Consider the following 114,560-nt stretch of genomic DNA (forward strand, 5'->3'; position numbering starts at 1 on the left):
AATATATTTGCAATGTCTGCCCTAACCATAATGATGTTATCATGGGGACATTTAAACACAGACATATATTTTAATCTTTATATGCTACGTAACTAAGGAAATTAATTTCACTATTTAGGGTCTTGATAGTATCTTGACAAGCACTGCATGGTACTTTTTCCAAAGGGTACTATCTTTTTCTAAGAAATATTTCAAGACTAAACCACACAATATTCAACCATCCTTTACCATTCATGCTTTATTATCAATGCATTTTAGGAAACCACATTCCTTCAAAGACAAAATGTTCGGTTATTTCTGTGTTATAGCTAGAATCTTCCTTTAGAAGGGCACTCATCTTTCTTTCATACAATCTGTTGTCTGAACTGTTCTTAACAATCCTTAACAAGGTATTTATTATAAAATGAATTGTCAACTGAAATGTAAAATAAGATGTATATTTATTCAAAGTTTTATAAAATGTCTAGACCGACATGTTATATTTTGTAATATAATACACATGCTACACTCACTGTACACTATCCTGTACAAAACTGATTTATTATCTCAACTATTTAAATTGACTGTGATCAAGTGTTCATAATCCAATGATACTGTGCTGTACTTCCAAATAAATTAATAATTGATACTGACTGTACTTGTTTCTTTTTTAGTTGTTCAGCATGTGTACATCACGTCTCTGTCAAGTCATTGTACACTCAAACACCGCTGAGTACAAATTTGCTCAGTGAACAAGGGGAAGTGCTGCATAATTATATTTCACTATGAAATAGTAATTGGTGCGAATTAACAAGATGGCATTCCTGCCAAAGATCATTCTGTCCCAGGATGTAATATATTTTCAACACAACAAAGGATGAGATAGTTGTGTTATATTTTCAATTTTTGGAGTCAACGTGATTATTGTTGCCGCTGTGATGACTGTATATTATTACTGCAAAAAATGTATGTAATATTGAGTCAGGTTAACATAATCTGTCATTAGACTTACATACTGAGCCTGTGGATTTTCACTTAACCCTCCAAACACCTTTAACATTTGGGTCACTATGACCCAGGGTCCAATTTAACCTAATTAAGCCATTGAATATAAGTGAATATAAGTAATTTGGCACAATGTTACAGCCATAAGCATAGAATATAAACAAATAGTCACAACTGTTTGGTTAACCCCCCCAAAAATAAAGTTATAAACTTACAAATGACACTAACTACAGACATTAACAAAGTCAGGGAGTTTGTGATTCTGTAATATTACCATAAAGACTTAACTGGAATAGAAGCTTGTGAAATTGAATTTTGTATTTTGTGCTGCTTCAATCAGATCAGAATCAGATTTCAAGACTGATTACAAAATATTTGAGTAACTGCTCTTCCAACGTCAATAAAATCCAAACATGCACTCATTCAAATGAATGACAGAAAAAAGCTGGTCTGACGATTTGCTCTCACCTTTGGCCTTCCTTATGCAGGACCTCACAGTGACTGGTACAGCCCCTAGCAGTATTATCTCAGGTCATACTTACTAACCCTGCAATAATAGTACTTTGTTTTGTAGTAGCTACATTTAAAGTTATGTTTAATTGTTTGTCTTCAAGTTTCAGTTTTTTTTTAGGAAGCTACATAGGAGGCATGTACTAACATTCATGTTTGATATAATTTTCTTAGGTTTTAATTTAATTTCGGGTCATTATGGGGATATGCGTGGTTGCAACAGCTTACTAAACATTTAATGTAACAGCACCCTCTAGTGACAGCATTGTATAATACATACATTTAAACCCACTGTTAAGATACCTGCAGTCCATGTGGAACATAGGATCAATGAACATGCACAATTTAACAGCTGGATCTGCCAATTCCTCAATCAATAAATTATATAGGGGTAAAAATCAACCGACTAATGAGCAAAACAATATGCACTTAGAAGAAGTACTTTGAAGAAGAATCGAAAGATTGTCTTCTAACTAATAGGTTTCACACCACTTTTAATGTGACTGAACAGAAAAAACGTACATTTTTCTTTCTTGCCACCTAATAATTGAATTATTAATAGTTGTTTGAGTGCCTATCGGTTTCAATACGTCCTGACTGCAATAATATGTTTGTATATAATACATGTACTATGTACACACAACACTTCCAGTGGACAGTGACGGAGCAGAGGTACAGTATATTTCAGGACATAATAGTTCAATAATTTTGCTAATTTCCTCAGCAATATAATTCGATAGCGGATCTAGCATGTTTAGATACACTAAATTAACAGATTTGCCATGAATGGAGATTTCTACCAATGGTTACAGATTCAATAATTTTTTTCATGAAATGACTTTTTTTCACGAGTCTTTTTCGAAGTATGCATTCTCTAACAGCATGATTTGGTCGTGTTCAGCAGCCTCAAAAACGGTTCCAGGCAGCAGGTGCCTTAAGGTGAAGCATGAAGCCCTGTGTGTCACATACAGTGTATCATTTAGAAAGTTACTTTTATTAGGCATTGGATTGGAAAATGTGGTCTCTCGTGGTCAAATCAGTTAGACTGGGAACCAGACATATCTCCTAGCTTCTGTTTTATTTCCTCTTGCAGGTGGGTCTGGCCATCCTTCTACAATTAAAACAGATTTTCCCTTTGACCAGAATCTGGTTGGGCCAACCTGTCGGTGGTGTAAACTCAAATGCATAGCACATTAAATCATGGGCTAGAAGGTTAACAGGACAATGGTCTGAGCAGAGAAAGGGCTGTTTCTGATAACTCTCTTGATCCTTATCTCTAATAGACAGGGGAACTGTGAACCTCTTGTTGACCTCGACTAGCTCCCACTGTCTTGATAGTTCTACCATCAAGGCTTGGGGTTCTGGCTTGGCCCAATCTTCTAACTCATACCAAGAATGCGATTGTAATTCTGTAATTGTCTTCCTGTCTTTCTAGGTCATCGGTCATAAGTGTTCATGTACTGGTGCAACTTCTGTTTCTCCGGGCCCCTCCTCCAACTGTCATTAACCCGTATCTCCTCCTCTGTCAGTCTGACGCCCCCTTAGCTGGCTCAGTCACATCTGACAAATTGTGTTAATCTCCTTCTTGTCGCTCTCCCTCTTGTTCAGTGCAGTCCCAGTGATAAAATGTTCCCCCATCAGTTGCAACCTCGTACCTCTGAGGCTATGGCAGCTGGGCAGCTGGAAAAAAAAGTGTGCTGGTCTTGGTCCACCTCTTCTGATAAGATCACTCTAGTGGTTACACAGAACGTATTACTTATTAACACTATTGTAGCCCGCACAGTTCTCTACAATCCCAGCCCTCCCTCAGTCTTGTACTTGAGACTATAGCTAGTAAAGTGTTCTCCCCAATAGTAAAAACAGAATCCAGTAATTTCCCATTGACTATGTGACGTAATCTACACAATCACACTTCTTCTCACACTTCACACCGAGTTGTATTAGTCTGTCATCATTCATTTATATTAAATTAGACGTTAATCATTCATTGCTATTACACAACTGCAGGTTCCGCTTTGTACGGAAACTGTTACGTTACGGACATATCAAAGAGCCAATAGACTGTAACCATAGGCAAATCACAACGCAAGTAGGCGTGTTGTTCTCAAACCATTGACCGTTTGTGAAGTGCAAGAGCTGAGCAGGTAAGCAATATTTTTGTCTTATTATTTGCACCAAGTTTTATCGGGTGTGACAGCTATCACAAAACGAAAAGCGGCTGCATACACAGAATATTAATTCCTTCTCACGATAAATGCGTTTTAATGTGCTGGCGACCACCAGCTAAACCAGCTAGCATAACTAACTAGCAGCTAACATTGCTGGATACTAGCTCGAACGTAATCATACTCATAGTCGACATTGACAACAGCAGCGATAGCATTACTATTGTAATGCTAGTTGTAGCTAGTAGCTAGCGTAGTTAACTTACTGTCTGTAGAAAAATTACAGAAAGATTGGGAAAATTATAACACTGTACCACACTACCACTGTACTATGCTACCCCCCCCCCCCCCTCTACACATCCACTTCACTGTCGCCAGGTAATCTAGCAAAGCTGTGAAACAAGTTGCTTCATAAACATGAGTAGCTAGCTACTCCAGTATTACTGCTAGACGATATTTTCCTACAGAACTGGAGCTAGTTGCCCAATATAGACTACTAATCATGACTCAATAACTGATCTCATGTGTTTTAACAATACATTATCTACTGTACTACTGTAGCCAAATACCATTATTTTTAAACGGCTTTTGGCAATGTTCTTTATGGTCGTTGCTGTTATCACTGTTATCACTGCAGTCAGTCATTTTTGGAAACGTGAGGAAAACTGTAGATACTTGAACGTGAAGTTTGACATTACGTTTCCTTTCTAATTTAACATGTATTACCTTAACCTTAGGGAAAAATCATTTGGAAATGGACCCAGTACTTGCCAGTGCGATCCAGTGGCAACAAATGGATAACACCGTCCAGGTATGTGAACAGTTACATTAGATTAATTTATTTTGACAATGATCAGTCACCTCTTTCAAAATGTACATAATGCTATGTTGTTACAATACTTGAAGTACTGTCAACTCTGCCATTAATAATTAATTGACTGTAATTAATTGTAGCATAAATAATATTGTTGCACAAAGCTTCTATTCACAGAATGATTTGCCCATTAGAGTGGTACAAGCAACCTTTCTTGCTCATAAGTTTACTCATAAGACTTTGCTCATTACTTAACAATATTTACTTATTGCTCATTAGATACACACCAAAAGCTAGTATTTGAACATAACAGGCTCCATGCACTGTGTTAGCACAGTACTATACATCCCTATGGCGTATGATACAAAAGCAGACACTGTAGACTCATCCCAGCCCACAAAGTCAAACACGACACAATTTTAACATTCCCATGCAACCAATGATTGACCTTCAAATGTGTTGTTTGCTATCATGGTGGGTGCTTGTTTTGAGCAGTTGAAATATTTCTCTTACTGTCTCTTATGGTCTCATAGATTATTTGCTGATGCATTTACATGTTGATGACTGCCTGGTTTTTTGATAATTATTAGCAAATGATAAATATTTCCTTTTGTATACATTTTTTCCTTTACACACAGTTCTTGCTTTTACACAAAAGAAGACAAAATATTAGGGAATAATGCAATAACAGCTTGGAACAGGAATATATATTGCTGAAAATTGTTTGATATTGGTGTCAAGATACTTTCAGCATTTCTTGATAATTATGAACACTGCATATTCATTTGTTGTAGCTAAATATAACAGACAGATTCATGACACAGTCGTTTTGAGTCCTTTATTTTTGGTATTGAGCTTTTAATGTAATTTTTTGATCCCGATTGTGTAGTTTATGAGCAGTACTTCACTCTAGTGGCGAGTACGAGAAATGTCTCCCGCCTACCAGCAACACCACCACCTCAATGTTTGTCAGAGAGTCATACTCAAATCCGAGGGAGAGGAGCTAAGCCGCCATTTTCTGAGCGTCTCTCCCTAAAACGCGAAAAAGCCTCCCAGGAAACTGGCGTTTGAGAGACATTTGCAAACCGACGAACGGAGTTTTGGATAAGGAATTGTTGTAAAATAACCTACGTAAGAAGTAATTTGGATAAGGACCGACATTTTTTGGCCTTGCCATGTATTAATAGCAGCGGCGAGGCGAGCTACCGCGTTAGCTGGCAAGCAAGGTGTAGTTAGTTGATTCGCCCATTGCTTGGTTCCGGAACGAACCAAACCGGCTCTAGATTTTGGGGTTTTGACCAAGTTTATATATTTTTTGATATAGGAATGGCAGATTAGTATACCGTTGCCGTGTTTTGGTCATATTACTTTACATTTGCCCTCAAAAACTGCGGGGGATTGTAGGCGAAATTCCCTCGGATAGTGCACTCGTCACGTGGTAGGTTCCTCCTTTTTCTTTGTTAGCAAGCTAGCATCGAAGAAGGGAATGACTTACTAAGGCTAGCGACGAGCGTTTGACACCCAACTATCATCAGATCAGAACAGTAAACTAGCAAGCTTCAACGCACAAAAAACGAATCGGTTCCAGAAACCAATGCAATGCTCTACTTATAAATGAGGCCATATATCATTAACAGATCTGTGTTTTTGCAATTTCTTAACTACATTTTTCTACCTAATGTTAGCTAGACAACGGTAGCCAACTAGCTGTGGTGTGTATGTGATATTTGGCAGTAACCATCTCGCGTTAGTTGTTATTGTGCTTGATGCACATGTCGGGCGAAGTCGTTTATAATCTTGAATGCCGTACTAGTTACGATGGTTATCGAGACATTTACCTGGTATTAACTTGCCCATGTTAATGTTATTACATTTGTGTCTACATTGTCAACCAACGTCGCCAACAGGGCACTAAATAACCTTTAGCCAGTTTGCTAATTAGATTGACAATGTATCTCTATCGGGGTGAACTAGATTGTCCAACCGCCAGTGGCGAAATATATTGCAGATCACATAGACAATGCTGTCGGTTTATTAGCTAACGTGCATAATTGTACTTTGCAAACGCATTAGCGTTTCTTAGTTGGCTAATTGAGTGTATTGTTAGTAATTAGGTTGCAGATTGTTGAACACATTTTCGTCTTGACATTTGTCGTCGAACATATGCTGATTATAGTGTCGAATAAACTGTTTATTTTCGTAGCAGCTCTCATAAACTTACGTTAGTCAACACTGGGTTGCATTATTTGCATGCAGTGAGTGCAACATTAGCTAGCCAATGTCGAAGGGGTTTGACTCCGATTCTATCACGCATCTAACACTAAAATATGCAACTAAACGTATGGTGGTGTGGTTTATGTTGGCCTGAAGTGAAACGTTCTATCTCGGATCTCGTTCGATTTGAAAACATAAATGCCATAAATTGGAGGTTTGGCCTTCTATTATTGCCCTACATTCTCAGTGTTAATGGATAGGCTACTTTATGTTTTAAATGTGTGTATAAAAAATAATCCGAAGAGTAACACTTTTTATATATAATGATTTATATCGTTAATGCGAACGATAGAATATTATGCGAACACAGACTGGATATGTCACAGCGAATGGGCGGTTTTACGTGGATGGATTGCATTGCATAATCTCCCTCGGAAATACCAACATGGCGTTGTGCGCGCTCACCAGAAACTGCGGTGAAATACTGAGCCACTTATTCATCTAGCGTGACAGATGATAGAAGCAGCAGAACGTATTTGTCCATTCAGATTTTCCCTAGAATTTAAATACATGAATGAGTATTTCTGTGGAGTGACACATCAATTCTACGTTGGTCTTTTTGATTGCTAGTCAAAAACGTTACAGGCTTAATTACGATTAAGGCTGCAAGTCATTGAATGCAAGTTATGAGGTGTTCATGTATGTAATTTAAAAATAACATGGCAAGTTGTGAAATGTTTTGTGCCATTATGTGGACAACTTTCCTTGCTTATGAGCCTCTATGACACTGGTGTGACTGCTCAGTAGGGCACATGCAAGGCAGTAGGTTTTGAATAATTTGCATTGTCTTGCCATCCTTTTGTCATACATCCCTTGAATTCAGTGGGTACAGAATTTGTTGAAGCGCTCCGGAAGAGGTTTAATCTGTGAAGGCCACCTTGTTGGTACAGGTATGAGTGTAGTTGGATGTTCAGTTACATTTCCTGTTGGGTATTTTGGTAGGTTTGTCACCTTCACCCCAAGGTCAAGGAGTGTGCCCATTTTCCCAATTAAATCAAACAAGGCAACAGATTGAGGTATATGCTTGAAAATCCACTTTGGGGATTGTTTTTGAATAAGTATTTTGTCTGTTGCTTATAGTGAAGTAACTTTTTTTTTTTTTTACCCACAATATTATTGCATGCACAGAGACAGTCAGCTACCACATAAAATGACAATCCTGTTAAGTGTTGTGGTTCAGACCTGCTGTTTACCTAGTGACATGGTCTGGCTGAGTACAGGCTATTTTACTGCATTTGTTAGCTCTGTTTTTATTTTCGCTTTACTATGACAACATTACTTTCCACATGTCCTGATCAATGCAGGTGGATTTCGCGTACGTTTCTATTAGATTTTTTTTAGATTTTCAGGCAGAAATCAAACAGGCAAGCTTTGCTGAAAGGCCTGGTCTAAAGTGTTGTCAATACATAAATGGATTCCATGTAATTTTTATTGGTGATTGGTTCCAGAAAATGGGAGTTTGTGTTAAATGATTGGGTAAATGATGGGATCTGTTTAAAAGACAGTGGTAGCTCATCCCAATCAAAACAGCATTCTCTATCAAATTTGTTATCGATGACGGAGCTTGTTTCATGTATCTCCCAACCCTCTTCCTGTCTCTTTTTCTCAGGCTGTCCTCTGGTGGGGCAGTAAGCGGGTGGTGTGGAGCAGGCTGCGGTGCCCGTCTCTCTGCACTGCATGGCTGCGATGGCGCCCGCTCTCACCGACGCCCCAGCCGAAGCTCACCACATCCGCTTCAAACTGGCTGCCCCGTCCTCAAGCCTCTCACCGGGCAGCGCAGAGAACAACGGCAACGCCAGCAACATCCTTATCCACAGCAACGGCACCACAGTCAAGCGCAAGACCTCTGCCGGCGAAGAACGTTCCCTGGACTTCTGTGGCGGTAACAAGAACCAGGAGCAGCAGCAGCCACAGCAGCTCCATCACCCAGACTCCGTGGCCCCAGCCTCTACCCTAGGCAAGCTCCAACCGCTCGTGGCCTCTTACTTGTGCTCTGATGTGACACCTGTCCCTTCCACTAAGGAGTCCATTAAACTGCAAGGTGTTCTCATCAAACAGTCTGTGCTGAAAAGCCACGGTATCCTGCCCAGCTCCCTGTTTAACGGCGGAGATTTCCTGTTGAGAAAGCGACAGACCTTTGAACTTTCGGGGGGCCAGTTGAAGAGCCTCATGAGCGGCAGCACTAACAGTGGGAGCCAGTCCATGGCACCTGTCAACGGGCTCGCTAAGAAATTGGCGATGTCCGGCGCTGGCTGCATGGTGGCATTGAACGGCAACAAGCCCTCTGCCTCGGCAAGCGACTCTCAGCCTCTGGCACCATCCCTGGACTCCAAGGCCCTGATGGGCACCCTTTCTGGGCATGTTCTTCTAAAGGGAAACTTAAAACAAAAGCATTCCTCAGGGGGTTCTCAGAGTGCAGAAGGAAACAACTTGCAATTGCTGTCACCTCTCTCTACTACGCCTTCCCTCTCTTCCCACTGCAAGGCTCAGCCCGATGAGCAGTTTGACTCAGAGCGCGAAGTGGCTCGTTTGGATACACTTACAAATCCAACACAGGTGTCTGTGACCAATGAGGAGAATTCTGGAAATATCCAGCAGGGCTCACCAACACGCTCACCAACATCACCGTTCCATCCCCTCTCCTCCACCACCTCCTCCCTGGGCAGCCTTGATGCCCAGGTGAGGGAGCGCACGCTGCTCAGCGGCAGTCGCCAGGGCGAGATTGAGGGCCGCCTGTGGCAGCTCCGTAAACGCCTTCAGGTGGTTCAGGCCAAGCAGGTGGAACGGCACCTCCAGCACCAGCTGGGCGGCTTTTTGGACTCTGCCCTCGGCCGGGCGCCGGATGCCAGCCGCAGAACGGAGGCTGGTGCCCCCTCGACGACCGCGTGGAGGACTGGAAGGCACTTCTCCAGCCCCGGGGACAGCCTAGGTCGATTCATAAAGAGCGGCTCCATGCCTTCTGAGCTGCAGAGGCTCTACCTCAGCGGCACAGCCAACCTGCGTTCGTCCGAGCACGCCTTTGACTCGGACGTGACGGAGAGCAGTTCTGGGGGGGACTCTGACCTGGAGGAGGAGGAGCTGAGCAGAGTTGACATTGAGCAGCGACACGTCAAAATGTAAGTGTCAGCACTTGCTGAGTGTTAGGACTTTGTTTGGATTAGGGATATGGCGAGTCGTGGTGTTATGAACCAGCCAAACAACCTGAAAGTGGTACAACACGCTTGGACATCCAGCTATGCGTGAATTGGAAAAGGCTCACAATGCCTCCCTTCTGCAGAATAACTGCATCCAAGGTTCATCCTCAAGCAAAACGTAATCTTCCTAATCTGTTTATCTGTCTGAAGGCAGCAAAATAGGACTGTAGTAGATGGAAAAGTGAGATTATATTTTTCGCTTATGTGGCACAGGAGAATTATATCATGGTTTTACAGTGGATCTCGGTTGCCACAAAAAAAAGTCCCTGCTTTTTCAGCTCCATTGTTTATTTGCTCTCAAAGCCACCAGGTGCTAATCGCAATTAGAGATGCCTTATTTCACTCAATGCTTGGGTTTAACTCTATGGGAAGGGGCAGATGTGCCAGTTGATAAGAGACTTCATCTTTGAAAGCCTCTACACTTAAAACATTCACCGTAAAAGCTCAACAACAGTACTCATTGTAAGGCTCAAGCAAAGCAAGCAGGTGCCCAAATAATAACTGATGGTTTGGTTTGAAATGAAACAAGGGAACGTAGGGGGTTTCATACAGAAGGTGTCAGTTTCAGATAGTTTGTTTTTGCTGTCTTCAGTGTTTACATTACCAGAGACTCGCAGATGTATTCCTTGTTCGACTGAAAGCCCTTCATTGCTGCATTCGAACATTTGAAAGCAAAAATAGATTGCCAGCTGGGTCAGTAGCATTAATGGACTTGCTGACCTGTGTAGGGTTTGTAGATGATTAACAAAAGCAGTTTAGAACGGTGATTTTACAGCCTTTCTCGTTGCCTTTGGACCATTGACCTAAATATCCTTGCAGTCATACCGAGAGCTAGAGAGAAGGCTGGGGTACTTGCGCATCCTTCATATTATTCTTAAAAAAGGTTTAGGTGGACACAAACTGTAACATCCTACTTTCATGTGCTCATGTATTGGTGATAGAAAACTATATTGAGATTGTGTTCTCTGGTACAGTGAAACAGTACTAACATATTACAATGGAAGGATGTAGCATACTGTTGGACAGCTGTGTTCATGTTCAGGGCCAGTTGTTATTACTTAACCCACACAGCTTACTATCAAATGTATCTAATGTTTTTGAGACCACTGGTATTTGACTTAGACCTGCTTTAAATTATTGTCAATAGTGAGAAATGGAAGGTTAAATTGAAGTCCTAAATTGGCAGTATTAATTTAATTAGCCTGCGTTCTAGATGCTGTTTCTTGTAAATCTATATGAGTGATCTAATTATTGGTGGCTATCCAAGATGTTGTGTGTGTGTGTGTGTGTGTGTTTCAGGAGGGAACCTAAATATCAGTGAAGAGACAGACGTTTTAGCTGACCTTTAGGCGTACTATAGTCATAAAGCCTTTTAAATTAGGTTGATCTTACAATTACATCTCAAAAACCCCACTTCATCTGATTCATAAAAATAACTACTGTTAGAAATGTTCTCTTTGAATCAGGTGACCACTTGGCTGAGTCATGTCATAGATCAGAATTACTCTGCAGCCTAGTAGCCGTGTTTTCCTTTGCGACTTTTCCTGTCTGTGTGTGTGTGTAAATGTTCCTGTCCTGTTGGACACATCTGGATTTGTTTAGCTCGACCGAGTTCCCCCTGAACATGAACCCATGGCGTTGCATAACCCCTCTCTTTACGTAATCAGTGCCGCTCTCTTTTTGAGCTCTCCCCCACTCACACCCCACACCAGCTTCCTCTATTCTTCATGTAGCTCCCAAGCACCAGGTTATGTTCACACGTCCTCTAAAGATAGGAGTTTAGAGGCAGTCTAAAGCCCAAAACACAAATCAATGGGTGAACCACACTCTGCTAGTTTGGTGTGATGACCCATTTGGCACATGTTATAGAAGAATAGGATCTGTGGCCTAAAAGCTTTGCTGGTTTTCAATTAGTGGTGAGAGTCATCAATATGGTATAATAACCCATATTCTGTTTCATTTCTTTGCATTAAAAACCCGCATGCTCAAGAATATGAAACGTTGAAACAAATTCAAATGTGAATATCTTGAATCAATTATTGATTAAGGCGTGCAAGTTTAACTTCCCATCTTTTTCTTCTTGTGCATGCCCAGAACGTTCTGTGCAAAGAAAGTGTAATGTGAACACTGCATTTTAATGACATAAGATTATGTTTTGTCTAACTCAAGCACTGAATCAACATCTTCATGGCTGGCATGCCTGCATAATTCCTGTTCATCTTTTGTGGCTGTAATTCAAATTCTCTCACTTTCTCAAATCTGTATACCCTAATTACATTTCTAATGTTCTGAAAACAAAAATGAAAAGACTATCATGTCTTTGTAGTTTTCAGATTGTATGCACTGATCATCAATAATACCTGTTTTTTGTTGTGATGGTAATTTGTTTCTGTTTTAGAAGTCTACTTTAACTGCCTTTTGTGTTGGATCGTAAATGAGTTTGCATGAATGGAAACGAAAGATTTTATATAGGGCTGTCAAAGTTATTAACGCGTTAACGCAATCTCACTTTAACGCAAAAAAAAAAAATAGTGCCGTTAAAGCAGGTTTCTTTTTGACCCTGGGAATCACCTGTTGTCACATGACTTCGACTGCCGACGGTAGCTGAATGATGGAGAGAGGGCTTTTAGATAGGAAGTTCTATTTCAATAAGTTGTGAGACGGCTCGTTTAACAAAACTAAGGCTGTGTACTTATTGTCAGGCTGAGTTAAGTTATCACCGGAGTACTTCCAGCCTAAACTATTGGATGCAAGCAAAGCAGACAGCTAGCAGCAGCAGTGTTAGCACTGTAGCAGCAGCAGCGTTCGCTCCTGTAACATGGCAGACAACACTCGCAAAAGAAGCGAGCAGCTGACTGGGTTCAACTAAATACAAACTGTCTTGTATTAAGGTCAATCTGTGGTTGCTTAAGTATCTGAAGTATGTTTGAGTGAGATTTGAATATTATGGAGCAGGATATCGTAGTAGGCTATGAGACAACATGTCTTAAATGTATATCTTATTTTCCAGAAGTCTATTTTTGTGGATGTTAATTAGAGCTACAGCAGTATAGTTTGTGTTCCATCTGAACTTGTTTTATGGACATTATCATCCAGTTAGGCCTATTTGAAGTTAAGTACACCCTGTTAAGGTTTTTTTTTTTTTGCTTCATTTATTGGGGTAACAATTTAACAGATTAAATAGTTTGCGATTAATCATCTGAAATAATGCGATTAATCACGATTAAATATTTTTATCGCTTAACAGCCCTAATTATATAAAAATGTTTTGGTTGTGCCTTGTGGAAACATTTACAAAATGTTACTTTATTTCTCAAAACGCAGTCAGGTATATCTTTGGGTTTCTATGATTTAGAATGAGACATGCCAAGATACAGATGAATAAAAGAAAAACACGAATGATGTTGATAATAATAATTATACATTTATTTAGTGCTTTTCAAAGTTCTTAAAGTCGCTGATGGCTAGCCTCTGCTTTTAGCTTAAGAAGGGAGAGAGACACAGATGTTGCAACAGTACTGAAAAGCCACAACTAGCATTCCTCAAGTAGGCAGGAGCTGCTGTTCATGACTAAAAAGTATAGTATGATGGACTATAAGTTAACGTGACGACATTGCTAAAAAAGAAGCCCATCCATTTATATTTTCAGCCAAAAAGAGATGTAGGAAAAGGAATTGGGCGAGGGGAATTCGTAAAGTTCAGCTGAGAAAACCACTTGGCATGGTTTACCTGCGGAGGCTAGTGTTAACATGGTGGCTAGTAAATACTGGGGCAGGGGAGAACAATGTTAGCGTAGCAAATGTTTTTTGGGGGGGACGACGACTATGGAATGTCATTGTTTTGACTAGTGAGCCAATATTTATGTAAATATTCGAAATATCAGGGATCCTGGGAAAATCTGAATTTGCTGTTGTGTAGGACCTGGCTCCTGTGGTGCATCAGCCAATCTGGATCCATGTGTGCATGCTCCTTTCCCCCCTCAAAGCATTCAGCAGTGAGTGAATCCAGCAAAGGGAAGCAAACAGTGTAAAGACCCGCCTGTCTGTGCAGCTATAACAACGACCCAATCCATGCAGGTCACTTTCTGGTAAACTTGCGTCCCACTTCTAGCCTTGAGCCTGTAGGCTTTGCAGGGTATTGAACAAGTACCTCCATTTTTTGAGGTGTGCTGTTGGTATTGACGCCGTTTTTTTCTCCCTCTTTCTGGTATATCGGTGCATGGTACCGTGTGGCATATGCTGTGTCTATAGAAGCGCTATGTTTGGGAATGTGCTGACGAGGAGTAAATGAGGTAGTGAGTGTTGGTGCTTTGTGCCGGAAAGGGGGAGGACGGTGTGTGAAGATGATGCTATCTATATCCATTTATTTATATTTATCTCACACACGCACACACACACACACACACACTTGATTCCTCACACTCATTGTGCCTATGCCCTTAAACTACACACCGTAGCTACAGCTGTGTTTGCAGTACTCGCATAGACATGAGCAGGTGACCTCATAGCTTTTTTGTAGTTTGCGCGTGGGCGTTCTTCATGTTATTGAGTTACTGATTCATTAAATATTTTACCTCTTCGTGTATATACTGTTAAAATGTTGGTATTTGATTTAAGATTAACTTTTTTAAGGTACTGTTAACCAGTGAGCAATTTATCAACATGCTTGTTTAAATGTCAAATCATCCAGGCAACCAAACGTATAAAGCACTTTCCCAAATGTCAATCACTACACAATCTGAAGTTAAGTGAAAGGCTGGGTGCAATCCAATGCAGTGGATCCTGTGAGCCACGTTTTCCCCCCTGTATTTTTTAGCTTCCACAAGGACACATACAGATGAAAAAATAGATTGGTTAAGGGATCAGACATCCCAGTAACATATCAAAACAGGTAGCTTGGGATCTGTCTACTGTTGCAGGAAAACATTTAGTTATGGCTGCCACAGACTGAACCAATTTAGTGACAGACTATTGGTCTGATCTTTGTGCAGCATACTATTGCCCAACCCCCCACGTTAGCCCAAAATTGCTTTTTAAGTCTTGCTTGCATTTCTAGACCAGACGGGCCTCCTTACAATATCCCCTCATACCAACTTGCTGGGTTTTTAATGGGGGTAAAGCATGGAAAAGGGTAGAGCAAACCTTTGTGCGTTCAGTGTTTTCATAGTTATATTTGAGGGAAGTTTTACATCTCCTGTTGGTACTGGGGTATATACAGTAGTATAAGAGCAGGCTTTTCCCCTCTGTGGGGTTGCATTTTTAAATGGCAGTATATTGTTAGTAAGGTTTAAGTAGTTAAAGCTGTACATTACACCAGCTTGGAAAGAACACAAGCAAATGTCAGGCATCGACTTTTCATAAATGTGGTTGTCTCCTGCAGGTTGCATATTTTCTTTCGATCAATATGAAATTGTGTGTTGAGGGGTGTCATGCATGTGATGGTACATTATTGTGTGTGTGTGTGTTTTAGATGGAAGAGGGCAGAGAGTCGATACACGTTGGAAAGGGCCTCCATCATCAGCCACTGGAACTGGCTTCAAGCCCACATATCAGACCTGGAGTACCGTATCAGGCAGCAGACAGACATTTACCGGCAGATTCGCTCCGGCAAGGTCGGTGTCAGTCGCTTGAACAATTATTATAATAATAATAATAAAAAAAAAAAAAATACACACTAAGGTCAAACATTTTTTATAGGGTGCATACTTACCTTAATGACATAAAAGGGAAAGTTCACCCCATAAAATGTTTCCCTCCTATCTGCATTGCCATTTATCCTTCTAGATTGTCTAGGTGTTGCTGAGGTTTGGAAATATTGGCTGTATAGATGGAACAAGATGGCACTCAGCTTGTGGTGCTCATAGTGCCAAAAACGACATTCGAAAAACTCAACAGCAGTGTCTTTTCTAGAAATCCTGACCCGGTTCAAGATAATCCTTAGACCTTGTTGTTAGCAATTTTATGTAGGAACTTTCTTCTGCTACCAAACTACACCTGCCAACTGTGTACTGTGCGGTCAGACAGAAGGTGGGTGCAGTTTGGGATAGATATTGCTGTTGAGTTTTTTTCCCAAAAATTCTTTTTTGTGCACGTTGAGTACCACAAATCGAGTCCCATCTTTATGGCTGATATCTCCAAAACTTGGCAAGACACAATTTAAATATATAAAAGCCACTACAGTTAGTAAAAATGCTTTCTTCAGCAAAACTGTCTTGTCTTTGGAGTTAAGGTTTGATGTGATTTTCTCAGGGCTCTGTGGAGTTGGGAGGCTTGCCCCCCAGCCCCCTGGTCGTAGGTGGGGTGGATGTCAAGACGGAGCCTGTAAGCTCGCAGGTAAGAATACACCACTGTAGGTTTTTTTGTTTTGTTAACCCATGTTTATTCATATTAATTCATACCATTTTGTTTTCAAAATCATTTAAACCATTTAATCTTTAGCACCATTTAGAATCTCGAGGTTGTATGGCATGTGTGGTCATAGACGAGCTTTCTTCCCCTCTTGGCAGGATGATGGTTCAGAGCGTCTGGAGCACACGGTGAACACCCACGAGCCGGGGCCTTGGAGGGGTCAGAACGGAAGGCCTGTCAACGGAATCAATAGGTGGGACCTGCTGCATTTATCAGACCTTGTGATGATATTGGAATACTTACAATGAAACCCTTCATTGTAAGGGTTTATCATGGCTCTTACAACTTGTCACATGTCCTTCATTTAGGGTGGCTGAGAGCATAGACCAGAAGCCTGGCACCAAACACCAACCCGTACCTTACGACAGCTCCTGTGTGGCTGCCCGCACACGGCCCTTACTTTGCTGCAAGCGACGACGGCTTGTTCACCCCACCACTGTCCCTAACCTAAACGGAAAGGTGAGTCTGCAAATGCATCTTTCAGTTTTATTACCACATACCTGGAATATCAGCCAAAAGAATACTTGGTTTGCCATCGGCCAGGATGTCCCTGTAGTACAGTACAACCCTCTACAATGCCAGTAAATCACTCGCATATGCAACCAAATTTCACACTATGCGACAACATTTCTTCTTTAATTAGCCAATGGATAGTTCCTTTTTTAAATTTCACTCGCCTGTGACTGAGTTAGAGGCAAATAATACGTTTAGCGCAGATTTCCATGACGCACCGTCGCTTGACTGCGAGTTAACATGATTGGCTGCAATGACAGCAGGTATATAATTAGTTATTTTGCTGCTGCTCAACAACGAAAACGGAGATTGAAGTAACGGAAATTCGCTATATTTGATGCTTGTCGCTAGATTTTTACACTAGGGAAGGTCAAACGCTACACTGCCTCTGTCGCTTTGGCTCACAAAAAGATCGACTTGATTTTACAGCACTCCTCATGCACAAAAAGCTGGATGCAAACAACCTTCAATTCCAGTCTGAGCAGAAAACACTTGAAACCTTTTTTGTTATCAAGACAATTTAAGATTACTGTTCCTTGTTCGGATTATTCTAGCTCTGCTAATTAGCGCTGCCATCTGCGAAAGAGCCTTCAGTGCCCAAAATAAAATAAAATCAGATGTCCGCAGCAGTCTCACATCCTCACTCCTTTCAGACCTGATCCTTGTTTCAACAGAAGGCCCAGAGCTTCAGCAGTAGGTCTATAAACGATTGTCAGCACTAGAGGTGGCTGAAGTCAAGTAGCAAGAGGAAGCCATTTGCTAAAAAATGGTAGATTAAATCCATATGCAACATAAAGAATAATTCAGACAGATAATGTACTTCCATTGTTTATGCATTAAATGTAAAAGGCCTGGTTAGTAAAATAAAAAATGTCCTAGCCAATGGCGACTCAAGCTTCATTGTGTCCGTAGAGGCTTGTGTATCATCAACATTATAAATAATATATTTTGTATTTATTTACTTGATGTTAAGATATAACACTTTAGTCAAGGTGAAAATTAAACGTTTTTGGATCACATCCCCGATTATAGTGTTCTCTCATATAACAATATATGCCATCCAATAAAGACACAAATGCATTTCTTTGTTTTCTAAAATCCCCCCCCAAAATGTATTTCTGTAAAACAAAATGACAAGTGCTTACGTAAGCATGTACCAACCAATTCAACACATCATGACATCATCCATCAATCTTCAACATTTAGCTGCACAGAGCTTCAAGGTGATGTAGTTGGCTAGCTAGCAACAGTATGATACGTCTGTGTTTGAGTGTTCACCACGGTCAAATCAAATTCCTCCCAACGTTACGCACCGCCTCTCTCCTTTTTCACTTGGAAGTACGACACAATACGGAAGTTAGATTCTCCTGAAACGCAGTTTCATCTCGACTTTAAACCTTGTTTGCATGCTATCTTGGAACAAACCAACATCTCGTCCTGTGTTTTAACCCTGAGGCTGTCCTCCCCTCCTTCCAGGCCCAAAGAAGCAACAGCGTACAGTGTACCTGCAGGGTGAACATAGCCTGCGTGACGTGTGGCGGTCGGCCGACGTCCAGGGAAGACCCCCAGTATGACCTCCCCACTCTAGAGCGCCTCTCCCGACTGGACACTGGTGTCCACCCCATCCTCTCCTTCTCTGACGGTGAGCCTCCAGCCATATTGTTTGTGCCTACGTCTCTCCTGTCCTTCTCATGAACTGAAAAGAAAGGATTGGAAGGTGTAATTACAAATGCATGTTTTCTGTCCGCTCCAGTTTCTCTACTGGGGAGGAAATTCAACGTGGAATTTGTTACTCCTCAGCACTTAAATGTGTGCTTGTAGATTGGATAATTGCCACCACCCTCTTCATGACGATTCTGTGTAAAAACAACAGTATTGTCTGTCAAGGTTTTGTTTGGATAATGAATCGTTTTCCAAATTCTCGGCATCATCTAAATTGCTGCTCCCTTCTCCACATGTGCCTGTCTACCTCGTCCTCAGACGTGTGTGTAGGCTTGCGTCTGCAGCAGGTGCTGAAGAGCCAGTGGCCGAGCAAGGCCCTGGAGAGGAGCAAGCCCTTGAAGAAGCTCGCCCTCAAACACAAACTCTCCTCCAAAGACAAGCACAAGTTCTCCAACTCGCTCATGGCAGTCAGTAAGTACGCATGCCTCGGCATGCCCATTTGCAAGCTTTCAATAGAAATACCTCACTTTCTTAAAGGTACAATGGGCAAGATTATTTGTATTTATGTTTGAGCCCCCTAAAGAGCAGTAAGCTAATGAGTTATTTAGCAACACAGACAGCTCAGTGCCAGTAGAATAGTCCATTCCAAATTTGGAGCGGCCTGCTACTTTCCTACAATCACTTTGTTCCAACAATTCTGTTCCAGCCAATTGGCGAGGCAAGCCTTTCTCCTTGGCTTATTTTATGAAAGCACTTTTAATGCACCTCAATCTGAAGGACCTGCAGGGTTCTGGCAGCTTAAACTGTTCTTTCAGTATCGCGACACACAGGCACACCAGATTATCATGCCGTATCAGGATACATCATGTAATACTCTGATAACACAGATGAAGCGCCCACCCTCCTATCCATGACGGAGCCCCTCACCGTCGTCTCTCCACAGGGCTAGGTCACTACAAGAGCCGGACGGAGAAGTCGCAGAGGCAACAGCTTGACAGCGGTGTGGGCGGCGCAGCCCGCCTGGAGGGTCAGAGCCACTGTAAGGTCGATCGCCTCCAGGCCCTCTCGTCTCCCGCAACGCCTTACGACAAGAGCTACAGTCGAAAGAGGTTCCGCGAGCAGTCGCTGGACAAGAGTGACTGTGAGTCACCTAAAACCTTTTTTAGACCGAGACATGTAATAACCATTTTTTTGAACTGCAAGAACATAAGTCCTTAGGGAGTGGGGGGTGCAGTGATATATTCAAATATTTTGTGGTTACTTCCTCATGGGTTTGGTCATATTTGTTTATTGCTAAATCTGTATAGCGGAAATGTATTTTAGAATAACGCAATGGACGCACAATGTGAGGATACGCAAGCTACAGCAAACTGGCTTAGTTTGGTTGTACGCACTTGAGACTGGAGACTGGGATTTTAATGAGTGATCTCTATCTCTCGTGGGCAGCCTCTCTGAAGCTGTTCCTGGACTCTGGGAGCCCCTGCTCATCGCTAGCCAGCCTGCACTCCTCCATTCACAGCCCCCTGACCCGCCAGCTATCCACCTCCTCCGAGAGCAACACCCCCCTGGGCCCCAACAGCCAGAGTGTCCCCAACACACCTGTATGCACCTTTTCTGCAGACCTTCTGCGATTTATATTTTTCCCCTCAGTCATCTGATATTGGTATTTAATTACCGGGTTGTGCCGTTCTTTGCGGTTGATGTTTTTTTTAAAGGATTTATTTTCAAGGATGTGGAAAAGGCATGGGTGTGCCTGGTGACTGAACCGGTTTGTGTGAATGTCTTCCTCTAGCAACCCATCAAGAGGAGGCGAGGAGAGAGCTCCTTCGACATCAACAACATCGTGATCCCCATGTCTGTGGCTGCCACGACCCGCGTGGAGAAGCTGCAGTACAAAGAGATCCTCACACCCAGGTGACCATCCTGACCACCATGCCTCCACTAGGCCTCGATGATCAGTAGCGGGGCTGAGAGATGTTCGAACCACTGTCACAATGGTGGTAGACATGACGCTAACGCTAGCAAACTAAGCATGATTATACGAATGGGTGATTGTACAACACCGACCCTTCTCAGAACGCTCACGTTTTTTTAACTTCCGATTTCCAGTTGGCGTGAAGCCGATGTTTTCTCCCAGCCCATGGCCGAAGAGGAAGACGACAACGAGGTAATGTATTTTCCCTGCCCCTGCTTCAGCTGGTCAGCTTATCGCTGTTGCGTGTTGTGGGCTAGGTGACTTTTTATTTATTTATTTTTTTACGCGCCTTGTTTTTGTGCCAACGTGCAGATGGAGGATCTGTCTGACGCAGCCTTCACACAGCTCCACCAGCCCTGCGAGGACCAGGAGCGCTCTCGCTGGACCTGGATGGCGCTGGCCCCGGCTAAGAGAAGGGGTAGCAGGTACGCAGCACCCTTTTTAGGGGCTCAATATCCCGTTCCACACCCCGTGTTCAATGGGATATCAGGGATCACTGGCCACTAATACCCACACCTCTTTGATTCCCTAGGTCATACAAATCCGTCGACGGGCGGACCACCCCTCTGCTCTGTGGAACCAATCCCCCCACACCACAGCCAGCCTCCCCAGACCCGGGCCACTGCCCTCTGCTCCACGACTACAGTTACGCACCCTCACCCATGAGCCCACCCAGCCCCGACGCCACCTCCAACCCTCACACACCGTGCTCGCGGGACTCGCAGCGCCTGCCTTCCAGTGAGGACACTCGCTGCTCCACGCCTGACTTCACCTTTGAGGAAAGGGTATGTCCTGGGCAGCTCTTGAATCTTCTTTGTGTCATTCATTGGTGTTGGTTGAAGATTTTCATTGTGAGAGAAGTTCGTCATGGATGCAATTGTAAGGATGATTTAGTTGGTTGTGGCGTCTTGACATTTTTTTCCGATGGGGGGTGGGGCACAAAGTGACTCACGAGTGACCAATTTGGGTTGAAATGAATCTAATTTATCTTCACTTGATATTTCGACGTCCCACGTTTCTGATGAGATAACGTATCTAAACTCCCATCTAGACGGTGGCACCGTGGGAGCGGAGGAACTTCCCCATGTCAGAAGACCCCGCCCCAGAGCCTGAGGTCGAGTCCGACGACGACACGAGGCAGAGGGTGCACAGCATCTCCGGTTGCCGAGTAACTGGCTATGGCAGACTGGACTCAGAGGAAGCGGACCCCTCGCCTTGTGAGGAGGATGTCTCTAAACAGAAGGCCCCCACCAACTGATGAATGACTGACGGGACGAGGTTCTCTCTCCCCCCCACCTCTCCTCTTCGGCATTAACAAGCAGAACCTCAAACCGGAAGAATATATTAAAAGGGTTCCTGTTGTTTGATATTCAAACATCAGTCTAATACTTTTCACAGTTTTAGTGAATATTACGGAGAAATAGAAGCCTTTCCCAACACTTGTTTTTGTCACAGGAAGAAAAGAAGAAGATAAAAGATGAAATGTTGAAAAAAATAAATAAGTATAAAACAACATGTTACAAAAAATTTTTTCTGTAGTAGGCTAAATAATGTACATGGGGTTTAGTGGTGTTTCATATGTCGCGTGCACACTTGTAGCACACTATGTAGCGGACAACTCAAAAGTATGGCCAAAGGGTGTTTTCTATTGACTAGTTTGCTTGTACTTCCCATGTACATTTTTAGTGGAGTGACGAATAACAAAACAAGAAAAAAAAAAAGAAAGAAAAAAAAAAAACCCTCTCATACTTCCCCAATCAACAGGTACATTTTGGATGTAACCTCTTTAACTCAGAGGTTACTGAAATTGTAGAGCACTTCTTTTACTGCCAAGGGTTTGTGTTGGTTTGCTTTGTTTTGTTTCATTCCTGACACTTTTTTGTATCGTCTGTTCAAACTTTAGGCTTTGTTTTTTTTGTTTTTTTGGGGGGGAGGGTTATCATTCCTTTAGAACGGGCTGCTCACACCTAGCCATCTCTCTCCAAGCCAGTGGGATGACTCAGTAGAAGGAGTGTGATGGAGTACTTCTCTGAATGCAAAAAAAGAAAGGAAAAAAAAAGCTAATACTTATCAGCTCAAAATAGCCCAGCAAATGGAGCTCAATAGATAAAAGGAAAAATAAAGATTATAGTCTTTATCTGTCGTATCCTCCCCCCCCACATGCCTTTATGGTCAGCAATATATTATGTTATTGTAGTCAAATTGAAACTAAAAATTCAAATCACACTGGTGATGGATCCATTACCCATATCATCCATTCTGGGCGTACAGGTTCATGCTAGTGAATTATTGGTAGATGTTTATACGTTGAAAATGAAGTTTGTTTCTGGTTTCACTTGACAGGAATAAGAAGTGTTCTCTTGCAATTGTTTAAGATGTAGCAACTATTTGCTAGAAGCCACCCAGACCTCAGGTTTTACAGTTTTAAGGGAATATTTCTAATGCTGAGAATCATTTTGCCCCTCAGTAGGTAATTCTGATCTAAAGAGACTGCTGTTGCAAGAGGCATGTTTTTGCCATCCCACAATGTCCAAATCTCACCGCCATTTCCCCCATGAATAACTAATTGCTATGCAAAATCTATGGTTGTATAATTTTACACCTGTGTTTTTATGCCACAGTCATTCAATCACTGTATTTTTTTCTTTTGTAGTTAAGCGATATGTCGATGTACCTGTTCCATTATTGCAGCAGTAAACCTAATCAAAAGCAGACTTGTTTTTTGTAAATAGTATCATTAAAAAATTTATGTTAAACTTGACATGCTAAGGTTTTCCCCTCTTTATTGCTGTAAAGTGAGAGAAATGAACTGTGGTGTGATAGCGTTTATTTTCAAATTCACATACAGCAACAAGAATGATCATAAACCAGTTATTGATAAAATGCACAATAACATCAACAATTACATTTTTCACAACTGTACAGCCGCAGAAATAACAGGATGATGGTGGTAGTTGTTACTGCAAACCTTTCCATTAGCCTTGGCACACAGGCATTTGGAGAAGATTCCAGAATTTGATATTCCAGACATTTGTATACAAAACACCTGCCCTATAACTTAGTCCCAGTCTTCCTCATACTGTGCGGTGCACATACCCATTTAACATATTAAATGAATTTTGTCTACTAGTGATGAAAATTAATAATTAGTTTTAGCATGCAGATTATTGTGTTGCAAGCACACCCCTTCTGTGCACCATGCTGTTCCAGTGTATCAATTCAGTAGGCTATATATTTGCAATACATAGCAAACACAACATAGGAAAAGTATATTTGTATAATCAGTTCACATTTGGCTGTACCCAAAGGAAGGGGTTGTCCTTTGTGTTGAAGTATCCACGCACTAGTACCTACATATATATCCTATTAAATACACAAGCAGATATTACAGGATATACAGTGAAAGCATAGTGATGTTGAAGGGACACAGAAGAAAGTCAACTGTCCTACATGAAATGCATGCAAGTTCATTTACATGTCTGGAATTCAATGACAGGAATACTTTTAGGTAATGGTGAACCACTATAGGAATACAGCTTTAAACTGTTGAAACATTTTAAGGAGGAGACCATATGGGTATGTGAGATCCAGGACACAAATTCATAACAGCTGAGAGAATAGTGTGTTTCTGGTGGTGGACATGCAAATGTTTCTTTGCCTTTTACTCACGTGATCAAAATATACACAAACCATAGCTAATTTTAAGGTTGTAGTTAGGATGACAGTCACACATTAGTGAGTCGCCTATTTCAGCATCTAAGTCATTTGAATTGAATTATATAATATCTAGGTACATGACCTGTATTTAACACAAGCTCTGTCCATGATCCTAATTACATATTTTTTTAATTGAGAGGCTTTTAAAGATAGCCAGGGACATCTTTCGCTCAATGCATTTCACTGGCAATACTTTAGTAAAACTTGACTTACCACTTCAATAGACAAAGCTGAGACGCATTTACAACAGAGCTAGCATATACATAACCTCAATAATTTAACACCGACAGCAGGCACAATACAAATGTTTTTTTCATATCAAATACATGTCATATCCACAGAATACAATTATAAAAATGTGCCGAAAACAAACCAAGGTTTCTAATCTAATTATCCCATATTCGGTTTTTTTTTTGGTCTGGAGAGGTATGTCATCCCCATGCCCAACTATTCTACCTTGATATGCAGTTAGCACGCAAAACAAGGACAGCCAGTTAGTGAAGAGGACAAGCATTTTACTGTAAATGGGAGCTTTGCTACACTAGCCCACCCGTTCTCTCACCATTGATTTGACCCTGTAAATGTTGAGTTTGCTTGAGACTGCAAAAGTGGGCTGCCTTACTGGTCTTAACCCTCTGCTTCCCCAAAACTTTTATTGTAAATGTATCAAAAAGGGATCCATCGTCCATTATTTTTCACACTCAATACATCCTCATAAAACTAAATGATTTGCAGTCCTGATGACAGTCAAAAGAGTTGGAAAGAAATGGATGAGTGTTAACCATGACCAAGGAAACTCATGAAGGGTCAAGTGAAGACAGAGGAAGGGGACGGGGGGAGACGATCTACGATCACAAAAAAATAACAAAAAACAAAACACTTAACGTAGCCTTGGCTTACATAAATCTCTAATTAAGACCTCCTTTCTCATGATATTGTCTCAATAACAGTGTTAAATGTCAGTGAGGATAAACTGGCATGGGTAGCTAAAAAAAAGTCTTGTGAAAATGACAAGGAAGGTGTCTCAACTTCTATGTGTGGTAGTGTGGCAGGACCCTCGGCTGTGCATTCACAGGCCTTGCTTGGCCAGAGAGGCAGACACCTGGTCAGCCAGCGTGGACAGTTGTGGTGAATCCGCCATATTGATACTGCCAGAAGAGGACATGGTGCTGAGTTGGTTGGGTGAGTCTTCCAAGGAAACAATCTCTGCGCCGTGGTCAGTGCGGGCCTTGGCTGTCTCACGGAACGTCAGTTTGTGGTTCTCAATCTGTCAGTCAAGAACACAGTTTAGCCAAGTGATTAAGCAATTTGGTTTTCTATCTAGCCAACTGCTTCTGAGAAATCAGTAATTAGTCATTAACATGACTGACAAAGATGTAGCTAATGAATTCACTAGGAAACAGTAACACTGCTTGTTCGGTATTTAGTGCTAAAATGTGTATACATTGACATTAGGTATACTATCTTTAGATACGAGCAGAATTATTCAACCACACAGCAGAATTGTCAAAGCCATACATTTATGACAATGTTAGGACACCCTCTAGTGGTATAATGTCAATAATAAAGTTGATATGAAGTCTGAAATTGTAAGCTGGCTATCTGCTCAGATACCTTTTTCCTTATACCCTTGTCATGCCACCAATCCTAATACATCATGTGCACATGTCTCAATGGTGTAGATAACCTCCTGGCACTGTGGATGTTGAGTACTTACAGGAGTCCTCAATCTTTATGAGAGGGTTCATCAGGACAGGTGTGATGGGTGCAGAGGGAAGGGGCTGAGGTGACTGAGGGGGGGTGTCTGCAGGGGAGAGGCCAAACATGTCCCCATTTGTGGGGCTGTCGTTGGAACCCCCTTCTGCTTCCTTCCCTCTCTCTCTACAGAGGAGCCCCGGAGAGGGGTGCAGGGGTAAACCACGCAACAAAACAAACAGGTGATCGGGGGGAACAGAAAGTCAAAATGCAAGACAAAACAAGTCAAAACAATGATTCAATGAATAATGGTAATAATAAATGAATAAATAATAAAGTGTAAAATGAGATTGATGATGAGAACACACAATTGGATATGTGGCAATAAAATTGGGTTGGGTGGGATGTCGTTCTAACTTGGAGGGGTTGCATACAACATGAATGAAGCCCTACAAGCCTGTGGGAGTGGCACTGTAATTAATGAGCAGATGAGGAGGGAATATGACTAGGTGTCTGGGAAGAGAGAGCAGGAATCCAGCATTTAGGAGTGGAGAGAGAGAGGGCAGGATCAGCAAACACAAGAGGATAAGGGGATGAGAGGAGGGGAATTAAAGCAGGAGTTGGACAGCCTCAGTCACCTAGTCGCCCAATTACAGCCTTCAACTAATGTTGTGGGATCTAGCTTTGTACTGAAAATACAAGATGATTCTCAAAGTAGTTGATGTATTGCGTGTCATACTTGTTATACAAGTAGTTGTCTGTGGGCTGTATTACAATACAGATGTGCTCTGTGTGCACTTAATTGATTAACACAAACTGAAGTAAGCTGACTGTCGCTTAACCTTTTATTGAAAATATGACACCCATCTACTTTTTAAATGTAGCTATTCATTGTGTATTCACAGTAAGCATGACTTATTTTGGGAAAAGGGGGAGGGGGTTGCGCAAGCAAAGCTTGAAGCGTAATAGAAAAGTAAGCTTCTAAAATGCATCTCCCCAATGTATGATGAGCACCACAAGGACATTAATCTGTGTTCTTACCCTCCTCTGTCCGCCCCCAGCCACATGCCCAATGTTGTCAAGAGAGCCGATCTTTGATTGGACCTTGAAGTCCAATTTCTCAGACTTGATCTCAATATTTCCGCCACCTTGTAAACCAGAGTAGAAATTGATCAATTTGTAAATGTAAATCAAATGCAAACTGAAATCATTATGATATTAATATTTTATTTGACAGTGACACCTTTTTATTGAGAATGGAAAGGAAGTTGTTTTTCTTATTACCTGGCTTGTGACGGATGTTGTCTTTAGAACCACATTTAGATTGAACAGCGCCCAAATCGATTTTCTTGTGAACAATTTGAACCTGATATGATAAAGGGAAAAGACAAACAGAAACAATTTCATACACTTGGCAAAAACATTTCCAAAGTACTGATTGTGAACTTGCCATGCATGTAAAACAAAGACCAGAGCTTTGCCTTTGCACTGACACATTCGTGATCAGAGGGTTATCTGAGAAAACAAAACACTGTTAACACACAATTCCCACAGAGGCACTGAACTACAAACTCATTAATTGTGTATTATGAACAAATATAATTTAAATTAATATTTTGTTATTATTTATTTAGTTTGGCAATTTGGTACATTCTAAATGATCAGAGATGTAGAAAAAAGTGATCCTGTCATGTAGTACTGCTTTACAAGACAGTGATACATATTATACATTTCCAAGATCATGGGCAGAAACCAAACAAAGTGGCTTTCAGATATGCACCCTGTTTATCAGCCACACACCACAACTCTTGCTTAGATCTGATGATCTCATCACAAGCGCCCCTGTGTGAGGGATAGGCTGGTGTCTCTTTACACTAAGCCATCTGTCTAGTGAGTGAGGTCACTGTTCTGCTTTCTATTACAATGGGCTGGCGCCTCAAAGAAGAGGCCTAACCGACACAAACACATTGTGCTGATCAGAGACGGCCTGTGTCTTTTTCGAAAACCTTTTTCGCTTCTTGTTGATGGTTGTTGTTATTGTAGACTTAAACTCTTTCTTTCATGAAACTGTCATTTTTATTTAATTTGAAACATGACAAAAGTTATTTCGAATTGTATTTAATCCTATATAATACATTGGTTTCTGATGCCTATCCAACTATTGTCAATTACTTAGAAAAAAAGCTTGGATGTTGGAAATTAACTGATTTTAACTACTACATCATGTGTGTTATTCTATAGTATTATCAAATTGGATTAATCTCACCACCACAAGTACATTGACAGATACAGGTTCCAGGATGTGTCATCAAGCCTATTTTACACTGTCATGAGCATGGAACAAGATTAAATTAGATCCGACGTCATGAGACAAAGGGATCCTGTTACATGAAGTCATTTAAGCAACCTGAATACATTTAGCACATGGTAATGCCAAATATAACATTACCATGTGCAAAGTCACATCCTTTAGTATACTGGGTATTTCACAAAGGCATATAGACTGCAATGCTCATGAATATTTGTATAGGCTTCATGACAAGGTTTAGTGTTAACTGGAAGTGCTGTGGTCATAAACTGGAACGGATCAAACAGAGTGGAGGGAGGGGTTTTCGTGCAGTAGTGTCTGCATCAAGATCCTTGGCGAAGATGCGTTATTTAGTTGAAGGAGGAAGTGCTTTGGCGAGAGCTGCAGAACTGCATGGAGTCATGGGAAGATCCCTTAGTTACTCACATTGCCACCTCCGGGTACATGTTTCATATTATCTTTGGAGCCACACCGAGACTGGACATTGCTTAAGTCCAACTTCTTTTCAAGTATTTGTACCTGAAACAGTGCAGATGTAGGGGAACAGAACATTATCCTTGGGCAACCAAGGGCAGCAAGGCTGCAAATGAGGACCAGAAAAAAAGAAGGAAAACATTTTTTGCTGGAAGACGAACGTGTTTCAAAACTCCTGTATGTCATACATAAAGGTTTAACCAGGCAGTCTGGCTTGACGTAACCAAGGTCTTAACATCGAACCGATAGAGAAGGGCTCTTCCTATTTTACCAAAGGTTGAGTTGTTGATCATAACTTTAGTGATACTCAAGATTCAGGTGTTGAGTTCACCCCTTAATTACTCACATTGCCACCTCCGGGTTCATGTTTGATATTGTCTTTGGAGCCACACTTAGACTGGAAATGACTAAACTCCGGCTTCTGATTAAGTATTTTAACATGGAGTGCAGAAGTAGGGAAATAAACTGTTATCCAGGAGTACTAGGATGCAGCAGGGCCGCAAGTGAGGAAGACAGAGACCGCCTGATGTTGTGAAATTAAATCTTGTGAACTTGAAGTCCAGAGCTGCTACATTTAACAGTGCTCATTAGGTAACTCAGATGGTCTAAAAAATAAAATAAATCACAAATTAAAGCAAGAAACTTAGGAAGTTCTCATCAAAGGCCACCTGTAGACACTTTGGAAGGTATTACCTGGTAAGGTTGTTTCTGCAATTACCCTTTTTGTTGTGTTTTGTGAAAAGCAGCTTTTGCACCACCAGTCCAGAGCAGTGATGGAGCAATAAGTCTAAAGATACGCTTTCAGGACGTAAACTAAGTTACCCTTGTAACTCACCCTGCCCCCTCCAGGAGTGTGCCTCATGTTGTCTTTGGAGCCACAACGAGCCTGAACGTTGCTCACGTCCACCTTCCTATCGAGTATTTGAACCTAAAATAAGCAGAACTTAGGTGTTAGTCTTTAGAAAAGCAAAGCAGCAAGGCTGCAGATGAGGACCATGTTGAATATAGATGGATCGAGATAAGTGCTGTACACTCATCTGTACACACACATAAGATTAAAAGATAAAAAATATTTGAAAAGTGCAAAACTTGGAACCGGTAGACGAGTAGGACATCTCCAATTTCCACAAGAGTTCGATGATCATAACTTTAGAGATACTCAAGACTCAGGTGTTGAGTTCATCCCTTAGTTACTCACATTGCCACCTCCGGGTACATGTTTCATATTGTCTTTGGAGCCGCACTTAGACTGGACATTACTTAAGTCGATCTTCTGCTCAAGTATTTGTACCTAGAAAGAGTAAGGGGTAAGGGAGGAGACCGTTATCCTTTAAGGTTTCAAATCAGAGGACTCTCGACCGATTCAAGTTAACTTCCTAAGTAAGACTTGGAGTAGTTCTTACTTAAGCAGTGCAAATATTTGTATGAAATATAACTAGTCATAGCACAGTTCTTCATGACGTTCCAAGCTATCCAAGCATACATTATCAAAAGCATTTTAAATGTTTTAATGCTAAACTAATTTCAATGAATTTGTGCTAACACCACCTTAGTTCCTATGACCACTGTCCACACCATTGTTGTTATAAGTACCCTGGAAACACAACAGGTCAACTAACATATACCTAGGTGCAATCTCCTGTGTAAACTTCCAGAGTAAAACAGTGAATAGTGAAGGGAGTGAATTATTATGGAAAAATGTGAGGAATGTAGTTGTTCAAATGCCAAGCTTACTCTGCCACCACCAGGCTGGTGTTTCATGTTGTCCGTGGAGCCAATCTTTGACCTGATGTTCTTCAGGTCTGGCATAGGGGCTGCAGCTGCCAGGGGAGCGGGAGGGCGGTTCTTGAGAGAGCCAGGGGACTTAGGTGTCGAACGCACCACAGCCACTTTCTTCACTTGATTGGCTGGCACAGCCAACGGCTTTCCAGGAAGAGCTTGGCTGTTGGGGGACTTTGGAGTACCAGGGCTGCTGTGTCCACTGGTGTCTTTTAGAAAATTGAAAGGGTGCAATAAACAACCAGATGTACTTCAAAAGGTTTAGTAAAACTGCAGTAATGCTAGATTGCTCATGGATCTGAAAGTACTATTTATTGCGACATCATTGATATTGATCATTAAATATTACGTCCAGACTATTTTTTACGTTTATGTGTTTTTGCTTTACCTTTAGCATTTTTGGACGCTGGCTTCTTAGCGCTTGGTGCTGAATCAAAAAGTAATATGACAAATAAAATGATATAATCTGCATTTAGGCATTCTTTTAAGTAACACTGCAAATGAACAATCTACACACCTGGCTGAGCTGGGGTTTTGGCAGGAATTTTTGTTCCAGGGGCCTGTGGCCTAGTACCCCCTGGAGTCTATGTCCCCGAAGGAGAGAGAGAGAGAAGATGAGAGGGTTAGGTGGGTGGGGGGCAGAAAAGACAGAAGGAAAGAAAGTAATGAGAGAAAGAGAGAAAGAAATAGAAAATATAAAAGTAACAAGCGCTTCAAACAAAAACAATATTACCAAAAACTGGGCATAATTAATGCAATCAGACACAATCCAATTCAACAAACATGAAATTGAACAAATGTAAATGCTCCCTTGCATACAGATTATCAAGTAATTATCCATAGGCAAGGAAGTGCAATCATAACATGCACAAAGTTGCACAGAGGAAATGACAAGCTAGTTTTTTGCGGTTAGATGTTTTGGAAAGCAATGCAGGTTTTAGAATAGGTAGGGGTGTAGTTTAAGCCACACTTACACACTTTCAATTAAGAATATTAAGCCTTACTTACTCGGGACTGCCTGGTTCCCGTACTGATGGCTTTAGTGGGTAATGAGCTAGGCCCATTTGTGGTGGAGGCCTGTGTTTTTGGGGTTCTGTTGATTGGGGAAGGTCTTTTAAGGGCAGAGGTGGGTCTAGCTTTGGTAGGAGTTTTGCATGGCTTGATATGAGGGGGGAATGAGCATTAAAAAATGAAACCTAGGCTTTAAAAGTAGGAATGATTTAACACAAAGAAAAAACATTTATAAATATGAATCCCAAATCACTTACCTTCTTTTCGGCAGTGTCATTATCAATCTTTGCTTGTGCTGTAAAAATAAAAAATGTAAATGTAAAAATAGGTAAACAGCCCTTTTCAATAAACTTTTTAAACTCAAAACTGTCTTTTGAGTAAAAAACAGTCATCCGTGTTATTATTTCATCATAAACCAGGTAAAATAAGTTAAAAAAAACAACAACCACATGAATGTGTGTGCATGAGAAGGTGGAGACAATATGGAAAACCAACACCAAAATGAGTGATGTGAAAAACTCCACATGCAAAATGACGTACAACACACAGGATATGAGGTAACACTCAAGGGGATTCTGGCAATATATAAATAAGAGCGGATGCGGGAGCTGCAACGTGAGCGAAAAAAAGTGTGTAGGGAGAAAGTCAAGCTTTCTGTCAGCCAAAGGATTATTTCCAACACATTGGGTCAAGAGAGTGCTGTATATAGCATTCAGAACTGTTTTATAAAATGAAAAGTGTAAGGAATTAACTTAATGGAAGTCGTTCAGAATTGGGCATTTGAATTGCAAACAGACCTTTGAATATAGCAACCGGAACCAATGATTTTCTTGCAGGAGAACTTTGGGAAGTTCTCTGGAATTCAGAAGCCTCTGAGTTTGGTATGATTTTACTGATCTTAGTACAATCATCCACATCAGCCAGGGAAAAATGGCTAGCTCTTTTGGTGTCAGAAGTTACTAATGCCAAATATTTGTCCTTCAACATGTTCTCAGTGAAGGGCACTTCAAGCACCGGGCTAATGCCAATGATATTGTTGTCTTTCAAAAAAAGTGAACTGGGTTCTTGTCGATCTGAAAGATATGCACTGTTTCTTGCTAATGGTAGAGATGTCCCAGGATCCAAGCTGGAACATAACAGACTATGAGCACTGCAGGAATCTGGACTTTCTGGAATGATCTGCTGTGTAACCCTGTTGCAGGCACCAAGAGACCTAGGATCCACAGGTTCATTTGAGATCCGTTCTCCATCCGTCCATGAGGTCCTTGTTCCTATGGCCGTGAGGTCTTCCAAGGCCATGCTGCGCATTAAAGATGTACCTGGCAGGTCACTTGTTACAGATATACACTCTGACGTATCGAGACTGACCGCTCTTTGAGAGTCTACTGCATGGGCCCACTCTGGACTCCTTGAGGCTGGGGCGTCACGTAACCTTGCTGATCCATAGCTCATGTCCTCTGAGGCCCACAAAGTGTGACTTCTTCCAGACTCCCTGGCATGTACCCCAACTGAATTTATAGCTTCTTCCTTCCCAGTGTCCAGGGAACAGGAAGCCGCCAAGCTCATGAAGCCCATTTTCTCCTCAGTTGCACTGTTGTCAGCAGCCTCTGCTCCAACCAAGGTCAATGCCGACCCACTATGGAATTCTGCACCAGTCTCAACTAATTTGTTTGAAAAGCAGATTAATGGTGACATGGTGGATTTCAGTGTGCCCCATAAACATTATAATAAACATTTAAAATAAAGAACTGCTCTTGATTATATTTACAAAGTAAATTTGTAAATATGAATAGTGCAATGAAACGAGTATGATGTACTGAAAACATGTACATAAAATATGAACGGGGTGGATGGGAATTAGTGGCATTACTTTCAAATGTCGCTTATGGCTAAAACAAATAACGTGACAAAATACATCATAACTGGATGAACATGTAATACAGACAACAGACAACAATTGCCAAAATTGACTGGACAATTAAAATTGCCATGATTATATGCTGTCATGGCACTGAATGATGCATTGTAAAATATTCTAAAGAGATGGCTGCAGCCTTGTTTATTTACATTTCATGGTTATGTAAGAATGTTGTTGTAGCTATGCATTATTATTGTTTTTAGTATTTTTGTTAAATACCTACTTAATTGTTTTCTCTTAATCAGTGCTTACTGCCCTGTATAGCCTACACATAAATAATAACAATAATAATAATAATATAAATACAATGATACATTATATACTTACTATACTTAAAGAAATTGATTCAAAATACATATCGTGCTCAATAAAGTCAAGTCTTTATATTCAAATCATAACCAAACAAACCATATAGGTTGAGAAAGATCAAGTGACATACCTGTTGTGCTTGATCCTCCAACTGCTGTTGAAACAGGGTGATGCAGTAAAAGGAAACAGAAGAAAGTATGTTATAAAGTAGCCCATCAACCAAATACACCTGTCACTCATACTCCAGAGCCACACCACTGCAAAGAAAATCAAAACAGCCAGGGATAGCGTGTACAATGCATAAGGTCTGAGGTTAATGCACAAAGCCGCATGAATTCAACATGATCAACACATTTGTACTTCTTTAGTCATGTCAGGCTAAGTCATTGTCTCTTTGGGTTCCATATATGCAGACATATGAACAGATTTTTAGATGGAGGTAGAGGCTGAGACTGTCACTGAGACACATCACTCTCATTATAGTCTTACGTGGTCCAACACCACACCTAACCTGGTATTCCATCTGGTATTTCAGCTGTGTATTCCATTACTGTGGCATTCACTATATTTGAAGGCTCTGGTTCTATTAAACAGATGACATGCCTCTTAGTTTCCCCATCATTCAGTCTTTTATAGATACTTATTAAATTGATGATTGGAGGGGTCTGTCTCAATTTTAGTTCCGTCATATTGCCCAAAGCACAAATAAAGACAGGCACAGCAATGCCTTATTAAAATGCATCAACAGAGAAGCACAAATAAATGAATCAAAAGAACATTAATCCATTAAAGCAAATATAAATGCTGAACATAACTCCGGTCTTATGTTTACAAACCACAAAACAGGCTGTTCATGTTGACTCTGAAGCATAACAAAAAGTCAAGCAAAATATAGCTTTGGCGGTTAGACCAAAAGTTGTTAGATAAAGTACACAAAGGAGAAGCCGGATCTGTTGGTTATAAAAGCATACATTATTTGAATAGGAGGTGGTTCTGTATTCAAGCTGAATGCAGAGGGCGGTAGGGGCAGTGGAGGCATACCAGATTGCACCTCCTCCTGACCTGAGGCACCAGGTGCCACCTGCTCACAGGGGGTAGTCTCTACTTCACAGAACATAGACACTGGTTCATCAGATTTGTCTTCTGGTGATGGTTCCTCTCGCTCAGCTGTGAGATGAAGGCAGGCTTTAAGAAAGGAAAAAGACTAGACATTGACATGTCATGCAAGAGGCTGCTACATCTAACAGCAAATGGCATGTTGCAGTTTTGTTTTGGAATGAACCCAAAGGTGAATGTACAATATGTAGTGAGGACAACTACTGAGTTGTAAACCATATCCATCTGCTGATCCAAATCTCATTGAAAGGTCAGATACCTATTGTGGTAGCATGGTTTTCTTCAGAATATCAAACACTGCATAAGCGTGTCTAGACATGCTGCATTTTCACATGCATTCAGATATTTTGGTCACGCAACCACCTAAAGCTTTGGAAACACCAAAGGTTTCCCATAACTTAGTCCAATTGTTACAGACATTTGTTAATGACAACATCATTATTGGATATATTTAGTTTTCTTGCAGTTGGCAGTATATTAGTAGAATACATATAGTATAAGGCATGTTTAGCACCCTGTTAAAAGCTAGCTTGTTGAAACACTACAGCTCAGCTTGTGTTGTCTGTGATGGGTCAGCAGTCTCTTCTATTCCTGGGACAATTCCTAAGTCCAGGGTCTTAATCTAGGGGTTTAGGATCTTTTAAACAGATCGGACCTTTCAACCTTTCACTTTCCCCTACAACAACTTCAGGATAGGGTGTCATGCTTACTGTTCATGATCAAAGCATGTTTGGGTCAGACTGGAGTGAAGCTAAAACAACGAAATATTTCTAGCATACCGCAACCCTTTGCAATTAGCCAGTGAGCCTTGGCTTTTCACGTGAACAAATGTTGTTTTTCTCAGTTTAGGTTATTCTAGATTGTCAGTGAATAACTTATATGATTTAATTTATCTGACCTTGTTATATATATTGTTGATAATTATAGCCTCTCAGATAGGTTAGGATTTACAGTAATTATTTGTAGGTTTAGATTATTATTATTGACTATAGATAGGTAGCTAGGGATTGTCAAAATGAGCAGAACCAAATAATTCCATTGTACCTGCACGTGTTACAACTGGCTGATAAACTTGAAACTTGTTTGTTCTGAGAAATCTTTCTTTCTCATTTATCCTATAAGGTGGGCAGTTTAATAGGATCGGTAGCCGCAAGGTTGACAAATTCCAAAGAACAGTGCAGTTGACAACAATACAACTAAACATGACAAAATAAAATGTAACAGCCATTTCAAGTAATTCCAACAGAAGAAAAGCATGAGCTGTCAAAATCCGCAAAGAAAGTGTCTTTACTCCCTGAAGTGGGAAAGAAGCAAGCATAGCAACATAGCACACATGTTAGTATTCCAACTTCATGCCAAGGGCAGCAATAGTGATGTGGGCATACCAGCTTGTACACCGTCCTCAACAGTGGTCCTATGTGGCATCCCCTCATCACAACGGGGGCTCTCTTGTTCAGAGAGATCTGTCACCGGTCTGTCAGCATTATCCTCTGGTGACAGTTCCTTACATTCTGCTGTGTGATGAAGGTGAATTCGTTTTTTATGTTATGGTTACATATGTGAAGATCCAATTTGCGAGTTTGCAACGAGAATTTGCATTTGCATTTTTACATCTTAACATAAGGTGTATATAATCACTGAAGGGTGGAATGTAAAAAAATACCCTGTGAAATTGAAAAGTTAAATTAGTCTTGGCGCAGGACATCATTGCTTTGTCCTTAATTCCAGGTTTAATGGCTCTCCTTCGTAGGGTCCCACACTGAGGAAAAAAATCCTAAAACGTTCCCATAGTGCATCAAGACACATGACAAATAGATTAGGGTATTGAAAAGGATGAAAATGATGATTCAAGTTGAATTCTAACACTAAACTGTACTACACGCCAAGTATATACCTACACAAGTACCTTTACACTACAAAACTACTTGAAAATCTCGTCTACCTGCATAAAGAGGTGGAGTGAGGTACTCACTATCTGATGTGCCCTTCATGCACAAGCCGTTAAGTTCTGCAGAGGAACATGACTCTGAATTGTTCTTCCTGTGAATCTGGGGCGTAATTGGGAGGGCAAAGGGGGAGAACGAGTGCACTAGTGAGGGCTGTAAACTGGGGAAAGCTAGGCTACGTACTACACAGACAAATAGTGATTGGGGTTCATGAAGGGACACAAATGACCTTGTTATTGTTGCAAAAAAAGAGCGCATTGTATATTAGGATGGGCTAATGGCGTGTGGGCTAGTGGGCTTGTCTGTCAGTACAGCTACTGTGAGTGCCTATACAGTGCACAACCACAGCATGGGGACAAATACCACTGTAGGCAAGATTTCCCTCTGTCTTTTTCCTCCTACCATCTTAGTATCATATTGAGATCCCGTTTGATAATTCACTGTGCCCTTTTCTTGTAAAGTTAACAAGCAATGTATGTCCTGAAAGCTTGATTGTTTGTGGGCTGAATTAGAAACAGTGGCTGTGGACGACTGGGTGGGGTGTGTTCTGGGAGACTGACCCAGATGCTTGGATTACACAGCACAGAGCGCAGCTGCAAACAAGGGAGCGAGGACTCGTGAAGCATGCCTTGTTTCCTTTATGTAAAAAAGGATTAAAACAAAGCACAATCGAAAGACTAGGCCCTGCTCCTCCCAATTTAAATGGCAAGACTATAAATGTGAGGCTGTGTCATGTGAATATTTAAATGCTGCTTAATGTATATATGGTTTTGTCACTGCTTTTTAACTGAATATTGCTTCTTGGCTACAATGCACTGTACACCTGCACATATGACAAATTATATTTCGCTATAAAAAGCTGCGCAGATGAAGTCATTTGTTTTTGTCCTGAATCAAGATCCATTATATCGCTCTGTAGCTTGTACAATTTTAATGAAGACAACCACTTGCTTTTACCCTTCAAGCTTCTTAGCTCACCAATCTGCTATTTTTGACTTTCCAGTAGCACTAGCCTCAATGCAACATCCTGGTTTCAGTTTGGAGGTTAATTGAAAAAGGATTGCCTGTATGGCTGTTACAAGATTAACTCAAATTCATCAGGCAGACAGAAAGATAAAATAGTCTAACCTTTCATGGAGCCATCCCCAGGGCTCTTTTGTCCCAACTGGATCCCATTCTCCTGGTGGTGCAGGTTATTAATGGTCAAGCCAGCTAGAGACGCACTCATGGAGTCCCCAGAGTTGTAGCTGTAGCTGTTTGGGGCATTGTTCATGTAGTCTTGGTGTTGATCCATAGCGAGTCCGAGTCAGGCTGCAAAAAAAGCAGAAAAAAACGTTCAGCGTGGGTTCACAATACTCTTAAGAATCTGGTTTTCCGTCAAGGTGGTTGGTGTCAAATTAGCCAGACTGTGAGCCCTCTTTTGACTCCATGTGACTCAACCTAACGAAAGATTATCATTGGTTGCAGATTTCATTGCCAAGAAAATTCCTCAAGACAATACCTGGTTTTCAGAAATGAAAATGAATAAGCTTTGTTTTCTGCCTTACACAGGCCAGTCAGTCACTAGCTAAATGTAAACAGACACTGCATCAGTAAAAAGCAGGTTATTTATATTCCTTAACATGGGGTCCCAGAGTCAGGTTGCAGGCCCAGGGTCTAAAATAGTCTGTGCCCACATGTCCTTAGTGCTTAGTGATAAGTTGCACTTCCTAAACAACCAGACCATCTAAGTTTTCCTGATGTAGCTTTTGCAAACATTGAGCTTTTATGACTTTACAATCAAACCTTTTAGCAAATAAAGAAAAGTTCCACTCAGTCAATTAGATGAGAATAGCTTCAAACCTTATGAAAAGAGGATTACATATCCGATTAAATCAAAGCCAATGGTTACGTCAGCATATATTTTTTTACACTTGTATCACATTCTCTCAGTTCTTTCACACGCAAGCTTACACACTCTGATACACACATACACACACATGACACACAGCCAGTGCAGAGGGATTTTCAGCTCCAGACAGCAAATTGTCTTGTTCTGACATTATTTTTGCTTGGTGATAAAGATTTACAAGCGTTCAGATTTGATTTAGGCTCAGATTTAGGCTTCAAGTGACTGAAGTCCCCCTCCATGAGTCACCACCTTACCGCGGTGGAGGGGTTTGCGTGTCCTAGTGATCCTGGAAGCTATGTTGTCGGGGGCTTTATGCCCCTGGTAGGGTCTCCCAAGGCAAACAGGTTCCAGGTGAAAGACCAGACAAAGCGTGGCTCAAAAAACCAACCATGAAGAAACACAACAATGGTTCCCAGTTGCCCCTGCCCGGAAGCGGGTCACCGGGGCCCCCCCCTGGAGCCAGGCCCGGGGGTGGGGCTCGATGGCGAGCGCCTGGTGGCCGGGCCTTTTCCCATGGGGCCCGGTCGGGCACAGCCCGAAGAGACAACGTGGGACCCTCTTCCAGTGGGCTCACCATCCGCAGGAGGGGTCATGGGGGTCGGGTGCAGTGTGAGACCGGCGGCGGCCGAAGGCGGGGGCCTTGGCGGTCCGATCCTCGGCTGCAGAAGCTAGCTTTAGGGACGTGGAACGTCACCTCGCTGGCGGGAAAGGAGCCTGAGCTGGTGCGCGAGGTAGAGAGTTTCCGGCTAGATATAGTCGGCCTCGCCTCGACGCACAGCACGGGCTCCGGAACCAGTCTCCTTGAGAGGGGCTGGACTCTCTTCCACTCTGGAGTTGCCCTTGGTGAGAGGCGTCGAGCTGGGGTGGGAATACTTGTTTCCCCTCTGTTCGGTGCCTGTACACTGGGGTTCACCCCGGTGGATGAGAGGGTAGCCTCCCTCCGCCTTCGGGTGGGGGGACGGGTCCTCACTGTCGTTTGTGCTTATGCACCAAATGGCAGCTCAGAGTACCCACCCTTTTTGGAGTCTCTGGAGGGGGTGCTGGAAAGCGCTCCTCCCGGGGATTCCCTCGTCCTCCTGGGGGACTTCAATGCTCATGTGGGCGATGACAGTGAGACCTGGAGGGGCGTGATTGGGAGGAACGGCCCCCCCGATCTGAACCCGAGTGGTGTTCTGTTGTTGGACTTCTGTGCTAAACACGGCTTGTCCATAACGAACACCATGTTCAAGCATAAGGGTGTCCATATGTGCACCTGGCACCAGGATCGACTTCGTAGTCGTGTCATCGGACTTGAGGCCGCATGTCTTGGACACTCGGGTGAGGAGAGGGGCGGAGCTGTCAACTGATCACCACCTGGTGGTGAGTTGGCTCCGATGGTGGGGGAGGACGCCGGTCAGGCCTGGCAGGCCCAAACGTAATGTGAGGGTCTGATGGGAACGGCTGGCGGAACCCTCTGTCAGAAGGAGCTTCAACTCCCACCTCCGGGAGAGCTTCGATCATGTCTCGGGGGGGGCCGGGGACATTGAGTCCGAATGGGCCATGTTCCGGGCCTCCATTGTTGAAGCGGCTGACCGGAGCTGCGGCCGCAAGGCGGTCGGTGCATGTCGCGGCGGTAACCCTCGGACCCGGTGGTGGACTCCGGAGGTGAGGGATGCCGTCAAGCTGAAGAAGGAGGCCTATCGGGCTTTATTGGCTGGTAGGACTCCTGAGGCAGCTGATGTGTACCGGCAGGCCAAGCGGAACGCGGCTCTGGCGGTCGCGGAGGCAAAAACCCAGGCATGGGAGGAGTTCGGCGAGGCCATGGAGAATGACTTCCGAACGGCTTCAAAAAGGTTCTGGACCACCATCCGGCGACTCAGGAGGGGGAAGCAGTGCTCTGTCAACACTGTATACGGTGGGGACAGTGCGCTGCTGACTTCGACGGGGGACGTCCTGGATCGGTGGAAGGAATACTTTGAAGACCTCCTTAATTCCACCAACACGCTTTCCGACGTGGAGGCAGAGTCTGGGGACATCGGGGGGGGCCCTTCTATCTCTGGGGCCGAGGTCGCCGAGGTGGTTGAAAAGCTCCGCTGTGGCAGGGCCCCTGGGGTGGACGAGGTCCGCCCGGAGTTCCTTAAGGCTCTGGATGTTGTAGGGCTGTCTTGGTTGACACGACTCTGCAACATCGCGTGGACATCGGGGACAGTGCCTCTGGACTGGCAGACCGGGGTGGTGGTTCCCCTCTTTAAAAAGGGGGACCGGAGGGTGTGCTCCAACTTTAGGGGGATCACACTCCTCAGCCTCCCTGGGAAAGTCTATTCAGGGGTCCTGGAGAGGAGGGTCCGCCGGATTGTCGAACCTCGGATTCAGGAGGAGCAATGTGGTTTTCGTCCTGGCCGTGGAACAGTGGACCAGCTCTATACCCTCCGCGGAGTCCTGGAGGGTACATGGGAGTTCGCCCAACCAGTCTACACATGTTTTGTGGATTTGGAAAAGGCGTTCGACCGTGTCCCTCGGGGGCTCATGTGGGGGGTGCTCCGAGAGTACGGGGTACCGGATTCCCTGATCGGGGCTGTCCGGTCCCTGTACGACCGGTGCCAGAGTTTGGTCCGCATTGCCGGTAGTAAGTCGAACTTATTTCCGGTGAGGGTTGGACTCCGCCAGGGCTGCCCTATGTCACCGATTCTGTTCATTACCTATATGGACAGGATTTCTAGGCGCAGCCAGGGTGTTGAGGGGGTCCGGTTTGGTGACCTCAGGATCGGGTCGCTGCTTTTTGCAGATGATGTGGTCCTGTTGGCTTAATCGGGCCGTGACCTTCAGATCTCACTGGAGCGGTTCGCAACCGAATGTGAAGCGGCTGGGATGCGAATCAGCACCTCCAAATCTGAGGCCATGGTTATCGACCGGAAAAGGGTGGAGTGCCATCTACGGGTCGGGGAGGAGATCCTGAACCAAGTGGAGGAGTTCAAGTATCTCGGGGTCTTGTTCACGAGTGAGGGAAGAATGGAGCGCGAGGTCGACAGGCGGATCGGTGCGGCGTCCGCAGTGATGCGGGCTCTGCATCGGTCCGTCGTGGTGAAGAAGGAGCTGAGTCGAAAGGCGAAGCTCTCTATTTACCAGTCGATCTACGTTCCTACCCTCACCTATGGTCACGAACTATGGGTAGTGACTGAAAGAACGAGATCGCGAATACAAGCGGCCGAAATGAGCTTTCTCCGCAGGGTGTCCGGGCTCTCCCTTAGAGATAGGGTGAGAAGCTCGGTCATCCGGGAGGGGCTCAGAGTAGAACCGCTGCTCCTCCGCGTCGAGAGGAGCCAGCTGAGGTGGCTCGGGCATCTGATTAGGATGCCTCCTGGACGCCTCCCTGGTGAGGTGTTCCGGGCACGTCCCACTGGGAAGAGGCCCCGGGGAAGACCCAGGACACGCTGGAGGGACTATGTCACTCGGCTGGCCTGGGAACGCCTCGGGGTCCCCCAGGAAGAGGTGGTGGAAGTGGCCGGGGAGAGGAAAGCCTGGGCCTCCCTGCTTAGGTCGTTTCCCCCGCGACCCGATCCCCGGGCAAGCGGTAGATGACGTGACGTGACGTGACGTGACGTGACTGAAGTCAATATGTCACTCAGTATAGGGAATAATCATTATTCTTTTATTTATGTCATCCAAAATCCATTGGTGTAGCCTTTCATACCTGCATGTTTTCCTTTATAAACACACTTGTTGGATGTTGCACTAAACATATGATGCAGTTTTTTTGTACTATGTAATTATGTAGTTGAGATGTAATTGTGACATTGCTCACCATGCCTGACGACTGAAATATGGTTCTTTTGCACTGTACTTAGTAGATACAGACTCTAACCTCAGAAATAAAATTTGAACTATACACTTCCGATGCCTAATTTTCAGCTGTACATGCACTATTTTTATATGGCTTTGGACAAAAGCTTCACCTGAATGAATAAATGGAAATGGAAAGAGCAGGGAATGGCTTTGTAACAGGTCTCACATTAGGGTGACTTGACCTTGACTGACTTCATTTTACCATTCCTAATAAAACCTAATGTGAGGTCTGACCTTCACTGGGTGCACCTGCATATCTCCTGTCCTGGACAATGTAGACAAACATTCCTCTACTGATCAAATGAAAGAGCCTCAGTAGCAACCACACTGCTCACACTCAGAACACCACTGGTTAGGTCACCTTCCCAGGGTTGCAGAATAACCCTAAAGTGAATTTTGGAGAACGGTTGTTCTTCATTATAATCAAACTCTCAAACCAACCTCACAACCCTAAGAGTTTCGACAGCACTACGGTTGCAAGTGTGGTTACTCTCTGTACACACAGCTCCTGTACAAAACTCCCATTGTACCATCACCCATGACAGAATTCAAACAACAAGGCCGCAGAGTCTGTGCCAAAAACAACAATTCCTCAGTGAAAGTTCATACTGTGTCACTGTGCTTTGAGGATTAGAAAACTAACAGATGAAGACTTGATAAGAATTGAAGAAGATCTTTTTATTAGAAGATACAACAACCCAATAGCTGTTTTCTGCTAATAGATATAATTGAAAGGCTTACAGTGCTAATATAAACTGATTCTTGCAACCAACCCCCACCTTTCTTAAACAAACCATCTCTCTGTCAATACTATTTATTGCATCGTTATGCTGTAGTGTGGGCTGACACTGAAACTCGATGGAGCTAACTTGCTAAATTGCTGATGCTACAAAAAAGGTGAAAAAGTCAAGTAAAGTGATGCATCCGGTGTCAACAGTACGTGTGAAATGTGACCTTGACCACAGGCCTCGACTCTATCTTAAAGGGTTGAGAAAAAAGCTAACTCAATACTGTATATTACAAAGCTTCAGCAAACCCGAGGCAATCTATAAAATACCATCATGAACACTCACATTTCTAAAATATCCGAGTTATATTTTGGCTTTGATGGAGCCTTAAATTATATTTTTAACTGTAGAACTCCCATTTTGAGTCATATATCAACTCCCTTTGCTCTTGTGATGTAAAAGACCTGGTCATAATAATAAGTAATATGTTTTATAAGTTACAAAACAAATAAACAGAACACAATAGATGAGATAAAAAATAACTAAAGATCAAACTACATTTTGCAAATGATCTGCAAATGTAATTGTTTCGATAAAATAATGCCATGCATAGCCGATTGATAGATATGTACAAATAATAGGTCTACTGCAGTAGTATCTGATGGCATGTTTGCTAATGATCCCCGCGATTCAGCTGAGCAGAGGATGCTGCCCTCATGCTTGGCTGCCTCTGTATCTCTGACCTAGTTTCTTCATGACTCCCTCTGTACACTCCCAGTCTCCATCCCCAGGCACAGAACTCCATAGAAATTACACTGACTCCACCTTTTTAAATGCAAGCCTCGGCTAGCTCATCTAAGTGTAACCATTAGGCGGGCCTCCGTTTTCACATCCCACTACTTCCAGTGAAACAGCTTGCTGCACAGCCTGTGATGTACACTCAGCATCTACTGGCAGCCTGGCAGCCACAAACACACGTTTGCTTAGTAACTGCTCAAACAATGCCCACAGTTCTGGATTCTTCTTTATATGTTACTGACTGTTTTTGACTGTAATATAAAACTCTATTCATCTTCTATGCTAAAAACTGGACATTTATAATAAAGAAAATAGAAATATCAAATTTCTCTTCTGAAGTAAGGACTGGTCATGCATTAAGATGTGTCAAATATGTACACCAAGGCTCTTGGGCAAAACTACATAATTTAACAGATACTTACAATCTTCATCTAAGCATTGGAACTCAGAAAATGAATTATTTTTATGTTGTCATGACTAAATCAACACAACTAATGATCTTCTAAGCTGCAGTTGCTGCATGCTCCAATATGTACACATCGCCTGCAGATCGCATTGGAACCAGCACATACTCTGACACTAAATTAAGAGTTGTGGTTCCTTCAACTGAATTCCTTCATCTGGGAGATGCCAGTTAACTACATACTGGAATGTCTTTTAAAGCCCAGAATGGCATTTCTGCCTTCTATTAACGAAGCTATGCAATACCTCATGAACGTTTCTTCTAAGTGGCTTGTTTTGGTCGACATTCCAGTTGTTTAAGAGTGTAGCTCATGTAGGGGTTAGGCTAGTAGGCCTATTTATCACCATGCTACACATATTGTAGATATTTCTGCAATTCTGGCTCAACTACACAATACAGCATAGTATTAAAGTATTATAGAAAGACAGTAAATAAGTCATTTTAGCTCTCATCTATCATTTCAAATATTGTGTCAAACTATTTTAAGTGCATTTTCTTTACCCAAACATCAAATCCCAATCACAAGCAATAGCAGACAAAAGAGGCTCCAGTTTCCCACTTCTCCTTGGCAGGCATGCTGGCAATCGCTATGCCAAATGTCTTCTCAAAGGTACAATCATTTGTATAATTCCATTTGAAGGCCATAATAATGCAAGATCTTCACGAATGGCCCCTGAAAGCTGGTTGATATTAATATTTCGTCTCACACAGTTTTGTTTGGACGTTTAGTTTTGTAGGCGTGGAAGAAAACTTTATTCATCTCCAAATTGTCGTCCAACCAGAGAAATTTGTTTTTGCCTTTATCCCATCCAGCTTTCCTACCTCCCAGAGCAGCCAGGAGCAGTGGGAAACAACATCAGCATCCGCCAGGGGCCATGTCGAAGTGCTCACCCTGTGTCCTGGCCAGGGACAAGGGCAGGAGAGCTATCTGTTCTGCATGTTTTTATTTGAGGTTCTTTGTTGTGGAAATCCATGTGAGTGCAGGAGGGTTACAACATGTACATTCCACACAAAAAGGCCCAGAAGATACCCACCTGAGCACCAAACTTTGCCCTGTGTGGGAATCAAGCCCAGGCCCTACTTGTTGTGAGGCTGCAGTGCAAGGCACTATGCCACCGTGACAAAGATGATGAGAATAGGTTGTGAACCTATTGTAGCCTGAATGGTATTCAAGTTTGCTGTATTAACACAGGGTTTGCTCATCAGCTTGGTTGAGAACTGGATCCCACCACGGTGAAAATGCAAGTGTGACTGTACAACAAGCACATAGCAATGTAGCAGCTGGGAGTATGAAACCTCAGCGCAGTGTATCAACATAGACTTTCTTGCAATCAGGCATGCCATTTGTTCACTAACCATCACCATCATTTAAATGAAACTAGATGAATTATGGTCAATATGATGGCGCACGGATTCCCTTAAAAGCATGTAAATCACTCGGCGCCCAGTTCTTCAAAACAGAGGGAAGAGAAAGAGGTGTGACCGTGGAAAATAAATGGAGACAGTGGTTTTATTCACATAAATGCATGCAAGCAAGTGAACTGCCTTATTCCACCAGCAATTGACCAATTATTTGCGATTAGACACTACGGGTTCTTAGTGTACAATAATGAAATCATTTTCATGTGACAATTATGAAGTCCCTTGTGGATTTGCTAATGCGCGCCTCAACATGAATGTAGATTACAACACTGAAGCAACCAACACCAAAGGCGGATTATTTAGGCGGCTTCCATATGTGTGTGAAAACCCGGTTTAATGGCCGTCTCCTCAAAGGTTTGACAGCAGCGCACAGGAAAGAGCGATGCAATATTTATCAAACGATATGGGCTTGGCATTTGTTTCGCGTGCAGTCCTACAATTTTCTATTTGCCCCACCATCACATATACAACATACAAACTAATTATAATATTGTAGCGTGTAATGCAAATATTCATTTTCCAACACGATGACATGTCCTAATTGGTGTCAGGGAATGGGAATGGTGTATCGGGAAGATTTCGCCATTACGCACTGTGCTTCCACAGGCCGTGCGATGAAAGAAGGAGCGAAAGATTCAGATAACGGCAGATCCGTTCGAACTGTTTACATAAAGCCAAAGCATTTTGATAAATGGCTTGAATACAGACGGTATAAATACGATATGTTTAGCTCAATTGCTTGTTCACATACTATAAAAATGTCGAATTACATTCGTCCCCGACATGTAATCACATACATATAATCACATTACACATATTAGACGGATTAATCTCGTTAAATTGCGTGCTCGAAACTCATCCATGTGGCTACAAAAATCTTGCTTACTCGGTCAATGATACTGTGGAATTAGCAATTCCCTTACAATTCAGTGTTGGTGGGTTAACGAATATGTCTGGGTGCTTTTATGCATTCTCACAATGAAAACAAACACATGGCTACAATATATCTTTTTAACAGTCATTGTTTGGCACCAGCATTGTCCATGGTATGATTTTAGCACATTGTTGCAATATCCTGTTTCAAAATTTATAGTCGGGCTATTTTGACAGTAACCTATAGATTCAATAAAGGCCGAACCTCTCCCTCATGGAAAAATAAAAAATGAGGAACGCCGATTGAGAATTACGACCCTATTACGTAAAATGCCATATTTCACAAGCATTCAGTCGTGCATTGCAGTTCTTTGGTATATCAACGGTGAGACTGCTTAGGATTTAGGTCGCTCAAATAATACAATTATTATGGTTAACTTACCTGTGTGTTGACAGCAGTGTTGTTGTCTCTACAGCGGCAGTCGCTCACCGAGCGCACGGTCCCTTGACGCAGTTCTTCAAGATTCCATAGCGTGAGGGGCGCTCAAGAGCTACATTGTGATGGTGTCTCAAAGTGCAACCTGTCTGTCTGTGGATCTGAATGTCCGTTCATTATTTCCGTATTCATTATACCGTTGTACCAGATAATTTATTATAGTAATTCACCCATTTTCAGGCAGTTGTCCATGTCCTTCCTTCCGGCCGAAAGCATTTAACATAATTGTATGCATATATTCGTTTATTATTTATTTTTGTGTAGCCTACTTAAGTTAATATGGAAAGTGCACAGTTCACTGAGCTGGACACAGTGGTTCAGGTCGTGACTAAAACAGCGTGAGAAAAGACAACAGTGGACTCTTGTTCTGTAAATGCTCCCTGACTACCCTCTCTGTAGCTCTTAGTCACACACACACATACATACACACACCCACATACTGTGCCAACATTCACACTGAACTGAAACATGTCAGGATAGTTATTTACATTGAGAAACTGAATGTGAGTGTTGAACCACCCCAGCCATTGCTATCCAACATTTTCTTCCCCTCCTTACACTCAGCTTGGAACTTTGCCTGGAACAACATCTGCCACAGTTGTCTTGTTGAAGATTGGATTTGTCTCGGGTGGGAATTCACTGTCAGTGCCAGGTGCTACCGAGAGATCCTCATCAGACAAAGAACCAGGGCCAAGGTCTTAATCCAGACTAGGTCATAAAGTAAGGTAACAAAGACTCACTTGACAATCTGTATTTTGATTTAGAACCGGAATCACATCCCAGATCTTGCTGACAGGATTTGATAAGCAATATGGATACAGTGAGTCACTCAATGAATAACATAAAATCATACTCGGATGAATGTATATTTCAATTTTGTTTTTTCATTCATCAAAGTCAGATGCACAATACAAATGGGAATGGGTACATGGATAGGGTACAGAGAAAGAGCCAACTGGCTGGGATAGATGAGTTCCCCTTTTGTCTCACAGCTATGCATCAAGTTCCATTTCATCTCAATGTGGTTCAACAGTTTGGAGAGATCCACGTGTCTGTAAAAGTATAATCCTTCCTATTAGTTACAATAGAGTAAATGCATTTCGTTGATTAGACTGAATCACAATGTATAAACCTAGCCTCTTATAATACTTACATCACGGATCAACCAGCCATTACATAGTTGATAAATGCTGGAAATTAAAGAAAAGGGAAATTAGTGAGCTTGTGAGTGTGTAATTGACACTGGACACTAGATGGAGATGTTGCAGTGCCATCCCAGTTGCTTGCCTTCATAGTTGATGCAGCCATTGGTGTCCTCTTGACCTGCAAGCAGCTTGTCCACTTCGTCCTCTGACATCTTCTCCCCTGCATCATTAATAGTTAAACAAGTAAGCCAAAGCTGTCTGAACCTTTAAGGACATTGTAAGGACAAGTGTGGTTCTATATCAGGTTAGTGTGAGGTTTGTCTCAACTTAATTTGAAGAACAAGAATTGGAGAAAGGTAGCACCATAATAATTATGTCCATTTTACACTTATATGTTAATGAATATTTGCAGGTAGATTTCAAGCTATCATTAAGTTGTTGTTAATGATTCGTAGATACGTTTGTGAAAATCCTGTATAGAAAATCAAAGAAATTATGAAAGGGATTTTTGCAACATGGCACAAGTTTGACAGGCAGCCAAAAAAGATGCAAGAATTTCAAACCATCATGCCACGCAGGTTGTGAAACCATGGTGGCCTCCTTGTCAGCTTTCAGCCAGCACCTTCTATCCCCACTGTATAAGACAGACTTTCTCCTGCAGCTGAGATAGTTCGCTGACACTGGCTAACGGGGCCACGAGCACACACACACACACACACTTGCGCATTCAGTTAATGACACACGTACAGAGTTATGTCATTTGTTATTTGAATGTTACAAACTGACTGCTTTGGGGGGGGGGGGGGGGGGGGTCATTCAGAACACCCTCAGCCAGGTGTCTTTGTGAAGGCAGATGGCACATGTACAGGTTATAGAATTCTACTTTAAAACCTAAGGGTTGTGAGAGCAATAGGAGGACGCTCGTGCATCAATAACCAGAATTGAAAATGTTGAATGGGTCAGCTGGAGTTTGTGCTAAATACATGTGTCCATTACATAAGATACGCCTAGACTCTGGTGCTTAAGCAGAACGCAGTAATCAGCAACTGAGTGCCTGAGGCAATCTGGGCTAAATGCAGCCTTTCTAACACTCGTTAACGACTCAATAATTGACTACACTCCTCACCTCTAGGCTCCATTGGGGTTGTGTAACCTAGTGTACATTTTGTGTGACAGAATATTAACATAACAACATAGTCTTGTGTATTTATCTTGTCAAATTTCCTCAACTAGAGAGTAAATATGTCGACGTTTTGGTTGAGGACACATTAAAGTGATCAATGTTACTTTTGGGTCAGATAGCCAGTCAGTTCCAGGAAGTTGTGGGTTTTACCACACCTGTGCTTATTCTAGTTCCAGAGTTGAAAGACCTCAGTAAGAATTGAGGCGGTGATTAATTCCAAAGAACTTAAGAACTTGCAATCCAATTTACAGTGCTTTCACTGTCTTGCCACCTGGCTCTCTGCCACGTTTTCAGAGCATCTAAGGCTTCAGCCATTCCCTGTGTCTTGCTTGGCACACTACCATTCTAGTCTGTCAGACAAAGATTTGGTCTGTCCCAATATAGTACATAATATCTGGTACAGTTTGCCAAAAGTGGCAGGATTACTGCTTATGTCCTACATAGCCTTTCCCAGCATGCATGCCTGCATACTTTTACAGTTGTTATGAACCACAACTCTATCATAAATCAAATGTATAGTACAATATTTTAACATCTGATACTATGTAGGATGTAGGAATGTGTAGGGTAGGGTGTAGCTCAGTGGTTTGAGCACTTGACAGCACGTCAAGGGATTACCGGTTAAAATCGCGCCTGTGCTGTTTGTCGCTTATAATAAAAGCTTCTGCAAAATGATTACATGGTTGTTATTATTTTACCGTGTCCATGTTCAAACAGTTGCAGAACCCTCACCTAATGTGGCTAGTACGTGACGGAGCTCAGCTCCCATGACGGTGCCATTTCCATCCTTGTCAAAGACACGTAAGCCCTCCACAAAATCCTCTGTTGTGCCCCTGTCTGTAACCTTGGACACCTGCTGGAACATGGGCAAGAAGGAGTCGAAGTCCACCAGTTGGCTGTTCATCTCTGTAAATATAAGGAGAAAAGGTGTGTATAGGTAAATTATTTTACATGAGGACCTGGAAGAGCATCACCTTTAAAGATTCTCAATGTCTGATGATGTCCTATGATCCCAGATTTCAGATGTATTGCTTGTAAAAGTTTATTGGCCAAGTCTAAACACAATTACTTTTTGTAGACAATGTTAAACTGTCAAAGTTCTAGTCCCATAAAAGGCTTAAGGGAATAGTTCTAAAATGTACAGGTTATTCCAATATGTAATACCTTAAAGTGAAAGCTTCCACACTGCACCTCACTGTAGTGATAGAATACTGATACAAAAAAGTGTCACTCTGGAAATGTAGGTGCTTGCAGAACTTTGTATTCTAACATAGATATATGTAACATATTTTATTGTTGGTATTGTGCTGGTTTGAGTTTTTTCTTCACATAAATGCAAGCATGCAAGCTTATATAAAATAACATAATTTCATATAATGAAAATGTAGTGCTGAGCACTACATTTTCAGTTTATTCAGTGTTATTATAGCAACAGAACAATGCAACTGTATATTGTCACCATGACAATGATGGCAATATTGTGTTTATGTCCATGCATGGGCTTAGGTCTGAAAGGTTACATACTTACTGTGTGTAATCAGTATTAGAGGCACTAACAATTGCATGGTTGTGTGGTTAATGTAACTATAACAGATTATTCCTTTGAGACTATCTTGTCAGAGCCTTAGTACTGGCAAAGCAACTGTGAACTTATGATAGTCCAGCGATGTTTCCATAAACTCTGTCATCTGTTGTATTTAGAGGGTGCTAACATTTAACTGAGTAATACTTGGCTATCTTGTCACACCATTGTAAATCCCACATACGCCTTTGCCATGGAATTTCAGCTGCCTTGGCTAAGATGTAAGTCCAGTGGTAGCAAGGCACATTAATCCATTTTACTTTCACACTTACGTATCTCTTTGTGTTCTGTTGTGGCATGTCTACCCACAAATCACATGGATAAATACTTGATTTAGAGCCATGTTTAACATCTAAGCTTTGTTTGAAATGCTGCCATGTAAATCTAGGATTACTTTGAACAACACCTTGGTAGTCAGTTGTTAGCTCACAAATAACATCTCTGAGTCACAATGTTGATACAGGGCAACACATTTGGAAGGGAAGCTCAACTTGATGTGTAAAATATATGATCATTCAAAACCAAAAAGTTTTGCGTGTCGTTACGGTTAGTGAAAAGTAAAAAAGTTAATGTAATCACCCATCACAACTCTAATTTAACCGATACACAAACATAATTTGTCATTGTCTCAATTCCCAGTGCAACACTGTGCAAAATGTAAATACGAACAGAATCCAATGATTTTCAAATCTCAGAAACTGATGTGTCATCCACAATAGATCGTTGAAAGCCTATTTTAAAATGTAAACTTAGTAAATGTACCATTGTATTGAAAAAATACTGTAATTTTGTATTTGATGGCCGCAACACGCCTCAAAAAAGTTGGGACGGGGGCAATAAAAGAATGGAAAAAGTGTTACTAAAAATAAACAGTTGGAGGGACATTTGCAACTAACTAGGTTAATTGCAAAGAGGTCAGCAGCAGTTCCTCAACATAAAATTGCTAATACTTTTAATATCTCATCATCTACAGTACATAAATTAAACAATTAATGTGAGAATCTGGAGGAATCGGACAAGAAGGAAAATATATTATGCATGCCTGTGATCTTCAGGCACTCAGACGGCCCTGCATAAAAAACAGGCATGATTCTGTAATGGAAATCATTGCATGGGCTTAGAAACACCTCCAAAACTCACTGTCTGTGAACACAGTTTGACGTGCCATCCACAAATGCAGGTCAATGCTCTATCATACAAAGAAGAACCCACACGTGAACTCACACGTGAACATGATCCAGAAACACTGCCATCTTCTCTGGGCTAAAGCTCATTTAAAATAGACTGAGGCAAAGTGGGAAAACTGTTCTGTGGTCAGACAAATTGAAATGTGAAATGATTTTTGGAAACCTTGGACTCTGCGTCCTCAGACTAAAGAGGAGAGGGACCAACCGGCTTGTTATCAGCGCTCAGTTCAAAAGCCTGCATTTCTGATGGTGTGGGGGTGCATTAGTGCCAATAGAATGGTCAACTTGCAAATCTGGAAAGGCAACATCAATGCTAAAAGGTATTTACAGGTTTTAGAGCAATATTTGCTTGCATCCAGGCAACATATTTTTCAGGGAAGGCCTTGCATATTTTAGAAAGACAATGTTAAACCTCATCCTGCATCTGTTACAACTGCATGGCTTGAAGAGTCCGGGTGCTGAGCTGGCCTGCCTGCAGTCCAGACCTTCCACCAGTTAAAAACATTGGTGGATCATGAAACGAAAATTATGACAAAGAAGGACCCCAGGACCGTTGAGCAGCAAGAATCCTATATCAGACCTGAAAGTGAGAACATTCCTCTCCCAAAACTCCAGAAACTGGTCTCCTCAGTTCCCAGACAGATACAGACTGTTGTTAAAATAAGAGGGGAGGCTACACAGTGGTGAACTTGGCCTTGTCACAAATTTTTTGAGACGTGTTGCTGTCATCAAATTCAAAATTATCTAATTTTTTCTTTACAATTGTACATTTCATCAGTTTCAACATTTGACATATTTTATATGTTCCATTGTGAATATCATAATGGGTTTATGAGATTTGTAAATCACTGTATTGAGTTTTTTATTTTATTTTACACGTGACACGTCGCAACTTTTTTGAAATTGGGGTTGTATAATACTTGATTCTTAAGACCAGTCATGGACATACCCTCTGGTTTTGGCTTCCCCAGTACATTCAGGATTTCAGCATTTGTTGGATTCTGGCCAAGGGCCCTCATCACATCTCCACACTGTGCATATGTGATCTTCATCTCCCCTGTAGGAGTCCTGTCAAACAGCGAGAAAGCCTCTTTGAGCTCTGTAGAAGGAAGGCACAAACAAAAATGGTTTAGAAAACACAATGTTTTTAACTATTGAGCTGAATGCATCCGGTTTAAGTGTGCCTACCTTCAACTTGATCAGGTGAAAAGTCAGTCTAAAACAGAACCAAAAAATGATAATTTAGATAAAACACGGATAAGGTTGAGATTTCAATAGTGCAAAAAACAGTAAACAAACCATGCCATGACCAGATGATGACATGTGGCCAAATAATGTTGCTACCAGCCACACCAAGATCAATTCTAAAACCATGTATATCAGAACCAAGAAATAACGGTGTTTATTTAGTATGTATTTGTTACTCAGACAACGATCTGTCTGGAACATAAGATTTCCAGAACACTGCCTCTGGTTTAAAGACCCCAACAGTAATGTTACACTTAAGATGTTATTTTTCTACGCTGTACTATGTAATATTGCGCTTGAGATATTATTGTTGCACTGTGTACGGTAGATAAGATGTGGTTATTTTGTACAGTTCCTGGTAAACACAAACTGGTCATTGACCAACCACCAAAAAACTTGTAGATTTTCTGATCCTTGATTTTGTGCTGTACTTCACTTTCGAAGCATCTGCTAAATGAAAAGAATGTAAATAATGAACTTCTGGCTCCATTCCCCTGAGAGATGTGGATGACCAGGCAGCACAACTCAGCCACACCCTTGTTCTATTCTCGGCAATGGACTTCTGTGCGCCTGCACCTATGGATAGTGTAAGTCTGGATATTATCACCAGCCCTGCCCATGATGAGAAAATGGGAACTATTTTAAGAACAATAGGAATGCAAGCTGCACATGGGGAACTTGTACTGTACAGTAAGTTACTGTACAAACCAGAAGCACAGATTAGCTTCATCTACAGGACAAAATGTCCAGTAACAACATCCCTCAATGGCAAAAATAAAATAAAAAGACACTGAAAAGTAATCTAATAAATAACATTGAAATGTAATAAATGGAGACAGATATATTGTTGTATATATCAATTCATACATGTAATCTTAACTATGAACAGATCCTTTTGGATAATATATTTTAATGTATTTATTCACACATCTGTTTTTTTCAGTTGTCAGTGGTTTACTAATTAATCTCTCAAATTTTCAAAGAAGGGTTCCTGGTGAGTAGTCTACTTTAGGTATAGAAACTTTTCTTTACTGAAAGATTTTCATCCAATGTTACAGCTGCTGCTAATCTCTTAAGCACTGCGGTATTGTCAATATGGTCAAAAAAGAACCTGTATGTTTTTTTTCCCTTCAAAATACAACTCTTTTAGCACTCCTACTTGGCAGGCTTTATAAGATATTAATAGAGTGAGTATTTGAGTTTTCAAAAGCATACCCACAGTATCTGCTGTTACAGTGCTATATTTGTCCCAAAAATGCCTAAAACCTTTCCTGGTTCCGAAAAAAGGAACAGTGGTGATATATGAACTCACCTGTACTATGACCCTCTTAGGAACAACTTTAGGTTCCTTTGCTGGCTCCGGATCTGGGGCAGAGGCAGCAGAGGCAGTCTCAGCTGCAGGAGCTGGAATGGTAGGGGGAGCAGGAGATGCTGCTTTAGGAGGAGCAGGAGAAGCTGCTTTAGGAGGAGCAGGAGATGCTGCTTTACGAGGAGCAGGAGATGCAGCTTTAGGAGGAGCAGGAGATGCTGCTTTAGGAGGAGCAGGAGAAGCTGCTTTAGGAGGAGCAGGAGATGCTGCTTTAGGAGGAGCAGGAGATGCAGCTTTAGGAGGAGCAGGAGATGCTGCTTTAGGAGGAGCAGGAGATGCTGCTTTAGAGGGGACCTTGGCTGAGCTTGCAGGTCCTTTGGGTGGAGCTTTGGTAGGAGCGGCAGGTCCTTTTCCAGGTGTTTTTGGCTGTGGCGGGGCTTTGGTGGGAGCAGCGGGACCTTTCCCAACAGCTACGGCTGGAGCAGGTGCAGGAGTGTCCGGGGCAGCTGCCGGAGGGGCTGGGGCTTCAGGGGCCGGAGCAGGGGCAGGGTCTGAGGCTGGAGCCTCTGGGGCTGGTGCAGGAGAGGCAGGAGGAGGGACCGGGGCTTCAGGAGCAGGATCAGTAGCTGTGGTAGGAGCTGGATCAGGGACAACCAGAGTCTCTTCAACAGGAACAGAATCTGGTGCAGGGGCAGATGCTGGGGCTTCTTCTGGGATGGGGGCAGATACTGCAGCTTCATCTGGGGATACTGGAGGATCTTCTGGGGCGGGGGTAATCACTGGAGCTTCCTCTGGAGCAGGAGCTGACTCAGAGACAGCGGCAGAAGCTAAAGAAGAAGCTGGTGCTGCATCTTCAAGAATGGGTTCTGGCTCATTGGGTGGCATGACTGTTTTGACGAAAACAAACAACGCTCCTTAGAACTATCTTGGCAAGCGATTGAGCCTGTGCTGTCAAACATATTTGGGGGGGACAACCCCTGATGTTAAATACCCTGCCCTGCCCACGCCGTAGGCCATACCCCCAATTACTCACCATTCTATAAAAGGCAAGAATGGTGAATTCCCATGGCTACTTTAAAATGTTAACCCTCTTTGCCCATGCCTTTATTGTTCAGCCCAGCAACCGTTTTGTACTCATTTTTTATCAGCTGCTCCGCTCCATCTTTTTCTACCCACCAAATACACACTGTAAAGCATATTTGTCCCCTGACATTGTAAAGATAGCAGACGACAGAGCTTTAGGATGGTGTGTGCTTAAGGGGTGGGGGGATGTGTTTGTTGGTGTGTGTGTGTGTGTGTGTTTGTGTGTATAGCGGGGGTAGGGTGTTATGAGTGTTGTGTGGTGTGTGTGTGTGTCCATGTGTATCCATGTGGGCGGGATGTAAACAATAGGGTCCTCATTCCAGAAGTGTGGGGATAAGAGGTTGATTCTTATTATAGATGCACATGTTGTGGCCAGACCCCCCTTTCAATAAACATTCACCCCTCACTTTAACATGAACACACACACACACGTGCACACATGCACACACACGCACACACATACTCCCTCCTGAGGAATGAGATCATATCTGATGCCCAACTCCTACCCCCCAACATGCCATTGTACCCTGGGGCCAGACGGAGGGAACATACAGGGAACATACAGTACTGTTCAGCGCTCTGGGCCATCTATGATCCATGGATGTGGTTTGGACAGAGCTAAGTTTGGATAACAAACTAGAACACCAGATAGGGTGGAGTCCTTGTAGAAGGCTGAGCATATTGCGTGGTGGACTGGAGTCAAATCATAGGCATCCTCCTTGTAGGTGCAGTTGGACAGGTGTGCAATGGTTCTTTTGAATTCACTTTACCAATATTATAAAAAGAAACACTGCACTATGTAATTAATGGATTAATTATCTTAACTAAGATAACAAAATTCTTATTTGAACATATTCTGTCACGATTGATAAGTCATTCATCAAAGGAAGTTTACAACTTTTCTAGTTATAAAACGAATAGCAGTGCTCCTACAATTTCTATGACTTTTGCACCCTCTCATTTTGTCATTTTCTTTCTCTTGATAATATTCAGCATCTTTAATATTTGATGATCACTAGCCAAGGGAAGGCACGGCAACACAGAGATGGATTCTCTTCTCGCTGCCCTGTGCTTGTCATGGTAGAGACAGTCCACTGGGAAGGAGACCTTTTTGAAATATGCATAAGAGAACCATTGTCCATCTGCTTTCTCAGCTCAAACTGAAGTGACACAATGTACACTACAACACACTTTACAAAACATGTTTGATAATAAGTTTGTGGCATGCATCCATTTTACTATACACTGTCTGTTGTTCTAAAGATCTTTTCTTGTCCATCTGCTGATGTTTTGCGAAGGTGGATGCATCTGCATACCTCACAGGTAATGGAAGTCTTTTATATGCAGTGTAAGTTCAGTCATCCCTTTAATGGAATTGTTGAGTGCTGCAAAAAAAGTCCCATTGTGCAATCTTGAGTGGAGTAGGAGAGACAAACAAGCAAAGGTGGCTGCAGGGGAATTCACAAGACAGGTGATCTTTGTTTAGCTTTATTTGTATTTTTTGATAATATCAGCAGTTTTTAGATTATATCTTAACAGCTTTGGAGGGGTGTCTTATGCGACATTGGAATTCGTAATGAACCGGTGAAGGAATACATTTTAAAGTCAACTTGGTTGGACACTGAGAGGTGAACGTTTTATGGAAACTTAAAACTAGGCTACACCAACTGGGAGGTTACCCTGAACTTGTAATCGTTTGTTGATAGAAGACGAAGCAATCATGAAGCTCACAAGACAAGACACTGAAGAGCGACAGGATAGCATGAATATTGGCTGACAGTTTATGCATTCTGGCATTCAAAACAAAGATAAATATGGAAGTCAAGTTTGTTGTAGCTGTTTTTGTCTTAGTTTGTGCAGCCAAGGTGGTAAGTTGTATTTTATTTCATAATGACTATATGAAGGCACAATGTGCATTCTTTTTTATCGAGGATTGACTAACTCAACAACTTGATTTGATCGTTTCCAATTTGTTTATATTGTATAATATCCTACAGTATCACATCTGTTGTCTGTTTTGGAATATTTTGCTGATATTTTTATACAAGACAATTGGCCTTAAAATGCATTATAATTATTAAATGATATTAAATGATGGATTAGCAGGTACATGAATGTATACATGAATTTAAACATGAATTACACAAATCTATCCAATTGTCCACCAGGTGCAGACCACACATGCTGAATGTTTTATCGTCATTCATTTGCTGGAGCAAGAGGAAGAATGCAAACTGAAAAATAAAACCACCAATGCTGTGTTATCCGCAACAGCCCACAATAAGACTGCAGGTGGTGTGGCTTCAGGGTCATTTTTAGCGTCTCAAACATTTGAAGTTTCTTCGTAGTGTTACGTGGTCTGCCACAGAGCCAACTTTGCTTTACTTCAGGGTTGACAGAAAAATTCATTCATCATTTGCAATGCTTGAATTTTGTCCTAAACGTTAGGCTGTGCGGTGGAGTGGGATGGTGTAAGCTGTTGGCCTGCAGCTCTGATAGGGGAGAGTGTCTCTGTCACATGCCCTCTCCCACTGTTAAAACCTGATTCTCCAACAGGTAAACAAGGCTTGTAAATAATATTATGTGCTTTAACAGGAATGTTGTTTTGTTTATTTCTCTAACTCTTTACAACATTACAAAAATTGCGTCAAAAAAACAGAAAGCCTTATAAGACAGTATGATTGAATTTTAAAGTAAAAAAGCTTCATTTAGACAATGAACACAGTGAAAACTAAGATTTGACACCATACCCTTAACAGCATTTTCCCTCCAGTTCTCATCACACGGAACTGCACTCTCCAAGGGTGGAGCCAGCCGAGCCTGCCGTACTTCACAGCCTGTTACCCTGAGGATGGTAATGAGGAGGAACACACAGGGGATGAGGTAGAGAAGAATTCACACATATAACCTACATATTTTATTACATTTTAAAATGGCAATAAACATTTCATAAAGTGCATAGCAAGGAAAACGTTCTTTCATGAAAACCAAAACGATTAACCAAAAGAACTGCAGATAAATGGTGACCAAGACCAAATAGCTACACACATTCTGTTTGTAGTTCCACAAGATGTCCTCCAGCATCAGCTATGTGTTATTTTATTTTATTTCCCTGTGATATAATTTTCATCCTGGGACATTTCACTGTTCTTTTTTTCTTTTTTAAAGCAAAATTACTTTGCTACTGTAAAGCTGATCTATACCATTGGATATGGGGTATCTCTGGCCTCTCTCTTCATGGCCATTCTGGTCTTCTGCATCTTCAGGTGAATAAAATAACATACAATTTATTGTACATTCACTATACAATACCTTATATACAAGTGTGTTACACTTCATGTAAACCAATACATTTACATGTATTACTGTTGTGATTATTTCAAACCACTGTACTGTCATGATTCAGATTAAGGTGGCTGGCTGCTGCATTTAAAGTACAAACTTAAAAAAAACCCCAGTGAGAATGACTTGTGCAAGTGTGGTAGGTGTAAGATGGTGTAAGATGACTGCATATAATCAGTGTACCAGTATCATGGTTTTCTGATCATTACACCTGATTCCTACAGGAAGTTACTGTGCACGAGGACCTATATCCACCTCAACCTCTTCTCCACCTTCATCCTGCGAGGCGTTGCCGTGTTTGTCAAAGATGCTGTCCTGTTTGCAGATGAGAACATGAACCACTGCACTGTCTCAACGGTACAGGACCAAAATAATAATTTAACAAAGGAAGTAGGGGAGATAACAAACTTCTAATAGATTTGGCAGTGGACGTACTTATTCATTTTGTGCAGTTAACATTAAGGGAAAGTTTTTTATCATAACATGTGATAATGAGTACACTTAATTTCAGTACACTTTCTATTTTCACTATATTCCTTTGGTACCTCTAATCTGTTTCGGAGAACTCACCACGCTCTGGAATATTACCTGTCCATTAGGTGAAGTGTAAATCTGCAGTAACGTTCTTCCAGTACTGCGTCTTGGCCAATTTCTTCTGGTTGCTTGTGGAGGGCTTGTACCTCCAGACTCTGCTTATTTTCACATTTGCTCAGAAGAAGAAGCTCTTCTGGGTCTACACCGTCATAGGCTGGGGTATGGGTGTTGTGTTTTCTATATTTATTCATTTAGCAGCATTTGATGGAAAGTTTCCACAAAGGAGTTTTGAGTTATCTCCTTATTGGGGTTTACAGTGCAAGGAACAGTTTGCATATATAACTTTTTTTCCTCCTATGTATTCTAACCTAAATTCTTTTTTCAGGTACACCGTCCATAACTATTATAATTTGGGCCCTGCTGAAGAGTCAATTGGATAACCAGGGGTATGTGTTTAGTGGATATCTAACAAACTGTACAGCACTTAGTGACTTGACATGTTTGTAAACATGCATAAAACATTGCAGTATCCAGTGTAGTGATTTGGGTTTGAAACATTTGAAACATAAATTACATTGAAAAAGAAGGACGATGAGTGAGACGTGAGTGTCTTAAAGATTGAAAGTAAGTTTGTGAGTGTGATCTTTCCTGTGTTGACACAGGTGCTGGGATGACTTGGATAGCGCCCTCTGGTGGATTATTAAAACACCCATCCTTTTCTCTGTTTTTGTAAGCCCTGTACACCTTGTATTTCAGATAGCTTTTTACTAATCGTACTTGACAACAGCTAAATCAAGAAAAGAAAATAACTAATTTCTGTGTTTTCAATTTGTGGTATGTAGGTGAACTTTGTGGTGTTCATAAATATCAGTAGAATCATTATTCAGAAGACAAAGGCTACTAAGTCCAATGGAACTGAGAAGCCACCGTATAAGTAAGATTACCATCTAGGTGCAAAGATTGGGGGAATGGATGAATGAATGAAATCAATTCTACTTTCAGGAAGTCTAGTAAATCGAATTTCTTTCTATTGAAGTTCTGCTTAATCTTCTCACTCCATCTTGTTCTCCTTGTTGCTGCCCTCTGCAGGAGGTTGGCACGATCTACCCTGCTGCTCATCCCTCTGTTCGGGGTACACTACATTGTCTTTGCCCTCTTCCCTGAGCACATTGGCGTTGGTCCTCGACTCTACTTGGAACTTGTCTTGGGCTCTTTCCAGGTGCAGTAATTTTCCAAGACTGGAACTTCAAAAAGTATACTGAATGCTATGTGTACAGTGACATTAATGTGAGCTAAAATGTGTTTTTTTTCCTAATTTTCAGGGATTTATAGTTGCATTGTTGTACTGCTTTCTAAATGCAGAAGTAAGATACGAGGTACAAAAAGAAATTCGAAAGGTAATGAAAGGATGTTGGTCTCAGGAAGAAAACAATGCCTTTAATCTGGCAACTCAGGACTATGTAGCGTAGAAGAAATCTAGATTAAGGGAAGGTCCTCTCAACTTGTTCATAATACTAAAAAGATATTACATCTTCAATGGATGCACATAATGTCACCTTAACAGATACACAAAGTTCACCTTCATGTGTAAGCTTACTTGACATTGGATTAACTGTATATTTACAATTGTTTACATGTAAATTACTTCAGAACATTCTATAGATCAGTAAATTGTAAGGTTTTAGTTAATGTGGCTTCCAACCATGACAAGTTTTCTGATGTAAAACCCACTTTGACACATTGTAAAAAGTGTCCTGATTAGTGTGATTTTTGTGTGTTATAATTACTGTAAATATGCCATGTTTTTCATTTTGACCAGAGGATGGCACTAGTACGTCCCTAAAGTGAAGTTAGTGTTTTTTTAACACCTTAATTTTTCAAACGTTTTTTTGTTTTTCTTTTTTATTCTTCAGCTGTTCAACCGACTGTTATACTAAATAAAACACTTTTGAAACATCATTTGAAAATCGCACTAGTGTAATGCCTCATGTAACTCGTCATTGGGATCAGATTTAACTCTTTCATATGAGCCTTGTCACTGTTAAAAAAATCTAACTTTAGTCTTAAAGGTCCAATCACACCACACTTCAGTTCATCCCTTCCCAGAAGCAACTGGTGATTCCGCGACAGTGGGCTACAGCAACGTTATCAGAGAGAACGAGCGCAGGGATTAGGTTTCTGCTCAGCTGTTTTATCTAGATCAACACAAGATAAGACGGTAGAACAGAGTGTGAAGAAAATGGGTATATGGTGGCTGGAGTGGCATTTTTGGGTGTAATTGAAAAGGCGACATTTTGTTGGTGATGGTCTATAGTTAAAAGCCCACTGCTTCCCTCAGGCATTATCATAGGACGAAGAAAGGTGAAAACAGCTGCAGTTGAAATGGCATCAAATGTAGCTTAATATTACTTCTCATAAACAACTTAAAAGTTATGCTACGAAGATTGGGATTAATAAATGTTTATCGATTAAATGTGACACGAGACTGTAAAATATATACTTCACCATGAGAAATTTTTGAAATTTGCGCTAAAGGCACAGTTTGTTCCAAAAAGCATACGACATAGGCAAACGTTTGTAATCCCAGACATCATATATTACGCACCTTAGAGCCAAATATAGCATTTAAATGGTTAGGATTCCGCGCTCAATCGAATTGTAGCCTCAGAGAAAGGACGGGCGCAATGTTTTCTCCTCTTTCGCTGATCCTAAAGCGTTTTCTCACCTGTCAGTTCATGCGCAATGAACTGACTGGTTTCAATTGGTGTCCTATTGTGGAGACACGTGCGCCCCACAGTTAATTTCATAATTTGGGATGCTTTATTGCATATTTTCTTTCACAAGTTGGTAGGTCGGTGACATGTTCGTTTTACTACAAGCTGTACATTTGATAAATTATCTTATATCCTATACATGCAGGCATAGCTTACAACTATGTAAAGTTATATGGACATAAATGACTGTATATTAGCCTTAAAAATGCATCAAATAAAATGTTGAAGAGAGTAATGCAAAACAAATTGGTCTGCATTACAAACTTAACAGCCAATAGGCGACGTGCAGAGCGAACCAGCTGGGAATCCGTGCAGGGCTAACTTCTACATTTCGTGTAGGTCGGCAATTTTCAAGCAATAACTTTCATTGAAAACCACTTTTCTTAAGCAGAACATTTCTTACACTTTAGTCCTAACTTTAAACCGACCAAGATGTACCATGGACTTAGTTGCAGTGTGAGAACCTCAGTCACACTAGAAGTGTCAAAAGGTTTTGACATGATGATCCTACCTGAAACAAATCTCAGGTTTCATTCCGCACACCCCTGCGTCAGTAACAGCTGTGTTGGAGCTCGCCCTGGGCTCCAGAAGGGGACAATTAAGTCCTCAGTACAAAGTTTGACGGAAGACTTGAATTTCTGTGGAGTTTCTCGAGATTTTGGAAATACATATTTATTTTACTGTGAAAGGTAAATCATGAGCTTTCTTTTCCACTGTTTTTTAATGCCATGAGGGTTAATCTTTGGCTTGAGGAGCTCTGCATGGCTTTCACATTTCCCATTGTCAGGTGGATAGAACAACAGTTCAGGGAGGTTTGCCATATTGTTTGAAAGCATTTTAAAAATGTACCTCAGTTTTTCATGGTTTGTTTGTCATTTTTAAAAAAATGTATCTGTGTCTTTTTACCTGAGATGTGTACGTACATTTTAAATTACATTTTGTCCCAGATGTACTTGGGGTGAATTGTTTTCATTAAGTGGTTTATTTGATAAAAATATAACTTTAGAAAATCTAATAATCAAGTAATACTTGATACCATTGCAGCCCTTACTGCATTGTTAAGTGGGCAATCTGATTGCTGTTCCACAAGTTAATTAAATGAAAGAGTTAAATATATGTTTTCAAGTTTGTCTATGTTTAGTCAATGAATGGCCCATTCTACAAAATATATTAAACCTGACCTGACCTCAGGTCAACATTCAATGTCGGACAGGAACTTACCTGGTTCACGTTAGGCTTTTAATGTTTTTGCAATGGTGCTTTTGTAAATTTGTGTAGCTTATTTATTGATGATTTACTGATATGTCAATAGTTTACCCTAAATGATATACAGTAAGTGGGGTTTTTATGTTTGAAATTGAAGCGGGCAGATGTATGTGGTTTGTGTGTGCACTGTATATGTGTGTGGTGTGGTGAGGTGTAGTGTGTTGGTTCACTTATTTGTGTGATTACTGTATGTTTGTGTGCGTATGTGAGAGTGTATATGTGTGTGTGTGCCATTACAGATGTGTTTCATCCACCTGTTAAATGTTAAAACAAGGTTGCAGTGCTCATAAGCATTACAACTAACCAAACTAAAGTCAGTTCTACCGGTGGACAGTGGCTTCGTCACAAGCACAATCTTAAAGTCCGAAAGGCCCTTTATCCAGTTTTTCCTCCCTTTCAATCCCCTCATCCTTCCACAAGGAGACAGTTTATTTTTAACCCGTTTCGTCATGTCAGGCAGGCAGGACATCGTAATACTGTGGATGCTCAGTGGTACCACACTGTTCCTCCACTCGCTAATCCATGTTGCCCATATCAGAGGTGTGTGGGGGGGATGGAGACAGCCAGACATGGGCTCTGTTCCCTGGACACGCGGGTAGTGCTGGAGATCAGGTGGTGATCTGCCATGTATATTAGTGCTTGTCAGCAGTATACTGCTTCTTACGCAACCAAGTTAGATGTCTACAATGGACTCCCAATGGATTTGGCCTTGGCTAGTATAATGATACTGGACTACAATGGACTCCCAACGGATTGGGCCTTGGCTAAAATATTAATACTCAACATAAAGTCAATGTGTATGTGCTTGTTTTACTTGTACAACTTCAGTTTGAGAAATGGGAATGCTTTATCCATTTAAAGGCAGTAGATTTTGAAGAACATACCTTTGCATAATTTGTTCAACTCCTATATTAGTTTACTTATGTACATTTTGTCCAGGCTGGTTTGTGCTACTTCGTTTGAGTTTAGGTGGAATTACTCACAAGTTATTGAGTTTCTCTTACTTGATGCATTATTTACTGATTTACATCAAATTGCTTCGGAAAAGTGTCCAATATTTGCTTGTGTCAGCAAAAACGAATCATGAAAAAGGATTTGTCGGGGACTGAAATCAAAATGTATTGTTCTTGAAACCCAATATTTTGATAAAAAACTAGCCTAAGATGTAGGGAGACACACCACCAAGATTTTTCTTGTATGCAGGGTTGCGTGTAATGATGTTCTCTATGAGCGTTTGTGTCTTTCTATGCCTGTGTGTGTCGCAGCTGAGAGCATCACATGGTCTTGGACACAGAAGGTGTTGGTTTTGGGTTTCTTTCACCAAGGGAGATCATGTGATTGCTTGGCAAGGATTTCCTCTTTTCCATCGAAGGCAAAAGGTGAAATAAGGTTAAAGCCAATTGTGGAATTTTCCAAATTCTATTGGCTTGCTCCTAATTTTCTTGCTCCATATGCTTTTTCATTTACCACTATCCCCCTCCAGCCATGATCTTGCTTGACCCTGTGAGAAGATCATGTATCACATGAGTTATATAATCATGTTGTACTTAATGTGAAATGACACGGACATCCCAGTTTGTCTTCTCTCAAAATGTGCCGTACATGAGAGACGATTGTTATGTCTATTCATTAATTTGACCTTTTCCATAAACTAGTCTCCTGCTCCCATCCAGAAGGACTTTTTTTCTTCCAAGAAGCATGGATTAGACTTAGGCCTGTGGTGTACGGAATCTGAAACCAGCTCTAAACTTTGGCTCCTACACCGTGTTCCATATGTACATAGGAATATGAGAACATTCATTTGGTGCAAACAGTTTGATGACAGCTTTGCCAATGATTCACACTTACCCAGTTGAGTGAAGCTCAGCAGTGAACTTAACCTGTAATAATGGGATACATAATAGGTAATAAGTTATTTATTGTCTACATTAGGCAATGTATTGATTTGAATGTTGAGGGGAAAACTATATCCTGATCAAAAAATGCAGCTGACCAGTTGTCTTATGTGATGGTTTTAGAGAACACGGAAGGGATTTACGCCAAAAAAGATGCCGGATTCTTAATATATGTTCTGCCCACCATTATTTGATAAAGCAATTCCTGACTGACAAGAGATTCCAAAGTTCTACAAGGATAGCACAATTATTATTTTAAACAAATGGCACATTTACAACTCTAAGGTAGAACTTCAGTGTGACGCAAATGCTTTTTGGTGGTGCATGAATAGAATTATGAAGATTTAATCAACCTCATCATGGCCTATCCATAATCCTAGTAATTTTTACAAATATGTATTTCTTTGCCGCAGATTGCAAGCTTCCTTATGCTTTATCGTATAACATTTACAGATTTCAATCAATTGTCCTAAAGCTAATGCTAAATCTAATAACAAATCACAATAGTAGTACAATTACATTGTGTTTAGGTAGTCAAAGTCTCTGTATTTTATTATTGAAACAGCTTAGGGATTATTCCAGCTATTCACAGGGTCTAAGAATGCAGTGACAGAAGTATAACACAAGTCACTTGCTTGATCCCAGCAGCAGGCACATAGTATGTGTGAGAATTCCACTGATGGTTGCTGACAACCTATGGACAATATGGCTGCCTTCTTGTTTGGTCTATCTGTCATTTTATGCTAAATGCAGGCACAAACTGTGGACTTCCAATTACCTTCTTAACGATTTCCGTGTTTTGGTCTTATTGTATTTTGTCAATATTTTGGATCTATGTACTTATTTATAGTATGTACTTATTTAAAGTAATTAATTCATCAAAACATTTTGCTTTTGACATGCACCTTGTCAAAGTTTTCTACTGATGCTTTAATGGTTCAATTTCCTCTCAGGGACCGATGAAGCTATGTGTCTAATGATCTATCAATCCTACAATAAAGGATTTATTTTACCTGCTTTATGTGAAACTCTTTTTGAATAATTGGAGCAACAATTTAAAGTAACAAAATGTGGCCTATAGTATGGTTGACATAATACATTTGGACTTTATTAAGAATACAAATATAAAAGAACAAATTGTATATGGAAGGGGATAAAAACACAAGTGTGGTCCATCAATGCAGCCCCCTACAGATTTAGAAGCACAAGGTTAACTGGTGGGTGACAGGGTGTTGAAGAGAGTCTGGGAGAGAGAGGCATGAGATTTGACCCCGTGAGAAAATGAAAAACAGGGGCACAGCAAATGTCATGGGGACGTGTGGATAAAAGCCCTTGTTTGCTCTGTAGATCTGTCGTTTACAGCTTACCACATTCCAGGCATGGCTTACTGTATAGCAAGGAGATTGAGCTGTGTGTGTTGCAGAGCTATCCACATGTATATGTCCTGTTAAAGTGTTGGTTAGCTCAATTACCAATATTTCTGATGATACATTTCTGTACACATGGACTGCATTGATAAGCAGTCTTAACAAAGCCCAGTGAATAATGATGACAATCTCCAGTTGAAATGGAAATGGCCAGAATTTGTTGTGTTGAGGAGTTCTCAAATCTAATTGACAACATTGCTTCATAAGACATTGTAGAAAATCAGGATTCAACAGCCCTAATAAACCCAGTTTATACTGATCTTCAACTCTACACACTTGTATGTTTCCTGTCCTTGTGCCATTAACCCAACACTCTGTAAGTTAGTTTCCGGGTAGAAATACCAGCATCCACATTCCCTAACCGGCTAGAGTAACGCTAGTGGTCTATATTTCCCCTTCCATATCCTCAACCGGAATGTCACATGTTGAAATGGACGGGTGGCCTTCAATGACATTCACATTGACATATATGTGGATGCCTGGGACGACTATAGAAATCTCTCGCTTCCTCTCCCTTCCTCTTTTTGTCACCAGACCTTAACAGGACAGCCTCAAGAGGTCAAGCCTGGCTCTTATGAGGTGATGGAGAGGTACCAAACTGTAGACTGGTGATCATTCAGGTCCAGTTTAATGCCCCGTCTAAGGTACTGACTGTTGTTTTTTAGGTTCTAGTTTCTGAAAGGGATTGATAATGAACTGGACAATGTTCTCTTAGACATTCATTGGCTTGATTCATCTGTTTGATGCCCTTTTTTCGTTTTATGAACTGAACCATGTGCACTTGGCAGCAAAAAGCTACACATGTCATGAAAAGCAATAAATCAGTCAAGTTCAATGTAATGAAACAACTGAGGAGGCAATAGCTAACCCCTATCCCACTTCTTTGTCACTTACAAGACAAAACAGGTCACTCTCTCCCGGAGTCTGGAGAGATCAGCAAGGCTAGGCAATTAACGCTGTGACATAATGCAAAATAGGAAATGTCTTCAATAATCCCCTGGGAAACAAATCTGTCTTCAGGATGTGTATTTTAAGGTTGTCCATCCCTCACTGGGAAAGAGGGGCCCCTTGTCCACTTGGAGGATCTTCTGAAATGGGTGATGGGGGTTGGGTATGTGTGTGTGTTTCGGGTGGCAGGTTTTGGAAGATGAGAAGTATCTACTCCTCCAGGTGGTCCAGATTTTTTTGGGTAACCAGAATGGCACAGCATATTCTTTGTGAGAAAATGAAAAGGTCCAATGAATATGTGTCCTGAAATGTCAAATACGGACCAGAGGTGTTGTGTGAAGAGATGGGAGGGGATGTGTGGGGGACGGGGTGAGAGAGGTGCAGGAGAGAAGATTTCTGAGTGGTGTGAAAGGGGGATTTAGTGCTCTCGGTGTCATGGAGCATGGGGAGGGAGGGCGGAAGCCCAGTGGATTTGGCTGTGTAAAATAGAAGGTGGCAGAGAGTGGAGTTAGCCGCAGTAAGTTAAGTTGGCATGCTGGCCTGTTTATCGGAGCAATGTGAGGGAGAGAGCGAGCACCAGGCCAAGGAGGAATGAGCAGAGTCATCGGGGTTCTGTAACATGATGCTCGGCCATGATTGCTTGCGGCAGCTGGGCAGCACTCGTATCTGTGTGTGACTGTATGTGATTATCTGCATAAGTGTGCTTGCATGTAACCATACATGTATTTGTGTATGTATCACGGTCAGAGTGTGCGTGTGTGTCTTGTAGTCAAACCTTCTAACCAAACCTGCCTTCTCAAGGTCTTCTCTAAAAAAAAACCTGAATCAGACTGTACACCGTATGCATTCTTCTCAATGCCTCGTCATTTATATGCTGGTTTCTGAAAGAGTCTACCTAGCATGGAAACTCAATTGTACTCATGTTCATACCACAGCAGACTTATCACAAGAATGTGAGGATTTATTTATGGTTAGAGGCACATTAAGTTGTGTTCACTCCTGTGTGCCCAAGCAACCCTGAATCCATAACTTCATGGTATTTGGCACACTTTTGTATTTGTATTTTGCAGTGGTACATTTTACAACATCAATCTCATAATGTCCAGGAAATCAACGCAGACATTATGCATCAAACTTATTTATAACTCATTTAGGCTTGTTTTCCTGTCCAAGCTAGTGTTCTGATTTTGAACCTTGTAATTTAGTCAGTTAAAATGAATGTAGGTTTAATGTATGCTGTTTTCTCAACTACCTGGTGTATATAAACTAGCATCATCACTGGGGCCTTATCCTATGAGAGATATCATAGTTCTTCCCCAAGAGGCAAGGTCGGATTAACCATTATGGCAACTGGGCCTATGCCCAGGGACACATTACATCTAAGGGGCCCTGGACAACGTCAACTAAAATGTTATATCACGTTATGAACGCAGTCCTTACTTTCCTTAATGTGAGCACTTTATTGCAACTCGATCGATCAAAATATTATGTAAAATCACGTCAAAAACAGACATTGTTTGTGTAGTCTAGTAGCTGCCTGCACAAATGCCGCTTGCGGCTTGCCAGCTCTACCCCGCGGACACTGCGAGCGAGAGTCACGTGACTTGAAGCGCTGCGGCTGGAGGAGAGCGTCCTATGGGGAGAGGCAGTGTAGCAAGATGGTGGGAGTGCTAAAAGAAAATTTGAAAGAAAAAAATAATTTAAGTTAGTCGACAATTTGACACATGTACAAAATAGCACAAGAAAATTACTCAAAATCAGTGCCCTCTGTGTAGGCTATGATCTTGATGATAGCGACTTTGCAATGGTTGCCCAGGACACAGAAAATTGTTTATCAGGCCCTGCCCAGAGGCTTCATAAAATATCCCCTTTTCTCATGTTTACATTATGGTGTAGAAATATGAGATGTATCCCAAACTTGATTGGGTGGATGTGACATAACCCAATCAAGTGACATTTCTACAGTTTGGGCAAAGGCACCAAGAATACTCGATAGGGCTTGAACGATAGCCAAGGGGCTTTTAGATAGTGATTAGCGTATTTCAAAATAAGTGTGCTAGCGGTTACATCAGGATCCTAACCTTAGTTGCTTCAGAGAAAACAAATCTGTCTTAACCGGTTGCTGAACATGTAGAGGAGTCTTGTAAGCAATGCCAGTTGGCCGGAATATCAGTCGTCTGGTAAGCTAATAAGTAATATGATGTTCATGAGTAATGTCAGGGTTTCTTTGGTACTGTGGGAAAGTATCCTGTTGAAGCTCCAGAGCTGGTCCGGAGCGCGGCTTGTCACTTTGTCATTACCTTGACACTTTTATGTGGGTCATCTCCTCTCCTACTTCTAGAGGTGGAGGGGTTGGGGGGAGTGGGAATAGGGGGGTAGGTGGAGGGGGTGGAATGGAGATAGATCAAGGTCTCGGATCATTACAAGTACACAAACATATACAGCAAGTCTCACACGCCAAGATCACTGTGTGCACATGCTAGTCTATAATACCATGAAGCATCTCGAGGACAGTACACTTTTGAATAGAAACTTGGTGTATTGAGTGTGAAATATATTTTTTCGTAATACTTTCTTACCATTTCGAGGTTATCTGCCTATTATTGTTGGTTTGACTCTGTAAGACTCATGTGTATTACCATCTGTAACCTGATGCAACTAATAACTACTACTACAACTCACAACTAATCTTTAAGCTCAGATTTTTTTAAATCTTTGTCTGTATTTTGTGGTCTTCCTTACCTTCGTGATTTTCCCATCTATTACAGAAGGAAAGGATGGGCCACAAAAAACAACTTGAGTCCAATATTGTGCACACATTACGGCCTGATCAGGGCTCTTGTATAGGTTTTGGAATGCTAATGAACAAGTATTGCATCTTGAAATGCATCCCCTGATCCCTGTCCCGACAGGTCAATCTAGAGAGACGCCAGAGTGGTGGGATCCCTTCGCAATGCGAAGATGGCCACCCTGCTCCCTCCCACAGGCAGCGATGCGTTCCGCCGCTTCACCCCGGATTCGCTGGCGGAGATCGAGAGGCTCATGGAGAAAAGGAAAAGGGATGCAGAAGTAAAGGATTACGTCGACAAGGGGCCCCTGGCTCCGAGCAAGGATTTGGAGGCAGGCAAAAGCCTGCCCATGATCTATGGAGATGCTCCCGCAGAAGTGCTCAACACACCTCTGGAGGACTTGGACCCCTTCTACAAAACACAGAAGGTCCGATCAGGTCACCAAGTAAAGCTGTACTGCTTGGAAATAAAGTTTGAAAGCTACTATTTAAATCATGATACATATGACAAAATACAAATTTACCAAACCGTGTCATAAATCTGTATATTTGATCAGTATATTTTCTTTACCAAGCAGTAATTTCTTATTATTCTGGGTAAGTTTAAAAAATCTTTTAGGAAAATGATTTAGGAGTTAACTCCAATTGGAAAAATGTCTGCTGGGAAGATTAACTGACTGTGAAATGCTTTCTCAATGCAAAGTCATCCTATCAGTTTCTAGAGATGGACAACAGTGCAACCATGACAGTTTGTGGTTTAGACTGCCAACCGTGTCTCTGTTACTTGACAACATGGAACTCATACATTATTTTTCATTAACTGTAAGTCATGTATATACTGTATGTAACTGCATTACTGGAGTGAAAGACATGCTTTATGGGTCCTAGTATTAGTTTTTTGATGTGATGTTAACCATTTAAATATCTGTGTTGCAGACTTTCATTGTGATAACCAAAGGAAACACAATCTTCAGGTTCAATGCTGAACCAGCTTGCTACATTCTAAGCCCCTTTAGTCTTGTTAGAAGAGGAGCCATCAAAATTCTCATACATTCATATCCTTTTTTAAACTAAATGATAGTGTTGAGGGGTGGAAGGGATTATTTGAATTGTGATGGTTTTGTTTAAATTGACAAAAGCTGTATGTTTGGTCAGTACATATTCTTAAATTTGCCTATTGTACACTTTGAGATTTTCATGATTTCCTGCAATTAGATAGATGTGCCGAGCGTTGTAAACAACTAAGAAACAATGGGGCTGTTAGTATTTCTAATCAAGCTTCCAACATTTTCCCTTGACTCAATATCAAATTATTTAGTATGTTCATCATGATTACCATTCTTTCGAACTGCGTGTTCATGACAATGAGCAACCCCCCTCCATGGAGTAAAACTGTTGAGTAGGTTAATAATGCTTCATATGCTACATATACTGTACTTACATCTGCATTAATCACACATTCTACTGTATTTGAAGCAATGTTTTTGGTCATTTAATTTGATGTACTTTGCTTTTAAAGATCATTTCCATAACACTTGAAAGACTATGATGTGTTTTCTTGCTTATGTTTTCGCAGGTATGTTTTTACTGGTATTTATACTTTTGAGGCAACAACTAAAGTGCTGTCTAGAGGTTTCTGTGTTGGGTCTTTTACATTCCTTCGAGATCCATGGAATTGGCTGGATTTCATGGTGATCAGCATGGCGTGAGTATTGGAGAGTACATTTTTTGTGACAAGATCCATTATTAAATATTAGATAGAGATTATTATTTATTTTTCATCTACTGATGAAACAACAACCCGATGTAGTTGGTTAAAATTAAACATATTTTGAGGGGGATATTTCAGAGTGTTCCTCTTTACAGAAATGTTAGTTTACTCAATTTGATGACTTAGCTTTTTGCTATGTGTGTCTCATGTCAGGTATGTCACAGAGTTTGTAGATCTAGGCAATGTGTCAGCCCTGAGGACGTTCCGTGTACTTCGTGCCCTCAAAACAATCACAGTGATTCCTGGTAAGTCTTCCTATGCAGCCCATCCTTGTTGAGGCAAGAAAAGTCACTGACCAGATCATTTTCTGCACCATTTAAATATTCAACACATATTTTGATGAATTCACATTCTGCATTCACACTGTCTGAACTGTAGTTAAGGCAGTTAAATCTCCATGATTACATTTCTTTTTGATTTGTTCAGGTTTGAAAACCATTGTGGGTGCCTTGGTACAGTCAGTAAAGAAGATGGTAAATGTGATGATCCTCACTGTATTTGCCCTGGCCGTCTTTGCCCTCATCGGTTTGCAACTTTTCATGGGAAATCTTCGTAATAAATGTATCCGATGGCCCATCCCTACAAACAATACATTTGAAGATTTATTTTCTGATTCAACATTAAGTGACACCGTGGCTTACAATGAAACAAATTCCAACAGTACTTTTGATTTCAAAGCTTATATTGATGATATTGGTAAGTTTTATAACTAATTAGTAATATCATTTTTGTTGGTACATATGCACACAAATTTGATCTGATGCATTTCTGTTATAGAAAATCACTACTATCTGGAAGGTAGTCTGGATGCTCTTCTTTGTGGAAACAGCTCTGATGCTGGGTATGATACTTTAATGTATTGCAAATTCCTCAAAGGAAATTGAGATGGGGGGTTGTGTGTGAAAATATGTGAATAGGTTAACTATCGAGAGATTTAAGTCAACCAAAATTCAAGAGGCTGATATGAAAGTTTGCCTAAGCAGAGATCCACGATTGGAAAGGCATTTTCAAGGTGCCAAATATTATTTCTACAATGACTTGGAGAGCAATATTTTGTGAAATCCATGTGTTTAATTGCAGAACATGGGTCGAATGAGCTTCTCTTAAACAATATTTTTATGCAGAACTTATGGACTGTGAAAGCATGGTCTCAGTTCACACTGATAATTCTCCACTGCCATGTTGATAGAAAGTGCCCAGAAGGATTCATGTGCATGAAGGCTGGGAGGAACCCCAACTATGGCTACACCAGCTATGACTCTTTCGGTTGGGCCTTCCTGGCTCTCTTCAGACTCATGACCCAGGATTACTGGGAGAACCTGTTTCAGCTGGTTGGTACCTATATTAAATAATATATACATAATAATAAATTACTGTTAGCTATGCCAACTCCTTTTTGGATGTCTTTTTGTTTTGCAGTGATGTTTGGTGCAGTATATGTGGTTTATGTTTTCTACGCAATGGTAAATGTTGGTTTAGGAGTAGTAAATGTTGACAAACAACAACAAGTATAGTATCCGATTAGGTTGTTTCCCAGACATGGATTAAACCTAGTCCTTGCCCAAACTTGTTTTTGGTCTGGGAAGCTGGGCCAGGGTTTAAATAATGTCTCTGTGTGTTCCCTTTTGCATGCAGACTCTGCGAGCAGCCGGAAAGACCTACATGATCTTCTTTGTTTTGGTCATCTTCTTGGGCTCCTTCTACCTCATCAACCTCATCCTGGCTGTGGTTGCCATGGCTTATGATGAACAGAATCAGGCCACTTTGGCAGAGGCCAAGGATAAAGAGGAGGAGTTCCAAAGGCTTTTGGAACTAATCAGACAACGTGATGAACAGGTCGGGTGACTAGTTTGTGTGTTTTGGTTGTACACTGTAATCACTGTGATATAATGCAAATGTAAATCTAAAATGCAAAATAAAAATAGAATGGCATTAGATGCACATCTCAATTAAGTTGTTCAATGATCTTCATTTGTGTTCAAAAGGCTCTTTCTGGGAGCCAGGCAACCCTTACCAGTCACAAAGCTCTGAGTCATCACACAGGGTCTGAGTTTATGGACGATGAAAGGAGCGTAGGCGGGGGTGATGAAGTCATCAAGGATTGTAACGGGAGAATCATCCCCCGTCTGGTCCTCAACCCAGTGTCTCCTGAGGAGGTCAGTCTGTGACCCTGTCTGCTTGTTTACATTATTAGGTTAAAAGTTCACAGGTCAGAATTAGGTTAGACTGCTGGGAATGCATGCTCATTTGGTTCATGTATTCAATGTTTGCTTGATTCTCTTGACAATTACTCTTGGGGAGCATGTTTGTGATCTTCATGATGACATCAGATTTTTAGTTTGAATTCATTGGTTTAAATTCACGCAGTTTGAACGTTTTTTTTTTAATGATAAAGCTGACAACCTTCACTTTTTTTCTAGTCTGCAGAAGAAAATGAGCACAGAGAGAAGTCCTCGGGCTCTGTTCATGACATGGTTTTCCTGGAAGAACCCGGCCTGAAACACAGAACTGCAAGTGCTATAAGTGTTCTCACTAATGCAATGGAAGGTAGGAGAAAAAACTCAAATTGATGACAATTATGGTCTTTTATATTATGGTCAATTATATGGTTCAATTGTATCAGTATAAAATTGTATTACACTCACAACATTCATTATTATATCATAACATTAAATTGCAGTAAGTGCACTATGCAACAATTTAGTTTTCCAATCTGTTATCAATAATAACAACCTGTTGTTATTATTAGATACACTATTATTGGCCATCATTTACAGCAGAGGTCTTCAACCCTGGTCCTCAGGAACTTTTTTTTTGGTCTGCTTGCACGTTTTAGATGTTTCCCTGCTCCAACACACCTGATTCAAATCAATGGGTCGTTATCTAGTTATGCAGAAGCCTGTTAACGACCATTCATTTGAATCAGGTGTGTTGTAGCAGGGAAACATCTAAAACATGTAGGGCAGGGGGTCCCTGAGGACCAGGGTTGAAGCCCTCTGATTTACAGGATACTGTATAGACATTATTAGTAATTATTTCTTAGGTTTCTTACTGTGTAAATGATGTAGTGTTCCATTTGTCACTTTGTCATTTGGCACAATACAAGTTTAGCAATTTTTAGACTAACTTGTAACCTTAACTTGTAAGGTTGCATTTTACACATGCAACAGACATGCATCGTATAATATATTTTTGGGAAGACCAGAGCAAGTTGTCACACCAGTAATATGTAGATTTCCAGTTATAAGAATTTTTCTCTGGATTATAATATCCATAAATAAAATATATACATAAATTACAATTGTCATAATATATCACATAAAGTTATTGCTAGTAAAATACACTGTCACCTTTCTTTTGTTTGTGGTTGTGAAAAACACAAAAGCTATTAATCTAAAGCTATTAATCTCTAGCTATTAATCTGTGTTAATACGTGTTAATAAGTGTTTTGACTTGGAGTGTCATAACCAATATAGTCAACTTTGGACTTTTTTCATCAAACCGTATGTTATTTTAATCAAAGAAACTTTGGCAACTTACCTCCGTGACAATTTGCTCCAGTCTCCCTTAACAGTATGTATAAATATGTGGCAGATGGATCCTCTAATGCGAATAGTAATTGCCTAGCTTATCTTGTTATACAAAATCTCAAAGCCATTACAGTAGCATTACAGTAGCATTGTCTGCAACCTGCCACACAGGAGTGCTAATTACATTGTGTGATGGAGAGATCCCTGTTAACATATAGTGGTAAGCCCCTCTGGTGCTAAGCTTGGGCTATTTCAGTCTGGGGGTGACTTGGCACCATTAGGCACGAATTGTGGTGCACTGTGTATTCCACAGTAATACTTTGCTAAGTGAGTTAATATATAAATTGGATAACCAAATTATTTTGAATGAACTGAATAGTTTATATATTATAAATCAATGGCTAATCTCTAAAAGTGCATGTTATCTTCTTAAAATCATATATTTATTAATGATATGTTTATTTGAGTATTATTCCAACTCAGCTACAATTCGTAATAATTAAGAATGGATTTATTGTCTCTATCTCTGATCTAATAGATTTGGAAGATGCACAAAAGCCTTGTCCACCTGGATGGTATAAGTTTGCTGACATTTTCCTGAAGTGGGACTGCTGTATACCCTGGGTGGTCTTCAAACAGTGGGTGAACTTTGTGGTGATGGACCCCTTTGTAGACCTCGGCATCACCATCTGTATTGTGTTGAACACACTCTTCATGGCTATGGAGCACTACCCCATGACTCCTGAGTTTGATCACATGCTGTCTGTGGGCAACCTGGTGAGAATGAAAAACTGTCACTCAAAGACTGTCATTGTTTTAAAGGGCCATTAAAGCTGTGCTAGGTAAAATGATCAAATCAATTACATTTAGAAAAACAGCACCCCCAAATCTTGTCCGAAATTTTGCGCTTTCCTCCAGCTTGAGTTTGATTGACAATGGTTTCTCAAAATAAGCCATGGAGGAAATCTGGCAACATAATTGGCTAGAAGGTAATGGGTTGCTCCAAAAATCTGAAATTGATATTCCACTGGCACTGAGCTGTTTGTGTGAAACTAAACAACTTTCAGAGGGCTTACACAACATTTTTATATGGGACAACATTTTTCCTTTTTTACTAAAATAATCTAGCATATTGTACCTCCAACCCTAAAATGTAAGTTATTTATGACACATGGACTCCATGTCGACAGAACTCGATACCATATTTGTTTGATCATATGATAATGTAGATGAGGACCAATACTTATTAATTATTAACAAATATATAATGCACATTGTAATGTGCTTTGGCCACATATGTACACATTTGTTTCCTGATATCAGAACAATTATCATGGTCATTCTCTCCCAGGTGTTCACAGGGATCTTCACTGCAGAGATGGTCTTTAAGCTTGTGGCCATGGATCCCTTTTACTACTTCCAGGTGGGCTGGAACATCTTTGACAGCATCATCGTCACGCTTAGTCTAGTGGAGCTGGGCCTGGCCAATGTTCAGGGTCTGTCGGTCCTCAGGTCCTTTCGTTTGGTAAGACATATTTGATACTTCACTTGCACCATCTGGATACCTCAATATATCCCTTGCTTGCTTTTTTAGAATGAAAATGACCCACGTTAAGGCATTCTAAAAACAGAGACAATGTCATGAGGGAAATCTCTGTCAGAGAAAAATGACTTTCCTTATTTGGTTTCTTTGTTTGACTTTGCGCTGTATTGGAGATAGCTGCGTGTCTTCAAACTCGCCAAGTCATGGCCCACCCTCAACATGCTGATCAAGATCATTGGAAACTCAGTGGGCGCTCTTGGAAACTTGACATTGGTGCTGGCCATCATCGTCTTCATCTTTGCCGTGGTTGGCATGCAGCTGTTTGGCAAGAGCTACAAGGAGTGTGTGTGCAAGATTGCCATAGACTGTGAGTTGCCACGCTGGCACATGAACGACTTCTTCCACTCCTTCCTGATTGTTTTTCGCATCTTGTGTGGGGAGTGGATTGAGACCATGTGGGACTGTATGGAGGTGGCCGGAGCCGGGATGTGTCTGATTGTCTTCATGATGGTAATGGTCATTGGAAACCTGGTGGTGAGTACAGACATTCCTTAATACCCTCATTACAACTCCTAGCTCTTCACAAGTAATGTTTATTCTGATCTCAGTGTCAACCTGTTTTTAGCATAGATTTCACACAATAGCTATGTTAACTCTCTATCGTAATGGTAAATAATAACCGTTTTTTTTTTTTCTCAAAGCAGCTCTGGCAAAAAGATTCATGCTATATAATTATGGTAACATGAGTAGTTGATGGCTAAGGCAAGATACATATTTTAAGTAGTGACCATTCTAAAGATTACAGGTAAAGCCACTTGACAATATAAGCAGTACATGACCTCTGTCCATCTGTCGCTGCTGTTAACTTGTCGAAATCTGTTGTCTGACGTCTCTGTTGACCTATGGTATTGTAATACTTAGTCAGTCCAAAGGATCTTGTGTTGAGGAGTCTATTGCTGGACATCCGGAAGAAACACAAGGGACAAACAGCTTCAGAATTTGCTAAAAATAAAAAACGATTTAAACTAATTCTTCCTGACATTATGGCTTGAACTGCAAGAACTAGAGAATGCAGATGAGCTGTTAGCAGCTGATCACATAAGCAGCATATTTACAACTACAGCCAAATGGATTTCCTGTCAGGTTATTCATAGATTTGAAAAGGAAACCGCTCATCGTGACAAGCTAACAAAAGCAGAGGGTACCATGATGTGTCAAAATCAACTTGGCTTTTTTTCTTTACTGGAGCTCCTCTTCTCTGCCCTGTCTAGCTGCACTGTGTGCAACAAACAATGTGAAGCAGGGCACATCATTTGCTGTGAAGGGGGCTGATGGGTGGGTGCTTCTATTTAAGTAAAAAGTCTTGAGCCAGCAAACTGTGGTACTGACCTTGAGTATGTGCTAAGACCTAGCTTAAGCAAGGCTCCTGGCATGGTAGGGAACTAACATGGACAGCTGGGCGTCATGAGTGAGGTCATGAGTGAGTGATGTGGCCCTGTTTGAGAGACAGGGAATAGGAACCAAGCGTCAGTGATGTGCTTCAATTGATAGAGAAATAATTGATACCACACAGCATTGAGCATGGCAGTTCCACTCTACTTGTGTAAAGACGGATCTCAACAAAAAGTGAGGTGTAAGCCCTGTTCTGCAGGGTCTGTGTGACCTGTTCATACTTTCAGGTTCTCCATTTTATGCCCCCTGCCTTATTTGTTACCAGCTTGATTTCCCAACATATTGTGAATATTTCAAAAAACAATACATTATATCAGTTCTCTGAATTTTGTAGATTAAAGATGTACACTAGGGAAAAAGAAGGGAGTGTTTTTTTCATTTTTCACGCTTTATTGAATAGATTGCAAGGGAACAGAGAGAGAGACATGCAGCAAAAGGCCAAGGCCAAATTCAAACCAAGGCCGCTGCAGTAACGCCGCAACCTACATATTACGCGCACTTGTCCAGTGAACTACCGGGGCACCTGATGTTATCTATTTTCATACATAATACAAAAATGTAAATGGACTTTTTGGTTTGTTTAGTCACAATAACTTGCTCTCTTGCTGGAGGTAGGAGCAGGTCTGCAAATTAAAGTCACAAATGACGTGTCAAACAGTTAGAAAAAACATTTAGACCAATGCGTGATGTTCATTCATTAGATTTTTTTTTTTACACCAAATTTGTTTGTTCAACTCAAATTCTGTGTCGTCCACATGAAACAGAACATTTGTATCAACACTCACAATAGTGCATGCTCCTCCTTACAGTGGACTCAGTTTTCCCCAGCTTCTTCAGATGCCTTATCTCATGACCTTTTCTCATTCTTTACACCTCCTCACATCTCTGGGGTTTTTACCCCCATCAGCCCTTTTCCTGTGCCCCTTGCTGATTCACAGCACCTGCAGTGGAATAAGAGAGATCAGTCTGCCCCAGGCCTATGTAACCATGATCTCTGTCTAACATTAGAAATCGACACCGAGAAACTAGCTAACAGAGTTTAGACACTAAAGATAGCAGCCACGACGAGACAACATAATATTTATTAATGCACCGTTACGACAGGATAACACTAACTTGATACTTGTTGTGTATAGAAATCCCTCTTGAGTTAAACTTTTCACATGGTTGGGTTACCTAGATTTTCTTTCAAGGTATGTAGCATGTGGATTTATGTAGGTTTACAAGGCTGACTATGAAATCAAATAATAATTTTAAATGGACTGATACACAGCAGTCTGCAGTGTGAAATCTATATTTACTTTATATATATACTGTAATGCTTTACAAGATTACAATGATCAACTACTTAGTAAAGAATCAAAGAAAATATAATTCCTACCTAAGATAAAAACAAACAATAAAACATTTCTTACTCTCTCTGATTCTTTAGGTTCTGAACCTCTTCTTAGCCTTACTACTGAGCTCGTTCAGCGGAGATAACCTTTCCAGTGGCGATGACGATGGAGAGATGAACAATCTCCAGATTGCCCTAGGCAGGATAACTCGGGGAATTGACTGGGCCAAGGCCTGTGTCATCGGCATGGTCCGACAGATCCTGGGCAAGAAAGCTAATAAAGACGAGGAGGGTGAGGGAGGGGAAGGAGAGCCCCAAAAGGAAGCTTTTGAGCTGAACCACTTGGACACTGGCCAGGATTTCCAAGTAACAGACATGAAGTCAGACTGTTTGGTTGAGGGCAGGCCCTCAGGGTTTTATGTGGATTTGGATTCAGAGGTTCGCTTCACAGTGCCCATTGCACAAGGGGAGTCAGACTTTGAACAACTGGACGACGATGATGATTCAGAGTCAGAGTCCTCAGATGAAGACAACAAGCATGACCGACATCTAAGGGTATGATGCAAATTCGGACACAGATTTTTGTATTCAGATATTATGCGAAGTTAATAAATGGTTCACAATAGTTCTGAGGGTAATTGAAAGTATACCCAGAATTGTAGGGTGAAGAAAAGGTTAGATGGTGGTTAATATATCTCATTTTGAACAGGAACGAGGGAAAATGTATATATTTTCGTAATTTTGTCTCGCAGTAATCAGCATGCCTGTATGTTAGCTGATCTGGTATGTCTTTCTACCCAACCCGAGTCTATGTTTTCGCTCTGTCATAGTCGACAGGTGAAGATGGTGATGATGATGAGTCCTCAGTGTGCAGCACTGTGGACTACCAGCCTCCTGAGCCCGAGGCAGAGGAGGAGGAAGAGGAGGAACCCGAGCCAGAAGATCCAGAAGCCTGCTTCACTGAAGGTACACAAGAATGAAAGTTCCATAACATTTGACATTTCCATTGTCTTATTTCAACCACAAATCCAACTAAAATTTAAAGAAACCCTGCTATACTATACTATTTCCAGACTGATATCTCTCTCAGACCCAATCGTCGGACCTTTCCTCATTTAGAGGAAAAAGATGCCTCAAAATGTTGAGGCTTCTGGTCCTAGTGGTCCAAAAACCATAAAAATGCAGTGCCCAGGTTAACGCACTGATAAAATCAAAGCAACCAATAAAATGACATATTGATGTACATGTTTATTTCCTCAGAGTGTATAAGAAGATGGCCATGTCTCACCTTTGACACTACTCAAGGAAAAGGGAAGAAATGGTGGAACCTCCGCAGGACCTGCTTCACCATCGTGGAGCATGACTACTTTGAGACTTTTATCATCTTCATGATCCTCCTCAGCAGTGGAGCTCTGGTTAGTTATCCCACAGTTGATGTCTTGCAACTGTTGAGTTCAAGTGCAGTCTGACCATAGTCTCTGTTTTTCATCTGACAGGCATTTGAAGACATTTACATCGAAAGGCGCAGAGTTATTAAAATTATCCTTGAGTATGCTGATAAAGTTTTCACCTATGTCTTCATCATTGAGATGGTCCTAAAATGGGTGGCATATGGCTTCCAGACCTACTTCACCAATGCTTGGTGTTGGTTGGACTTCCTCATTGTTGATGTAAGTTTCTTTCTTTGAAGTAATAGACACAAAAATCTGAAACTGTCATTTTAAGCAGTAATGTTACTTTGTTTACCTGTCTTTCAATGCCTCAGGTTTCCTTGATTAGTTTAGGAGCCAACTTGATGGGATATTCAGAACTTGGACCAATCAAATCCCTTCGAACTCTTCGGGCTCTGAGACCTCTTCGAGCTCTGTCAAGGTTTGAGGGGATGAGAGTAAGTCAATACTCACAAGCAACACACACACCCTACCCCTATCCACACACACACTAAGAAAGGCATCCCCAAACATGAAATAAAAAGATCAGACATAACTCAAGGTTGCACTGAAACAAAACAGTATCTCTGCACTAGCGATTCGTGTCCGTACTAACCGGATAGGCATCGATCAGTGGTACAGCATTAGGCTGCAAAAGATGTTACAGGTTTGATTCCCCCTCTGTATGTTCCTTTAGATAAAATGGTCTGCTAAATGAAAATATTAATACATGCTGACTGAGTTGTTTTGTAAACTTACACAGTTGTTGTAACATAGCTGATTGCGATAAAGGTGATTACACTGAAACGTTTCAATGTCTGACAAGGATGTCTGTAACTGCAAATTATCTGACAGCAGTAACCTCAATATTTTGTTTTTGTCTTTTTACAGGTGGTGGTAAACGCTCTTGTTGGGGCCATCCCCTCGATCTTCAATGTGCTGCTGGTGTGCCTGATCTTCTGGCTTATCTTCAGCATCATGGGGGTCAATCTGTTTGCTGGAAAGTTTTACCGCTGCATTAACACCACAACAGAGGAGCTATTCCCTATGAGTGAGGTCAACAACAAGAGCGACTGTTTAGCATTGATGCATGCAACCCAGGAGGCACATTGGACCAATGTCAAGGTCAACTATGACAACGTTGGTCTGGGCTACCTCTCCCTGCTGCAAGTGGTGAGCTTAACAACCTCTACCCTGGAAACCAAAACATAGAGTGGATATAGGAAGAAGTTGAATGACATAACCTATATATATATATATATTGAGATGCACTGCACAAAACATGAAACATTTGCCAGACATTTTATGTCAAGAATGTAACATTATCTGAAATTAATTTTATTGTAACTACACTATATTCAGGGATAAGATATTCGGAACAGCATAGGTTAAAACTTAAGTGAAACAAGGTAGAATATGGGTGAGGGGGGGCTTGCAGTAATTTAATGTAGCAATTGATATTGTTTTGCATAACAACCTTCTGTTTTGGCTACTTTCTCTTAGCCCTGTAAAGGCCATTTATTAAATATACATGTGTGATAAATGCACGATAGTTCAGGCCGGAGACTCGGAGAGCACTTGCGTCAGACGGTCTGTAGGATAATCTATTTAAGACGCAGAACTTCTCCTCTGACATTGTTCCCTCCACCACCCTAGTCTCCATCTGGGTTCTGTCGTTGCTCAGTCTGTCAGGGGGAATGATGGATTATCTAAGCTCTGTGCTTCCAAAGTTGAGTTTCTTGGAAAGACATCTGTCGCAAATCAGAAGCATATCTTCAAAGATGACGTGTCTGTGCTCTCAAAAATAAAAAAGATACCAAATGACTAAATAATATAGATAAAATGCTAAAATACTAGCTGAGTCTCCTGACTGAACCGATGCCACCTATTACGATTATGCAATGTAATTGCAGTGACTTTTGCATCTAGTTTTATTACTATATAAAGTCATGATACTGATCATTTTGGTTGCATATTATTGGTATGGTGCTGATGAATTATTTGATTTGATTTTTCTAATGCTAATGTCGTACTGAATTAATCATTACCCATACAACATCACAGTCTATGCTATTTTCCACTCTTTTTTCAGGCTACATTTAAAGGATGGATGGACATCATGTATGCTGCAGTAGATTCAAGAGAGGTATACTAACACAGTGGTTCTCAACCCTGGTCCTCAGGGACCCCCTGTCCTGCTTATTTTAAATGTTTCCCTGCTCCAACACACCTGATTCAAATGCATGTTCGTTACCAGGCTTGTACAGAGCTAGATAACGACCCTTTTATTTGAATCAGGTGTGTTGGAGCAGGGAAACATCTAAAACATGCAGGACAGGGGGTCCCTGAGGACAGGGTTGAGAACCACTGTACTAACACACTAATACTTGTCAACTTTGACTGTATTTAATATATTGTAATATTTTTTCTTAAGAAACGTCGGAGGGTTTTCTATCCATGTGTCTTTATACAACTCATTTCGTTCCTTAGGTTGAGGAGCAGCCTTCATATGAGATCAACCTGTACATGTACCTGTATTTTGTTATATTCATCATCTTCGGATCCTTTTTCACTCTCAATCTCTTCATTGGTGTCATAATAGACAATTTCAATCAGCAAAAGAAAAAGATAAGTATCAATTTACAATGATTTTTTATGATGATTTGTCTATGAATGATTTAATTCAGACAACAGTGTAAAGATGCACTGTATTGAAGAAAATGTGTTTGTTTGTGGTTAAAGTTATGACTGACCAGAATAATTTTTGTCATTTGGTTCTGCACTTTGGAGGAGAAGACCTCTTCATGACTGAGGAGCAATTGAAATACTACAACGCTATGAAGAAACTTGGCTCCAAGAAGCCACAGAAGCCCATACCAAGACCAACGGTATGCCATACAGAAATGTCATTCACCTGTAACCACACCCTTATTACAGCACTATTAGGGGATGAGGAATAGTCGTAGTTGTAGGAGTAGCAACAGTGATTTATTACCTTTATTAGAAATATACACATACATCTCATCTAAATATTAGTCTGAATATACAATTACAAACAAACCTCTTCAAGCACAAAACATGTCAAAGTAAAATGCAAGACAAGCCATGTCGACTGTGTAAAGCTTCTATACTCTGCACATGAAACAGCCCAAATAACACCTATGACTTCATGCAAATGTATCCTCCTCTCTTCCCCTGTGCCCCTCTGCTCTGAAGAACCAAATCCAAGGTGTGGTGTTTGACTTCATATCGCAGCAGTTCTTTGACATCTTCATCATGGTTCTGATCTGCCTCAACATGGTAACCATGATGGTGGAGACTGATGACCAAAGTGCAGAGAAAGAGGATTTTCTGTACAAAATCAACCTCGCTTTTATTATAGTCTTTTCTGGAGAGTGCTTCCTAAAGATGTTTGCCCTGAGACATCATTTCTTCACTGTTGGATGGAATATCTTTGACTTTGTAGTGGTCATCCTTTCTGTAGCAGGTATGTATCGGCCTCTTTTTACACAACAATGATACAAAAAAAGATTTAAACATCTAAGCTACTCCTTAACAAGAGTATCTCTTTTTTTCCAGGTATAATGCTATCAGACATTATTGAGAAGTACTTTGTGTCACCCACCCTATTCAGAGTCATCAGACTAGCCAGAATAGGCAGAGTTCTTCGTCTCATTAAAGGAGCTAAAGGGATTAGGACGCTTCTGTTTGCCTTGATGATGTCACTTCCTGCTCTATTCAACATTGGCCTATTGCTCTTCCTCATCATGTTTATCTTTTCCATATTTGGCATGTCAAACTTTGCGTATGTGAAAAAGCAGGCTGGCATTGATGACATGTTTAACTTTCAAACGTTTGGTAGTAGTATTGTCTGCCTGTTTGAGATCACAACATCGGCAGGTTGGGACGGGCTTTTACTTCCAATCCTAAACAGTGGTCCCCCAGACTGTGACCCCGACGTTGAGAATCCAGGTTCGGACGTGAGAGGCAACTGTGGAAACCCAGGCATGGGCATTATGTTCTTCTGTAGTTATATTATTGTGTCTTTCCTGGTGGTTGTCAACATGTATATTGCCATCATTCTGGAAAACTTCAATGTGGCTCAGGAGGAGAGCGGTGACCTGCTTTGTGAGGATGATTTTGAGATGTTCAACGAGACCTGGGAGAAGTTTGATGTTGAGGCAACCCAGTTCTTGGACTACGAACGTCTCTCTGAATTCTGCGATACCTTGCAGGAGCCCTTTCGGGTAGCCAAACCCAACCGGATTCGTCTTGTCAACATGGACCTTCCTCTGGTTATCGGTGATAGGATTCACTGTCTGGATATCTTACTGGCCGTAACTCAGGAGGTGCTGGGTGACACAGTGGAGATGGCAGCCATGCGGGTGAGCATTGAGGCTAAGTTCATCATGAGCAACCCGACATCTGCCTCATTTGCACCTATCACCACTACTTTGCGCCGCAAAGAGGAGGTGGCTGCTGCAGTTGTCATCCAGAGGTTCTACCGGAAGCATTTGCTAGAGCGCTCCATCCGACATGCCAGCTTTTTGAGGCGCTCCAAGCGGCTGGTAAAGAGAGAGCAAGATGAGGAGCCACCGGAGAAAGAGGGACTGCTAGCACGAAAGATGAACGTGCTGTATGGGAGCAACACAAACCTTGCTGAGGAGATGGAGCTGGCTTCCTTGAGAGCACTACCAAGCCCTCCTATGAAAACATCTGAGCAGATGTCAGACTACATAGAGGAAAGCCCGGACCATGGGTTGGAGTCTATTGGCCCGCACCAACTGGTTGTCCCTGTGGAAGTCACAAATGAGGTGGTGTTACACTCTGCCCCCATCCGCAAGCTTTCATCATCCTTGGGCTACCTACGAGAGACAATTGTATAACAAACAGCACAGTAGGTCATTCATAAGGTGTTTATAATGTGAAAAACAATGCAATTTACTTCTCTACACTGCACAACAAGAAAGGATTGCACATAGCTGATAGTGCTGTGAATGTTAAAGTCAAGTTTATAGATCATCAGACTAAATAAAGGGGGTCATGTTTTTCTATTCATATTTTGTAAGGCAATTTTTTGACTTTACACACTTTTCTATTGTATCAAGAGAAAATATAAGTAAGTTAGTTCACCTAAATAGAATGAAGAAATCTATTTAAATAGAGTTTTCAAATTATGAGGTTTTTAAGTAGGCTGTCCATGCAAATTAAGTTTTGAACTGAGGGTTTTCACTCCATTTCAAAATGCTAAATACTATTGAAGCACAATACTACACAGTATGCCCATGAAAAACTGTGTACAATGTAACCAAGCTAACACAGTTAGAGCTTCTCTGTGTACAAAGCAGAGCTGTACTCTTACTTGTATTTTTGTTCTTTCTGAAGGACCCCAGTTTACTTTGCACTATTTATAACTCTCCTCTCCCCAGGTCATGTTCAAGCAGTTTATCGTGTAGTTGTCAGAGGCACCCCTGTCTTGAGAACTATCCAGACTGGTCTCATCTTTATGTCCAACAGGTCTAACTAACCTTTATAGATGTGGTATTTCTTGTCAGGTGTTTGCTCCAGTTGTTAAAACTATAAGACATCTTCAAACCATAGTAAAACATTGAATGTTTTTAACTCAATTTTGTCTTGGGTGGGTGTTTAATGTGGGTTTGAGAAATAATATTTGTCAAAGGCATCAATACTTAGTATAATGTTTACACATTAGTATGTTCAGTTAACTAAAATTGACTTGCTATTATTATTATTACAAAATCATGTTTATTCTGTGCTTGTCTCAAATTCATCAGTTAACAAATGGTATTTTACATAATCTGGACATGCATCAACTATTGTATTATTATCATTTTTACTAACTGCACTTTATAACAATTGCTACTCTTTTTGAATTTGAATGGACTCTTACCTCCTTTTAAATTATCTACATGTATATGATAACACTTCAATGAAGCATTATTCAATGCATGTTAACTTCTATATTTGTTAACATTATGTATACTCATTGTAAAGTGTGCTTCATGACCCCTTAGCACTGTAATAAATATCATCATTTGTACAGTGTGACTTACTGCTGAACCCTCCTGAAATAATTCCGTCAACTGATATTTTGGAACGTCAAGTTCAAGTAATTAACGCACGCATCTTTGAAAGCTGGGACTTTTCTCTACTACTGATTTGCCTCTTACCAGCTGTGTGGCATGGCATTGAGGTCCAAAACAGCCATCAGTAATTACCTATAACTTGCACTCTGAATTCACTTTCATTAAGCAGACAAGCTGAAATACTTTCATCGAATGAAACCCGAATGAATGTTTGTCCTCTCGTTGTATCCTACATAGTGTATTAGTCTTTTTAAATGGAACTAAAGAAGTAATGGATAGGTAAATCATCATTGGTGGAAATAAAAAATGTTTAAGTGTTAAAGTTCCATGGATTACAATGTACTGTGTTACAATGTACTTATCAGATATTGCTATAACATTAGATTAATAGAGGTGTGCGTTTGAGTGTGCTTTAGTCATATCTAGTGGCCCTTAACACATTTGTCACAACTTACTAGCCGTGGGACTGTCTTATGAAAATGCTGTAGTTAAGTCCATACTTTCTGTTATAAATACAAGACGAGACCCTCAGTAATGGTATATGAGAAGTTTTTTTCTCTTTTTTTTGCCACTTGTTTTTGTCACTGTGCAATACTTAAAACAAAAGTAATTTAATTATACATTTCACTGTTTACATTTATAAAATGAGTATAGTCATATTCAATGTCTTAACAGTATGCTTACTATCAACATTGCCTGTACATACTTTTGGCTACGTTTTTTAGATATTTTTTCTGTATCCACTGAATTAAATGTATTATTATTGTGAAATTGAACCATGCTGTTAGAATAAATATAGATTTTCAAACGTAAAAAAGGTTTGCATCGCCATCTAATAATAAAATAATATACATCATCATTATGTTTTCCATTAGGCCCTCTGCTGGTTCTCTTTAGGCAGCACATATGACACTCCTGTTCACACATTCTATTTTTACCCAAGACAAAAATACGTCTTAACTACAGGTTGCTATCAAGATCTGGTCATTTTGGTTTTATGCGTTTTGTTTTTTAAATGCATTTCATATTTATTTATTTCGTCAATTAGTGTTTTGCATGTACTGTTTTATTGACCAGATTTGTTTCACATATTCAGTTGGTTCTTTATGGTCAGACTCCTCTTATATTGGATTTTCACAACACATCTTAAAGTTCTGTAGACTTGAAATAGAAAACGTGGAACTCCGGATGACCAATTGTCACATTAAACTGCATCTTGTTTCCCCTTGTAGTGACCTCTTTGGGATTAGTTGTGTATTAAATATACTGGTTGTCTACAGAACATTAGCAGTCCGGTAAAGCAATTGCTTACTTGTTTGTATATGTCATATTTTTTAAGTGAAAGTAATTAATTGGCTAATGGTGTTCCTACTCAGGAAGAGTAAGGTCCATAACATTCTATACAATTATATATAATATTCAATTATATTCCATTTAATTCTATATTTTAAAGTTTGTTTACGTTTTGTGTACTCTATCTACTCTACACACAACCACTAGTGTCAATATGTGCAAAATGTTCTTTGCAAATTATTCTGCGTGTGTTTGTTAGGCTGCCCAAGCAAAAGGTAAGGGGTGGGCAGTGACCATCTAGTCAAACGGTATCTGTTAGTAAAATGTGCCATGCTTGCTTGCACCAGCTGACTTACAAACATTACAATTGAGTATAACCCAATTGTATCCTCTGAAGCACAGATATATGGTTTATATGTAGTCTTCCTGGCTTATCTTCCACCTCTAGACAGTACAGGGTTAGAAGTGGCACCATATAAGGAAAATAAACTTGGTTCAACTTTTTTAGAGGGACAGTTAGTTTCCCATGCCCATGGTCAGAAGATGCTAAAGAATGTTCTAAGTTGTTCATATATGTAGAATTGGCTAAAAGAAAGTTCTATTTTGAATATTACACGTCAAAGGTGTGGTCTATACAGTAACCAACACCCACTGAATTTAGTGCTATCCTTGTCCCACTTACACAATCAAGGCTTCATGAGACCGAGGAATTTCTGACTTGTAGAATCTCTGACATTTAAGTTAACATCAGGTATTATCAGCCATCATGCACTGGCCACAGTTTAGCTGTTGGTGTTTGGTGAATCTTTCAGGTAAGAATCATTGATGCCTACAATGAGACATACATTGAGATGCTTTCAAAGAAAGTTTCAGTATTTATCTGTTCATCATAAGAATATTGAATATGAGATGTTTCCATACTTTCGGAGGTGCTTCTTAAACCAAAACTTAAGTTCTAAGTTCATGATTCTTAAAATATTTAACATTTAAGTTTTCTGTACAATAAGGTTTTGCATGTTATTTTTATCACAAGCCAACTTATTTCCTGCACATCTGTTAGTAAATGAGGAAGTAACGCGACACAAGTCATGACAGTCATAACATAGAAATCTACTATAACCAAGTTTATTGTATTTTATAAAAGTAAAAATGTGTAACATTAGAGAATTTAAAGTTCAGCTTTTTCTAACATCCTTTTTTCTCCTTTAGTTTTGGTTTCTGTTTTCTTAGTTCTTATTTTCTTTGGTTTCTTAGACTTTGGTGCAGTGACACGTGTTACACAGAATGTTATGTTTCATATAATGTCATTAGATTATATTAAATTTTTTGATGAACTTACTTTAGCTACTTATTAACTGTCATCACATACAGTGGCTCTAACCACTGCCCTACAGTTGAACCAGAAGCCTCGTTTCTATGGAGTCAAGGCCGGCCGAAGTGTTATCATTTACTGTGTGGATCCAGACCATACTCAAAATGCTCAAGTGGAATGGTACAAAGCCCCTATATATAATACACCCCCTGCGGAAAGAGAAATAGTTACTGTGGGGCAGCAAATCCATATGAGGGAAAAGAGTATGACACAAAACGCTTCAATCAGCTTTCGAGATTTGACCACTGAAGCCAGTGGGGTGTACTTCTGCAAAAGGAATCATACCTGGGGCCCAGGGACAGAGTTGCAGGTGTTTAGTAAGTATGAAAGGAATATCTTTTTACTATAAATGATGATAGAGATTGCTATAGTAGATGTAAGAGCTGCATGGTGTTTACATCAATTTCCAGATTATTGGTTCCTTCCATTAAATTTTGGTTATTCTTCTTTAGATAAAGTGTTAGTTCATACCATGGGTCAGGGGTCATTTTACATATCCTTATCATTGTGCTACCTAATGTACATCCTCAGAGCTTAATGACACATCAGAGTTGAGTGAGTGATTAAGTTGAGGTGATGGTACCCTTGAATTTACTCTGTTTCTTTTTAGGACCAAACAATCTTAACGGTGCAGTGCATAGGAGCAACATGAAGGATGCTCTGATCCTGATCCAAGCCTTTCTGTTGACACTATGCATTGTTGCTCCCTTGATACGTAGACAAACCTTAGTAAGAAACATTGTACTTCAATATCCGTGCTGTATAATAATGTTTGATAACCTTTTCTATTGACCAACCCACTGTACTAGTAAACGATATATGTTTCGTAGCTTAAAGTATTCTTAAATGTGTTTGTCACCTCATGAAAACTACTTATTTTCAGTTCAGGAAAGAGGAGACCATTTATGAAGAGCCTGAACATGACCACATATATGAGGTATGTAACAGATTTGATAAGAACAAAAAATCAAACAAATTAGTTATAATCATACATTGATCACCTAAAGGGGGTCAAGGGCAATACATTTTTTCAGGACCTGTTCAAGAAATGAATGCATCATGTACACGATGCTAGGTAAGATGGTACAATATTAGATTCTGACAAAGGTTATTCCACAATGCATGCATTACTTCACATTTGGTTTGTCTTATCTTAGAACAAGCAGCATGCCGTGACAAACAGGAAGCACAGCTTGTACAACAGCTGGTCTCTCTCTTACATTCTGTACAGTACATAGACACATCGCTTTCTCTATGGCTGAGGAATTTGGGTCGTGAATGCGTGTACTTTGGTATTTGTCAGTGGAACAATCTTGTGATCTTTTAACTTTATTCTGCTGTTCCCAAACAATTAAAGGATAATGCAAGTTTGTCTTAATTGTTTGCATGAATATATTAAGTTAATCAAAACCCAAACACCTCTTGTAGATGAGTCATGTAGTGAGATTATAATGATTCAGCAAAGATGCACTTGGTTATTGAGAATGCAGTGGAGGAATTTTCATTGAATGTATAATTACAATAGAAAACATTGTTAAATGTTTATCATGTCACAATAGTGCTTTCACCTTAATCAGGCTAGTCCATTAATGAAATACACACAATAATGTATAGTTAGGTACAACTGTAAATTGTATTGACATTTTATATTTCAAAATCACATCTTAGAAATAATAGGAGATTTTTTTAAATGTACCCTGTTTATAAAATGACTAAATATTGAATCTGCTTTTGTGTCACAGTAATGTTGGGGTTCAAGAGGTTGTGAATAGTGGTGAAAATAACCAAATGTACTTTATCATTTTCCTTCACACAGGGCTTGGCGATAGAGCACTGTGGTGGTGGAGTATATGAGGACATCTCAGCGTATGCCCAGCCTGAGCAGGCTGGGGCTGCCTGGGACCAAGAGTAAGCTGGCTTGGGCCTGACCTGTATTAACGCTGTATTACGACAGCCAAAGAGTATTGAAACAAAGTACATATTCCATGTTTAAAATATGCGATTTAATTTATAATTTATCAAATGTCACCAGATGCCTGGTTATGATAGATCAAAATGTGTGTAATAAAGATTCAAAGTCTATTTCAGGGTTGTGCTTTACTGTACATGAGGGCTGTGTTTTATTACTGAGCTTTGCCTTCTAAAGGTAATGCTGCTCTGAGGATTTCATGCCATATGCATGATATCACAGCATGCTTTTTTATCAGTGCGTACATTGTACTTTCTAATTAATACCACTAGGTGGCATATCACTAACTTGTATGTACCATAGTGATCATGAATTGTTTCTACACAGTAGACATTTTACTATAATGTAAGGCATATTTTTACATGTGTTCTCTGTACGTTTTATAGCAGATATTAACACAGTGTTATCATAATGCATAGCATATTGAGAGCAAAAATGGAAATCCATCTAATTTCAGTTTCCACAGTTACAATTATGTTTGTGTAATATTTCACTATTTACTAGTTATGTTACTGGATGTTCTCAGAACTACATTTTGCTGAGCTTGTAATGTGAAACATTGTCATGGTTTTTGTTTCATGCAGTGTGATTGAATGCCAAAATCTGATTATCTGGAACTTAGATTGTTTAAAGATGTATTTGATTCAGTGTGTTCTATTTAATATGCCCGACTGCTTAGGTGCACCTGGTATAACATATTTGGTTTTTAACAATTTAAGTGATTGTTTTAGTATACAAATAATTAAATCAGTAATTGTTCTAAAATGCTTTTATTAATAAAGTTGGTGGAAACAGCAGTAATCTGTAAATACTTGAATACAAATGTATTCATGAATGTTGTCATCCGCCTCTTAACATAATTATTTTATGTAACAGCTCTTAACATGCTCTTAACAGCTCTTAACATGTCTCAGCTCTCCAATATAATAAATAACAATAAATAGAACGTCATAAATATGTCAATACATGCATACAGGTATGGGGGTATTCCTCCATCTAGAATCACTGCATCAATAAGCTATAATAATTTAATATAAATATGAACATCAAATATTTCTTAGACTTTAAATGACATCCAGTCTGTTCAAGTGTCTTCTGACTACCTTCCTGATCAGCTCCCATGCTTTAGCACTGTAACCCTGCAAATGTAGAAGTCAAAGAAATATCAGTATCATTTGCAATAAAAGCTATTTAATACATAACTTCTACATACAAGATTGGAGGGTTCTAAGACATTACCATCTCTTTCAGGATATGGTTTTCCAGTCTCTTGAAGTACATTTGCAGTTTCTTGCTCTTCTTCTTCCTGGTCACAATCTGGGGGATGATTAAAATGATTATTAATTGTTATCCTATTATTCTTCAAATGCAGACTTTCAGAAGAATCAGAATCAGAAGGGATTTTATTCGCCATGAGTGTTTGCACAAGCAAGGAATTTACTTTGGCAGGGAGGTGCATACATTAAACATATAGGAATATTGAAATTTAAATATGTGAACTATACAAAAGGAGCAAAGTCTAGCTAATACTAAGGTGGGACTTTGCTAATACTAAGGGGAATACAAAATAGAATATAAAATATAAGTAGTAGCCATAATTTACAATCTAACCTAAAAAATACAGAGTGCAAAGAGAACGATACAATAGTGCAAATTGCAATTCAGCATTCTTTTTGCTCTTTCTTTTTAAAAAGCAAGCCTGTTCATCATTATTCATATTCAACAAATTTAGTTCCCCATGTATCACTTACACATGACTTCAGACCTTCTTTCTGTGTATCCAAAACAGAGAGGAAGTGTTCCAGTCTAATTTCCTCCCAAGTAACGGAGTCAAGGTCTTCATTGAACAACTCCATGATCTCCTCAAGAACTTGAAGCATAAACCAAGCCTTATCATCACCCTGTGAGATTTTATCATAATGAGTAAAATTATGTTAGTAATAATAACAGATTATTTCTAACAGTAAACTTTACTAACATTAACAGTCCAGCGTTTCCCGATAACGATGGATCGTCGCTGTTACGAGGGTTCTCTATGATCAAAACATAACAACATCGTTATTTCTTACGTGCGTTTCCCGAACATGCTCGTTAAAACCATCGTACGTGTCTCTTGAGTTGCACTTAACAAGACGCTGTCCATTGTACTGAAATGTGATTCTTCTGACGCAACTTTAAGACTTTGAAATTAAAACGTTAACCAAAATATTTACGAATTACGGTACACAAAAATATTTTCTGTCGTTATAGAAAACGTAATATTTATTATAGGCTACTTATTTGAGTACTTTTCAATGTACATTGTATGATTCTACATGAAGGCAAAGACAATAGGGTGAAAGTGCAAACTATGCTGCATCTGAGTTTTACACCGGTGTTAGGACCCTGCAATCAGCGACACAGGATGGTAAATACCAATAGGAGTTCTTGAAAATTAAGTGGGCTTGTCTCCAAATTGAGGTGAGGAAGCTCTTGTTTGAAGAAATGAAGTTCACAAGGCCCTCCATTTCTGTGCCTATTCTTCTGCTCAATCAAAAAGGTAGTGTCAAATTTAGGTCACCTTATACCCTAAGCATACAATGTTTATTTAAATTAAGTAAAGGCTGAATTGTGTATTGTATCATATAGTCTGTGTTGCCTGTCCAATCCTTACATGTTTTTTTCACCTTATAGATCCATGTGAGGGGCAGGAGCAGGGAGAACAAACTCCCACAAAACAACTATTTCTCAAATTACTTGTGCCTTGGTTTTTAACTATTCTTGGTACTACACTTTCCATAGGCAAATATATATATACGAGTCCTATATTTACTACTTGATTGAACCACAAGGTTAAAAACCATGTATGTAAATGGTATCACACATGGCATGTCCCAGCTAGCAGCCTAAATACTTCAATGTACAAATACAAGCATCTCAATCCAACATATTTACTGTCTTATTTTCTAGTGCTGACTATATCTACAATCTTGCATAGACCAACAGCTTTCCAAGACCATGTTTGCTATCTCATAATTCTCACATATTGGCCATAAATGACATTGTGACAAATGACAAACACATAAGTAATGAATACCCCATGTCTTCAACATGGAATCCCTGTTTCTGACATGAATAATCAACTCTCCTTTAATTGATGGTTGATCAATTATACTCAATATGAGTGTAAGTTATGTCAGATGACATCATGATGCTCCTGAACCACATAAAAGCAGACCTGCAGAGGCTAACAAGGAGGTCCTTTGCACTGACCCCTGCAACCCAACTACTGGAAGTGTTAAGGTTCTATGCCACTGGCGGTTTTCTGGAGGTTATTGGAGATGGACATGGGCTCTCAAGGCCTCAGTTTCAAGATCTGTGCAGTCTGTCACAACTGCATTACTTTGTCACATCCCAGACCACATCCAATCCCCCACAGAGGGGATAGGTCTGTGGTGCAGGACTTATACTACCTTCAATGGCTTTTATGATTTTTGTATTTGTAGTAGTTTTCACTCCCTCCTGGCCCCTTCACCCTGTGTGACTTCCCAGTCGACCTTGTGGAGTCTTTCCATTTCCTGGGCGCCACCATCTCCCAACATCAGGCTCGGCTCTGCCACCAGCCTCTTCATCCACCGGGCTTGGCGTACTACCAGACCTATAATTCTAATAAACATTTTCAATGTTCAACTGTTGTTGCGTTATTGTACTGGTAAAAGCGTTACGTTAATGCATTTGTAGTTACTATTCCACATTACAACAGCCATTTTTCAATTTTATAGTATTTTGAATAAGACTGACATCGTTTTTTAAATACCTTCATTGCATGCGCCAAACCCAACAAATCATATTATTTTGTGTAACCTACATTTACTTGACAATAAACTGGATTTAGATATGTTTTCGGCACTTAAACTTGTATGGCTTAACAAATATCCCAGTTCCATCATAACTGTTGTAAATAGAGAACCAAAATAATCTTATTTTCCATCGGAAGTAACTTTCAACATGAGTTTAATGTAGTTTTCATGGTCGGCCGACGTGTGTCTTCACTGAGTCTCTGTGCTAGCGATCTACGACTGGTCTGGAGCTCTCGTTAATCTACGACGATTTTCAAGTGCCTCTTTAGTTACGATGGTTTCGGGAAACGGCCCGTAGGCCTACAACTAAGATCCATCGTACGATGGACTCAACGATCAACTTAGTCTTACGACGCTTTCGGGAAACGCAGCCCGAACGTTTAATTTTAAGATATACAGATCACATCAATATTAAGACAGCATGATGCAGCTGTTTCTGTGTGTGACTATACAGTGTATCACTCACTGCTGAATTAGACGTTTGTGTGTACAAGCCTTCTGGAAAGGCTGGAATGTTCCTCATCTCCTCTGTAAAATCTCCACCCTATAATGGGAAAAGGATTAGTATTTTATTGGACATACGTTTTAGTATTGTGGACATGCATTTTTGTGCTGTAAACATATATTTAGTTGGTTAAATATAAACTAATGGTGGAAAAATAGCAGTGTACTCACCATGATGTGCAACAGCCCCAACGAGATTGCATTTGTTTCTTTGAACTTTTGATCCAACCATCTACAGTTAAGCGAGAGGCTCTGACTGCACAGAGTTAGAAATAAGCAAACAAGTAAATACTTCATTCTCAAAATAAACAATTATGTCCTTATCACGGTTGCTTGTTTTCTCAATTTTGTAAGGTGTTGTGCGTTGTTACCTCTGGAGATGCAGCATATATACTTCAGTTTCACAAAACGAATCCACCGCTTCTCTCTTTCTCTTTCTGGTGAGCGGTTGTAAACAGAACGAACCGCATTCATAGGTCCAATTGTGTTGATAGTATGGAAAGCAGAATTGTGTCTGATTATGTAACATATAAACTATTGACATCATTTAATCTGATTGCAATTGCCACGCACAACAACGGCATGAATCAATAGATAATCACGACCATTTTAATCTCAACACAAACACTTTAAGCTATCAAGCTACTACAATAAAGTTACATCTATTTTTAAAGTATATTAAGGGATTGTCATTAGGCCTACCTTAAGTGACATCAATTTTTAAAAAATCTAATTATTGCCCCCTTGCACCGGATAGTGTTAGCCTACACTCAATTAAGGCAGGAAGTCTGCGCTAGTTGTTAGAGCAGGTGTGTGCTCAAGAGTTGGCGGAAAGAAAATTTTAAGATGAACTCTTTCAATCATTTAGTTTTTCATTAATAAGTTTATTTCGTTTCGTTGTTTATCACTTGTTATTGTGATGCGTGCATACAGCAAAATAATAATAATAATTTAACTGATAGGTTGCTAAAGCAGGTGAGCAGGCCCTCCAACTGAGAAACGCATTAAGCCTACACAGGAGACTGCGGCTTTCAAGATTAGACAAGAAAGCCATAACAATTACGCTAACTTGTGGACTTTCAACAGCTGAGTTCCTCTGACCTCATCTATGGGAGAAAGCGAAACTCCGTTGCGTCATTACTGAATTCAAATCAGTTCAGGGGTCAATTTGGTCTGCAATGGGCGAGTTTACTTTTCACATTTACACAAAACACTGTGTATGACCTGCACATCTAAACGACATGATAAAACTGCCCAGATAGCAAACTTAATTGAAACTACGTTGACTCAACATTCTGCTGTCGACACGAATTTCATTGAACCAACGTCAGTTTGTTTACTATTGAAACAACGTTGAAAACAACCCAAAATCAACGCGATTCTAATGGTATTTCCACCAATATTACTATTGAAACAACGTTGCAATCAATAATAACTAAAGATCAACATGACTTCAATGGTATTTCAATCGATATTAAACCAAAGAAAATACTTAAAATAGGGGATAATGTCCTGCTTTATTTACAGCCAGGATAAATGTTATGAAGGCTAGCCTACACATCAGGCTCATATGTCCTAAATGAAAAAGGACAGATTAAGTAAAAAAAAAAAAGTTACAAAAATTAAAAAATTAAATAATTCACTCCTGCTCCGTTTGGCATCCAGCCCCAGCCCCACCCATCCGGGCTGGGGCATCGCGAAGCCATTTTTGTGCGGCCTGGGCAGATGCAAATTCAGACCTGCCTGCCCCATTTGCTGAGTCAGGGCATCTAAAACAGAAAACAAACAAAAACATTGTTATAACTTTCAGTTGTGAATCTTTATGCTGATGAATATTTTCTCTGTGTAGTCAATGGGCTATCTAGAATCCGCAAAACATTAAATTATCTTAAAACGCAGCATTGACATTTGAACAAATTGACTCACCATACAAGCACCTGCAGAGCACCATCTCTTTAAATGTTCCTTTTTGCTTTGTCTGGTCCTTACTCTTCTTTCCAGCCCAGTTAAGGCCAGATGCCAGCTCATTGGTCAGAGCATAAGAAAGCATGCGGCGAACTCATATCTTCAGTGAGGTCCCTCCGATCACAGAGAAGCGTGACATCTGTCAATATAAGTAGAACTGTTTTAAGTGATGTACATGTGTTTGTGCGCGCGTGTGTATGTGTGCATACGATGTGTGTAACCTGTTTCGCTAGCCATTTTAAAGGGTGAAACAGGCTAATGATTTGTCGCTCAGTGCAAAACATTAGCAGTTTTGGCATGAGATCTCTTGAAGTTCTCTAGTTACCATTGTTTTCTTGGCCTCCTGGGGTTGGTGTTGGCTCTGCACGGTCCAAATCCTCCATAGTGCGCAGAGGCAAATCTATCGGCAACGCCTCAGGCAGAACCCCAACATGCCGAGGTTGGGAAAATGAACTTGAGTGGCGGAAGGCTTTCAATTCTTCTCAAGTCCCTCACCTCTCTGGTCAACTCTGTGACCATTTCCGAAAGACAACACCTATTGACAAGAATCAGAAAATTAAGGTATGTTAAATTTGTATTGGTTTTAAATGAGAAAAAAAAAAGGGATTCAGTTTGGGTATAAGAATATTACACTTCTGTGAATTATAAAGACCGATAAGCAAGAATATACGTAGCCTTTATTTATGATTGCTCACAATGTGTCTTATTTTCTGGGGTAGGCCTATAGTATATTACATTCTAATCAACTACTAGGTTGTGTATCAGAGAGATGATGTAAAGCCCCACATTTAGGGTTAGGGTTAGGGGGTCTCCACTCCCCAAACTTTTTTCTGCAAGGGCCAGATAAGTTTTCCTTTCTTAAATGTGGGGCTTTACATCATCTCTCTGCTACACAACCTAGTAGTTGATTAGAATGTAATATATATATTTCTTTCTTAAATGTGGGGCCGGGTCGGTCTGTAACAGAAAATTACATGGAGACCAATGCCAGAGCTAAAATGTTTGCTTCAAACGACAGGACATCAGATAACTCAGCGGTCCCCAATTTTTTTGCGCCACGGACCGGTTTCATGGAAGACATATTTTCACGGACCGGCAGGGACGGACTGGGAGGAAAGATAGGCCATGGACTTTGATCCAAACTGGCCCACCAGAACCAGCCCCCGCCACCACGGTTGCCCTGCTATGTATGCACATTCTGGGTTTGATGTGATTTCAGATAGCGACTTTCACATGTAATGCGAGCGCGCGGAACGCGCGAGATTATTTATTTTAATGATTTGAGCGAAAAATAGTTTTGGGAGCTTTATCTAGCTAGCTTTCAATCTGTCAGTCCTACTTTTGTGTGTAAACGAGACGACAGTGGCAGTGGCGGATCTGTCGGGGTTGGAAATGGAAGCAGGGTTTTCAGTGCTTTTGTGGCGATATCAGGATATTCAGCCTTCTTCCAAAACACCGGCGGAGTTGTTGTCTCAAACAGGCTTCATTGAGTGGTAACTATTAAATAATTTATAAAACATTACAGTACAATTCATGAACTGTCATTCACCAGCTGCATCACGGGCACGGCACTATCCATAATTCCAGTTAATAATATTTGTGACATCTTAAACATCGAATGCATGTGTGTTTTCCAGACGCGTTCTTAACTGCCTTCTTAAAATCCCGCCAAAGAAGCTTCTTGAGAAGCTCTTAGTGGCAGCTGTCCACCACCGTGGTGTTGAAACTAAATCAATCGATGCCAGGAAAATCGATCACCCACCACTATATCAGCGCATGAATCACTGTGATATATAAAAATATAAATGTGCTCCGCTACGACAGGCAACCACGCTGTCCGAAATTATCACAAAAAATGTAATTCGTTCCCCCCCAATGTTGACTCCATGGCTACGGCCTTGAGCCCCATACATGATAGTTGATATGGGTTGTGTGATGGTAGTGGTAGTGGGTTTATTGTTGGGAGTAGGGTGGTGCTGATATCAGTGCTTGGTGACTGGTGGTGACGGGGTAGGGGCTGATAGACATAAAAAGAGATTGACAAGCTACTCTCTGGTCTGGACACCAGCTTGGTGGAGTGCTGCTTGGGATTCGCGGGGGGCGAGGTTGGGGGTTTCATCTTCCGATGATTCCCCATCTTCATCCTCAGGAGGCCGCTCATCTGCTCCAACGCGCACTGCTTTGTTGTGCAGCATGGCTGTGACAACAATCAAGCGGCAGCATTTTACAGGTGACAAGCGCAGCCCCCCCGACGAACGATGGATACATTGGAACTTCCACCGGCCGAACACTCGTTCCATGTGGGTCCTGGTGTGTGTGTGGGCCTCATTGAACCTCTCCTCCTGTGGTGTTGCTTGGTTGATCATCGGTGTCACAAGGTAACTCCAGAGAGGGTAGCCACTGTCCCCGAGGAAGATGCTCCTGCCGAACTCTCCTCTGCCAGCCTTCTGTCCTACAGCTGATTTGGCCCACACGAAGCTATCGTGTGTGCCTCCTGGCCACCTGGCAACGATGTCCGTGATCGTGGTCCACTGCCACCTGGGTGTTGATGGCAGCGTAATGTTTCCTCCCAATCCAGCACGGATCCACCAGGGAGGGATTGTGGATTGGGATCAGTGTGCCATCCACGACACCGATGACCCGGGGGATCCCAGCCATGACATGAAATCCACTGTGGAGCTGGCGGACCTCGTCACGTGTGGGCATTTGGATGTATGTCCGGGCATGGCGCAGAGGATCGGTGTCACGCGGCCACACTCCGTGAAACCGATGCCTTGCTGAGGATGGTGCCGTCCCTCACCACCTCTAGGAAGCTCCCCATTGCGTAAAAACGCAGCGCGGCCAGGAGCTGTATACCTCCGGGCTTACGGCAAAATTGCAGCGGGTTGCCCTCCAGATGTGTGGTGACACTAGCATGACGAGGCGTTGGATCTCCACACGGGGAAGCCGGCAATTGGACTGGACAGCCCGGTCCGACAGCACATTCAGTGGGGAGGAGTGCTGACAGGCATTTATATATACTATCTGGCTTCGCGCACGGCGACGCTGTTGATTAGCAGTGAGAATATGCTATATTGCAGCCATGGTGTCTCACTCGCGTGGACTTCAGCAACGCCTTTATATATATACTGGCAGGTGGAGCCTCGCTTGATGAGGTTCCAGCCGAGATCAATTACACCTGTCATTTTCCCTGATATCTGTGAAATACCACAGGGTTGTTGATGTTTTTATATCTAATGTAAACTCATGCAGATGCCGAATGTTTGTAAAAACGTAATGAGTGATAGTAATGATGATTCATTTTATTTATGTAGCTACAGGAACACATAAGCAATTATTTATTTTTATATAGTTATTTTTCTTCTTATGCTATTATTTTTCTTGCGTCAGTGTTCTGCAGCTGTGGGCGCACATTTATCATCACGCGTGGTTTTAGTATTCCTTTGTGTCAGATAACTTTCTCTTACGCGGCTGCAGTGAGCGTTTGGTCGCTAAGAAGGCTGGTAAGAGTGGGTCAGGCTGATCTTACATTTCCTTCTTAGTGAAAGATCTTCTTAAGCTAAGAACGACATGGGAAACACGTCCTTCTTTCACAGTGCTCTTAAGAGCGCTCCTAAGAAGCTCTTAGTGCTTAAGAGCTTCTGAACGAATCTGGGAAACGCGGCCATTATCGGACCTCTGCGACTCCAGACCACTTTTTCTAGAACACAGATTTGTGTCATTGAATACCATCACTACATATTGGATTAGACACAAAGATTTTGAGTCCTTCACTATCACGTGTCATGTTTCAAGAGGAAGAGATGCGCGTGATAGTTACCGCTCAATGAAGCCCACAAACTTGCTAAACTTTATTTTTGGCTCAGACGAAAAGGCCCGCAGAGAAGGAGAGAATAACGGTAACGTAGAATGAAACGTCTTTCAGACTCTGAAATTCAATTAAAAGGAAATAATGTTATTGTTTTTTATGTGCGGCCCGGTACCAAATGACCCACGCGTGGGTGGTTTGGGAACGCTGAGATAACTCGATCGACGTTCCATACATTCAAAGCCAAATTGCTTTGAAAATGATTTTGGACGAACAGCGGAGACTAAATAATAGCAAGGGGGAGGGGGCTTCTCACCCCTCATTCGCCAACATTAGGCTACATTGATATCAGAGTAGCCTACCCAGCTAGAAATTATACGTTCCAAGAACGTTCACAGAACGTTCCCGTTGGTGTAAAGGACGTCGCCTTATAACGTGCAGAACGTCCCATATTGGTCTCAATGTGGAGTTCTTTAAAGGGTAGGAGGACGTTATTTCGGGGCCTTTCAGGACGTTCTGAAAACGTTTGGGGAACCATTATATGACCTTTCCTCTGTATCAATGCTAACTTTTGCAGAACTTATTAGTGACATATCAAACCTTCCAACCAATATCGTGTTTTCGGTCCTTATCCCTTTACCTCAGAGGCGGCCTTAGTTTCACCCGTTTCAATTGAAACGGGCCCCGCCCTCCAAAGGGGCCCCCAACAGACCAGGGTTAACAGGGGGTGCATTGCACTTACATCTAATGGAAAACCTGCCATGAAATGCTCTCCCCCCGCATACGTTTCTATCCTTCTACGCCAGCATATTTAATAGCATAAATTGAATACCAATACATGTGTATGTATAGGGTGGACAGGTCTGAAAACAGAACAGTCCATGGTAGGTGAGGGATTATTATGTTTTATTTTTCATTTATTTCATTGATTTAAACAATAAGAATAATATTTCCTATCGTAAAAAATGATTTGATGGTTCTTTTGATGTTGATACATGGTTGATACATTGTTTTTAGTACTTGTCTTTTGTAGGCTAGGCATGTGAACCTTTGGTCCCTTTTCAGCAGATTCTGGATCAGAAGGCTGTTGTTTTCGACCTGTCTGAGTAACCCACCCTACGCAGAGGCTAACTGCATTAAAATTGCATGCCTTTGAACCTAAACATTAGTATGAAGAGCCATGCCATGTCAAATACTTTGAACCTGCTAATCATAATCATGATCATACTGGGGTATACTTCCTCAGAATGCGATGTCGTGGAGCAAGAATGTTGGTTCGCGTTCTTTACTATACCGTTTGAATGACAAATTTTAAGGATTTTGTGTTGAAAATAGCATTTGATATTTACACAGATAACAGACATCCTTCTCTTGAATTCAACAACAAAGACGGTATAATGTGAGACTTCTGTCTCCCCTTCTTTTGGATGCAATATCAAGACGAAATCCTTCACTCTTTGAATCGCGCGCGCTCCCGCGAGGGAGTGCCAATCCAGAGAGTCATGCATCGGGTGATACAACACCTGTTCTAGTAGGATGGTCTGGATCAAAGTCTAGGGCCTATTTTTACTCCCAGTACGTCCCTGCACACACACGTACAACTGTAATAAATGCACTGCTGAACTTATGAATGAATACATGAATTCGTGAATTACATCTGGACATACATAAACAGCTACGTAAAGGAGTGTTCACCTGATTAATTCTTTAACAGTGTAGCCAACACATTCCGTCACAGAAGTCACACATGGGTCAAACCTGCCATAGGAGCCCGGGCTTTCTTGACTGTTGGGATAGGTGGCTACGCTAACTAGCTATGGCTAACGTTACAAAGCTTAAATTTAGCTCGCAGTGACAGCACGTCGGAGGGCGAAACTTTTCCAATAGTTTGTTTCTTATGGATCAAGACGAAATTAGACTATGAACACGAAGGTATTGTGTAATGTAATCCGTATTTTTATAGGCTATCTCAGTTGTTTAAAACGCCTTTCGCCTGCCTGTCTGTCGACTCCTTTGATGGAGAGAGATCTTTTGTTGGCCTACCAAGTACCAACCCAGTCAGACATGGATAGTTTCCCTTTGGCGGCGATTAGGTCTGTTTTTTCATTCATCTTGTGAGGGTGTTTTTATCCAAGTCTGTACATTTGTGTTACAATAGTGTGAAAGAGCTAATTTTATATTAAAAAGTAAAAAGCTAGGCGAAGACACTTTTCCTCAGGACAGGTGAGTTCTACCTCTCAGATATAACTCCACAGGTGAACCACCTCAGGAAGGGACTCGCCAGCAATAGGCTGAAGTTGTCAAACTGTCTTTTCATGTATTCATGTATTCACTGTATATTGAAACCGGTAATCTATTTCATGCTAATAGATGTATAAATAGTCAAATGAAATAGGCCCTAATGTAATTTCGGAGATATGTGATCTCTCTTTTCATGTGATAACCAATGAGATAAGCTGATGAGATGGACATGTGTGACCTGTGCATACATGTAAGCGTGCAAGTGTCAATAAAGATTCAGTCTTTATTAATTTTTTTACAGCAAAGCTGATTTCTCACTCTGTGGTTTATTACCATTGTTTTGGAAAAGACGCGGCGCTATGTAGACATGATGACGTCATAGGGCACAAAGAGATTGTGACGCACTTTACCAAATGATATAAAAACGACTTGCAAAATCAAACCTGTCAGTGATGAAAGAAATGTTCATCACAAGGCAAAGGAGTCGTTTGAAAGAGTTTGCCATTCATACTGAGTCAGTAAAACATGGATGAAATCCCAAAACAGAAAAGACAACAAGAACGGAGGCCTAAACAGAAGGTAAGTAAGTGGGTTAAACCTTCGGGGTTTAGGTTGGTTGAGGGGAAGTTCTATGGGCGTATGTGAAGCCCTCTGTGACATGCTTGCGTGTAAAAAGAGCTATACAAATACATTTGATTTGAACATGGTTATTTATCTAGTAGCTAAAACGATGAAAACACACGAAAATGTTTGATTCTTCAGATTGTTTTAGAATTTCATTTCTGTGAGTTTAACTGTTGTGTTTAACAATGTGACTTAACTTGGATACATAGTGTAGATCTAGTTATATTTCATATTTCCAAGTCATTAACTTGGATACATAGTGTAGATCCGAGACAGAGAGGTGCCTTGAACAGAAATTATTTTAACTTTTGATATGACTTGGAAATATGAAATATAACTTTTGATATGACTTGGAAATATGAAATATAACTTTTGAAGTCATATCAAAAGTTAAAATAATTTCTGTTCAAGGCACCTCTCTGTCTCTCTCTCTCTCTCTCTCTCTCTCTCTCTCTCTCTCTCTCTCTCTCTCTCTCTCTCTCTCTCTGTGTCTCTCTCTCTCTCACCACCTACTCCCCTCAACTCAATCTACCTCCATGTCTCCTAAAACTCTGATAACTTTCTCTGTTACTTTGCCTTGCTAAAGCGTTTGTCTTGCCTGCAGATCAGGGTTACATGTGTGAAGATGCCTCCCATGTACCAGAGCAGCTACCGTGAGTAATCGGTTTATTAATGTATCAAAAGTACAACATTCATGATTGAATTATCACTTTCTATCAAGAGAGAGGGATCCATCAATCACACTGTGACAATCCTCGACATGTAGGTGTTCTTCCACTAATCAAAATCCAATCCCGCCCAGAGGAACCAATGACGCTGGACGAAATTCCTGTGTCAGAGGCCATGATGTCCCACCCGTGAGTGTCCCTGTTAACGTCCCCTTTAGGCTACTGGTCTGTTGAACACAATGTTAAGATGTGTCGTTAGTTGTCATTGTACTGTATAGAGAGTCTGTTCTTGTTCTTGTTACAGTCAGTGGAGACTGGTCAAAAAGGTCCTGTTGAGAAAGGTAGATAAAATCTTTAGTTTCTAACTCAAAATACTTTTTTACTCAGCTTGACAATAACTATGTGTACTGTATCTGAACTGCGATTGAACTTTCTCCCCTTTTTTCACTCTGCCTGTTTTCTCTCCTCTCTTTCCATCCTTTTCTGTCTCTTCCCCCTCTCACCCTCTCTGTCTCTCTCTCTCTCTCTCTCTCTCTCTCTCTCTCTCTCTCTCTCTCAGAACAAGAGTATCGCTGAGCTGCAGAAGCGCTCAGAGGAGATGATGGAGTGGGTTCTCCAGGTGGCCAATGATGGGGTTCTGCCTGCCATTGCCCTTTACCAGGTCCACCTCCACCAAGACCCTCTGTCTTCCGCTACCTCCTACAGCAGCGGCATCTCGACAAGGAACAGGTCTTCTTCGTCTCCTCTTTTGTCCAAGGACCGGGCCTTTTCTCAGGGCTCAGCCCAGCCTGATTTCCCCGAGGGGATCATCTCAGAGAAGTCCCACCCCCTGCTGGAAAGCGGGCTGGGATCCAGGCCACAGGACAGGCTATCGAGCGAGAGGCCTCCGACACCCCTTCACCCCAGTAGGTCCACAGAGGAGGATATCCTTGCCACGGCATCCCTCACTGTGGCAGAGGTCATCGCCATGTTGAAGGGAGTGATGGTGAGAGACAGGGAAGAGGCGAAGCTATCTGCCATTGTAGAGGAGCTCTGTGACTCGGCCATGGACAAGGTGATGGACGAGTTGGTGCTTCACCACCCGGGCAGCTCCTTGTCTGAATTCTATTCGACAAGTATCTCTGAGGACCTGATCCTGAACACCTGGCAGGACGCCAAGGAGAAGATCCAGGTCCTCGCCGACATCCACATGGACGCCGTCAACGAGCAGATGCCCCCGCGGCCCCTGTTGTCTGCCAACAGCAATACGTCAGAGGTCGTCTTCCACAGGGAGAAAAAGGAGGCTGAGAAGATGGTGTCGTTCTTCATTGGCAGTGTGGCGGAAGCCCAGGAGATGGAAAAGGCTATGACATCGCCCAGGCCCAGCTGTGTGACAGCGGTATCGACCGGCTCAGGCCGCAGCTCGGTCAGCAGCATTGGACTCGTCAGATGCGATAGCGAGCCTCACAACCCCTCCACCCAGATGGAGAGCCTCTCTGGCATCCTGTCCCACCATGCCCTCTTCCAGAGACAGGGCGTTTTCACCACAGAGGAGAAGCTGGAGCTGGTGAGGCGGTTGGGGGGCATCCTCCAGGGGATAGTGGCCAGAGAAAGACGCTCTTCCCTGAACCATCCCCAAGACTCCGACACGGCCTCCCTGCCCCAGAACATCTCCAGTGCCTGCACCATCATCCACCTTGTTCTGGAGAACTTCAGCGCAGCAGCAGAGATGATTACAGAAGGAGAGGTGGACTTCCTGCAGCCACGCGGTAATGACTTCACCCTGTTAGTGGAGTGCGTGAGCGAGTCCCTGCTCAGCCAGGTTACGGAGGAGGTGAAGGCCCTACAGAGGAGGAACCAGGGGGTCAGCAGCGGGAGGAGCAGCAGGAGGAGCCGCAGCCAGGGAGAGCTGCTGGGGAACTGGGTCAAGGGAAAGGAGGAGAAGGAGGCCTGCACACGCTCGTGTCAGGAAAGCTTCCTTTTCAGCACCCAGCAGGAGGAGAGGAGATCAGAGGAGGAGTGCGGCTCGGCTAGCGACGAGGAGGAGGAGGAGCAGCAGAAGGAGGAGGCCAGGTCAGCCTCCAGTAGCCCTAGCCCCAAGAGCCCTAGCACCAGGGGCCCTAGCCCCAGGAGCCCTAGCCCCAGGATCAAGGCAAACAGCCACAACCTCAACCTGACGGCTCACAAAATGCTGGACACTGTCATGCGGATGGCCTACTCCACCAGATCAGTCTCCAATGATGAAGACTGCGAAAAAGACAAAGGAGGCTCCTCCGTCGGGTTGTTGGACCAGGCTGAGTACGACCTGGGCCGCCTGCTCGCCTCTCACAACATGTGTACCAGGATGTTGCAGACGAGGATCCAGAGCTTCTCCATGGAGCTGATCGACCGCCTCTATGAGCTGCTCCTGGACACGCAGGTGGGACGACTCCCCTCGACAGGCCGCTGCCGCTCCAAGCCCAACATCCAGAACCCGGAGGCCAAGCAGCACCTGGACTGGGAGCTCTTCGCTCCGATGCTGTACAATTTCATCCACTTGGCTTTCAAGAAACTGATGGAGAACTTCCTTGGCCTGACCAACTCGCTTCCGGACGAATGTGTCCTGGTGAACGACCACCTCGAATGGATGTGTAAGAAGGACAGGACCTCCATCAAGGATGTATCTTGGGAGAGCAGCGACAGCAGTGACAGCGACAACAGCAGCGACCGCACGTCTCTGGAAGGGTCCCACTGCGTGATGCCGGGCCCCAGCCGAGGGACTGTGGGTAGGAACCGGCCATCTTCCTCTGCCAGCCAGGACCAGAGGAGGGCGCTAGAGGCCATTTCTGAGGTGTTGACCCTCAAAGTGGGAGGGGTCCTTCAGTGCTCCTGCAATGACCCAGAAAAAGTAATGGCCATTGTCAACAAAGGTAGAGAAATCTTTTACTCAATTCAATATATTGACCCCAAAGGGAATTTTCAGGTGTTCAGGTAGCCTAACTAGTAACACTGAGCACACTGTTACAGAATAAGTACAAATGATAGACTGCATTAAATGGAATGCTCTTTAGAAATAGAATGTCTCACCATGTCGCCATATTGCTGTTATTAAATGGATGTGTTTTACATGTTACAAGAAGTCCTCCTTGTGAAATTTTCCTTAACCTTTTGAGGTATAAGACCTCTGGAGTCTATATCTTTGCCATATAATACAGAGTTGTAAGTGCTACAGTACTGCTGTAGGTATAGTTAAGAACTATAATATTAATACTGTTTAAAGAAAAGTATAGGTAATAGCTATAGTAATACAAGGATACTTAAAAGTGTGAGTGTGGTTTTTTTTTGTGCCAGGCCTTGATGCTGAGTTCATGGCCAGGATCGCTGACCTTTGCAGGTCCTCCTCTGAAGCCACAACAGGAAGTCTCAACCCAGAGTTGAGTTCAAGTTTCACTAACCTAGAAGTAGGCCAGTTTGAGAAGGCCAATATTGTCCCCGACAACGACAATGTTGACCATGTTTGTGAATTCCATGAAGAGGAAGACATGTCAGATAGTCTGACCAAAGGCATCAACATTGCCAGGCAAATAAATACTACGGGGGATGGGAAAGATGATGAAGCTTCTGGTCTCCCTGAGGTGGTCCAGGTGCTTCCCTGGTTGCCCCCGAGACCCCCTGAGACCCCCTCCCTGCAAACTTTGGAGATTGGCATCCAGGAGAAGGTCTGGAAGCCCTCCGGGCCCAGTGCCCTACACCACCAGACCCTGCGGGACCTGCTGCATGGTCTTCTGGTCCGCCTGGCCCTCCAGGAGTCCCCCTCAACCTCTAGCACCCTCACCTTCTCACAGATAGAGGCAACTCTCCTCCAGGAAGTAGGCTGGATTCTCAAGACCCAAGATGGGATCAGCCTCGTCCTGGAGCACCTGCCTCAGAGCCCTTTCTACAGCGGCACAGACGCCCTGGACGCCATGTTGGAGGCGGCTTATGCTAAGCTGTTGCTCAGCGCTAACAGCAGCAGAGCCCTGCTCCGCTCCGCTTGCCATGGAGAAGCTGGAGCCATTTGTGGTCTGGCTGAGACTATCGCCAAGGTCATCTCCCGCCACGCCGAGGCCTGGCGCGCTCCTGCCGTGTCCGATCTTAGCGTCCATTTTGAGAAGGAGAATGCTATAAACTCTGCTGGCTTGGAAAAGGCCGGTGGAAGCTCCAGCTCCCTGTGTGAGGATGTGAGGCTACATGATGGACCTGAGATGGAGTCTTCTGGCTTGGGAAAGGCCAGTGAGACCCATATGGAGACTAAAGCAGATGGAAAGGTCAAGAAGACATGTGACAGATTTGGTTTGGTAAAGGCCAGAGAGTGTCCCTTCTCCTCCAGATCACCGGAAGAGCTCAGGGTCTCCAGGAAGCAGAGAGAGAGAGCTGCAGACCCAGGCTTGTTAAAGGCCTGGGAGAAGATCGACAGGTCTTCTGAGGAGACCTCCACCTCCCAGTCCTGCCACTCCTCCTCTTCATCCTCCAACTCAATGTTATCTCCCTCTGTGCCCTCCCAAACCTTCAACAGGTCTTCCATCTTCCATTCCAATCTGGGCCGTCTTGGAAAGAAAAAACTCTCCAGCCTCCAAAGATGGTTCACATTGGTAAGATGAAAATAACTCCACAAACACTGGCACTGGGTAGAACTGACCTTAACTGAGTCAAGGATAAGATGGGTTACAAGTAAGCATGTGTAGAATACATTATGTATGAGTTGTAAACATTAGATGTAATTATTTTGCAGACTTATTCATTCAAATCCAAACACGAGGGATTTGAACCTCTGACAGTTACAGTTAATGTAGTTATGTCCTGTCAACATAATGTAAAACATTTAAGAATTTAAAGGAATTATGTTTGTCTTTACTCTCCCTTCCACCCCAGATGAGAAAGAAGACCAAGGCTGTCACTGGAAAAAGGAAAAAACAAAAGACAGTTACTCCTCTCAACGGTAAAAGTGAGATTATGAATGGATATTTGTTCATTTAGGCTAGGCTTTAGTTGGCTCTCCCATCATTTCACACAAACACACACACGCAGACACACACGCACACACACACACGCACACACACACACACACTCGTTGCAAGTAAATAGACAGTGCTGAAGGTGTGTGTGATGTTATGTCCTGTTGTGTGATGGTTTTCCATGTCCAGGCCCAGATCTTGCAGAGTCCTCCAGCATCCCAGGAGAAGAGGAACAGAAGCAGAAGCAGAAGAAGAAGAAGAAGTCTATTAAAGGCTTCTTCTGCAGGATCTCTGGAGCTCTCTCCAAGGTGTTCTGCTGTAGCTGCATGACTCACCAGTAGAGGGAGCTGCCTGCTTACTGACCTGACTACAGCAAGGACCTGTCACTTCCCACTCTGATCATTTTTTTAAATCACTTTTGATCTGTTTTTCATGAATAAAAAAAACCCTAAAAAACATTGGCATTTTGTTTACACCTCCCTTATAATCGCTAAGCTGTTGTGTTTTGGTTTTGTGACATCTCCATATCAGGACTTCAGCCACACAGAGGATACTTATTGTGGCACAGTACACAGCCACTTTACTTCAGTTTAAGACTGAGATAAAACACTAGCATTTCACACACACTAGCAGGGGAGAAACGGTGGAGTGTTCACACACCAATCAATATCTGTCACCAGGGAATCATGAATGTAATCACAAAGTTGAAGAAACCTTTTGAATAATGTCACAAATTACAATTTAACATATCCATGAGGATAAATATACATTTGTCCCAATGTCCTCATGTATGCTTCCAGTCTTGATCTTCACGTGCAGGCTTTGAACCAGTAAACTAGACCAGAGCATTTTAACATGCAAACTTTTAATTACAAATTGTAACTCAACATTTTTGTAGCCCAAGAAATGAAAGAAGATTGAATTAGGAATAGATGTCCCCAGTTCTGGATTATGTTTTGCATGTTAAAATGGACATTGTATATTTGATAATACGAGATCACATAGTTTTAATAAAAACACAATAGTGGTGCTGTTGTATAAAGTTAGAATGGTCTGTGAAAAGCAGAAAGTCTGCTGTACAGAATGCTCTGGTCTAGTTTACTGGTTCAAAGCCTGCAAGTGAAGATCAAGACTGGAAAGATCATCCTTGGTTCAGCATCACCGCATCGAGAATAATAGGTTAAATACTATGTATATAAATACTATGTATATAAATATGTGTATAAAAACATGTCCAGTCTTTATCCAAAATGAAAATACAAAACACGTCATGCAGATTATCTATGATAAAATATAATAAGTCCAGTTAGCCTGTTGGAAGACAATTGTGATCCTGATTCATAAAAACAAAACGTTTGAGCTCTCAGGAACACATGTTGTATGTAGCAGCACTTGTCTGCAAACATGGTGCTCACTTGACTAAATGGTCACCACTCAACTCCTGTTGTAATGTTACTGTAGCTAATAACCAGGCTGAGCAGCAAGCTGGTCGAAAGTTTTACCTTCAACCATGAAGACAAGCAGAAGAATCCAAGGCTGCATGATGCACTTCACTTTGTTTCAAAAGAAGAAGACGGGCATCAGTGGTGTGTGCCTTCCACTTTTATAGCCATTTCATCCACCTTGCACTGACCAAATCGCGAAGCAGGCAAGAAATATGAAAATAATCATGTAAATTGAGTTTTAGAAACCATAACAACTATTTGAATAAGGTAACTGACATTCACTGATAATACAACGTCAATTGATAATATAATACAATTTTCAACGATGCATTAAAATCATGCAAAGGTGGTAAAATGTGACATGTGATGAGCACTTTCCATGCAAATGTCCACACTAGGGACCCATTCATAGAAGCCTAGGCCTCGTGGCGTAAAGCACAGTAGGCCTATAGGCCTACAGGAGAGACATGGTGTTAAAAAGAATATAGACCCATTTTAAAGAGTTTTTTATTCAGACTCAGAATACTAAAGCCAACAGTCCATGATGACAGTTTCACAATATATTGTTTACAGTCCTCAAGTTCAAGTTTTCAAATGTACTGTAATTGTCAAATGTACAAAACAACACAAGGTCAGACTGGGCACTGAAATTCTTAAGACAAGACAACGCAAGCACCTGGCATAACACAACCTAACATATAAGTACACAGAACATAATTTACATCTATGCTAAGCTTAAATAAGTAAAACTTCCTAAATGTACAGATAACAATAAATGATACACTATACTAACCCTACATACAAATAAAACCTATTACAACCCTATAACCTATTCTAACCTAGGTGGAGTACAGTGCAATAGTGCAAAATTACAGATAGTGCAACCAGCAGCTGAAAGTGACAGTGTGTAAGTAACTATTAAGAGGCCAATCAGTGACTATGTCAATGACCATACAGGAGCCTGATGGCAAAGTACAGTGAGGTACAGTAGTGCAATGTTACTGATGCAACCAGTAGCTGAAAGTGACCGTGTTTAAGTGACTAGTGTGCAGTGAATCAATGGCCATATCAATGTGTAACCCAGGGTTACAGGGCACAAATTAATTACATGTAAGATAAAATTATTTATAAACAGTAACAAATAAATAACTATTATATTCACAAAGGTAAAATGCAAGAGCTATTATTTATTTGTTTATTAAGAAAAGTGATGCTGGTGTGGTTTGGTCCCAGGTTGATGCTGTGGATCAATGTAGCCTACATATTTGTTTCATGTTTTTATGTTGGGATAACTTGCTGTTGGTGAATGTGCATCTTTCGGGGTGCAGGCGAGAAAGTTTGGGGTCTCGTGCGCTCTCGCGCGGAGAAAGGAAGGCTAACCGCAATAGAGGGAGACGAGAGAGAGACTAGAAATAAAAAAAACGATTAGCATTTTACTGAGAAGAAAGAAAGAGACAAAGATATTGATTTAGTTAGCTAGTAATGTATGTTGTTGTTTTGTGAATGAGTATTGATTGAGAGAATATTAATTATTTTGCTTAAAGCGAGGGTTTTGTTTTCCTGAATTGGTTTGTTTTAGCGGTTGGCTAGCCGACGAAGCTCTGCTACAGTAGGCCTACGGTTGGAGAACTAATAGCTGCCTTAGCTGTGTCCTTTTTTCCCCTCCTGCATTCTTCTACATTCCTTGGGGAAAAATAAAGCAGAGGTAATAGAGAAACAACATATCAAAAATAATA

The 114,560-nt window shown here is 41.3% G+C and overlaps 9 protein-coding genes and 1 long non-coding RNA gene across 28 annotated transcripts; 5 read left to right on the top strand and 5 right to left on the bottom strand.

The window, feature by feature from the left end:
- Positions 1-3,586: 3,586 nt before the first annotated feature.
- Positions 3,587-23,259, top strand: kansl1a (KAT8 regulatory NSL complex subunit 1a). 3 transcript variants are annotated; one of them, XM_084669410.1, is made up of 16 exons: positions 3,587-3,638; positions 4,397-4,470; positions 8,357-9,863; positions 15,411-15,552; positions 16,190-16,273; positions 16,447-16,541; positions 16,657-16,807; positions 18,338-18,503; positions 18,842-18,994; positions 19,467-19,664; positions 19,970-20,124; positions 20,316-20,437; positions 20,633-20,690; positions 20,811-20,923; positions 21,031-21,283; positions 21,550-23,259. In XM_084669410.1, the coding sequence occupies exons 3-16, from the start codon at positions 8,425-8,427 to the stop codon at positions 21,754-21,756; spliced, it is 3,336 nt and encodes a 1,111-aa protein (XP_084525536.1). In that variant the 5' UTR covers positions 3,587-3,638; positions 4,397-4,470; positions 8,357-8,424; the 3' UTR covers positions 21,757-23,259. The 3 variants fall into 3 exon arrangements, with proteins under 3 accessions (XP_084525536.1, XP_084525535.1, XP_084525537.1); XM_084669409.1 differs by lacking the exons at positions 3,587-3,638; positions 4,397-4,470 and adding an exon at positions 5,439-5,911; XM_084669411.1 differs by lacking the exons at positions 3,587-3,638; positions 4,397-4,470 and adding an exon at positions 5,442-5,604.
- Positions 23,260-23,308: 49 nt separating this feature from the next.
- On the bottom strand, positions 23,309-47,271 carry mapta (microtubule-associated protein tau a). Of its 16 annotated transcripts, none has more exons than XM_084669413.1 (17): positions 47,211-47,271; positions 37,900-38,082; positions 36,211-36,339; positions 34,751-34,894; positions 33,840-33,863; positions 31,740-31,777; positions 31,480-31,629; positions 30,989-31,055; positions 30,860-30,898; positions 30,427-30,680; positions 29,891-29,983; positions 29,528-29,620; positions 28,645-28,737; positions 27,195-27,276; positions 26,952-27,058; positions 25,933-26,098; positions 25,342-25,482 (listed from the first exon to the last, which is right to left on the bottom strand). In XM_084669413.1, exons 2-17 carry the CDS (start codon positions 38,063-38,065, stop codon positions 25,478-25,480), a joined length of 1,650 nt encoding a protein of 549 aa, XP_084525539.1. In that variant the 5' UTR covers positions 38,066-38,082; positions 47,211-47,271; the 3' UTR covers positions 25,342-25,477. The 16 variants fall into 16 exon arrangements, with proteins under 16 accessions (XP_084525554.1, XP_084525539.1, XP_084525542.1 ...); XM_084669416.1 differs by lacking the exon at positions 47,211-47,271 and adding an exon at positions 38,273-38,393 and having other exon boundaries at positions 34,751-34,876; positions 36,211-36,336; XM_084669414.1 differs by lacking the exon at positions 47,211-47,271 and adding an exon at positions 38,273-38,393 and having other exon boundaries at positions 36,211-36,336.
- LOC146260329 (uncharacterized) lies at positions 32,162-33,177 on the bottom strand. The gene has a single exon (XM_084670397.1). It carries the CDS (start codon positions 33,175-33,177, stop codon positions 32,230-32,232), a length of 948 nt encoding a protein of 315 aa, XP_084526523.1. The 3' UTR covers positions 32,162-32,229.
- An 840-nt stretch (positions 47,272-48,111) lies between the features above and the next one.
- Positions 48,112-55,823, bottom strand: LOC146260330 (uncharacterized). Its single transcript, XM_084669289.1, has 7 exons — positions 54,922-55,823; positions 53,550-53,577; positions 53,311-53,460; positions 50,325-50,498; positions 48,552-48,629; positions 48,418-48,454; positions 48,112-48,316 (listed from the first exon to the last, which is right to left on the bottom strand). The coding sequence occupies exons 1-6, from the start codon at positions 55,801-55,803 to the stop codon at positions 48,426-48,428; spliced, it is 1,341 nt and encodes a 446-aa protein (XP_084525415.1). The 5' UTR covers positions 55,804-55,823; the 3' UTR covers positions 48,112-48,316; positions 48,418-48,425.
- Positions 55,824-57,800: 1,977 nt separating this feature from the next.
- ghrhr2 (growth hormone releasing hormone receptor 2) lies at positions 57,801-61,346 on the top strand. The gene is made up of 12 exons (XM_084669290.1): positions 57,801-57,869; positions 58,170-58,293; positions 58,450-58,557; positions 58,775-58,884; positions 59,170-59,267; positions 59,568-59,700; positions 59,943-60,096; positions 60,263-60,323; positions 60,540-60,606; positions 60,720-60,811; positions 60,967-61,096; positions 61,200-61,346. The coding sequence occupies exons 1-12, from the start codon at positions 57,816-57,818 to the stop codon at positions 61,344-61,346; spliced, it is 1,278 nt and encodes a 425-aa protein (XP_084525416.1). The 5' UTR covers positions 57,801-57,815.
- Positions 61,347-63,200: 1,854 nt separating this feature from the next.
- scn4aa (sodium channel, voltage-gated, type IV, alpha, a) lies at positions 63,201-87,095 on the top strand. Its single transcript, XM_084669287.1, has 26 exons — positions 63,201-63,340; positions 71,100-71,403; positions 71,912-72,030; positions 72,285-72,374; positions 72,552-72,680; positions 72,900-72,991; positions 73,173-73,442; positions 73,524-73,587; positions 73,936-74,077; positions 74,382-74,582; positions 74,732-74,902; positions 75,167-75,293; positions 76,815-77,053; positions 77,628-77,801; positions 77,997-78,353; positions 80,704-81,162; positions 81,438-81,573; positions 81,868-82,022; positions 82,104-82,277; positions 82,373-82,495; positions 82,929-83,210; positions 84,130-84,183; positions 84,528-84,665; positions 84,821-84,925; positions 85,254-85,524; positions 85,617-87,095. Exons 2-26 carry the CDS (start codon positions 71,149-71,151, stop codon positions 86,921-86,923), a joined length of 5,634 nt encoding a protein of 1,877 aa, XP_084525413.1. The 5' UTR covers positions 63,201-63,340; positions 71,100-71,148; the 3' UTR covers positions 86,924-87,095.
- LOC146260333 (uncharacterized) lies at positions 79,660-80,982 on the bottom strand. Its single transcript, XR_014729435.1, has 3 exons — positions 80,687-80,982; positions 80,057-80,212; positions 79,660-79,894 (listed from the first exon to the last, which is right to left on the bottom strand). It is a non-coding gene; the product is annotated as an uncharacterized LOC146260333 (long non-coding RNA).
- A 140-nt stretch (positions 87,096-87,235) lies between the features above and the next one.
- On the top strand, positions 87,236-93,420 carry cd79b (CD79b molecule, immunoglobulin-associated beta). The gene is made up of 4 exons (XM_084669291.1): positions 87,236-91,126; positions 91,420-91,538; positions 91,693-91,746; positions 92,626-93,420. The coding sequence occupies exons 1-4, from the start codon at positions 91,000-91,002 to the stop codon at positions 92,719-92,721; spliced, it is 396 nt and encodes a 131-aa protein (XP_084525417.1). The 5' UTR covers positions 87,236-90,999; the 3' UTR covers positions 92,722-93,420.
- A 365-nt stretch (positions 93,421-93,785) lies between these two features.
- On the bottom strand, positions 93,786-97,418 carry ifnphi4 (interferon phi 4). Its single transcript, XM_084669292.1, has 5 exons — positions 97,293-97,418; positions 97,084-97,161; positions 94,530-94,679; positions 94,018-94,095; positions 93,786-93,917 (listed from the first exon to the last, which is right to left on the bottom strand). The coding sequence occupies exons 1-5, from the start codon at positions 97,416-97,418 to the stop codon at positions 93,843-93,845; spliced, it is 507 nt and encodes a 168-aa protein (XP_084525418.1). The 3' UTR covers positions 93,786-93,842.
- Positions 97,419-104,549: 7,131 nt separating this feature from the next.
- Positions 104,550-111,821, top strand: LOC146260336 (uncharacterized). 2 transcript variants are annotated; one of them, XM_084671109.1, is made up of 8 exons: positions 104,550-105,714; positions 106,364-106,412; positions 106,526-106,616; positions 106,732-106,768; positions 106,987-109,315; positions 109,737-111,016; positions 111,297-111,369; positions 111,569-111,821. In XM_084671109.1, the coding sequence occupies exons 1-8, from the start codon at positions 105,661-105,663 to the stop codon at positions 111,718-111,720; spliced, it is 4,065 nt and encodes a 1,354-aa protein (XP_084527235.1). In that variant the 5' UTR covers positions 104,550-105,660; the 3' UTR covers positions 111,721-111,821. The 2 variants fall into 2 exon arrangements, with proteins under 2 accessions (XP_084527235.1, XP_084527236.1); XM_084671110.1 differs by having other exon boundaries at positions 111,297-111,363.
- Positions 111,822-114,560: the final 2,739 nt, after the last annotated feature.

The sequence above is a fragment of the Hypomesus nipponensis genome, chromosome 13, assembly GCF_054491055.1.
Source record: "Hypomesus nipponensis isolate SF chromosome 13, ASM5449105v1, whole genome shotgun sequence".
Taxonomy (NCBI): domain Eukaryota; kingdom Metazoa; phylum Chordata; class Actinopteri; order Osmeriformes; family Osmeridae; genus Hypomesus; species Hypomesus nipponensis.

Excerpts from the sequence above, each read along its gene's own strand:
- LOC146260329 (XM_084670397.1), bottom strand. The coding sequence starts at position 33,177 with ATGTCACCATTAATCTGCTTTTCAAACAAATTAGTTGAGACTGGTGCA.
- ifnphi4 (XM_084669292.1), bottom strand. The coding sequence starts at position 97,418 with ATGAAGTATTTACTTGTTTGCTTATTTCTAACTCTGTGCAGTCAGAGC. Across the intron at positions 97,162-97,292 it reads TGGGGCTGTTGCACATCATG|GGTGGAGATTTTACAGAGGA; the intron begins GTGAGTACACTG and ends TTCCCATTATAG. Across the intron at positions 93,918-94,017 it reads ACCATATCCTGAAAGAGATG|GGTTACAGTGCTAAAGCATG; the intron begins GTAATGTCTTAG and ends CTACATTTGCAG.
- cd79b (XM_084669291.1), top strand. The coding sequence starts at position 91,000 with ATGAGGGAAAAGAGTATGACACAAAACGCTTCAATCAGCTTTCGAGAT. Across the intron at positions 91,127-91,419 it reads GACAGAGTTGCAGGTGTTTA|GACCAAACAATCTTAACGGT; the intron begins GTAAGTATGAAA and ends GTTTCTTTTTAG. Across the intron at positions 91,747-92,625 it reads AACATGACCACATATATGAG|GGCTTGGCGATAGAGCACTG; the intron begins GTATGTAACAGA and ends TCCTTCACACAG.
- LOC146260330 (XM_084669289.1), bottom strand. The coding sequence starts at position 55,803 with ATGCCACCCAATGAGCCAGAACCCATTCTTGAAGATGCAGCACCAGCT. Across the intron at positions 53,578-54,921 it reads CTAAGAGGGTCATAGTACAG|ACTGACTTTTCACCTGATCA; the intron begins GTGAGTTCATAT and ends GTTCTGTTTTAG. Across the intron at positions 50,499-53,310 it reads GGGGAAGCCAAAACCAGAGG|AGATGAACAGCCAACTGGTG; the intron begins GTATGTCCATGA and ends TTATATTTACAG.
- LOC146260336 (XM_084671109.1), top strand. The coding sequence starts at position 105,661 with ATGGATGAAATCCCAAAACAGAAAAGACAACAAGAACGGAGGCCTAAA. Across the intron at positions 106,413-106,525 it reads CATGTACCAGAGCAGCTACC|GTGTTCTTCCACTAATCAAA; the intron begins GTGAGTAATCGG and ends CTCGACATGTAG. Across the intron at positions 111,370-111,568 it reads TACTCCTCTCAACGGTAAAA|GCCCAGATCTTGCAGAGTCC; the intron begins GTGAGATTATGA and ends TTCCATGTCCAG.
- kansl1a (XM_084669410.1), top strand. The coding sequence starts at position 8,425 with ATGGCTGCGATGGCGCCCGCTCTCACCGACGCCCCAGCCGAAGCTCAC. Across the intron at positions 20,691-20,810 it reads AAGAGGAAGACGACAACGAG|ATGGAGGATCTGTCTGACGC; the intron begins GTAATGTATTTT and ends GCCAACGTGCAG. Across the intron at positions 20,924-21,030 it reads GCTAAGAGAAGGGGTAGCAG|GTCATACAAATCCGTCGACG; the intron begins GTACGCAGCACC and ends TTGATTCCCTAG.
- mapta (XM_084669428.1), bottom strand. The coding sequence starts at position 38,065 with ATGGATCAACACCAAGACTACATGAACAATGCCCCAAACAGCTACAGC. Across the intron at positions 31,778-33,839 it reads TGGAGGATCAAGCACAACAG|CACAAGCAAAGATTGATAAT; the intron begins GTATGTCACTTG and ends TTATTTTTACAG. Across the intron at positions 30,899-30,988 it reads CAAAACCCCAGCTCAGCCAG|CACCAAGCGCTAAGAAGCCA; the intron begins GTGTGTAGATTG and ends TTTTTGATTCAG.
- scn4aa (XM_084669287.1), top strand. The coding sequence starts at position 71,149 with ATGGCCACCCTGCTCCCTCCCACAGGCAGCGATGCGTTCCGCCGCTTC. Across the intron at positions 78,354-80,703 it reads TGGTCATTGGAAACCTGGTG|GTTCTGAACCTCTTCTTAGC; the intron begins GTGAGTACAGAC and ends CTGATTCTTTAG. Across the intron at positions 84,926-85,253 it reads AGCCCATACCAAGACCAACG|AACCAAATCCAAGGTGTGGT; the intron begins GTATGCCATACA and ends TCTGCTCTGAAG.
- ghrhr2 (XM_084669290.1), top strand. The coding sequence starts at position 57,816 with ATGGAAGTCAAGTTTGTTGTAGCTGTTTTTGTCTTAGTTTGTGCAGCC. Across the intron at positions 59,701-59,942 it reads ACCACTGCACTGTCTCAACG|GTGAAGTGTAAATCTGCAGT; the intron begins GTACAGGACCAA and ends CCTGTCCATTAG. Across the intron at positions 60,812-60,966 it reads ACTGAGAAGCCACCGTATAA|GAGGTTGGCACGATCTACCC; the intron begins GTAAGATTACCA and ends TGCCCTCTGCAG.